At 45.3% G+C, this 144179-nt stretch overlaps 2 protein-coding genes across 4 annotated transcripts in view; both read right to left on the bottom strand.

The window, feature by feature from the left end:
* Window positions 1-46127: 46127 nt before the first annotated feature.
* Window positions 46128-94708, bottom strand: C3H3orf33 (chromosome 3 C3orf33 homolog). The gene is made up of 5 exons (XM_075338578.1): window positions 94620-94708; window positions 80089-80148; window positions 72118-72271; window positions 71259-71419; window positions 46128-48785 (listed from the first exon to the last, which is right to left on the bottom strand). Exons 1-5 carry the CDS (start codon window positions 94701-94703, stop codon window positions 48504-48506), a joined length of 741 nt encoding a protein of 246 aa, XP_075194693.1. The 5' UTR covers window positions 94704-94708; the 3' UTR covers window positions 46128-48503.
* Window positions 94709-114144: 19436 nt separating this feature from the next.
* SLC33A1 (solute carrier family 33 member 1) overlaps window positions 114145-144179 on the bottom strand; it is a 73963-nt gene continuing 43928 nt past the window's right edge. For all 3 annotated transcript variants that reach the window (XM_075340714.1, XM_075340713.1, XM_075340715.1), the window contains exons 4-7: window positions 125445-125629; window positions 124390-124507; window positions 117041-117256; window positions 114145-115739 (exon numbers count right to left, since the gene is read on the bottom strand). In XM_075340714.1, coding sequence (XP_075196829.1) covers window positions 115566-115739; window positions 117041-117256; window positions 124390-124507; window positions 125445-125629 — 693 coding nt within the window. In that variant the 3' untranslated portion in view covers window positions 114145-115565. The remainder of the gene's footprint in view (window positions 115740-117040; window positions 117257-124389; window positions 124508-125444; window positions 125630-144179) is intronic.

Below are 144179 nucleotides of genomic sequence, written 5' to 3'. Positions count from 1 at the left end.
CTTCCCGATTTGCTCTGGTGCGTTGGCAAATCGGGGTAATAAGGAGTTATTGGCAGCCCATAGCTGCCAATAAATCCTAGATTAATCATGTCAGGCGTCTCCCCGAGATACCTTCCATGATTAATTTGTAAATTACAGTAAATAAACACACACACCTGAAAAATCCTTTATTAGAAATAAAAAACACAAACACATTCCCTAGTTCACCAATTTAATCAGCCCCAAAAACCCCTCCATGTCCGGCGGAATCCAGGATGATCCAGCGTCGCTTCCAGCTCTGCTGCATGAAAGTGACAGGAGCTGCAGACGACACCGCCGCTCCTGTCACCTCCACGCAGCAACTGAGGTGAGAAGCGTGATCAGCTGAGCTGTCACTGAGGTTACCTGGATCCAGCGGTGGATGCAGCGGTGGTCGCGGGTAACCTCAGTGACAGCTCAGTTGATCACGCTACTCACCGCCGCTCCTGTCAGCTCCACGCAGCTAATGAAGGGAATAGCGTGATCAGCTGAGCTGTCACTGAGGTTACTCGCGGCCACCGCTGCATCCACCGCTGGATCCAGGTAACCTCAGTGACAGCTCAGCTGATCGCGCTTCTCACCTCAGTTGCTGCGTGGAGGTGACAGGAGCGGCGGTGTCTTCTGCAGCTCCTGTCACCTTCATGCAGCAGAGCTGGAAGCGACGCTGGATCATCCTAGATTCCGCCGGACATGGAGGACTTTTTGGGGCTGATTAAATTGGTGAACCAGGAAATGTGTTTGTGTTTTTTATTTCTAATAAAGGATTTTTCAGGTGTGTGTGTTTATTTACTGTAATTTACAGATTAATCATGGAAGGTATCTCGGGGAGACGCCTGACATGATTAATCTAGGATTTATTGGCAGCTATGGGCTGCCAATAACTCCTTATTACCCCGATTTGCCAAAGCACCAGGGCAAATCGGGAAGAGCCGGGTACTGTCCCAGAACAGTCGCATCTAATGTATGCGGCCATTCTGGGCGGCTGCTGACTGATATTGTTAGGCTGGGGGGCTCCCCATAACGTGGAGCTCCCCATCCTGAGAATACCAGCCTTCAGCCGTATGGCTTTATCTGGCTGGTATTAAATTTGGGGGGAACCGCACGCTGGTTTTTTTAATTATTTAATTATTTATTTCTATACTCCATAGTGACACGCCCACCGGCTGCTGTGATTAGTTGCAGTGAGACACCTGTCACTCAGCGTGGGGGCGTGTCTCACTGCAACCAATCATAGGCGCCGGTGGGCGGGGAAAGCAGGGAATACGAGATTGTTCAATGAGCGGCCGGCTTTTTCAAATTAGAAAAAGCCGCTGGAGCAGTGTGAACGCTGTGCAGCGCCGGTGATCGGGGATCGGTGAGTATGAGAGCGGGGGGGACACTTCAGTCACTCGGGGGATTAGCGGTCACCGGTGAATCCTTCACAGGTGACCGCTATTCAGTACACGGCACAAAGACAGAGCCGCGGCATGACAATGAAGTCAGGTGAAGTTCACCCGAGTTCATTCTCATCCCGCTACTCTGTCTTCCGACATGTAGTAACGACATTTTGCATCACACACGGACATTTCTCACGGACAACATAACCACACATTCGTGCAAGGAACATTTTATTTGGACTCCCATAGGCTAACATTATGTCCGTGTTTGCATGCTCCGTCCCAAAAACGAACGTGCTTCCGTGCCAAACGGAGCAAAAAACGTGGGACGCACACGAACACACGGAAGATCAAATAACACGCACGTGTGCCTTTAAACATAAAAAAACATATGTGCACGTTTGGTCGTATCTCCAGTATGTACGGAAACGGACCAAACACGCACGTTTTAAACGGATGTGTGTTGCAGGCCTTAAAGGTATTCTCCACAACTTGGACAGCCCATTATCATTCACCATGTTTGGCCCCATTAAAAAAAAAAAAAAGCTTATACTCCCCTCCAATGCCAGAGCAGTTCCAGCAGTGTCGACACTCGTGTTCCTGGGGATATGGTAAAGTACTACATCAGACAAGCCCTGCGTCCAATCAACACCGGCTTCCCTCTCTCCGACTTCAGACATACAGTACAAGTAATTAACAGGAAGTGAGCGGCTAGCCACAGCTCTTACTTCCTGTTCATTACTCATACTTCCAAAGGCAGGGAAAGAGAATCCGGCAGTGATTGGTGTAGGGCTCTTTTGAAGTATCAACCTTAAGTGATAACCGGAAGAGCGAGTAACGACACTGTTGGAACTGCACCAGCACGGGAGGTAAGTATATTTTTATTTTATTGGGGCCAAACATGAGGAAGGAGAAGGAGTGGTACTAGTAATGGACAACTAAACTACTTCAAAAATCAAAAGGCCAGATTAAAATTTGCCAAAAAACATTTAAGGCCCTGTGCGCACTAGAAAATGCAATTTTCTTACGAAAATTCTGCAGGCCCTGAAAGATTTCCACACCCGCGGAAAAAACCCCAAAAATAAACGCACTGAAATCCGCATGCGTTTTGTTCCGTTTTGGTGCGGATTTTGTGCGTTTTTTCCGCAGGTTGGTACATGTGTTTTAATGCATTCAATGCAATAAAGCACATTGAATAAAAAAAGGGTAATTTCCTTCTGATATAGCAAGATAGATAGATAGATAGAGGGATAGGTAGATAGATAGATAGATAGATAGATAGATAGAAGGATAGATAGAGGGATAGGTAGATAGATAGATAGATAGAAGGATAGATAGAGGGATGCATAAATAGATAGATAGATAATAGAGGGATAGATAGATAATAGATAGAGGGATAGATAGAAGGATAGATAGAGGGATAGATAGATAGATAATGGATAGATAGATAGATAGAAGGATACATAGAGGGATAGATAGAGGGATAGATAGAAGGATAGATATATAGATAATAGATAGATGGATAGAAGGATAGATAGAGGGATAGATAGCTATATAGATAATCAATAGATAGAGGACAGATCAATCAATAGATAGAGTCCCTGTGAGGACACACTGCAGTTCTCGCGAGCGGTAATGTGTTCACATTACCGACCGTGAGAAATGACCTGTAGTTACCTCTGCAGTCTCGTTACGAGGCTGCATTGAGTATGTGTCAGACGCGGCTGGATGCAAGTGTCGTGGGACCTGCGTGGATTACGCTGGAGCTGTCTGTTTGGGGGGTTAATAAAATGGTGAAAGAGGGGGCTTTTTTGCTATTTTATTTAAAATAAAGGATTTTTCGATGTATGTGTTTATTCACTTTACTTACAGGTTAATCATGTAAGCTGTCTCATAGACGCTGCCATGATTAAGCTAGGACTTAGTGGCAGCGATGCGCTGCCATTAACTCGTTATTACCTTGATTGCCACTGCATCACGGAAATCTGGAAGAGCCGGGGACACTCCAGGACTGTCGCATAGTGGATGCAACAGTCCCGGGGCAGCTGAGGGCTGATATTCTCGGCTGCGGGGGTGGGGGCATTAACCCTGGCCCTCGCCCTCCCCAACCTGAGAATACCAGGCCGCCGCTGTGTGTTTACCTCGGCTGGACGGTAAAAATACATCGGAGCCCATGTTTCTTTTTTTTGTTTTTTTATTTTTAATATGTACGTTTGATTTCTATGTGCATTCTATATGTCTGTGTCTGTGTGTGCGTGTGATCTGTGTGTGCTTACTCTGCTCAACTTCCTCTTCCTGTCATAATGACATCATTTCCCTGCAAAACTCAGGGCAATAATGATCATTATGTCCCTAAAAACGCGAAATACCTTTGGGAATAACACATGAAAACGCAATGAAATGCACATAATTTGCTACCTGTATTATTCCCTGCGGGATTTCACGATTACATTACAGTCAATGGAGTGAAATGCCGCAGCTACCTGCAGAAAAGAAGTGATATGCAATTCTTTTTGCAGCGGAAATCCCGCAGCAAAACCTGCAGCTGTCAAAATCCGCCTAGTGCGCACAGCATTTTTTTTTTCCCATAGGTTTTGCTGGTGAATCACTGCAGAAAGGTTATGAACATTTTCGGCAGAGAAACATGCAGCAAATCTGCGGGAAATTCACGGTAAAATCCACCTAGTCCGCACAGAGTCTTAAGAAGCCAGCCCGGTTCTTGAAAAGCATTCTTTAGACAGATGAAGCTAAGATCAACCTGTAGCAGAATGATGGGAAGAAGAAAGTATGGAGAAGGCTTAGGTGGCTCATGATCCAAAGCCCAGCACATCATCTGTAAAACATTTCTGGAGGCAGTGTGATGACATGACCATGCATGGCTTCAAGTGGCACAGGTTCGCTAGTGTATATTGATGATGTAACTAAAGAAAGAAGCAGCTGGATGAATTCTGCAGTGTACAAACCTTTACTTTCTACTCAGATTCAACCAAATGCAGCAAGGTTAATTGGATGGCGCTAGGGATGAGGAAACCTGAACTGTAAAGTCGGGGTTACTAGCCGACAACAAGTGTCCGGTGCTTAAATCAGAACACAAACTTGATCAGATGCTGAATAGAGATGAGCCACCCCCCTGGCATTCGAGTTCGGTTCGTCGAACGGAGGCCCCGTTTGACGAACGTTCGACGAACCGTTCGACGATCCACTTGAACACCATTGAAAACAATGGCAGGCAAACACAAACACATAAAAACACATAGAAAACACCTTCAAAGGTGTCCAAAAGGTGACAAACAACTCCCAAGACACCACAAACACATGGGAAAGTGACAAGGACATATACTCATGCGAAAACAAAAGAGCTGGATGAGTAAAAAGAGGAGGAGACTCGGATATCGGAGTATCTGCAAGTGAACATCGATGCCATTACTATGCAACTTAAGCCTTGCTCATTTTGGGCTTCCAATCTGGATAAATTGCCTGAGCTCGCTACTTACGCCTTGGGGATCTTGTCGTGTCCCGCAGCCAGCGTTCTCTCGGAACATGTCTTCAATGCTGCTGCGTGTGTGCTGACAGATAAGCGCACGCATCTGTCCAGTGACAATGTGGACAGACTAACGTTCATCAAGATGAACAATTCATGGATAACAGAGTACTTTTCTACGCTTGTGTCATCCAGGGGAGGCGAAAGGCTGGTGTATTTTTGAGAGTGCTTCATGCAAAGCATCTTTTTAAGATTGCAACTGGGAGACAACTGATGCCAGTGAAGTGGTGTGTGTGTGTGGCCCAATTTTTGGAAACGAGGGAGACTGTGGTTAGAGTCCCCTTGCTTTTGAAAAATGAACCAAGATGAACAAGTCATGGATAACAGAGGACTTTTCTACCCCTGTGTCATCCAGGGGAGGCAAAAGGCTGGTGTATTTTTGAGAGTGCTTCATGCAAATCATCTTTTTAAGTTTGCAACTGGGGGACAACTGATGCTAGTGAATTAGTGTGTGTGTGGCCCAATTTTTGGAAACGAGGGAGAGTATGGTTGGAGTCCCCTTGCTGTGTTTTACATGATTTTAGAAGAGCATGACATGCCAAAGAGGTTGACTTTCAGCATCTGCAAGCTTTTGGCTACAGAAATGCTGCCTTTCCACCCTTTTTACACAGAGGCTTTTCGAGACCTTATGCCCATCGCAGTGCCCCAAGAGCCGATGCCCAGTCGCCACTCCTTCTCCAACAAAGGCGTGCCCGTGCTACACCAGCATGTCGCACACAACATCACCGCTTCCTCGAGAAACTGTGTGTGACAGGGTACATTTCACCACAGATACTTGGACCAGTAAGCATGGACAGTGGCGTTACATGTCGCTGACTGGGCACTGGGTAACTATGGTGAGAGATGGAGAAGAGTCTATTGTACAAGTCTTGCCATCCCCACGAGTTGTGTGTCAATCCTTCCCCTGTATGTAGAAGTTCCTACACTGCTTCTGCCTCCTCAACCTCGTCTATGTCCTCAACCTCCACTCAAAACCTGTCTGGTAAGGCCATCCGCATTGTAACTGTGCACAAGGAATCCCGCACACCTCCTTACTATGCTGGCAGAAGAGCTCAACGCCATCAGGCAGTCAAATCTTTACTTTGCAATGTATGGGAAATGTGAGTCACACCGCTGAGGAGTTGTGGACGGTTAGCTCTGGGGACCGAGTTTCATCAATGGTTGTCTCCACTCAACGAGCAGCCAGGGAAGGCCGTGTGCGACAATGATGCAAACCTGGGTGCGGCCCTTCGCCGGGACAATCTGACACACGTGCCTTATATGGCTTACGTGTTGAACCTGGTTGTCCAGCAATTTTTAAACCACTATCCAGGCCTACATGGCCTTCTGCAGAGGGCACAGTGAAACGCCTGCCTGGATCCACACACTCATACGGGCTGTAAAGGATAGCTTGGAGGGCAGCCACTCAACCAGCTGCACCCCTAGAACTCTGAAACCCTTTAACCCCTATACAGGGATTTGGAATTACACAGGGCCAAAAGGTGATCAATACCTGTGGAAGGCTGCAGTCCGAGAGAGTAGTAGTCAGGCAGGGTCAAACAATGAATTGAGGAAAAGGAACAGAATCGGACAGCCAGGACTTAATCAGAAAACAAGCAGAGGTCGAATGCGGATCGGGCAACAAGGTACATAAACATCAGGCAGGAGACGTAGTCAGGAAACAAGCGGTAGTCAGCACACAAAATCACAAAACAGAACTGGGCGGAACAGGAACCATAAGTTCAGAACTATGACTGGCAGTGGTCAGCAGACAGGAGGGGCCTAAAAAAGGGTGTGGTGTCTTCCCATTGGTTGTAGCTGAATGTTACTTCAGCTGTAAGATAATACCAACCTACAGTCAGCCATTGGTACTGCATATCTCAAGGTAACCCTGCCCAGTGGCTGTGCGGAACCTGTGGCCACCGGCGCCGCTGTCATCGACTCCTCTCCCATCAACAGCACTATCTACGAAAGGAACATGGTGTCACCTGGCGATCGGAGTACAAGTTGCTGGAGCGGACTTCGGTGGTGACGTAACAGCCATGTGCGACAATGATGCAAACCTGGGTGCGGCCCTTCGCCAGGGCAATGTGAGACACGTGCCTTGTACGGCAGACGTGTTCAACCTGGTTGTCCAGCAATTTTTAAACCACTATCCCGGCCTACATGGCCTTCTGCAGAGGGTACGCTCGCTATACGCTCACTTCCACCTTTCACACCCAGCAGATGAACAACTTGCATCGTTCCAGAAGTCTTTCGGTCTGCCTGTTCACCGCCTGCAATGCGATTTGCCGAAACGCAGGAAGTTGAATCTGCACATGTTTCAGCACCTGTGGCAGCACCGGTGAGCCCTGCTGCAATACGTTATGACTATGCAATACGTTAGCCTTGGTTAACGAGATCCAGAGGTGGGGCAGATCACGCTGCTGGAGTGGTCTCAGATCAAGTACCTATGCACCTTTCTTCACAGTTTACAAATGGCGACGAAGATGTTAGGCGCTGACGATGCCATTATCATTATGACAATTCCTGTCATCTACATGCTGGAGCACACTCTAAACATTATTCAGAGTCAGGTGGTGGGTCAAGAGGAAGGGGAGGAAGTACAGGAGGAGTCATATGCGGAAGGGATAACAAGATCTACAAGGTCCACACATTCAGCAACACCAAGGCGGCAGGCATAGGACGGTGGGGGAGAGGGATTAACAAGGGCGACTAGTATCAGCCAAACTGTTGGGGAAGGTGCAGGAGCCCAGGAAGAAATGGAGGACGAACTGTCGATGGGCATGGAAGACTTAGTAGATGAGGGAGAGCTTGATCACATTTCTGTTGTGCGAGGTTGGGGGGAGAGGGCAGAGGAAGGAAGCATGATTCTCACCTCTCCGCCACCAACACAGCAAGGACTTGGTCCTCCTGGATGCGCAAGACACATGAGCGCCTTCTTGCTGCACTACCTACAACATGACCCTCGGATTGTCCGAATTCGAAGGAATGCTGACTACTGGGTGGCCACACTCAAAGAGGCACTTTGCACACTACGACATTGCAAGCCGATACTGCGATGCAGAGCGCGATAGTCCCCGCCCCCGTCGCAACTGCGATATCATGGTGATAGCTGCTGTAGTGAACATTATCGCTACGGCAGCTTCACATGCACTCACCTGCCCTGCGACGTCACTCTGGCTGGCGAACCGCCTCCTTCCTAAGGGGGCGGGTTGTGCGGCGTCATAGCGACGTCACACGGCAGGCAGCCAATAGAAGCAGAGGGGAGGAGATGAGCGGGACGTAAACATCCTGCCCACCTCCTTCCTTCCACATAGCTGGCCGGGACGCAGGTTGGAGATGTTCTTCGCTCCTGCGGCTTCACACACAGTGATGTGTGCTGCCACAGGAACGAGGAACAACATCGTAACATCGGTCTTTCCCAATTCATGGAAATGACCGAGGCTACACCGATGATACGATTACGATGCTTTTGTGCTCGTTAATCGTATCAAAAATGCTTTACACACTACGATGTTGAGAGCGACGCCGTAAGTGCGTCACTTTCGATTTGACCCCACTGACATCGCACCTGCGATGTCGTAGTGTGCAAAGTGCTCCTTAGATCCCCGGTACAAGACAAAATTTGGCAAAAAGGGTCCTGCCATTGAAAGGGACGCACATATGCAGGAGTATCAGCAGAAGTTGGTACGCAATCTTAGATCGGCTTTTCCACTAAACACCAGTACTGCACAGAGTGAATCTCAACGCTTTGTCATGGCTAGGAGGAAATGGTCTTTCACTTGTCCACATCTGAGGGACCGAGGGGTGGATGCTGTGCTGAGACGGCGTTGAGTAGGGTGTCCCTGCAGAGTTGCAAATTTGGTCATATACAAAATGAGTAGAAAAAAGGCCATATGCTGGTGAAAAGGGGAACAGGTGTGTTGTAAAGGGGAAAAAAGTTTGTGTCCGTGGGTTTGGTGGTTAAGCAACAGTAACATCTGCTGAAGAAACACCATCTGTTACAGGGGGACTGGCAGATTTGGATAAGGTGGTATATATCTCAATCGCCAGTCGGGGTCCACCGTGCTCCTAGATGGAAAAGGAGATGCTGTCAACCCGAAGGTTAGGCGGAGGATACTGAGCTGGGTGGCTCTGAAACAAATAGTACCCTGAACCGAGTTAGACGACACTCGGATCTGGAGACTGGGAACCCTGTTAGCGTCACAGGGTCCACACACCCACCCAGCCCCGGAACTCCCTGTTAACAACACAGGGGCCATTGGGGACGCTGTCCGTGTGCGTAGGGGGCACACCTGTGGATAGCAGGCGCAGCAGCAGCAGCCCAGCTAATGCCACTGTGCTGCAGTAGCAGGACTGTTTGGACAAGAGCTGGTCGTAACCGTTCTGCGTTACCAAGTGTGGTGGCGTCCTGCACCGACGCCCTATCCCTGCCTACCTATGGCCTAAAGCCGCAATGGGTTCAACACATGGAGGTGTTCTCTGTCTAAGCGTAATAGAAGACTGCGCACCTCCTTGTTGTCTCCAGACCCTTTTCTAACCTGGTTCTGCCTCAACCCAGGTTGGACCACAATGCACCTCAATGAGCCAAAAGCAGAGTGCCACGTCATCAGTGACATAACCAGTGGCCTATCCGGGACCGCCACTTCAATGATGACCTCATGGCAGCCACACCCCAAACACCTCACCAGTCATCGTCTGACGAACAATGATGAGGTGCCAAATCATAGTGGCGGGCCTCTGCGAGCCAGTCCGGAGTGGCCACATCATCGATACACCTGATGCCCTCTGGACTATCATGGAATGACACCTCACAGACATGGCCATTGAGTTCCTTTATGGACCTAGCCTCTGATGCACTAAGTGCCTGAGCATGCTCATTTGCCTGAAAACAGTCTCAGAAAACAGACTACCAGCTTCTGCATGTCTGTAGGCCCAACACAGGACTAAAGGGTGCTTTACACGCTACAATAAATCTTACGATGTGTTGGCGGGGTCACGTCGTAAGTGACGAACATCCGGCATCGTAAATATGATTGTAGCGTGTAAAACCTCCGTGCAATTGCGATTGAACGAAAATCCGTTCATCGCATGCACGTCGTTCATTTCTCAAAAACTGAACGTGCGGTTATGCAATGTTCCCAAGGCAGCACACATCGCAGTGTGTGACACCCCGGGAACATTGAATGACAGCTTACCTCCATTCGCGGCTCCAGCCGACAATGCGGAAGGAAGGAGGTGAGCGGGATGTTTACGTCCCGCTCATCTCCGCCCCTCTGCTTCTATTGGCCGGCTGCCGCGTGACGTCGCTGTGATGCTGAACGTCCCTCCCACTCCAGGAAGTGGATGTTCGCCGCCCACAGCGAGGTCGTATGGACGGGTAAGTACGTGTGACAGCTTTTAATCGATTGTGCGGCACGGTCAAAAAATTGAACGTGCCGCACATACGATGCAGGCGGGTCACATCGCATACGATATCGTATGCGAAATTGAAGGGTGTAAAGCAGGCTTTAGACACGGCACGGAGTCCAAGTACCTGTGCAAAGAGGCTTTTCGCACTAAGTGTGGGAGCATGCTCCGTAGCACAACTGAGGACTTAAGCGGGATTTACACGCTACAATAAATCTTACGATGTGTCGGCGGGGTCACGTCGTAAGTGACGAACATCCGGTATTGTAAGTAATATTGTAGCGTGTAAAACCTACGTGCGATTGCGATTGAACGAAAAACCGTTCACCGCATGCACGTCGTCCAAAAGCTAAAAATTGTACGTCGGGTTGTTCAATGTTCCCGAGGTAGCACACATCGCAGTGTGTGACACCCCGGGAACGATGAACAGATCTGACCTGCGTCCCGCGGCTCCCGCCGGCAATGCGGAATGAAGGAGATGGGCGGGATGTTTACGTCCCGCTCATCTCCGCCCCTCCACTTCTATTGGCCGGCTGCCCCGTGACGTCGCTGTGACGCCGAACGTCCCTCCCATTCCAGGAAGTGGATGTTCGCCGCCCACATCGAGGTCGTATGGAAGGGTAAGTACGTGTGACAGGAAATAATCGTTTGTGCGACACAGTCAACAAATTGAACATGCCGCACATACGATGGGGGTGGGTACAATTGCATACGATATCGTATGCGTAATTGTACCGTGTAAAGCAGGCTTTAGCCTCAGGAATGGCACAGTCATGCTGAGCATGCTCACTAAGCGAAACACTGTACTTAGGCTGTGTCTGGGGTAAATCAGCACACGCATGCGCACTAGCCATCTCTCCACACTTAAACGTGGATGAGGAAGCAGCCAGCTGGACGACCCGAGGGACGGACAAAAATGGCAGCTGACGCCTGGGCGCAACTGGAACCGCAGCTAGCTGCTTGTGTCTACGGCGGCACCGATTCATAACACCAACTACCAGCCAAAATAAGAGGTGTACTTCCTCCCTTGGAAAATCTGATATGATCCCTTATTTCAGGGACACGACCATCGCTACCAAATGTAGATGAGGCACCAAAATAGCAGGTGCTTCAATGGATCTCCAGTGCTTCATCAAGTGGCCTCTCCTTCACCTCAACTTCAATATCCCAAATACTCCATTCCTCTGTGGTGTCAACCCAATCGCACTTGCTTCCTAACAGCTCACAAGTTTCCACCAGCCCTGCTGAGTATGGGGTAACAGAGATGGTTGAGTCGGTTGAGTGGACTACGTTCGGGTGTCCGTCTGCAGAAAACGTATATGTGCAAAAATGGCACAAAACAGAGCTCACGCTAACGCAGTGTGCTCCATTACAGTGAATGGCCCTGCCGGGCGCATGCGTTCGGAACACGCTTTGCAGAGTGGGGGAGGGGCAGTTCGGACGGATGCTCCGACGGGACCTGTGGACGTAGGGAAAAATGCAATTTGAAAAGAGCCTTAGATCATCTAGTCATAATCCCTGTTCATGATTGACATTTTCCATTTCCATCTTCCACTTCAAGGCAGAATCACCAGAAATCTCGCATATATGACATTCCATGATTGGCATCCTTTATGCAATTCACTTCATGATAGAACCAGCGCCATTTTGGGTTCATGCAGAAAATTTCAGATGGTCTTTCCATGAAGTAGATTGTTGTCATGCCAAAGCACACATAGGATAACCGTGCAATGCAACAGAAAGGTGATAATGGGGGTGGTATAGAAGGAAGGCCCTGGTAATTAAAAGAGGGGAGAGGGGACACCTCCTGCAACTCCCCTGATTCTGTATCCTAAACTCCCTAATGTGCTTTTATGGGTTCTTTTCCCAGTTGCCATCACATGCTTAGGCCATCTCTTGCCCTGAACTCATCCTGACTAGTGAGAAGGCTGGCAAGAACACTAGTCTCATCAATGCAATAATACAACACTTGATAAGGGAGACAGACAATGGGAAAAAGACACAAAAGGAAAACACTTCAAGTTTCTTCAATGCAAAACACCGCAGCTGCAATAGTCACAACTCCTCAGCTTCTTGAAGAGATTGGCTCCTATCAAAGTGGTCAGCATAAGATTCTATAACCGGCAACACATGGTAAGACACGGAACTTTTTATAGGGAAGGGAAGTGGTCACAAACGAGCTGCACCTGAGATTAAGGCTTAAAAGAACAGTCAGATAAGAAAAAGTCCTTAACCCCTGCAGCACTAAAAAAAAGTAGATACATTTAAATACCAGTTGTAGACCTGCAAACAATAAGGCGCTGTCTGTGACTAGTGTTGAGCGGACCCGGATCTGAAAAATTTGGATCCGCACGGTTCGAGGTTACGATCCGAGTCCGACCAGTACCCGGGATGCACGATCCAAATCCGTTTTTTTTTTCCTCTCTCTCCTGCCGTGTGACGTCGCTGTGATGCCACACGAACCGCCCCCTCAGAAAAGAGGCTGTTTGCAGCGATCGCTAGCGATGTCGCTGTGTGAAAAGCGGCCTTTAGGCTTAAGGCTAGGTTCACACACTGCGTTTTTTTGACGCTGCGTTTTTGTGCGTTTTTTGTGGCAAAAAACGCACAAAAATGCACCCGTGTCAAATAAACGCGGCAAAAAACGCACGCGTTTTGATGCGATTTGGTGCGTTTTGCTGCATTTTTGCTCACTGCGTCTTTATGCGTTTTTTATCAGTGAACAAAAAAAAAAAATGTCTGATGTCATTTCCTTCTTCAATATGTTCTTCATTCTCCACTAGTGTATGCAGGAGAGCAGACAGCTGCAGAACTACAAGGCTCAGCATACTCCATCCAATAGTGTAAGCAGGAGAGCAGACAGCAGCTGCAGAACTACAAGGCTCAGCATTCTTCATCCAGGACTGTATGCTGGAGAGTCAGGGGGAGCAGACCTACAAGGCTCAGCATCCTCAAATCCTCCATCCAATAGTGTATGCAGGAGAGCAGACAGCAGCTGTCGAACTACAAGGCTCAGCATCCTCCTTCCAGGACTGTATGCAGGATTTCTTTGCCCCCCCAAACAAAAAAAAATGACGTGGGCTTCGCCATATTTTTGTATGCTAGCCGGGTACAGCAGGCAGGTACGGGCTGCCCCCAACCCCCAGCTGCCTATTTGTACCCGGCTGTGAACCAAAAATATAGAGAAGCCCTTTTTTTTTTAATTATTTCATGAATTTCATGAAATAATTTAAAAAAAAAATGACGTGAGCTTCGCGTAATTTTTGTGTCCAGCCGGGTACAACTAGGCAGCTGGGGATTGGAATCCACAGTGCAGGGTGCCCATGCTTTCTGGGCACCCCCGCTGCGAATTGCAGTCCGCAGCCACCCCAGAAAATGGCGCTTTCATAGAAGCGCCATCTTCTGGCGCTGTATCCAACTCCTCCAGCTGCCCTGATGCCGGGTGGCTCACTGGGTAATAATGGGGTTAGGGCTAGCTGTATATTATCAGCTGGCCCTAAGCCCGAAATTCATGGTGTCACGCCAATATTAGACATGGCCACCATGAATTTCTAGTAAAGATAAAAAAACCATAACACACAGAAAAATATTTTTATTAGAAATAAAACACAACACAATTAGTGACTCCATCTTTATTGAAATAAAGAACCCAACTCCGCAGTAATCCTGGGTCAAGGGTCCCGCGCCGTCCAATCCGGATCCAATATCATCTTATCGGTTTGCTGGAAGGCAAAGCGATCAGATGATGTGTCAGGTTCTAGGGGCTGAAGCACATCACACATCAACTGATTGTATAAAAGCCGTTTATACAATCAGCTGATGCATCGGTGCAAAAAAAAAAAAAAGTACTCACTTATGTGCTGATTACCGGCAGCTCCTAGAGTGATTGGAGGAGTCTGATCCCGTCCGATCGCTGCAGCAGCTGCCGGTAATCAGGAATGAAGTCTCCTGATAACCGGCCGTGCGCCGGCGTTAGCCCGAGACTTACGATCAGCTGACACGTCAGGTGACTGCATCAGGTGATCCATCGCCAGGTCCTGCATCCTGCAGGCATACGTACCCGGGGAGACTGCACACACCCGGAGCGGCGGTACCGGGAGGAGATGGGAGCGGGCATGGCACCGGGAGTCTGCAGACAGGTATGATTTTTTTTTTCTACTGTTCACTTTTGTTTTCACAGCTGCTTCCACCTCCCGCCCAGACATGGCGCCGCACGGCAGCTGACATGCACAGGACCGGAGGTGGAAGCGGCGGTGACGGTACCGGGAGGATTCACGCTTCTGTGTTTACTGACAGAAGGAATCCTCTTCCTGTACACGTCACTTTACTACCCACCTCCTGCGTTTATAGCTGCGTTTTTGGTCTTAGAAACGCACTAAAACGCACAAAAACGCACCTATTTGCGTTTCTCATTGCGTCTTTCAACATCCCATTGCACTCAATGGATGAAAAGCGCAATGAAAAACGCGGGAATAATTGACATGCTGCGTTTTTGTGGCACCACAAAAACGCAGCTGAAAAAAAAACGCTGTGTGCAGACAGCAAAAATGAAAACTCATAGACTTTGCTGGGGAAGCAAAGTCATGCAGTTTTCTGAGCAAAAACGCACCCGAAAACTGCGCAAAAACGCCGCGAAAAACGCACTGTGTGAACTTACCCTAAAAGAACAGCCAGATAAGAAAGAGTCCTTAGCCCCTGCAGCACTAAAATAAAGTAGATACATTTAAATACCAGTTGTAGACCCTCAAACAATAAGGCGCTGTGATCTTCTGGTCCCAGACTCGCCAGAGGTCTCCCCAGAGTGGGACACACTCTTGACAATTGTATGGAAGATGTCAATTTTGGTCAGGGAAGTTTTGAAGTTTTGCCCTGCCTCATTTAGATAAGACAATCTAAAGAATAAAAGTGGGTTTTTTTTTTTTTTTTTTTTTTAAATATATTAGAACTTCAAAGCATTTAATAATAATTCTCTCCACATATAAATATAATACACATTTTTTTTTATATACATATATATATATATATATATATATATATATATATATACACACACCTACAAAATTGTTTAAAAGAACTGGTAGTCCTCAGTGGTTGATACCCTTTAATGGCTAACTTAAAAGATGGTAATAATAGCAAGCTTTCGAGACTACGCAGGTCTCTTCATCAAGCTCAGGGTGCTTTCACACATCAATTTTTTTGCATCAGGCACGATCCGGCGAAAAAAAATGATGTGACGGATTCGGCGAAATAAATGATCAGTTGCACCAGTTTTTTCCATCAGTTCCTTCAGTTTTTTTACGGATCCGTTGTGATACTCAGCATGCTCAGTTAAAAAAACTGGATCCAAATTGTAAATTTGCAAGAAGGTGAAAAATCATTTATTTTAAACAGGTGATCAAGCAACATCCAACGACGTTTCGACCCGCCTGGGTCTTAGTCAAGTCGCTGTATAATAGGTGACTGAAGGGTGAGGGATGATGTGCACTGAGGCATGGAAGTATATGGAAAAAGTGCCTTGGGGATATATATGTTATGCAGGCGCAGCAGCGCTATTGCTATTTGAATCTCGTGCCCGAGATTCAAATAGCAATAGCGCTGCTGCGCCTGCATAACATATATATCCCCAAGGCACTTTTTCCATATACTTCCATGCCTCAGTGCACATCATCCCTCACCCTTCAGTCACCTATTATACAGCGACTTGACTAAGACCCAGGCGGGTCGAAACGTCGTTGGATGTTGCTTGATCACCTGTTTAAAATAAATGATTTTTCACCTTCTTGCAAATTTACAATTTGAGTGCAGTGAATCTATTATTATATGACTTTAGGGCATCGCCCTCTTTTCACGTGCACCGCCATCCTCTTTAAATTGAGTGCAGACCATTGTTACATCATCAAAAAAACTGGATCCGACGGCCATATCCGTTTTTTTTTTGCCGCATTACGCTGAATCCAGCGTCCATAGGCTTTCATTAAACAAAACACGCCATTTGGCACCGGATCTGTCGCGATACGGTTTTTCGCTGGAGACAAAAAAACGTTCCCCTCAGCAATCCATCAGGCCGCTGGACAAGCAAATTTTGCTGGATCCTGCGAAAGCCGGATGGAACGCAAGGCCATCTGGCACAATCCGGTGCTAATAGAAGTCTATGGGAGGAAAAACGGATCCGGCGGCAACAGACGCCGGATCCATTTTTTTCAGTTTTTTGCTGGATTGTGCCTGATTGCAAAAAACTGATGTTGAAAGCACCCTCAGTATAACACCTCTCTCTATTTATCTCTAACACTGTATAAAGATATATTATACCTGTGTATTTATATATTTATATATATATATATATATATGTGTGTGACACCCTGGCAAAACCAGGTAGTCATAGTTAGGCTCCGTATTACACCGTTCCCTCACTAGGAAACACACAGCCAACCAGAAAGCCCTAGTATGCTTATTGTAAATATGTTATTATACTTGTAACTGTTTTATCCTTTTTTATCTCTTTCCAGTTAAATAAACGGTGGTGGTCGGACAGCCCGCGGACGGTTTGTGTTTAACCAAGGGGGAATGTGACGCCCTGGCAAAACCAGTTAGTCACAGTTAGGCCCTGCATTACACCGTTCCCTCACTAGGAAACATACAGTCAACCAGAAAACCCTAGTCACCCCCCCCTTAGGGAAAGATAGACACACAAGGGGGCGTGACCAGGCGGTTGGGACACGCCCACCCAGGGGTCCAGACAGCCCGGGGTGGGAAAAACAGTCAGTTTTAGTTGGAAGTTCAGTTTGGAGAGGAGTGTGAGCTGGAGCTAAGTGTAGCTCCAGCAGGAGAGTTCAAGTTGAACGGTACCAGGGTAGGAGCACTGGTGCCACTGGCTAGGAGGTAGACGGTGGTCTCCATCAGCAGGAGACAAGAAAATGGCTCGGTGGAACCAAGGTGGACCGGGACAGGGTTGTAACCCACCGATACCGACACGGGGAACCGACCCGGAAACCGGAGCACAAAGGGGGGTACTCAGACCCTGAAGCCAGGACCAGAACCAAGTGGAACTGGTTAATTAACCGATTGAGGCCAGAACTAGAGGCCCTGTCCCACCCAAAGTCCCTCATAGAAGACAACAGCCCACCGATTAGGGATAAGAGGTCACCACCAGGGCCCATAGATCCCACGGGCCAGCATCTGCGGGCACGGCTCCTTAGGCCACATCCAGCCGGGAGCGGACTCCTGAGTTTCACACTAGGAAAGTCCACCTTACACAAAGCAGTGCAGGAAAAGGATAGAGACCACCAGCTGGGTGGGGGACTCGAACGCAACCGGCCGTCGCACCGGCCACCATCACCTTGGATTACCAGAGACTTATGTGTTTTACTAACAGTTAGTACACCAACACCCGCCTGCGGTTGCCATCCCCTGGACCGAGCCACCGGGTCCCGAGGCCACCATCCCTACCCACGGAGGGTTTAACAACTTGCTGCACAACATCTCCCCCGGGTGCCCCATAACAGCAGCGGTGGTGTCCCACCTCACCACACATCGTGGGTGGCGTCACGAACTTACTACGGCCTAACCCATACATCTACGTCCTCCCATTTATTCAGCGGGTCCGCGAGACCCCGGGACCCTCGAGCCACCACCCCACCACCCCTGAAGGCCCGGATTCGAGCAGTGTCAGCAGCTGGCACCGGGGCGGCACACACATATATATATATATATATATGTGGCACCCCAGGGTTCAGTTGCCACAAATATACCTGTACCTCGGGCAGGGAAGGATTTCCATATCAGGTAATCCCAAAAACACTTTCACTCCAAGCCTGGACGGGGAGCTCTACAAGCCGAGTTTAGTTGAAGTCCCCTTTAGATCCAGGTTTGGAGGTGGAGGCAGACAGACAGTTGACAGTTGGAGTTGAGCTTGAGCGAGGAGAGGGAAGACATCAAAATGGAGAGGGCTGTGCTTAGCCTGCACGAGTAGCTGTGTGACAGACTGAGGGATCCAGAAGTGAGGCAAAAGAGGAGTGACCGGGGTGGTGGAACCAGATCGGTTCATCCCCGAGGAACAGCGAGCGCTGATTACTGGACACCGGCGTCTGAGATTGTGAGGGATCTAATCTGCCCAGCAATAAAGACCAGAGGCCAGGGAGACTGCAGATCTCCTGGCCGCAGCAGCACCTGAAGGCAAAGTCGCTTCACAGAGCTTAGGGACCACAGTGAGTACAGCAGTGCCCTTTAGAGAAGCTCCCGCCGTCTGCCATACAGGTGAAGACAGTGAGAGAGGGACAAGGTATAGCTACAGGCAGCCTAGTACAAAGGAGAGACACAGCGCAGCAGGGAGGCCACACAACTGACCTGGCATAGAGATCCTGAACTGTTCCCAGATTACCCAAAAACTGTCACATCAGAAACTGAACCCATTTTTTAATAACACCTGCAAGTAAAACCTGGTCAGAGTTAATGAAATGGTGTGACATACTTTATTACTTTCATCTGAGGAGCCATAGGCTGCTGCACAAAAGTGACAGCTGAAAAGGCTGTGAACACAAACTGCCATATTTGTGTAAGGCTACAAAAACTGCCCTGGGGACCCCGCTTCACTTACGGGAAGCGTAAACAACTGGGCTGCCTAACCATCACCCTGGAGGTCTGACCTGCAGCCCCAGTAACCATCCTGGAACCTTAGGTGGCATCACGAAATACTTTTATTTTTTTTTTATTATTATTTATTTAATTTTTTTTATTTTATTATTTTAGTTTTTTATTATTATTTACTGACTTTCAGCGACCACCAGGACCACGGGACCAGGCACAGGCCCCCATGACATAATCCCATTATCCAACGCCCGGAACCGAGTACCCCACGGCCCTGGGGCGGGTCATATATACCTGACAGGCTCCCTTTAATTTGGGGTGTATTGATAGTGTTATTCATAAAATTGGCAATGTTTCTGTTGGTGGGTGAGATGTTCCTCCTAATGTTACATATTTCCTTAATGTCTGGTGCATAATTCACCTGTCAGGTCCACCCTGTCCTTTTTGTTTGAGGTTAGGAAGCTTTCTGTTAGTCTAATGATCAGTGATTTTCTTCCACCCACTGTCTATTTCTGGAGAAAAAACTGAGATTCCTTTTCAGCTACAGAAAGGATAAACCGCCGATTAACCAAGGAGTAAAATTAAAGTCTTCGAATTTGTGAATCCACTTCCATATCTTGCAGGGACCTCTTGGTCAGCAAAAGACAGCCCACATTGTTTATCTGTTCAAAGTCTGCCAGGAACAGTAATCTGAAGATTTACCTCCCACCATAGCCCCCCACCAATAAGAAGCTGACTCCCCTCATTAGCACAACAATGGGCTGTGAATGACAACAAACTGTTACTGGAGTAGACTGCTCTGGTGTTAATGGTTAACCAGAAAGTTTCATAATGTCGCAGTCTCCTCTGTTGGGATTTCACGCCGCACATTTTTGCAGGATCTGAGATGTTTTACATTTATTTTTATTTTGGATGCAAATACTTTTGCAAAATCAGATGATGTATTTAAAGCTTACTCAATTGCTACCAACGTGAAAAAAAACCCTACAACATTGTATCAGCAGCACAGTATCACAATATTAGGATATTTTGTGATCTGTAGAGAAAAGAAACCAGACCAAGTCTAAATTCAGGAGTTATTGAAGCGATGAATAAACCTTTGAAACATAAACCTGGAACAGTGTGTGATCAGCGAGCATCTTGAGTTTCCACGTCTGATCTGGATCCACTAGCTCAAGCCGATGCCATAGAAACAGACAGCTTTTATCAATGGACTCAGCAGGGTCACTTCTAGCCTTGCAGCCATGTGGCAATTTGAGTAGAAACTTTATCTGACAGTAATTGTGAAGCAGAAGCTTGTGAGGAGCAGAAAGAAAGTACAGAACAATGGGAGGGAGATACTGCCTCACCCTAGAAGAAGTCGGAATAAATCTGGAGGGTGAACTCACAGATCGGCGCTCGTAGGGAATAGGGGCTTCCTGAAATAAAACAATTTTAAATATACAGTGCCTTGCAAAATTATTCATCCTACTTTAATTTTTCCACCTTTTCCCACATTTTATGCTTCAAACATAAAGATAAAAATTTTAATGTTATGGTGAAGAATCAACAACAAGTGGGACACAATTGTGAAGTTAAATGAAATTTATTGCTTATTTTAAACTTTAAAAAAAATAAATAATAATTGAAAAGTGGGGCGTGCAATATTATTCATCCCCTTTACTTTCAGTGCAGCAAACTCACTCCAGACGTTCATTGAGGAGGATCTCTGAATGATCCAATGTTGTCCTAGATGACTGATGATGATAAATATAAGCCACCTGTGTGTAATCAAGTCATGATCACTCTGGATGAACTGCAGAGATCTACAGCTGAGGTGGGAGAGTCTTTCCATAGGACAACAATCAGTCGTACACTGAACAAATCTGGCCTTTATGGAAGAGTGGCAAGGAGAAAGCCATTTCTCAAAGATATCCACAAAAAGTATTGTTTAAAGTTTGCCACAAGCCACCTGGGAGACACACCAAACATGTGGAAGAAGATGCTTTGGTCAGATGAAACCAAAATCAAACTATTTGGGAACAATGCCAAACGATATGTTTGGCGTAAAAGCAACACAGCTCATCACCCTGAACACACCATTCCCACTGTCAAACATGGTGGTGGCAGCATCATGGCTTGGGTCTGCTTTTCTTCAGCAGGGACAGGGAAGATGGTTACAATTGATGGTAAGATGGATGGAGCCAAATACAGGACCATTCTTGAAGAAAACCTGTTGGAGTCTGCAAAAGACCTGAGACTGGGACCAAGATTTGTCTTCCAACAAGACAAGGATCCCAAACATAAAGCAAAATCCATAATGGAATGGTTCACAAATAAACGTATCCAGCTGTTAGACTGGTCAAGTCAAAGTCCAGACCTGAATCCAATCGAGAATCTATGGAAAGAGCTAAAGACTGCTGTTCACTGACGCTCTCCATCCAACCTCACTCAGTTCGAGCTATTTTCAAAAGAAAAATGGGCAAGAATTTCAGTCTCTCGATGTGCAAAACTGATAGACATACCCCAAGCGACTTGCAGCTGTAATTGCAGCAAAAGGTGGCGCTAGAAAGTATTAACTTAAAGGGGATGAATAATATTGCATGCCGCACCTTTCAGTTATTTATTTTTTTAAAAAGTTTACAATAAGCAATAAATTTCGTTCAACTTCACAATTGTGTCCCACTTGTTGCTGATTCTTCACCATAACATTAAAATGTTTATATTTATGTTTGAAGCCTGAAATGTGGGAAAAGGTTGAAACATTCAAGGGGGCCGTATACTTTCATAAGGCACTCTATATAAACTTTATTGTTCTGGCAGTTTAGAAGAAGCATCCCAAATAGTCCAGGGGATATCCTGCTGTTTTGGAAACTTTCGGCCCAATTCATCATTTGCAATTTATTGAAGTCACTTTTCTTTTTTTGTCTTATGGTATTCCCTGATGTTTGTTACACCAGACTTTTAAAAATGATATACTTAGTTCATGAATTTGGCACAAAATGACAAATTGTTTTTTTTCTGGGCGCCGATTCATCAATGCCTTTGCAATTGTTTTTGTTTTTTTACCAGTTTTGCAATTTTTTGTTGTTTTCTCCCATTTTATTATATATATATATATATATATATATATGTATATATATATATATATATATAAACATATATATGTATGTGTGTATTTGTCAGGTTTTTTTTGTTTTTATTTTCTGCTTTGTGGGAGAAATCTAGTAATTCCAGGTGTTTTAACCTGATTCACCATCATTCTTTTTAAAAACTGGAAACATTTGGTGCAATTTCTCTTGAGTCTCCACCCCCACTAGTGTATTTTAGAGAAATCCATTATTTTAGAGGCTTCTGGCGCCAAAAGTTGCCAAAACAGTTTAAGGCCTCTTTCACACATTAGTGATACTGGTACATATGTTGCAGTTTTTATACAACCAGAATCATGGACATATGCAGACCCATTAAAATTAACGAGTCTGCACAGACATCAGTGATTTTTCACTGACGTGTTTCTGTGCGGCGCACACGTGTCTGTGTGCACCGCATGGAGACAAGTCCATTTTTCTCTGGCAGCACTGATGTCCCACGGACCACACAGTGGTGCAATCTGAGTAACACGTACTAGAAAAACATATACATTTAAAATAAAAAGCTTAATATACTCACCTTCTCCAGCTCTGCTGTCTCTGGCCGCTGCTCTCTTTTGCTTCCAAGCCGGCTAATTATTCTCATGCATATGCAGTTATGCACTGCACAAGCCGACCCAGACGTAGCTGCAGCGGGGGTCAGCTGGACAAAGGAGAGCAGGATATATTAGTACCACGGACAGCAGGAATGTGGACAGGTGAGTAGATCTCTGTGTATTATCACGGATAGCAGACGGAGATCACACGTGTCAAAATCACAGCACACGGAGGGACATACAAACCTTTCACACGTCAGTGAAATCGTCTGTGTTTTTCACTAACGTGTGAAAGAGGCCTAAGACAGGAAGAAAGACCATTTTTTTTTTTATTTGTGCCAAATTTATAAATCGCATGGGCCATTTTGATTAATTTGGTCCCAAAAAGGCAACTGATATCACAAGACACAAGTAACTTAAAAAAAAATTATGATGAATCAGGGCTTTTATCTTTAACTAGCTTTTATGACTTTTTAGCACCAAAAGTAGAAAAATCCATTCAAGAGTCAGAAAAATGCACCAAATTGATAACTCCTCCAGAAACCTTACACCAGACGGGGAAAGGAGTGACATATGCCAAAAATATGCGAAACGTGGTTAAAGTAACTTTTCCTGATTCTCTTTAAATCACCTAGATAAGCAAAGATGTTGAGGTAAAAATTAAAAAGTTAAAAAAGAAAAACAACTTAAAAAGTTGCACAAAACACTGTCCCCATTGGGGCTCACAATCTAAGGTCCCTAACTGTATGTTTTGGAGTGTGGGAGGAAACCGGAGTACCCGGAGGAAACCCACGCAAACACGGGGAGAACATTCAAACTCCTGGCAGATGTTGTCCGTGGTGGGAATTGAACCCAGCGCTGCAAGACTGCAGTGCTAACCACCATAAGAGATACATTTAATTAATCAATTAATCAGAAAATGTGTAACTATTTTTGTAATTTACAGGTATTAAAAATTATGCTCCTTAAAAAAAACAATACCTTTCATCTTCTGGAATAAGCCCCTGGTGTTATGTCAGTCAGTTTTATCTATCCATTACAGTGGCCGCACTTGTGCAGATCCTGTCATTCAAAAAAAAGTGCCCCTTGTGTACAATGCATAAATGAGACGCTCCCGGCGCTCACTCCGCTCTGTCAGATGGCGCCGTTGAAGCAGAACTATCTCAACCAGCTGTCAGGTCTGTGTGAAAGGGGCAGCAGCTTACTTATGCTTTGTACAAGCATGGTCCTTTTGCTAGATGGATTTACAAAACGCCATAGAGTTGTATGGTTATACCCTACTGAGGATCTATCTATGTGATAAGTCACCAATATCAGATCAGTGAGAGTCCGACATTTGACACCCCCACGATTCAACTATTATAATCTCCAGAGGTGGGTAGATGTATATGTGCCGCCCCCGCGTCAGCAGACTGCCGCCGCTGCTCGGATCCGCGGTGGCTCGTGGGGTCTCCGGACCCGGGGTTGGGGTCGTGCGGCCACTCGGAATAATGGGGTTATTTACAGGGGATTGTATGGACAGTTTGTGACGCCACCCGTGGTGCGTTGTAAGATGGAGTACCACCGCTGCAATGGGGAGTACCCGGTGGCGATGGTCTGGGCAGCCAGATGTTTAACCCCTCCACGGGTATGGGGAATGCCCCGGGACTCCGTGTTGGTGACGGGAAGGTGCCATTGGGACGGTCAGGGATCACTTTAGTACTCACTCAGTCCAATACCACTGACACCAAAAACCATGGTAAACCAAAGTTCTTGATATCGCTGCAGCAGGGAGGGAGCATGCCTGGATCCCGTGCCCGTTGGTATTGCTTGTTAGCCTGTGGCCTTTTCCGTGGCACCTTACTTCTAACTGGTCCCTTTAGCATAGAACTATCGGGTCCCGCTCACCAGTGTGACTAACTGGATGAGCTTGCTCTCAGGGTTCACGCTTGGGATTTTCTGGACTATGTATTGGGAAAGTCCTATCCCCCTCGTTGCGCTAGTACCCCAATTTTGGAGCTGGTGGAGAACGGATCTTGAAGGCTTCCTGACCTAGGGTCCACGTACCCCGTTGTGCCCTGGCCCCTGCCCGGTGATGGCACAAGGCCGCCGGCTGTCCTCCTCGACAGTCTGTGCCCCTTGTCACGATCCCCTGAGACCGGGGTCCAGCTCCTACCAGGCCCAGACCAACGTCTGCCACCAAGTAGCCCAAGGAGCCCAGCTCCTGACCTCCTCTCACATTCACCTCCAACACTACACTGACTGTCTCCTCACACTCCTGACCTCCCCTTAACCAACCCCCCAAGTGGGCGACCCTAGTCCCTTCAGGTCAGCCACTCGTGTGTCTGGTGGGTGTGGTGCAGAGTGTTCCTAGGATTTTGATTAGCTTGTTCTTGGCAACACCAAAGGTCAGGGACCTGTAACCAAGGAGGAAATGGATATTGTACAGGAGGGCAGATTGCACAATACCCTGTGACGACCTGATAGGCCAGGGCGTCACATATACATTCAAGAGGAGCTGATATGACGTTCTTAGCATTGACCGCTACAGACTAAACGGAGCAGTGTTGTTGAGCTCAGTTTTCCTCTAACAAGAGCTGATAACGGCTGATCAGTTGAGGCGTTGGTTCTTCTACGATCTGATGCTGATAACCTGACCTATCCATTTAAAAGTTCTGTCTGCACAGATATTTTACATATTGCCTTCAGTTTCATATAAAAAGCATACAAAAAAAGACACATTCTATTGGGCATATTACAGAACTGGTTATTTTAAGAATAAGCCACTAATGCAGACACACAACACACCATAGTTGCACACTGAGCGTAAACTTATACTGCTCCACAGTGATTCCATGTTACCTTCTAGTCTCCTGCTCCTGGCTTTCTATTTTATGAAATTCACCATTCTGAAAACTATTAACTGAATATAGGCTGTTAAACAGTCAGTAATCTGACAGATACAAATGATAAGAGCAAAGGTAATGTCCCGCTGTATTTTAACATACCTACTTCTAATAAAATATACTGTATATATTAGAGAATATTAGAGAATAGCTGGAAATATTGTATTTAATGCACCATTCCTGTGTTTTGTTTTTCTCCAGTGCTAGAGTGGGGCATTTAACCAAAAGTCACTGTCCCTTCTCTTATATTCACCCTCTGTTATTTTCATCTTTTTTTGGCGCCGCTCTGGTCCTGCAGTGCCATCTTGTCACAGCAACGTTTGACTGTCTGGAAGTCAGAAGTCATGTGACAAGTTCACAATACAAGTCTGGAAGAGCCAGAACGAGGCTCTCATAGACTTACATTGAGTTATGACCTCCGACTAGATCCATGAAACACTGGCGAAGTTGGCAGGTCACTGCAGAAGCTCAACCAGAGCAGCAATGATAACAGATGAAGACCCCAGAGGGTGAGTATAATCCTAAGGGCAGGGGAATTGAGATTAAAAGCACCACTTTTGCACTGAAATAAAAGAAAAGGCTGTAGTGGTGCATTAACACTACTGCGCATTACAAGCCCATGAGGACAGAATCCTCTCCGTCTCTATAACAGTTTGTTTACTTTACTTTATGTATGTAATCTATGTATGTAATATTTACGTAACCCCTTTTCACATATTCAGCACCCTGGAATTAATGGTGCTTTAAAAATGAACAATAATAATAACAACAACAAAAATGAACACTGCAATGCACACTGCACACACACATATCTAGTCATGAAAACAGTATGTGACCCCATTAGGCAGGATGCATATCTTCACACACAAATCAGCAGACACTGCACTAACTGGTGTGTACACTGCACACAGAGGAGTGTACTTCTTATCATCTGACTGCAGGAAGTGAGCGGCTCTAATCTATTATTTACATTCAGGTGAGGAAATAGGCAAAGATCTGATTATTCTTTCTCCTTTCAGTAGACTTTTTCCATCACAAGCAAAGGGGCAATTACACCGCAAGATAATTGATCATTAATAGTGATGAGCGAGTACTAAAAAGCTCGGGTGCTCGAAGCTCGGGCCGAGCCTCCCAAGATACTCGTGTACTCGGCCCGAGCACCGAGCCCAATGTTATCCTATGGGAGACCCGAGTATTTTTGTGAAATGACCCCCCGGCAGCATGTAGAAACCCTAAAAATGTCACAAAAGTCTCAGAAGAGTGCTCAAATGACATGGCATCAGCATGGGGAAGACCCCTTGAAGCATTTATCACTCAAAAGTCACAGCTGTGAACAATTTTGTCCAAGTTTTACGCCATTTTTACGGACTCACCAGAAAACCTTCCAAAATGACACCAAAATGAATTTTCATGGCGGAAATGTTAAGGGCACATACCCAATAGTGAGATAGAGCTGGTGTATGTTACTTTTTGAGATTATTACATGAAAGATTTTACATGAAAACCTTGTGTGGCACTCCGATGTCCAAAACGCACGTTTTGTGCTTTTTACTAGCGATGTCGGTCATTTTTTTTTTTTATTCTATCTCCCTCAGTCCGTCGGTCTGTCTCTCTCTGTCTTGTCTGTCCCCCTCTCACAGTCTGTCGGTCAGTTCCCCCCCCTCTCTCTTACTTACCGTTCCCCGATCACTGCCGCGGCGCTGCACAGCTGTTCAAACTCCGGTGGCTTTTCCTCTTTTGAAAAAGCCGGCCGCTCATTAATCAATCTCCTATTCCCTGCTGTCCTGCTTTTCGGCGCCTATGATTGGTTGCAGTGAGACACGCTCCCACACTGAGTGACAGCTGTCTCACTGCACCCAATCACAGCAGCCGGTGTGTGTATACTGTGCAGTGAAATAAATAATTAAATAAATAAAAAAAACGGCGTGCGGTCCCCCCAATTTTAATACCAGCCAGATAAAGCCATACGGCTGAAGGCTGGTATTCTCAGGATGGGGAGCTCCACGTTATGGGGAGCCCCCCACCCTAACAATATCAGTCAGCAGCCGCCCAGAATTGCCGCATACATTAGATGCGACAGTTCTGGGGCTGTACCCGGCTCTTCCCGATTTACCCTGGTGCTTTGGCAAATCGGGGTAATAAGGAGTTAATGGCAGCCCGTAGCTGCCACTAAATCCTAGATTAATCATGTCAGGCGTCTATGAGATACCTTCCATGATTAATCTGTAAATTACAGTTAAAAAACACACACACCCGAAAAATCCTTTATTAGAAATAAAAAACACTAACAAAGTCCCTCATTACCAATTTATTAACCCCGACAAACCCTCCATGTCCGGCGTACTCCACAGTCCTCCAGCGTCGCGTCCAGCTCTGCTGCATGGAAGTGACAGGAGCTGCAGAATACACCGCCGCTCCGGTCACCTCCACGCAGCTAATGAGATGAGTATAGCGATCAGCTGAGCTGTCACTGAGGTTACCTGGATCCAGTGGTGGATGCAGCGGTGGCCGCGGGTAACCTCAGTGACAGCTCAGCTGATCGCGCTACTCACCGCCGCTCCAGTCAGCTCCATGCACCAACTGAGGTGAGTATAGCGATCAGCTGCTGTCACTGAGGTTAATCGCGGCCACCGCTGGATCCAGCGGTGGCCGGGAGTTACCTGACTGACAGCAGCTGATCGCGCTATTCCCTTCATTAGCTGCGTGGAGGTGACCGGAGCGGCGGTGTCTTCTGCAGCTCCTGTCACTTCCATGCAGCAGAGCTGGACGCGACGCTGGAGTCCGTGGAGTACGCCGGACATGGAGGGTTTGTCGGGGTTAATAAATTGGTAATGAGGGACTTTGTTAGTGTTTTTTATTTCTAATAAAGGATTTTTCGGGTGTGTGTGTTTTTTAACTGTAATTTACAGATTAATCATGGAAGGAATCTCGGGGAGACGCCTGACATGATTAATCTAGGATTTAGTGGCAGCTATGGGCTGCCATTAACTCCTTATTACCCCGATTTGCCAACGCACTAGGGTAAATCGGGAAGAGCCGGGTACAGCCCCAGAACTGTCGCATATAATGTATGCGGCAATTCTGGGCGGCTGCTGACTGATATTGTTAGGGTGGGGGGCTCCCCATAACGTGGAGCTCCCCATCCTGAGAATACCAGCCTTCAGCTGTATGGCTTTATCTGGCTGGTATTAAAATTGGGGGGGACCGCACGCCGTTTTTTTTAATTATTTATTTATTTATTTTACTGCACAGTATAGACCCGCCCACCGGCTGCTGTGATTGGGTGCAGTGTGACACCTGTCACTCAGCGTGGGGGCGTGTCTCACTGCAACCAATCATAGGCGCCTGTGGGCGTGGAAAGCAGGGAATATGAGATGGCTGTGTACAGAGCACAGCGCGCCGGCCGGTATAAAGGCTCGGTCACGCTGTGCAGGCCGGCCAATCACTGCAATTCCACAACTAACAGGGCTGTGGCATTGCAGTGGTCTGCCAGCCAATCCCTGCATGAGGGCTGGCTCTCAAAAGAGCGCCAACATGCAGAAATGAAGACCACGAGTAAAGCACGAGTATTGCAAAATTACTCGGTACCCGCCGAGTAGCCCGAGTACAGTGATACTCGTGCGAGTACCGAGTAGTAACAAGCATACTCGCTCATCACTAATCATTAACAAATCTCTTTCACAAATATCTTGTTGTGTAAACAGTTCCCGCATCATAATGTGCTATGTCCAGTTATGCATTTTAATAAAATTGTCTCTCCAGGAAAGGAGACAAACTCTAGCGCCACCTACAGGAAGTAGCAATCCTAAAAGTCAAAATTGGCCTTTTAACAAGCCTTTTCATATGTCCTAGGATACAGTTAGGTCCAGAAATATTTGGACAGTGACACAATTTTCGCGAGTTGGGCTCTGCATGCCACCACATTGGATTTGAAATGAAACCTCTACAACAGAAGTCAAGTGCAGATTGTAACGTTTAATTTGAAGGTTTGAACAAAAATATCTGATAGAAATTGTAGGAATTGTAAACATTTCTTTACAAACACTCCACATTTTAGGAGGTCAAAAGTAATTGGACAAATAAACCAAACCCAAAAAAAATATTTTTATTTTCAATATTTTGTTGCGAATCCTTTGGAGGCAATCACTGCCTTAAGTCTGGAACCCATGGACATCACCAAACGCTGGGTTTCCTCCTTCTTAATGCTTTGCCAGGCCTTTACAGCCGCAGCCTTCAGGTCTTGCTTGTTTGTGGGTCTTTCCGTCTTAAGTCTGGATTTGAGCAAGTGAAATGCATGCTCAATTGGGTTAAGATCTGGTGATTGACTTGGCCATTGCAGAATGTTCCACTTTTTTGCACTCATGAACTCCTGGGTAGCTTTGGCTGTATGCTTGGGGTCATTGTCCATCTGTACTATGAAGCGCCGTCCGATCAACTTTGCGGCATTTGGCTGAATCTGGGCTGAAAGTATATCCCGGTACACTTCAGAATTCATCCGGCTACTCGTCTGCTGTTATGTCATCAATAAACACAAGTGATCCAGTGCCATTGAAAGCCATGCATGCCCATGCCATCACGTTGCCTCCACCATGTTTTACAGAGGATGTGGTGTTCCTTGGATCATGTGCCGTTCCCTTTCTTCTCCAAACTTTTTTCTTCCCATCATTCTGGTACAGGTTGATCTTTGTCTCATCTGTCCATAGAATACTTTTCCAGAACTGAGCTGGCTTCATGAGGTGTTTTTCAGCAAATTTAACTCTGGCCTGTCTATTTTTGGAATTGATGAATGGTTTGCATCTAGATGTGAACCCTTTGTATTTACTTTCATGGAGTCTTCTCTTTACTGTTGAGTTAGAGACAGATACACCTACTTCACTGAGTGTGTTCTGGACTTCAGTTGATGTTGTGAACGGGTTCTTCTTCACCAAAGAAAGTATGCGGCGATCATCCACCACTGTTGTCATCCGTGGACGCCCAGGCCTTTTTGAGTTCCCAAGCTCACCAGTCAATTCCTTTTTTCTCAGAATGTACCCGACTGTTGATCTTGCTACTCCAAGCATGTCTGCTATCTCTCTGATGGATTTTTTCTTTTTTTTCAGCCTCAGGATGTTCTGCTTCACCTCAATTGAGAGTTCCTTAGACCGCATGTTGTCTGGTCACAGCAACAGCTTCCAAATGCAAAACCACACACCTGTAATCAACCCCAGACCTTTTAACTACTTCATTGATTACAGGTTAACGAGGGAGACGCCTTCAGAGTTAATTGCAGCCCTTAGAGTCCCTTGTCCAATTACTTTTGGTCCCTTGAAAAAGAGGAGGCTATGCATTACAGAGCTATGATTCCTAAACCCTTTCTCCGATTTGGATGTGAAAACTCTCATATTGCAGCTGGGAGTGTGCACTTTCAGCCCATATTATATATATATAATTGTATTTCTGAACATGTTTTTGTAAACAGCTAAAATAACAAAACTTGTGTCACTGTCCAAATATTTCTGACCCTGACTGTATATGCCAGATCAGAATCCCACTTTGCAGACACGGTGTTTCGGGGTGATTGCCCCTCGTCAGTGCAAAGTGTGGGCATCTGATCTGGCTGTATGAGAAGCTATGTGGAGAATTTTGATGCATTTTAATAAGCAGTTCCGTGCTGGCAGCAGTCATCATCTGCTGATCGGCCAAAGATGTGGGGGCCAATTTTAGCGATCCACAGCATGATCTCGCGGGAGGTGTTGAAATGAAAGCACTTTCCTGTACAATCACTACCAGAGCATGGCTCAACTGACAGTCGAGCTCCTGCAATTAAAGCCAGGGACTGTGCCAGCATTGCCCCTGGCTGACTAACCCTATGCCACAATTAATAGTGATTGCAGCATTTAGAAAGATGTTAGAGTCAGTGTGCTCCCTCTCTCACCTCTATGACAAAACTGTGAGTCTGAAATGTGATTGTGTCAGCAGGGCAGTAGGACCCTGTGAGTTCTGCCTGCCTGCACTGATCAGCAGGGTTTTGGGTCAGAGACCCTGTAGATGCAAGAGTTACCTCAGAGAAAGTGTGCTGAGCCCGGGCTGCCTGAGAGAGACAGTTGTGTGACTGCGGGCTAGTAAGAGTCTGTAATAGTGATGGGCAGTCTGGCTCTTTTTGGTGATCCGGTTCCCATGGCTCCGCTCACCAAGAAGAGCCGGATCTTTCAGATCTTTCTCAGCTCCTTATTAAATGTGTTCCCGCAGGTGAACACATATTTAAGATTATAGTAACGCCACAAAAACCCCGCCCACCCGTGGCTAAACCCCACCCACTTAAAAGTGGCCAATTAGATTGTTGAGTGGGCGGAGTTTAGCCACGGGTGGGTGGGGTTTCAGCGGTGAAAAGAGCCGTTTAGATATTTTAGTGTCTCTCATTGGTGATCCGGCTCCTGTCGGTCACAGCAGGGAGCCGGATCTTTTTGTCGGATCGTTCGCGACCGACACATCACTAGTCTGTAAAGAGAAAGAGATCAGAGAGACTGTTGGAGACTATTTTATTCTTGGTTCATTATCTTTCCTCACAAAAGAACCAGGAGCGGTGCTGAAGGAATTGGACCACGTTATGAGAGAGAAAAGAACTCCAAGAAGGGGTATATCCCCTTTGAGGGGGAGCCGCCGTGGAATGGGGGCACCACTAACCTAGGGTGCTTAAAGCACCATTGTTAGGTAGGACACAGATAAGGGACAGATATACCCCTTCTTGGTCCATATTATATCAATTTACTCTTTTTACCTACCTCAGACCCCTCTAAAAGTGTTCCGATACCTTGCCACTCAGTGTGCACCTTCACACTACATGCACTTTGTATGTTTGATGTTTGTTTTGATTGGGAGTCTTTTTAATAGAATATTAAATTATGTACTATTTTATGGGTATTAATTTTTGGTCCATACGCTTGAGGTACCCTAGCCTTTACATTTCCTTGGTCTATTTTTTTTTTTTCACCGGGAGGTCAAACAATGACCTCCTGGTGTTAATGATGTGGTACCCTGTTATACCCAGCTATAGGTAGGGTCTATTAGGCGATCTGTCAGTGTTATCTGACAGGTCTGATGCATTGCAATATGTGTTGTAACACGCTATGTGCCTTATAGGATGGCATGGCAGTGACACAGACAGAAACGGTCCATATAAAGGGAATGTGAAGCTGACAACCACCTCCGCCTCCAAGACTAAAACTAGAACGCAACCAGAAGGACTAACCCCTTCACGACCCATGATGGATATATCCATCATGGAGTGTGTGAGGTTAAGCCCCGCCCCCTGCCATGGGTAGGTCACGGCGATCCTGTTTTCAACAGCTGACATGTGTGCCTGCATGTTACGAGTGGAATCGCATTCACCTGCAACTTTTAAACCCTGTATGTATATGTGCGCGGCCATTACTTTCACTTACTGCCGCTCCCATCGGAAGTCACGTGCATGATCACGTGACTTTCGGTGGTTGCCATGGTAGCACAGGTTCATGTGATGACGTCTGTAGCTAACATGAGTCCCTTTCTCTCGGCATAGTGCGGCATAGTGCCAGCACGGAGAGTAAAGGAGCATACCTGCAGATCTCGGCTCTGTAGCCGAGATCTACAGGTAGGGCAGAGCGATCGGATTGTTGATCTATATAGCACCCTAGGAAGACTAGTAAATAAAAAAAAAAGTAAAAAAAGTTTTAAAAAATAAAAAAAACAAAAAACCTAAAAGTTCAAATCATCCCCCTTTCGCCCCATTGAAAATTAAAGAGTTAAAAAAATAAATAAATATACACATATTTGGTATTGCCGGGTTCAGAAATGCCCGGTCTATCAAACTCTAAAATCAATTAATCTTATCAGAAAACGGCGGAGCGGCAAAAAAATTCCAAACTCCAAAATTACGTTTTTTTGTTCGACGCAAGTTTTGCGCAAAATGCAAGAACAGGCGATCAAAACGTAGCATCTGCGCAAAAATGGTACCATTACAAACGTCAGCTCGAGACGCAAAAAATAAGCCATCACTAAGCCATGGATCCCGAAAAATGAGAATGCTTCGGGTTTCAGAAAATGGCGCAAAATGTGCGCCACTTTTATTGGACAACCTTGTGATTTTTTTTAACCCCTTAGATACAAGTAAACCTATACATGTTTGGTGTCTATAAACTCGCACCGACCATATGGAAAAATATTGGAAAATACAATGAAAAATGCTACTTGCTAACTTGAACATGTGAATAATGAATTGCATACCTGCCATGAATATTAGGAAAAAGGAGATATTTAAATATACTAAATATCTCCTTTTTCCTAATATTCATGGCAGGTATGCAATTCATTATTCACATGTTCAAGTTAGCAAGTAGCATTTTTCATTGTATTTTCCAATATTTTTCCATATGCTTGAGGCATTATACCATTATCTATGTTTGATGTGCAGCCTTATCCTTGTATAGTATGTATTTTTTTGGCTTGCACTCAGAATATATATATTAGTGCTCACTTCAGTTATCCTATTCAGTTATATGTAGTTTTTTTCTGAATGTGAACACAGCTCCGCCCCTTTCGGCCATGTTTTTTCCATCTCCTATATAAGACAGTCCTTGGTTACCCCTCTCCACCCACAGCAGTTTTTAATTGCAATGAGATGACACACAGTTAGGGTCACAGAGCTAGGGACCCCAATATAGAGATATACCTTGACGAGGTTTTGGGGCTCAGTTACATTGATCAATGCGATTGCTAAATATCTCCTTTTTCCTAATATTCATGGCAGGTATGCAATTCATTATTCACATGTTCAAGTTAGCAAGTAGCATTTTTCATTGTATTTTCCAATATTTTTCCATATGCTTGAGGCATTATACCATTATCTAAGTTTGATGTGCAGCCTTATCCTTGTACAAAATGCCAAAGAGCACAGAGACAAGTCTCCAAACTTCTAGAACAAGGTAATTTGAAATGATGAGACCAAAAACAAACTTTTGGCCACAACCATTAACGTTACATTTGGAGAAATGTCAACAAGGCATATGATGAAAGGAACACTATTCCTACTGTAAAGCACGGTGGTGGATTGCTGATGATAAGGGGGTGTGTGAGCTACAAAGGCATAGGAAACTTGGCCAAAGTCGAAGGAAAGATGAATGCAGCACGTTATCTGCAAATACTAGAGGCAAATTTGCACTCATCAACCCAGAAGCTGCGCATGGGACGTACTTGGATGTTCAAACATGATAACGATTCAAAACACAAGTCATAGTCGACCGGTTATTGGCTGCAGCAGAACAAAGTGAAGGTTCTGGTGTGGCCATATCAAGTCTCCTGACCTCAATATCATTAAGCCACTCTGGGGAGAAGTCAAGCGCGCAGTTCATGCAAGAAAGCTCAGGAATTTACTGGAACTGAAGACTTTTTGCCAAGAAGAATGGGCAGCTTTACCATCTCAAAAAATAAAGATCCTCATCCACAAGTAGCAGAAAAGACTTCAAGCTGTCATTGATGTTAGAGGGGGCAATACAAGGTATTAAGAACTGGGGTATGTAAACATTTGATCAGGGTCATTTGAATGTTTTTGGTTGACATTATGATTTAAAAAGAGAAAACACAGTAGTTTGACAATAAATGTCTCCACCCAACCACTAACCATGAAAAAAAAAGATTTTGTGTTATTCATATTCTCTGAAAAAAGGCCAGGAAAGTCAAATCTGCTGGGGTATTTAAACTTTTGAGCACAACTATATGCTTGCATACAGTAGAATGACCCTCAAATAATTCTAGATAAAGTATAAAGGCTCCCTCCAAATATTATAATAACCCCCAAAAATATTCCTCATAGTATAATAGGCTTCACATAGTCCTCCATATGGTAATGGACCCCACATAGTCCTCCATATCGTCTAATGCACCCAATAGTTCTCCATGTATTATAATGCACTCCCCATAGTTATCTATATATTATGCATACCCATAGTCCTCTATATAGTATAATGCTCCCCCATAGTTCTCCATAAACTATATTGGGTCCAATATCGTCTAATGCACCCAATAGTCCTCCATATACTATAATGGAGCTCATAGTCCTCCATATATTATAATAAACCACATATAGTCCTCCATCTATTATAATGCACCTCTTAGTCCTCCATATATTAAAATGCACCACCCATAGTTCTTCATATCATATAACGCACCCCATAGTCCTTCATATATTATAATACACCTCCCATATATTATAATGCATATCCCATAGTTCTTCATATAGTTTGACGCACTCCCCATAGTCATCCATGTATTATAATGCACATCTCATAATCCTCCATATAAAATGCACCCCCATATTGCTTCATACAATATAATCCACCAACATATTACTCCATATAATATAATACACCCCATATTCCTCAATCTAATATAATAAACCCCCATACTGCTCCATATAATATAATGCACCCCATATTCATCCATATAGTATAAAGTAGCCCCCATAAAGTATTATGCAGCCTACCAAATTCCATCATATTATTATTATTATTTATTTATAGAGCACCATTAGTTCCATGGTGCTGTACATGAGAAGGGGGTTACATACAAAATACATATACAAGTTACAGTAGACAGACTAGTACAGAGGGAAGAGGGCCCTGCCCTTGCGGGCTTACATTCTATAGGATTATGGGGAGGAGACAGTAGGTAGGGTGTAGATGGGGCGGCAGCTCCGCACGGTGGTGGGGCGGCAGCTCAGCACGGTGGTGGGGCGGCAGCTCCGCACGGTGGTGGGGCGGCAGCTCCGCACGGTGGTGGGGCGGCAGCTCCGCACGGTGGTGGGGCGGCAGCTCCGCACGGTGGTGAAGCAGTGAGGTCATTGAAGGTTATAGGCATTTCTGAACAGATGAGTCTTTAGGTTCCGTTTGAAGTTTGCAAGTGTAGTAGATAGTCTGATGTGTTGAGGCAGTGAGTTCCAGAAGACTGGGGATGTTCGGGAGAAGTCTTGGAGGCGATTGCATGAGGAGCGAATGAGAGAGGAGGAGAGAAGGCGATCTTGGGAGGACCGGAGATTACGTTTTGGAGTGTAGCGAGATATTAGTTCAGAGATATATGGAGGAGACAATTTGTGGATGGCTTTGTAAGTCAGTATTAGTAGTTTGAATTGGATACGATGGAAGATTGGGAGCCAGTGGAGGGACATGCAGAGAGGAGAAGCGGGGTGGTAGTGAGGCGAGAGGTGGATCAGTCGGGCAGCAGCATTAAGGATGGACTGAAGAGGGGCGAGCGTGTTAGCAGGGAGACCACATAGGAGGATGTTGCAGTAGTCGAGGCGGGAGATTATGAGGGCATGCACTAGCATTTTTGTAGATTGAGAATTGATGAAGGGGCGGATTCTGGAAATATTTTTGAGTTGAAGACGACAGGAGGTGGTGAGGGATTGAATGTGTGGTATGAAGGACAAGGCAGAGTCAAAGGTCACTCCGAGGCACCGAACTTTGGGTGCTGGGGAGAGCGTGATGTTATTTATTGTAATAGATAGATCAGGTAGAGAGTGTAGGTGAGATGGAGGAAAGATGATCAGCTCAGTTTTGGCCACATTGAGCTTTAGGAAGCGAGAGGAGAAGAAGGATGATATAGCAGATAGGCACTCTGGACAGCAGAGATGTGACATCTGGACCAGAGAGGTAGATCTGAGTGTCATCGGCATATAAGTGGTACTGGAAGCCATGGGACTTTGAGTTGTCCCAGGCCAAATGTATAGATAGAAAAAAGTAATGGTCCCAGGACAGAGCCTTGAGGGACACCAACAGAGAGAGGACGGGATGAAGAGGTTGTGTGGGAGTGGGAGACACTAAAAGTGCGGTTGGAGAGATATGAAGAGATCCAAGAGAGGGCGAGATCTCTGACACCAAGGGAAGAGAGGATCTGTAGTAGGAGGGAGTGGTCAACAGTGTCAAAAGCTGAGGATAGGTCTAGAAGTAGGAGTATAGAGAAGTGGTTGTTAGCTTTGGCAGTAAGTCATTTGTGATTTTTGTCAGGGCAGTTTCAGTGGAATGATGTGGAAGGAAGCCGGACTGTAGGTTGTCAAAGTGAGAGTTAGAGGAGAGGTGGGAGGAGAGTTCAGCATGGACGTGCTTTTCCAGGAGTTTTGAGGCGAATGGGAGTAGCGATATGGGGCGATAGCTGGCAGCAGAGGTTGGGTCGAGGGAAGGTTTCTTTAGGATGGGTGTGACTGTTGCATGTTTAAAGGCAGAAGGGAAGGTACCAGTCGTTAAAGATAGGTTGAAGAGATGGGTTAAGGCTGGAATTAGGATAGTGGTGAGGTTGGGGAGGAGGTGGGTTGGGATGGGATCACGTGCACAGGTGGTGAGGTGCGCTTTTGAGAGAAGATGTGCAAGCTCTTCTTCGGTGATAGTAGATAGGACGTTTATGGGGGAGGAGCAGTGATCATATAGTATTATGCAGCCACCATATTCCTACATGTAGTATTATGCAGCCACCATATTTCACCATATAATATTAGGCAGCCCCCATATTCCATCATATAGTATTATGCATCACCCATATTTCTACAAGTAGTATTATGCAGCCACCATATAGTATTATGCAGTCCCCATATTCCACCATATAACATTATGCAGTCCCCATGTTCCACCATATAGTATTATGTATCCCCAATACAATATTATGCAGCCCCCATATAGTTTAATGCACCCCATAGTCCTCGGGTCACCATGTACTCACTTAAATACATTCTCACATCTCCTCGGTTTCCCCGCTGCTCTGGTCTCCGTGCGAGAATCCTGTGCTTTGCACAACTCAACACAGCAGCGTGCAGTAGTGACGTTATCACACATTGCTGTGCGGAAATGTCAGAGCACAGACAAAGTGGGGGAATGATGAGAGGGGGCGCACTCCGCTTCTTCTTTCATCATTGCCTTTAACTGTATTGGCTGATAAAATTGAAAGTACAATACTGGGTGTTAGATCCACGAGCGGAGAAGTCCCGGTGTTGTCACTGGCACCAGGCCCCCCTGATTCACGGGCCCCATAGCGGCTACGTGGCCTGCCACCATTCACGGAACACCACTGTATGTAAAGTAGAGATGTGGGAAATGTTATTTATTAACTATTTTGTGTGGTATAACTCTCTAGTTTAAGGGCATAAAAATTCAAAATTTTAAAATTGTGAAATTTATTTTTTTTGCCAAATGTTCATATTGTATATCATATTAATAAATAAACACAAATAATATCAACCTAAAAATTTTCCAGTAACATGAAGTACAATGTACCATGAAAAAAACAGTCTCAGAATCACTGAAATCCGTTGAAGCATTCCAGAGTTATTACCACATAAAGTGACACTGGTCAGATTTGGAAAATTAAGCTCAGTCATTAACATAAAATGTGGCTTGGTCCGTAAGGGGTTAAAATAGATCACTCTGTGTGCATTGTTTCCTTTGGTCTGCTTGTATAAACAAGCAGACAAACGATCGCTGATTGGGGAACGTTAACCGATCGGCATTCATATTGTGCCACCATGCCACGGGTAGACCATGTAAACAGACCTTTAAACTAGCCATACACAGTCTAGATGTCTGCAGAACGAACATTCAGTTGACAGCACTTTCCTGACTCCGAAATACATGAGTGCTGGCTGAACATTCATGCGTTCTCAACAGGTATGAAGGAGACAGCCGCCAGACACCTATTTCTGTGTCTCATCTCCCCTTTAAACAAGGGGACTGGTAATTAAATTTCCAACTGCTTTCTCTCCATGAAGATCCGAGTTGGGAGGCCGTTAAACACATCAGATTGGTAGGGTCAGACACCTTTAATGCGTATAAGGGCTTTATTCTGGGTCCAGAACACATCCGGTTCACCAAATAGTAGGCTTTTGTCTGATTTCCCCACCAGTGGTATTCAGATGTGCACCCAGCAGAACTAATATTATTTTATTACTACTTTACAGCCACTGAGCAGCACTATGTGGCCAATACAATTTCTGGATTTGTTACCTCCCATGAAATTAGAATACCAATGTAGGTCCTTATAGTTCCCGCTGGAGGCACCAAAGGGGCAACAAGATGAGGTGTGAAAAAGGTTGAAATCCCAGAGTACCAGAGATGAACTTTGCACTGTGGATCATGAGGTAGTGGGTATAAAAGACCCTTGGTAGACCCAGTAGACTCAGTAGACAGTTACTCATGTGGTCCCAACGGTTTTGAATTATCAGATGTTTAATGATCTTTTCTTTGCAGTAATTAATGTCTCTAATTTGTATGTGAGAATTATATATGCAGACCTAATGGTGTGAGCTAATACAGTGGAGTACATACTAGACCTGTTATACACGTTTCCTTCTGGCTTAAATTCCCCAACAAGTATAGCTTTTACAAATGCGGCAGTAAATGGCTGGAGAATATTCAGGTGAATACTTTACATTTCATGTGACCTTTTGGCGGTTCCATCTCTTAAGCTATACACAATTATGTAGACAACTACAGGAAATAGTTTTGTCGTGGTCTCATATGAATCCTACCTTTCGTGGATTCAGACAGAAACCCCAGACAAAAAAATCAATGTGGTGAAAATGTGGTATCATACAACAGATATGATATGAGATAAAAGGCTGGGTCTCGACCATCTCCGTACCCCGGATCATTACTTCTTTGGTGGCTTCCATCTGAATCCCTAAAACATACGATTCAGGTCTACAACCTACAGAGTAAATGATTTTCGTTTGGCAAACGGAGTGCAAAACTTGAAAAGGTGGACTCTGACATATTCATCAGTGTCCATACTTTAAGCCAAGCACAATAGTGTAGGTACAGTGTCTTGCAAAAGTATTCGGCCCCCTTGAATTTTTCAACCTTTTCACACATTTCAGGCTTCAAACATAAAGATAAAAATTTTAATGTTATGGTGAAGAATCAACAACAAGTGGACACAATTGTGAAGTTGAATGAAATGTATTGCTTATTTTAAACTTTTTTTAAAAATAAATAACTGAAAAGTAGAAGTAATGATTCGGGCTACGGAGATTGTGTATAGCTTAAGAAAAAAAACAAACGATATCCCGGGAACGACGGTGACGGATACCAAGGTGCACACGTGGCTGACTGCAGCCAGTGCTATTTACCCTAATAGGGAGCCCCTGATGAACCCCGATGTGACTCGTGATCGGGGGGAAACGCGTTGGGCAGGCTCTTTAGGTGTCGACTTGGACCCAGGTGTATTTACACCATTCATAGGACTTCAAGGATGAGATAAGTACTATGTTCACATCGGATTTATTTGTTGTATGGTTACTTGGACCTGATTAATTCTAGCTGTGCTCCACTGCACTCTTGTGAAATATATATAGTAATGTGCCTTCTATGAAAGTTTATGTTATTTTGCCTTCTGTGAAGTGCTTACTTATGGAATAACTTGTTGGATGGTCCTTAATAGCTTATAGAGAGGACTGCTCTGGGATCAAACGATCTTATGTTGGTGACCTTATTTAAAGAGTCTTATGCCTCCGTTTTGTTGATTGTCAGCATGGGGATTGCATCCATCGTGTGATCTAGTTATTGTACACAGAAGCTGTATGTAATACATCATTTAGGCATTAATGTACTTCACTGTATCTATCTGTCCAACTAGAAACCTGTTGGACAATTACAAAATTTATGCTAGTGGAATTTTTTAGCACTTAGGATCCAAAATTGTACTTTGATACTGAAAGTGATCCCTTTTGTTGATCTGGTCCACTTTAACACTCTATAATATGGAATACCTACTGTATCATTGATATGTGTGTTTGAGTCCTCATTTGATTGAGTAGCTTGTTGGTGCAACCTCCCCACACTCCCCCCTCTTCCCAGATTAGCTGCACATGAGATCAGTAGAGGGAAAGAAGGGTGAGTCATCGTTGAGCGGGGGCGCCATTGCGTCCAGGTTTAGGGTGCCAACCTCCGCGGCTAGGCAGGGCCTTTGAAGGGAATTTGGGCCATACCCTGGTTGCACCATTATTATTTTCTCTGGTACTCCTTCACAATATTGGATTTATCAAGATACAGCATTAATTAATTGTTCATTAGGGGACAATCTGACTTATCCCATTTATTTGCCTGCTCCTATCTGTTAGGTCTACAGAGGGGTCCCACTGGACCTTGGCGAATTTGGGATTGTCTGTCCTGTTTATGTGTGTTTGTCTAGGGATTGTTTTAACTTGAATTAATAAAATGTATTTTTAAGGGGTTTTTTTCCTTGGTCAATAAAGTTGAGGGTCGCATGGATTCAACTCAGTATCAGCAGATTCTTGACAATAATGTGCAAGAATCAGTGACGAAGTTAAAGTTACGCAGGGGATGGATATTTCAGCAAGACAATGATCCAAAACACTGCTCCAAATCTACTCAGGCATTCATGCAGAGAAACAATTACAATGTTCTGGAATGGCCATCCCAGTCCCCAGACCTGAATATCATTGAAAATCTGTGGGATGATTTTAACCATGCTATCCGTGCTCGTCGACCATCAAACTTAACTGAACTGGAATTGTTTTGTAAACAGGAATGGTCAAATATCATCCAGGAACTCATTAAAAGCTACAGGAAGCGACTGGAGGCTGTTATTTTTGCAAAAGGAGGATCTATAAAATATTAATGTCACTTTTATGTTGAGGTGCCCATACCTTTGCACCGGTCAAATTTTGTTTAAATGCGGATTGCATATTTTCTGTTAGTACAATAAACCTCATTTCAATTCAGAAATATTACTGAGTCCATCAGTTATTAGATACATGAAACTGAAATAGCTGTTGCAAAAACCCAAATTGTTATAAAGAACAAAGGTTAACATTAATAGGGTGCCCAAACTTTTTCATATGACTGTAACTTCATACAACAGCGGCACATTCAGAAATGATGGCATAAGACATCAGTGAGGCAGCGCACAAGTAAAGTGACTTACGGTTTGCGGACAGGTGGAACACAGGAGCTCCTGTCATGCCTACTGGGCGGGAGCTGAAGACTCTAGGTCATCATTTGCCGCTAGACGGAATGTCAGTGCAGGTCGCACAAGATGCATGCACACCACAAGATGTCGCAATCTGAAAGGATGTACCACAAACAATATCTTCCAGCCATACAGTGGCATGCAAAAGTTAGGGCACCCCTGTTCACAATTACTGTTATTGTGAACAATTAAATAAGTTGAAGATGAAATGATCTTTAAAAGGCATAAAGTTAACAATGACACATTTCCTTTGCATTTTAAGGCCCCTCCCCCCCACCCCAAAAAAAATTATTTTCATCTTTTACATTTTCAAATTAACAAAAAAGAGATAATGGGCTGAGAATAATGGGCAAAGGTTTGGGAACCTTGTATGGTTAGTACCTAGTAGCACCCCAGTCTTTAAATTCTTGTTTGAGGGATTTTCATCCATTCTTCCTTGGAAAAGTCTTCCAGTTCTGTGAGATTCCTGGCTCGTCTTGCATGCACTGTTCTTTTGAGGTCTAGCCACAGATTTTCAAATCAGTGGACTGTGAGGGTCATTGTAAAACACTTCAGCTTTTGCCTTTTGAGGTCATCTATTGTGGACTTTGATGTGTGTTTAGGATCGTTATCTATTTGTAGAAGCCATCCTCTTTTCAACTTCAGCTTTCTCACAGTAAAATTTCTGTGAGCTGCTCGTAAGATTGCTAGAGCGGCAAATCAGAACCCCCACTTGACTGCAAACGACCTTTAGGATGATTTAGCAGGCCATTTTCACTTAGGGGTTTACTCACTTTTGTTGCCAGCAGTTTAGACATTAATGGCAATGCGTTGCGCTATTTAGAGGACACACCAAATTTACACTGTTATACAAGCTGTACCCTGACTACTTACATTGTATCAAAGTGTCAAAAAATATAATAAAACATTTACCAAAATGTAAGGGTGTACTCACTTTAGTGATTTTTATATATATATATATATATATATATATATATATATATATATATATATATATATATATATGACACATCTGAGTACTTACATTTTCATGTATTTGAAGATCTAAGTGCTCTGGGGCCATAGTAGATGATTTATATTTAGGTATATACAGCATGGATATAAGAAAAGAAAGTATGCAACAATTAGTAAAATAAGTATAGTATCATTTAAACTAGCCTCAATAAGTATACGCAAAGCACCATGAGCATGATATTATCATCATTATTATTATCATCATCAGTAGTACTAATAATAGTAGTAGTAGTAATACTAGTAATTTAAGGGAACGTTATAACCAAAATGTACAAAAATGTGTGAAAATTCTTATACATCATACAATAATATAGTAAGAATAGTATACCTGTATAATATTATATACTTTTTAACACTTTTATGCAAGTCATGTGAAATATGTGTGTTTCAGGCTAGGTTCACACACATACGGTGCTGTCCACTGAGCACTGTGATCAGGTTTCCAGTAAAGTCCCCAAGAAGCGGAATTCCAATTGAAATCACAATGGAGCAATTCACCAATATGAGGCTGAGTCAGTTTGGACAGTGTCTGGCTTCTGTCTTGGCAGTGTTCGTCTTTTTAGGTATACAGAAAAATGGGGCAGACCATGTTCTGTGCATATTATGAGTGGTTTTGTTGTTGCTCTGTCGAAGTTTTCATTAGAATCCTGTTTTTCAGGGATTCCGACATAAACCCCAATGTAGTGCCTGCAGCTCCGCACTGTATGTGTATGAACCCAGCCTTAAGGCCACGTCACACTAAGCAACATCGCTAGCAACATCGCTACTGAGGCACAACTTGCTAGCAATGTTGCTGTGTGTGACATCCAGCAACAACCTGGCCCCTGCTGTGAGGTCATTGGTTGTTGCTGAATGTCCTGGACCATTTTTTAGTTGTTGCTCTCCCGCTGTGAAGCACACATCGCTGTGTGTGACAGCGAGAGAGCAACAACTGAATGTGCAGGGAGCAGGGAGCCGGCTTCTGCGGACGCTGGTAACCAATGTAAATATCGGGTAACCAAGAAGCCCTTTACCTTCGTTACCAGCGTCCGCCGCTCTCAGCTGTCAGTGCCGGCTCCCTGCTCCCTGCACACGTAGCTGGAGTACACATCGGGTAATTAACCCAATGTGTACTGTGGCTAGGAGTGCAGGGAACAGGGATCCGGCACTGGCAGTGTGAGAGCGGCGGACGCTAGTAACGAAGGTAAATATTGGGTAACCAAGGGAAGGGCTTCTTGGTTACCCGATGTTTACCGTGGTTACCAGTGTCTGCCGAAGCCGGCTCCCTGCTGCCTGCACACGTAGCAGAGTACTTATCGGGTAATTAACCCGATGTGTACTGTGGCTAGGTGTGCAGGGAGCCAGCGCTAAGCGGTGTGCGCTGGTAACCAAGGTAAATATTGGGTTGGTTACCCGATATTTACCTTAGTTACCAAGAACAGCATGCTTCCACGTGTAGCGACGCTCCAGCGATCCCTGCCAGGTCAGGTTGCTGGTGGGATCGCTGGAGCGTCGCTTAGTGTGACATCTCACCAGCGACCTCCTAGCAACTTATCAGCGATCCCTATCAGTTTGTATCGTTGTTGGGATCGCTGGTAAGTTGTTTAGCGTGACTGGGCCTTTAGTGGAGAAAAGAAAAAAAAATCATTGAAATAGCCGGTGTCATTTTAGGAGCAAATGTTATGGTACATGCATGTCCAGGGAAAAAATGTGCCGATTTCCAACAAATTTATTATTTTTTTTTACAAATTTTATTTAGAAATTTACAATGTTTTCTTCAACTTTTCAAAATTCAAGCATCTTGGGATGGTTTTAATAAATGCCCCCACTAATGCATCACTTATAGTAGCAATCACAAGATAGCGTTTATACTTTCTGAATAAGAAAATAGGAATGTTAGAAATAAACGAACTTTAAGGCCGGCTTTGCACACTACGACATCGCAGGTGCGATTTCGGTGGGGTCAAATGGAAAGTGGGGGGGAAGCCAGCACTGCTTATGAGTGGGATGCAATTATGACGGGATAAAAAGTGTAACATTCACAAATTCATTCCTACTGTATCAATTCAATGAGATTTTTAGCAAATAATTGATCAATGATTTGAGCCCCCCTGCCCCGTCACGGCAAATCTCTATAAGGGGGGTCCCTACACTACAGTATATAATATACATGTGTACCATGTGGTCTCGTGTGATGTGCAGGACCATATAGGAACACCACCTACCTGAGAAGTGTCAGAACCGCTCCCATGCTGCAAGGGCTGACAACTGCGAGTAGAGAGGCAGTCCAGGTGCCTGCCACTAGCACAATGTCTGAACTAGCCCCCACAGTGTCAGACCTGCAGACATGGATGAAGGGCGGAACAGCCCCAGGCAGGTGGTGCTTATGTACTAATGCCTATGGAGCAGGAGGCGGTGGCTGTGTGTGAACAGGCACCAACATGCTTTTTGATGGCGACAGAAGGAATTTGCAAACCACACTGGGCGTGCACGGCATAGTGGTGGTCAGCCACTTGACCAGTATACGAGAAAATGGGGGGGAAGCCAGCACTGCTTATGAGTGGGATGCAATTATATATAGAGATTTGCCGTGACGGGGCAGGGGGGCTCAAATCATTGATCAATTATTTGCTAAAAATCTCATTGAATTGATACAGTAGGAATGAATTTGTGAATGTTACACTTTTTATCTCATCATAATTGCATCCCACTCATAAGCAGTGCTGGCTTCCCCCCCATTTTCAAATGGAAAGTGACGCACATCTGGCGTCACTTGCGATGTCGTAGTGTGTAAAACCTTTTTGATACGATGAACGAGCGCAAAAGCTTCGTTATCGTATCATCGGTGTATTCTCCGACATTTCCATAATGCCGGTGCAGTGACAGGTACGATGTTGTTCCTCGTTCCTGCGGCAGCACACATCACTGTGTGTAAGGCTATGTGCGCACGTTGCGCAAATACATGCAGTTACGCTGCGCTTTGTAGCGCAGCGTAACTGCATGCGTCCTGCGTCCCCTGCACAGTCTATGGAGATTGTGCAGGGGCCGTGCGCACGTGGCGCTTTAGAGCGCAGCGCTTCGGCTACTGCCGAAGCGCTGCGTAAAAAGAAGTGACATGTCACTACTTTCCTGCGCTTTGCCGGCAGCTCCTGCTCTGTCTATGGGAGGAGCTGCAGGCAGAGCGCATGGAATCGGCTTCACTACGGACATTTTCTGCAGCGATTAGAAGCGCACATGTGCTCTTCAGATCGCTGCAGAAATTTCTGCAGTGAACTGTACGCAACGTGCGCACATAGCCTAAAGCCGCAGGAGCGAGGAACATCTCCTTACCTGCGTCCCGCCTGCTATGAGAAGGAAGGAGGTGGGCGGGATGTTTACGTCACGCTCATCTCTGCCCCTCTGCTCCTATTGGCCGCCTGCCATCGCTATGACGCCGCACAGCCCGCCCCCTTAGGAAGGAGGCGGTTCGCCGGCCAGAGCGACGTCGCAGGACAGGTTAGTGCATGTGAAGCTGCCATAGCGATAATGTTCGCTACGGCAGCTATCACAAGATATCGCATGTATGACGGGGGCGGGTACTATCACACTCGACATCGCAGCATCGGCATGCGATGTCGTAATGTGCAAAGCCGGCCTAAGCTGAAAGTCTGAGAAATGAAGTAAGTTCACCAATGTAGAAGGAGAAGAATTATACAGGTTTAAAGAGGTGATCCACTATACAGCACAGTGGCCACATCGATGTAAAGCTTATAAAGAAGGCTTTTCTCAAATACCTTGTGTAGTCAATTATGTCTCTGAGTGGCGCTATTGCAGTCCGCCCATCCTCATCACGTGACCCCTGGGCTATGTGACCTCTGGGATCCGGTGATGTCATGTCAACTTCCAGTTGACTTGACATCACCGTGGCTGGCACCAGTCTCCCCGAGTGACTGGGCTGTCGGCGGAGTTTCACTGCTCGTCACAACCCAGCAGCACTCCTGCCTGCGGAGCTCTACAGTGAAGGAGAGGGCGCACAACATACTGGGCTGTGAAACTCCGCCCAAAGCCCACTCACTCAGGGAGATTGGGGCCAACCTCAGTGATGCTGAGTCAATTGGAAGTTAACATGACATCACCGGATCTCAGAGATCATGGAGCCCGGTGGTCACATAACGGTCACAGAGTCCAGGGGTCACGTCGATGTGTGGCCACTATGCGGTGTAGTTGACCAAGTGTTTAAAATATTTTTATGATCCTGAACCTCAGAAATGTTGCATTACATTATATGTAGGAGTGAAGTGATCTAAGGGTTTGTCCGGTGTCTGAATTAGGGTAAGTTTATCAATTCGCAGTTGTTCATATTAGTACGCTGTCTGAATAGGGTTTTACCTTAATAAGGGCACTGAATAAACAATAATAGACTGTCCGGCATGCGTGAGCTGCCATTATTCTCGTCGGCGCAGTCCTATTTACACAGGAACCCTTCTTCTTGGTACTTATGTAGTGGAAATGTACCTTTAGGTTAAGTTCCCAAAATCAGATTTTGACTGTATATTTTCGATGGTCAAAAAACACCGCGCCTGAGAATTACAGGAAAGAGAATGGGATTTAGAGAAATCTGATGCCCTTTGTGCTTGTTTTTACGTGTGCGTATTCTGTAACATGACAATTTCTCTTGCAGGTATGCTGAATTTCATATGTATATTTTCGCCATAGCAATGCACTAGAGGTGGGATATCCGCATGTAAAGCGCATTTTTAAAGGCCAATTACCAGGAAGAATCAAAAACACAGCAGCTCTATGTAAAACATGACATCCCAAAAAGTGACAAACACCATGCCATGACCTGGAAAAAACAAGCATCACCGACTCGGAGAAAAAATGTGATATTGATGATCACAATCAAAGTGAAACCCTTCACAGACACACAGTCGGCGACTCCATCCCTGGATGTACCGATCAGGGCTATATAGTACAAGGCAGGAACGTCTGCTGCTTTTCTGCAGATGTCCGATTGCAGTTATCCATCCATCCAGTGCCACTGGGCTTCATACAGAAATACAAGACCGGCATACCAGGAAAGATTTCAATATTCAGAGCCTCCACTTTTTCCAGTACTTAGTCATCAAATTAACAAATTGCTTCATTTGCTGAATAAAACGGTTATTGAGAATTCTTTTATTCAGTGTGTTCAGCTGACTCTCTTCTTTCCAGAGACCTTGCCGTCCCTTCTGTGCTTTGATTTCCGCTTGTAGTAGTCTTTTGTAAAATGCCAAGTGCTGTCCTGGCCCCTGATTTATGCCCCGAATATGAGCCGTTCTTCCTAACCCTTCCCGTAGCAGCAGCACATTCAGACAGTCATTGATGAAACCTCCCTGTAAAGAGTCCGAAAAATTAGAATATTCATTTCTGAAGCTTTACAATTACACATATTATCACTGACGCCCCTGCATATTTTTGGATTCAGCACAGACTCATTTTTTTGGAAATAGAATGACAGGGAATAAATCGGCACCATAATAATATTCTCTGCCAATTCTGTACTAACATGGCGTCTAAATTTTTATTTTATTTTTTTTTTTTTACAAAAGGGGCAGGATACAAATAACCCACAGTGGTTGGGAGCCTGAAGTAATTTTTATGTGTCTGTTTTTGTATCCTCAATAAAATAACGTCTTACAAATAATTTTTCTACGTGGGCTTCATGGTCAGTTTTTCCGATTGCTCTACATTTGCCAGTGGAGTCCTATGACAGCCAGTGCATTTGATACTATACTATGTCCTATATGGAACTCAATTCTCTTGGGTTTTTCACTTAAAATGGCGTCTGTAGATAAAACCTGCTTAAACTACTAATAAGTAAATTTTTTGGTGATTAATAATAAAACCTCAAAGTGGTACGTTTTGATTTTTAATACACTTGTGGCCTTTACACCTAAAGGTCCTTTTACATGAGAAGATAAATGTCACAATTCCTCTATGCAGAGAATTTTGCTTTTAGAGTTGCTCTGCTGCGCTTTCCTCTATTACTAGCTAGCAGCCTGATTGACAGCGCAGGATTTTCTGTTGGTTCTGATCTCTCAGGTATTTTTCTTTACTGAGCATGCTCGCCCAGAACCTTGCCAGTTGTATTCTCTGGTTCTGCAGTTGTACTGTTGGCTTGTGTCTCTGTTAGTTTTCTGACCCTGGACTGTTATTTGATTTCTCTCTGCCCTCTCCCTTATCCTGTCGTGACCTCCTGCCTTCTGACCTCGGACCATTTTCTGACCACGTCTCTGTTTTCTCTCTGAACCTATTATATGCTCTCCTGGATTTCTGACCCTCGGCTATTACCCTGACTATGCCTTTGCTTACTCATTGTGCTCATACGTGTCCTCCTTTTACCAGACTCTAGCTTTCCTGACTACTCTTTCATCCATACTACCTGTAAGTAGTGACTAGCATCTCAATAAATATGTGAAAATAAGACACAAAAAGCAATTTGTTACAAACAAGCAAACATGTTTTCATTGACTTTTTGGATCCTTTTCAGATGACTTGTCTTTCCTCCTATTTCCTTTGTTAAATGGGTTGTCAAGGGTGGGGTACAATTTTCTTTTTTTGCCTTAAATGCATGTTTTTGGGGCTAAAAGAATATCTTTGCAACTGGGGTTTCTTAAAAAATAATAAATAAATAAAAATGCAGTTTGCCTTCCAGAGCCTATGTGTTGCAATATTGCTAGCTGCAGAATGAGTTCTCAGAATCCATCAGTCAGCTTGCATTGACAGGAAACATTGTAATTCTTTGTATCTGTCTTTTTCTGAGCTCCTCTCTGCTGATTTATGACCACAGACAGGGCTGGATTATAGGCGGGGCAGGCGGGGCTCCAGCCCCGGGGCCCCCACCAAAAGAGCTTCTAAGGGGGCCCCACCACCAGGGCCATACTTGCCACTAGGCACCTGTCAGCATTTTTTTTTCTTCACACCCTCTCCCCCTCCATAAAGACAGTTTAATAAATCAGCTGTGTTTTCGGGAGGGGGGGGAGGCGGCGCACAGCCATTTATTTGTATCTGCGTATTTAAGACGCAAAAGCAAACTGCAGGCACAGGACGCTGATATTGACCCCGGAAGTACCAGCGCTTGCACTTCCGGGGTCAGAGGTGTGCCAATAAACTCCCTATGTGCTGCGGCCATCATGGGCGTACACAGAGAGGGGCGGGGGCAGCTGCCCCCCCCTCTAGAAGCAGGGGTACAGTGTAGTGGGCCGCTGTATCTGCTGTCACCGCCGCGCTCCTCCGCAGTGTGTGCATGCATGCCCGACACACTAGCTGCAGCAGGAGGCAGCGCGCTGTGCTGTGCCGGCTCTACTGTGTGCTGCTGTGTGCCCGGCATGTACACACTGCAGAGGAGCGCAGCAGAGCCGATGCCAGTGACCGCAGCTTTCTCCTTCCTATTCAAATGTATTTGCGTCTTTCAGACGTAAATACATTTGAACAGTGCACCGGGACTGGGCCCCGCCCCCGACGTGCAGCAACGTGATGAGATCAGCACCTTGCTAACGTAATCACAGTGCTGCAGGCGCCACACAGGGGACATCAGGAAGCGATAAGCGCTCCATGGAGGAGCCGAAGAGACAGGTTTAATTAATGGGGATGAGTGGGGAGGGGCTGAGGACACATAACGGGGAACATTTGTGAAGGAACACAGCTTTGTGACATTTGTGACAGGCAGAGGGGGAGTACTGTATTCCGAGGGAGGGGGGGAAGGAGGGTGAAGTGATCGGACAGTGTAATTTGTGTGTGTAGGGGGTGATGAGGGTTGGATTGTATTGTGTGTGGGGGAGGGGTAATGGGGGTGTATTGTATTGTGTGTGGGGGAGGGGTAATGGAGGGTGCATTGTATTGAGTGTGGGGAGAGGGTAATGGGGGGGGTGCATTGTGTGTGTGTGTTGGGGGGGTGGTGATGGGGGGTGCACTGTGTGAGTGTGTAGGGGGTGATGGGGGGTGCATTGTGTGTGTGTGTGTGTGTGTGTGTAGGAGTTGATGGGGGGGTGCATTGTGTGTGTGTGTGTAGGGGGTGATGGGAGTGCATTGTATTTTGTGTGTGTGTAGGGGGTGATGGGGGTGCATTGTATTGTGTGTGTGTGTGTAGGGGTGATGGGTGGGTGCCTTGTGTGTGTGTGTAGGGTGTGATGGGTGCAGTGTGTGTAGGAGGTGATGGGGGGTGCATTGTTTTGTGTGTAGGGGGTGATGGGGGGTGCATTGTGTGTGTCTGTGTGTGTGTGTGTAGGGGTGATGGGGGGAAGCATTGTGTGTGTGTGTGTGTGTAGGGGGGTGATGGGTGGGTGCCTTGTGTGTGTGTGTAGGGTGTGATGGGTGCAGTGTGTGTAGGAGGTGATGGGGGGTGCATTGTTTTGTGTGTAGGGGGTGATGGGGGGTGCATTGTGTGTGTCTGTGTGTGTGTGTGTGTAGGGGTGATGGGGGGAAGCATTGTGTGTGTGTGTGTAGGGGGTGATGGGTGGGTGCATTGTGTGTGTGTGTGTGTGTGTGTGTGTAGGGGGTGATGGGGGGTAGCATTTTGTGTGTGTGTGTGTAGGGGGTGATGGGTGGGTGCATTGTGTGTGTGTGTGTGTGTGGAGTAATGGGGGTGCATTGTATTTGTGTGTGTGTGTGTAGGGGTTGATAGGGGGTGCATTGTGTGTGTGTGTATGTATAGGGGGTGATGTGGGGTGCATTGTATTTTGTGTGTGTGTGTGTGTAGGGGGTGATGGGGGGTGCATTGTGTGTGTGTAGGGAGTAATGGGGGGTGCATTGTATTTGTGTGTATGTGTGTAGGGGGTGATGGGGGGGTGCATTGTGTGTGTGTGTGTGTAGCGGGTGATAGGGGGTGCATTGTATTGTGTGTGTGTGTATTGAGTAATGGGGGGTGCATTGTATTTGTGTGTGTGTGTGTGTGTGTCAGAGCTGTGTGTGTGTCAGAGCTGTGTGTGTAAGAAGCAGTACTGTGTGTGTATATATGAATTAGAGCAGTCTGTGTGGCCCCCCCCAGAACTATATGGGTTCCCCAGAGTGCTATGTCACCCATTCCAGTAATGAGTACACCACCAGAGCTGTTTGCCACTCCAGTAACGTCTATGCCCCCTGCCCCTCCTGTAATGTATATATTGTACCCCCCAGCCCCTCCTGTGATGTATATACAGCAGTGCTGTCAGTGTGCAGTCATGTCTGTTAGTGACAGCCATCGTGAAATACAGCCACATGTCCTGAAGGAGCTGGACGGAAACAAGCGGGAGAGGTGAGTGAGGCTGCTGGCGACTTCCCCATATTAATACCTGTAAGGGCTCATGCGCAGGTGACTGCTGAATATTCTGCAGCGATTTGACAGCACATGTCCGCGTCAAATCTCTGCAGAAACACTGTATAATGGATGCAGTTTTTCTGTACAAAAAAAGCCGATTTCATGCGCTCTGGCTGCTGCACCCACCATACACACAGTGGGAGCTGCATCCATAGCGCACGGAATAATTGACATGCTCATTTTATGAACGCACAGATTTGGGTCAACATTTTAGCACCCAAATCGCTGCGTTCATAAAAGCAACGTGCGCACATATCATGCACAATCTACATAGATTGTGCAGGGGACGCAGGACGCATGCATTTACACTGCAGTGCAATAGGCAGCGTAAATGCATGGAATTACGCAACGTACGCACGAGCCCTAATGCGTCTGTGTCTGCATGTATGTCAGTGTATATGACTGTGCATATATTTGTCTGTTTATATGTACTTTTCTGAATTTGTCTTCAAATATGTATATGTACATATGCCTGTATGTGTTTGTGCGTGTATGTGTGTGGATGGGGTCCACTGAGACTCTTTCACCCGGAGGCTACAAAAACCTGGAGCCGGCCCTGGCTGCCTTAACATTGGGATCAATAAAAAATATGTGAGTAACTCTACTTTGTGTGTGTAGATGTGACTGTGCTGTGAGTGATCCTGGACTGTATCTGTATTGTACAGTGTGTATATGTGACTGCTGTGAGTGATCCTGGACTGTATCTGTATTGTACTGTGTGTATAAGTGATGGCTGTGAGTTATCCTGGACTGTATTTGTATTGTACAGTGTGTATATGTGACTGCTGTGAGTGATCCTGGACTGTATCTGTATTGTAGTACTGTAAATCTGAATGTGGCAGAACAGGGTAAGATAAATGTTCATTGAATTTATATCTAAATGCTACAGTTCGCGCTCTACTGTTATGGCTAAAAATGTTAACGTTATGGGGCCCCCACCAGATTTTCTGCCCAGGGGCCCCCACCAACCTTATTCTGGGCCTGACCACAGATAACATCAAAGTTGAATGTGCAGGAAACAAAGAGCCTACAAAAGCAAAAGTGTACGTTTTCCAGTGACACCCAAGTGCAAAAGTGACAAACATTAATTTTTAAGTTGTCATAAAAGATACGGGCAGCCTTGCTAATCTTTCTGTGCACATGTCTACCCCAGACAATAATATATAATGGGGCTTTCCACTCTTTTCAAAACTAGGCAAAACAGATAGAATTTGTATAAAATAAGGCAAGAAGTGTTATCTTCCGCTCCGAAACCCCACCTGTCCCATTATGGTGTTCTACATGGAATTAGTAACCACATATCCAACAAATTTCAGCGTATAGCACTCCAAACTACATACTTTAAACACAATTTGGACATGAGTGAATGGCCAAATAAAGGAGTGACCAAAATACTAAAAAATCAATCTTTATTCAATTTTACAGTAAAAACACTAAAATATAGCATACAAGGTACCGGCAATAGATAGAGAGACACGGGCAGTTAATATATTTAGTTCTTATAAATAGACCAGGACTTTTTCTAGAATTTTACAAAATACACATCAAAGCCCACCAGGTAGATGTATACTAGTCCAGAGCCAAAACAATAATCAATCGTTGAAGGCAGGTGCGACTCAGTAATTCCATCTGTGCTAATAATAGTATAATATATTCCACACTAATTTATCCATTACTGGTTAATACCCCGTCCAAAATTGCATACCCATAGGTAGGGATAGAAAAATGTGTGGATAAAAAGTTCCCACCAAAAATCCCAGGCATGAATGCCTGATGGTATAGAAAAAAAGCACAGATAGCACAGAGACGCACCGGTCATTCAACCATTTTACAAGAAAGGCAAATAAGACAATAAGAAGGAAATTCAATTACATCACCTGGGGAATGAAAGACTGCCGCGACCCTCACACTTGGAGTGTGAGGGTCGCGGCAGTCTTTCATTCCCCAGGTGATGTAATTGAATTGTTTCCCCCATGCTGTTAATGTCCAACTATCCTCCTGTGAAATAAGCACCCCCCTTAGCAATCGATACATTTTAGAGACATTTACACTTGTTACATCGCATTCCAGTAACTCGTCAATCAAACTTTTATTCAATTCTCTTCCAACCACACCAAGGTCTCCTATTATTCCAAGCTTCAATTGTTCATATTGTATAATATGTGAGCTATTAAGGTTGTACTTATCCAACACTTCCCGACCTGTCATCCACCTCCTGTCCTCCACATTCATAACATCTATCATTCTCCTGACTCCCCTCTCTTTCCATCTAGTAAATAGCTTGTTTTCTCGTCCCAGGGGAAAATTTGGGAATGCCCAGGGGTTCAAGTACTTGGACACTTTCCATGAGAGCCCTGATTTCCTGTTTTTAAAGGAAATCTGTCACCATTTTTTTTTCTATGTAATCTAAAGTCAGCATTATTTAGGGGCAGAGACCCTGATTCCAGTGATGTGCCACTTACTCAACTGTTTTTTGCAGTGTCTATAAAATCAGCACGGTACAAAGATATATTTTACTTGTATCAAAATGGAGGATACCAGAATGTACCGCATCTTTATGGAACTAAAGACACTTCTGAAGAAATGCGCACAACTGGACAGCGACATATTTTTCTTATCCAAATGCAAAAAGGAGACCACAACAGTTTGCCCCCCTGCCATAGTGATAGTTCTGTTTCATATAACTTGTTTTTTTTGGTTTTTTTTTTTACTGCACTATTCTAAGTCCTGTTGTGTATAAATATGTGACTCTTCAGATTTTGTGTTATACCATGCCTGATGAAGAGACCTGAGTAGTCTCGAAAGCTTGCAATTATTACCATCTTTTCAGTTAGCCATTAAAAGGTATCAACCACTGAGGACTTCAGTTCTTTTAAACAAATTTTTTTTTATAAAATCAGAGTTTTATCAGCAGGAGAGTCTCACTGGAGTACTTTTTATTTCATGCCATGCAGTCCTCCTGTTCGTTGTTACTCCGCTCACACCCCCGATTGGCAGCTTTCCACCAATCAGTGGTGTGGGTGGGGTTATACAGAGTTGAGTATTTAGCAAGCTGACAGATCTTCAACAGAGAAAATAGTGATTTTATCACAATGACAGCAAGCAAACACATAAGTTGTCACATCACTGGAATCAGGGTCTCTGGTCAAACATCATGCTGCTCTCAGATTACTGGTGAAAGATTGTGTTAATGCCAATTTTCTGCTAAGAAAAAACCTGCAACATTTATGTTGTGTATGACACAGCCTAAGGTTATCTTTTTATCCTGTTCAAAGGAATTGTCAAATTAAATTAATGTGAAAATTGATCCATTGCATAACTGATAAAAAAAAAAGAAGTACCGTATTTTTCAGATTATAAGACGCACTTTTCCTCCCAAAAATTTGGGAGGAATATGAGGGGTGAGTCTTAAAATCCGAATGTAGCTGAAGACGGGGGTGGAGAATGGAGAAAGGGCGCAGTGCTGGCTGCGGTGTGTGCTGTGTGGAACAGGGCAGTGAGATGAGACAGGTGAGATGCTCTGTCGGCGGTACAGGGCTTTGTTGGCAGAGGGTGAGATGCTCTGTCGGCGGTGTGGGGCTGCGCTGGCTGCGGCGGGTGAGATGTTCTGTCGGCGGTACAGGGCTGTGCTGGCTGCGGCAGGTGAGATGCTCTGTCGGCGGTGCGGGGCTGTGCTGATTGCGGTGAGCGCTGTGTGGAACAAGGTGGTGCGGTGGGTGAGATGCTCTGTCGGCGGTGCGATCTTCAAATAATGCTGCCAGGAGTCGGTGCATGCGCAGATGGAGCTCCCGGATTGTCATTGAGCCAAGGGCTCAATCTGCGCAGGCGATGATTCGGGGCGGCATTATTTGAAGCTCACACCGCTTACAGAGCATCTCACCCCCACAATGCCCTGCTCCACACAGCCAGCACAGCTGGCCACACAGCAGCCAGCACAGCCGGCCACACAGCAGCCAGCACTGCCGGCCACACAGCAGCCAGCACAGCCGGCCACACAGCAGCCAGCACTGCCGGCCACACAGCAGCCAGCACAGCCGGCCACACAACAGCCAGCACTGCCGGCCACACAGCAGCCAGCACAGCCGGCCACACAGCAGCCAGCACAGCCGGCCACACAGCAGTCAGCACAGCCGGCCACACAGCAGTCAGCACAGCCGGCCACACAGCAGTCAGCACAGCCGGCCACACAGCAGTCAGCACAGCCGGCCACACAGCAGTCAGCACAGCCGGCCACACAGCAGTCAGCACAGCCGGCCACACAGCAGTCAGCACAGCTGGCCACACAGCAGCCAGCACAGCCGGCCACACAGCAGTCAGCACAGCAGGCCACACAGCAGTCAGCACAGCTGGCCACACAGCAGTCAGCACAGCCGGCCACACAGCAGTCAGCACAGCTGGCCACACAGCAGTCAGCACAGCAGGCCACACAGCAGTCAGCACAGCAGGCCACACAGCAGTCAGCAGCACAGCCGGCCACACAGCAGTCAGCACAGCCGGCCACACAGCAGTCAGCACAGCTGGCCACACAGCAGTCAGCACAGCAGGCCACACAGCAGTCAGCAGCACAGCTGGCCACACAGCAGTCAGCAGCACAGCTGGCCACACAGCAGTCAGCACAGCCGGCCACACAGCAGTCAGCACAGCCGGCCACACAGCAGTCAGCACAGCTGGCCACACAGCAGTCAGCACAGCTGGCCACACAGCAGTCAACACAGCCGGCCACACAGCAGTCAGCAGCACAGCCGGCCACACAGCAGCCAGCACTGCCAGCCACACAGCAGTCAGCACAGCCGGCCACACAGCAGTCAGCACAGCCGGCCACACAGCAGTCAGCACAGCTGGCCACACAGCAGTCAGCACAGCTGGCCACACAGAAGTCAGCAGCACAGCTGGCCACACAGAAGTCAGCAGCACAGCTGGCCACACAGCAGTCAGCAGCACAGCTGGCCACACAGCAGTCAGCAGCACAGCTGGCCACACAGCAGTCAGCAGCACAGCCGGCCACATGACAGCCAGCATAGCAAGCCTCACAGCAGCCAGCACAGCAGCAAGCACAGCAGGCCACACAGCAGGCAGCAGCATAGCCGGCCACACAGCAGCCAGCACAGCAGCCAGCACAGCATCCAGGACAGCCGGCCACACTGCAGGTAGCATTGCCCTACTCAAGCACCTCCCCTGCCTCCTGTGACCCCCGCTTCACCACTGCTGTCGCCCCTTCTACGGTAAAACACCACCGGAGTATAAGATGCACCCCATTTTTTTTTTTACCTTTTCTATCTTTATATTTGGGGTGTGTCTAATAATCCGATGCGTCTTATAAAACGAAAAATACAGTATGTGGACTTATTATTGTGAGGTCTATCGGGTTTTTATTAGTTGTCTTTTTAAAGTGACGAAAAGTTCTACACAATGCTTTTTCAATTTTATTTTAAGAGGTAACGAAACAGCATCTAGAGGGGCCATTATAATCAATGGGGTCCCTCTGCTTCATATATACACAGGATCTATTTTGCAAATTAACTCTGTTCGTCATTTCCTCTACAGGATCATCTGCTCCTCTAATGCCGGTGTCACATGGTACGATATATCGGGCGATATGTCACCAGGGTCACGTCGTAAGTGACGCACATTCAGCATCATTCGACATATTGTACCGTGTGACACCTCCGAACGACTGTGAACGAGCAAAAATACTCACCTTATCGTTGTTCGTTGACACGTCATTCATTTTCAAAATGTCGGTCCTCCTTCTGTGATCCGGTTGTTCATCTTTCCCAAGGCAGCACACGTCGCTCCGTGTGACACCCGGGAACAACGAACACAGCTTACCTGCGTCCCGCCGGCAATGCGGAAGGAAGGAGGTGGGCGGGATGTTACGTCCCGCTCATCTCCGCCCCTCCACTTCTATTGGGCGGCCGCTGAGTGACGTCGCTGTGACGCCGAACGTACCGCTCCCTTCAGGAAGAGGATATTCGCCGCCCACAGCGAGGTCGTTTGGATGGTAGGTACGTGTGACGGGGGTAAACGACTTTGTGCGACACGGGAAACAAATTGCGGGTGTCGCACAAACGATGGGGGCGGGTACGATCGCTCGTGCGATCGCCGCATGATAGATCGTCCCGTATGACGCAGACCTAAGAATATGTGCACACAGTGTCTTCTAGATATAGATACCAGTGTATTCCCATTGTTTTTGAAGCAGAATATGCTTTAGGAAAATGTATTTTTCCTGATGTGTCTTCTTTGACGTCTCCAATGCTGCTTTTACGGTGGCTTTTTTCATTTATTTTATATATAGGATAGTCTAGATGTATAGGATTCTACTTGAAAGCTGCTTGAAGAATGGTCAGGTCGCTTCTTTTAGCCGCCACATGACTTATGAAACCTGAAGTGGTTAAAAATTACTAAACCAACATATGGAAAGCAAATTGTTTTGACATTGACTTTTTTTAGTCATTTTTCAGGTGGCTATAATCAGCCTGAAAAAGACGTTGTGCACATATCCTGAATGAAAAGGCAACCTGAATGTGCAAAGTGGCACAAAGCCTCACAAAACAAATCGTTATTTCTATGTTCTATGGATGGGGACGCATTTATCCAATGCTGCAGGTGAGACACCAGGAAAGGAGCCCAAGGTATAGAAAATCAGGAAATACAGGTTTAGGTAATGTTATGGCTTCTATTAATATGATAATCTTATGTCCCTTATGTGTAAGATGAGTCCTCTGTCTGGAAAACAAATATGGGCTAATGGAACAGTAAACCAGTTATATGTGTACATTTATATATGTTAGGATTAACTAACAAACCTAACTCAAGACCAAAAACACAACTCCCCTCCCCCACCTCAGGTCTGAAGACTGGAGAAAATCAATATATGAATTATATTATAAATAACTATATGGTTTGGGATTAGATCAGACGTGTTCACTTTTCACCATATCTGAATTTCACCAACAGTAATGGATTGTGGAGTTAGTGAAGATATGTGACGCCGACATGTCTGTACCATTGAATAACTCCCAGCTATACACAGATATACAGGTTTTGCCCTGACTAAATGCTAATTTGTATAACCTGTGGGTCGGCGGACCCTTATCTGCCTATTAATACATAAATAACTCATTACACTGAAAAATACTAAATATACAAAAAGCACTTATGGTATGTAATTGTGAGTTAACAGAAAAGAAGGTTTTTATATTAATGTTACAGCTAACATGTCGGCACATGGATAAATATACCACTGATACCTCGTGTGTAGTTCTGACCATATAGTTTTAGCTTTACACGCTGTATACTCAATATCATTATATTCAAAGGACTGGGTTTACCACCATCTTCGGGTTCTTTGTGGTACTGCATAGTTCATCTACGGCAGGGGTCTCAAACAGGCGGCCCGCGGGCCGCATGCGGCCCCTGAGGCTGTTTGTTGCGGCCCGCAGACCCCGTGACAATCGCGGCTCTATACTGAGGGTCGGCGCCGGCAGGAACTTTACTGCATTTGAATCCATCTGCGGTGCCAAGGAGCTGTCAGTTCTATCCCAGTTGCTGCTGCTGTCTGCCAATCAGATGCAAGGAGGTGACGTCATACAGCGACGTCACTTCCTTGCATCTGATTGGCAGGCAGCAGCCATTGGTCCAGACACAGCTCCTCTGCGCTGCACCGCAAATGGATTCAAATGCAGTGAAGTTCCTGCCGGCGCCGACCCTCAGCACAGAGCCGCGATCATCACGGGCCGCGACAAGCAGGTAAGGTACGTGCTCAAGTTCAGGACCCGCTGCGTGCTGGACACAGCGCGTCCTGATCGGCGGGGCCGCAAGTCTACTCCTTAGGAGACCGCAGCTGCCCGTGCCTGCGATCAGGGGTTCGGGCCGCTGCGGTCTCCTCGCTGTGCTCTGCCTAGGGAGGACGCTTCAGACGCCGCAGCATAAATTCACATGCTGCGGCCTCTGGAAGCCACACCGCAGTTCCGTTTTCACTGCGGGCCGTTCACGCACAGTGGGCATGGGATTTTTAGAAATCCCATGCCCACTGTGCTTTTACCATACATAGCAGGGTTTTGGACGCAGCTGAAGCATGCTGCATCCAAAACTCTGCAAGTACTGATCGTGGGCACACAGGGAACGGAGGAAAGGTGAGGAGATTTTTTTTTTTTTGTTTGCGTATTACTAAAAGATGGGCAGAATACTACAGGGATGGCCACAATACTACAAGGGTGGGCAGAATACTACAGGGATGGCCACAATACTACAAGGGTGGGCAGAATACTACAGGGATGGCCACAATACTAAAAGGGTGGGCAGAATACTACAGGGATGGCCACAATACTACAAGGGTGGGCAGAATACTACAGGGATGGCCACAATACTACAGGGATGGGCAGAATACTACAGGGATGGGCAGAATACTACAGGGATGGGCAGAATACTACAGGGATGGGCAGAATACTACAGGGATGGGCACAATACTACAGGGATGGCCACAATACTACAGGGATGGGCAGAATACTACAAGGATGGCCACAATACTACAGGGATGGGCAGAATATTACAAGGGTGGGCAGAATACTACAGGGATGGCCACAATACTACAGGGATGGCTACAATACTACAGGGATGGGCAGAATACTACAGGGATGGGCAGAATACTACAGGGATGGGCAGAATACTACAGGGATGGGCAGAATACTACAGGGATGGCCACAATACTACAGGGATGGCCACAATACTACAGGGATGGCCACAATACTACAGGGATGGGCAGAATACTACAAGGATGGCCACAATACTACAGGGATGGGCAGAATATTACAAGGGTGGGCAGAATACTACAGGGATGGCCACAATACTACAGGGATGGCTACAATACTACAGGGATGGGCAGAATACTACAGGGATGGGCAGAATACTACAGGGATGGGCAGAATACTACAGGGATGGCCACAATACTACAGGGATGGCCACAATACTACAGGGATGGGCAGAATACTACAGGGATGGGCAGAATACTACAGGGATGGGCAGAATACTACAGGGATGGGCAAAATACTACAGGGATGGGCAGAATACTACAGGGATGGCCAGAATACTACAGGGATGGCCACAATACTACAGGGATGGGCTGAATACTACAGGGATGGCCACAATACTACGGGAATTGGCAGAATACTACAGAGCACAATACTACAAGGATGAGCACAATACTACAAGGATTGGAACAATATTACTGGGCACAATACTACAGGGCACAAGGATGGGCACTATACTACTGGGCACAATACCACAAGGATGAGCACCTTACTACAGGGCACACGGATGGGCACATTACTACAAGATTTTGGCTAACATTACTATATGATGCTGCTAATTGTAAAACAATTACAAGAAGGTGATAAAATGTAAAAAAAAAAAAATCCTAAAGCATGACTTTTTTATTTACATTAAAAATGCTTTTCTGTATATAAACTTAACAAAAAAAGTGCACGTTTGTTATAATAAACAAGCGAAAAATGTTTACAAAAGTGATCCAAGATGTATAGAAAAAAAAACATGGATTCATTAAAAATGTTCACTTTGTCCTGCAAATAATGCGGCCCCCCTCATTTTTTTTTTCTATATGCGGCCCATACACCCAGCTGAGTTTGAGACCCCTGATCTACGGGGTAAATTCACATAGAGTGACAGAAAACGATCAGATACTTAAATATGTAATCCCACCAACTATATTTATCACTTAGCCAGAAGACAAATGATAAATGTCTGACTTTTGAGTGTTAGCACTAAAACCCTCACAAAAGGTAAACACCCGAAAGTCCCTGTGTGCAAGGAGCTTTGAATACAGTGGTTGAAATAGTCACCAATTTTCTAAGAACCGTATATATATTTCTAAAGGTGCTATTTATATGAAATTTTTTTTCAACCGATTTCAGTAACAACCCATCCAATCCACACAGGCAAAGAAATAAAACCATAGCTGTCCATACATTAAGTTATGTGTGTAATGAGAAATGACACTGGTAAAAAGTACTGAATACATGAAAAAAGAGGTGCAAAGAGCTATGGAAAGTCATGGCAACAGCAGAAATCTATGAGAAATTAGAAAGTAATCCTACCACTTAGTGAAAGATAATATCACCTGGTTCATCTGATGGCCTATAAAAAGGTTTCTCACTACCAAGATTCCACAGAAGAAACATCTCACGATGGGTAAAATCAGCGAGCTGTCTCAAGACCTTTGCAATCTTAATGTTGCAAAACATAATAATGGCATTACTTACAAAATAATTTCTTATCTACTGAAGATTCTAGTGAGCACTGTTTGGGCCATAGTCCAGAAGTGGAAAGAAAATCATTTGAAGAATTATCAAAAAAGTTGTCCAAGAGCCAAGGACCACCTGTGGAGAGCCTTGAAATCAGCAGGTACAATTTAAAACAAACAAACAAAATAAAGCAATGCACTCAATCCCTATGGCCTGTATGCACGCTCACCACGCAAGACTCCATTGCAGAACAAGAAGCATGTTCAAGCGCGTTTAAAGTTTGCTCACCAACATTTGGACCAGCCTGTTAAGTATTGGGAGAATACAGTCTGATCAGATGTGACCAAATTGAACTTTTTGGATGTCATAATACACACTATATTTGGAGGCCAAAAGACACTGCATATCATCCCAAAAACACCATATCAACAGTGAAGATTGGAGGTGGGAACATCATGGTGTGGAGCTGTTTTTCAGCATACGGGACTGGCAAACTTCATATTATTGAAGGAAGGATGAATGAACAAATGCACCAAGATATTCTTGATAAAAATCTCTTGCCATCTACGAGGATGATGGAGATGAATTGACGGTGGATATTTCAGCAACACAATGATTCCAAACACACATCCAAAGAATGTATCAATTAGTTTGAGAGAGAAAATAAAGCTTCTAAAATGGGCCAGCCAATTACTTAACCTGAATGTAATAAAAAATGTATAGAAGGAACTAAAGATCACAGTTCATAGAAGACGCACACAGAACCTTCAGTATTGGAAGAGTGTTTGTGTGGAAGAATGCCCAAAATCACACCTGAGTGAAGCATGCGACTAGTTTCCTCATACAGGAGGCATCTTAAAGCTGTCATCACCAACAAAGGCTTTTCAGCGAAATATTAAATAAATTTCAGAAAGCGTGTTCAATACATTTTTCCTGTGTCATTTCTCATTATTACACATCACTACATTTCTGGACATCTATGGTTTGCTTTCTGCGCCTGAGTGGATTAGATGGGTTGTTAACTGACATCAGTTAAAAAATTAATGTCAATTGTACCTTTAAAAATATATTTACTTAGAAAATTGGTGACGTATGAAATACTTCTTTCACCCGCTGCAGTATATAGAGAAAGTCCAGCTCACCCAATGGAGACGGCTAAATGTTAGATCGGTGCACGGAAAAAAAAGCAGGATCCCTCTGCAGCAAGACGTAGTGTAGAAAAATATCCAGCATCCAGATCAGTAGATTGGTTAAAAATCAAATTTCCTTTATTCCAAACTTCATAAAAACATAAAATTCTCCATCATGATGAAGAACGCATCACAAGGCGTGTGAGGTGGACGCGTTTCGGACAAAAAACTAGTCCTTAATCTGAGACAACACATAATACATCTGAACACATACTTATAAAAGGAACCACAGGAAGTCATGGAACAATCAAAGCTGAACAAGGCCACCTGATATGCTGAGTAATGAATCGCAGTAACCCTTACAAGACACTCAAAATTTCGTTTCTAACATTCATGCCTGTTGGAGTTCTACTTTGTAACATTAACATCCATTTTGCTTCACGGCGCAATAATAAATCATTTAAATCTCCACCTCCCCTCAGTGTCTGCACTTTCTCTATTGCATTAACTCTAAAGTGGCTCAAATCACCTCTATGTATATGCAAAAAATGACGGGAGGCGGCTGATAAACTGCGTGTGGTGGTGTGACCCACATCATAAACGTGCTCCGATATGCGGCGTCTTAAAGTTCGTGAAGTATTCCCCACATACTGGATATTGCAATCCATACACGTTATGACATAGATCACACCAGCAGAACCGCAGTTCATCAGAGACTGAATTTTAAATTCCTTTTTTGTAACAGAGGAAACAGTTTTGTCTGTATTCCACATGAATCTGCACAGCCCACAGTTTTTCTGGCCGCATTTGAAAGACCCACAAGTGGGTAGCCAATTCCTTGCAGTTATTTCATTGCCCAGAGTGTTTTTATTTTTATTCTTTTTGGAGTGATCACTAGGGGACACCCTATTAGCGATAGTTTTATTCCTCCTAGACACGAATTTAACTCCGTTTTTTAAGATGTTTTTTAACGTGTCATCTACATATAAGATCGGCAAGAATTTTTTAATGATATTAACAATCCGATAAAAATCGGTACTGTAGCTTGTTGAAAAAACAATAGGCATATGACTTTCAGCAAGAGCAAGGGTTTTTTTGGTATTATTTCTGCTTATTTTTAAATAATCCTCTCTAGTTTTCTCATCCGTTTTTTGTTTAGCTCTCTCTATATTTTTATTGGAATAGCCCCTCTTCTTAAAGCGCTCACCAATAATCTCACATTGTTTCTCATATATATGGGGTGCAGTACATGTTCTCTTCGCCCTTATAAACTCCCCCGTGGGGATGTTAACTATTACATGGCGCGGATGACAGCTGGTTGCATGTAATAACGAATTCCCTGCTATTGTTTTCCTGAAAATATCACAGTCAATTTTCCCTTCCTCCAGGTTTGCTGTCAGTAGAATGTCCAAAAAGGGGATTGTTTGAACACTATACTGATATGTAAACCGTATATTGCATGGATTATTGTTAATGTAAAAGGCGAAGCTCTCAATGTCGGCCACTTCACCATCCCACACGATTATAACATCATCAATAAATTTTTAGAACATGCTTAGAATCCTGCACGTAACTAGGTGAGATTTTTGAGTCCCCTAGCTAAAATCTCACCTAGTTACGTGCAGGATTCTAAGCATGTTCTAAAAAATTTTTCACAGGTGAAATGGCGGAGCTCTTTTTGCTGGCTAACTTGTGATGTGCAAAGTTTGTACACCTCCATCCCCCATGATCTGGGCATTTTGGCTTTAACAATCTACCTGCAAAAATATAGTAATTTTTCAGTTGATTTGCAAACTTATTTAATTGAAGTTACTTATTTTTTGTTAAAAAATATTTTTTTTTCTTTTCTGGATGATCTTTATTTACAGGTACAAGGTTGTTCTATGGGTTCTAGATTTTCACCTTCTCTCGTCAATATCTTCATGGCTTGGTGGGAGGAGGAATATATTTTTTCGGAAAAAAATCCCTTTTCTGCCAATATTTTTCTTTTTTTGAGATTTATTGATGATGTTATAATCGTGTGGGATGGTGAAGTGGCCGACATTGAGAGCTTCGCCTTTTACATTAACAATAATCCATGCAATATACGGTTTACATATCAGTATAGTGTTCAAACAATCCCCTTTTTGGACATTCTACTGACAGCAAACCTGGAGGAAGGGAAAATTGACTGTGATATTTTCAGGAAAACAATAGCAGGGAATTCGTTATTACATGCAACCAGCTGTCATCCGCGCCATGTAATAGTTAACATCCCCACGGGGGAGTTTATAAGGGCGAAGAGAACATGTACTGCACCCCATATATATGAGAAACAATGTGAGATTATTGGTGAGCGCTTTAAGAAGAGGGGCTATTCCAATAAAAATATAGAGAGGGCTTAACAAAAAACGGATGAGAAAACTAGAGAGGATTATTTAAAAATAAGCAGAAATAATACCAAAAAAACCCTTGCTCTTGCTGAAAGTCATATGCCTATTGTTTTTTCAACAAGCTACAGTACCGATTTTTATCGGATTGTTAATATCATTAAAAAATTCTTGCCGATCTTATATGTAGATGACACGTTAAAAAACATCTTAAAAAACGGAGTTAAATTCGTGTCTAGGAGGAATAAAACTATCGCTAATAGGGTGTCCCCTAGTGATCACTCCAAAAAGAATAAAAATAAAAACACTCTGGGCAATGAAATAACTGCAAGGAATTGGCTACCCACTTGTGGGTCTTTCAAATGCGGCCAGAAAAACTGTGGGCTGTGCAGATTCATGTGGAATACAGACAAAACTGTTTCCTCTGTTACAAAAAAGGAATTTAAAATTCAGTCTCTGATGAACTGCGGTTCTGCTGGTGTGATCTATGTCATAACGTGTATGGATTGCAATATCCAGTATGTGGGGAATACTTCACGAACTTTAAGACGCCGCATATCGGAGCACGTTTATGACGTGGGTCACACCACCACACGCAGTTTATCAGCCGCCTCCCGTCATTTTTTGCATATACATAGAGGTGATTTGAGCCACTTTAGAGTTAATGCAATAGAGAAAGTGCAGACACTGAGGGGAGGTGGAGATTTAAATGATTTATTATTGCGCCGTGAAGCAAAATGGATGTTAATGTTACAAAGTAGAACTCCAACAGGCATGAATGTTAGAAACGAAATTTTGAGTGTCTTGTAAGGGTTACTGCGATTCATTACTCAGCATATCAGGTGGCCTTGTTCAGCTTTGATTGTTCCATGACTTCCTGTGGTTCCTTTTATAAGTATGTGTTCAGATGTATTATGTGTTGTCTCAGATTAAGGACTAGTTTTTTGTCCGAAACGCGTCCACCTCACACGCCTTGTGATGCGTTCTTCATCATGATGGAGAATTTTATGTTTTTATGAAGTTTGGAATAAAGGAAATTTGATTTTTAACCAATCTACTGATCTGGATGCTGGATATTTTTCTACACTTCTTTCACCCGCTGTATGTGTAATCACTGTTCTATACTCGTCTATGGATATTTAGGAGTGGTACTGCAAATATGTGGTCATCTATCCCGTAGACTATGAATAGAGAAATGGTCATCCATGCCCACTTCTGCTTCATCCATACATGGAACATGAGACCCCCCCCGTTGACATGATCAATATAATCAGGATATTTATCTGCTATCCTTTGGCTGTGTGATAATTGAGTTTTGTGTGATAACGCCTTTTAAGAAACACTCAAAAGAGATTATCTAAGGAGAACCATTAATACACACCACCTTATTCAGGCTGATTCACAAAAAAAAAAATGAAAACATAATGAACATATTTTGTAATTTCTTATAACTGCTTCAGGCTTCAAAAAACATGGAGTGGAGGAAAGAATTGACCGGTCCATGCATCCGGCAGCTTCCATCTACTGTATAGATCGAAGCCACCACAAAGGACATCTGAGAAGGCGTCAGAAAACATGTTTCAGGGAAAAGACTGAAAAAACTATGTGGCCACGCTAGCCTGCACCTACTCAAACTCTCCAAATTCTCCTAAAAATTGCAAAACTCTTAAAAAAAAATTGATGGACACTTCATCAAGATTGTCATTATGCATGCTGGTGCTAATGACTGGAATATGATGTAACTAGTTCAATAACAGATGCAAGCTACTTAAGGAGAATCTATCACCAGGATTTTGCAATGTAAGCTGAGGACAGCATGCTGCAGCGGTTAAAAAAGAAAAAGCATCTGTGTTTCTCTTATCTGTGTGCTATTGTTTACTCATACTAAAGGGTTTATTGCTCTGTGATTAACATTGGTGTGACTCCTCTGTGTGGAGTGCACATACTCTGATGTGTTCACACAGAGCTTTTATTTTAAGGCATTTTTGAAACAAAAACCCATAAGGAGTTAAAAAAAACATGAGGTTTGATTGGAGAATTGGGGTTTCTGCTCTAATAACATCTGAAAAATAACTCAGTACAGGTATGTTCACACTCAATCCTCCTCAGAAACCACTTAAAAACTTTTCCAATTCATTCCTATGAAAATCCACTTTGCTGTTTATATAATGAGTTTTTGGAGGCGTTGAAAATCTTCATTGTTCACACTGGCTCTATAGATAGTCGCATACATCGTAAGCCAGTGAGTGGGAATATTGTGCTACATGCCAAAAGTAGCCATCCAAATCACACTATAAAATCAATGCCATATGGCAAATGTTTGAGGACTAAGCGTATATACCCCAGGAATGAAGATTTTGAAAGGGAGAGTAAAATTGTAACAAATAGATTAAAACATAGAGTGTATACCAAAAACAACAAAATCTTGACCAGAATGAAGTATTACTCCAGAAAGATAACAAAATACATGATAAATAAAAAATCAGATTCCCACTTTCAGCACTCAGTATAGCTGTCAATTCAAGGATATTAAAAAAAATCATTAATAAAAATATTGCAGTTCTTTATCAGGATGAAAAATTCAGTTGGATGCTTAGATAAAGGACAAAAGAGGCAATAGCATTGGAAATATCCTTTCTTCCAGCTTTTTTGTTAAATCAAGAGAACAGAAAAAAACGTGTTGTTATTTATTCAATTGTGGGGAAAAACTGCAATATGTGCCCGCTTGCTGCTAAACAGAAAAAAAATGTCATGCCCAATAATAAAACACACAATATAAAAGGGTTTCTTAATTGTCATTCTGAATATTTGATACTGTGTGGAATGTATTCCATGTGGCTTGCGGTATATAGGCTGCACTACCAGAAAAATAAAAAAAAGGATATCTGAACATTTATATAATATTTAAAAAAATAAAAAAACATCTATTCTGGGGTTATCAAGCACTTTCTGGATATACACAAAGGAGGTACAGGGTTAAAGATTCTTGGTGTTGAGAGGGTTATACACCCAGTACGTGGAGGTAACTGGAAGAAAAAAAGCTACTTAAGGCCTGCAACACACATCCGTGCCGCCGGTACGTGTTTGGGACTTTTTGACACGTACCGGCGGCACGAACACAAGTGCACCAATGTAACCCTATGGTAACAGGCACACACACGTAAAGCCACACGGAACAAGTGTCCGTGTGGTTTGTATGTGTGTGCGTTTTTTAGCATGGATGACATGTCCGCGTTTCACCGGCATCACGCAGACACGGACCCACTGAAGTCAATGGGTCAGTGTCTGCACGTACGTGACACGGATGTGTGTTTTCCGTACGGTCCGTTGTTTTTTTTGTTTTTTTTAATAAATGGTGAAACGGCTCAAGACACACGGACTGCACACGGACATGACACGTACATATCTCACACATACACGGACATGCAACATGCACGCACGGCAAGCATACGCCATCAGATTGATGTCACACGTACCGGAGAAACGAACATCCAAAACAGAACACGGACCCGAAAAACAGAACGCGAGACACGCACGTGTTTTTTGCAGACGTGTGTTTCAGGCCTAAGGGAAATGCATTGGATCTTAAAATTAAATACTAAACAACCAAACGGAATGAATTTTCAACAATATACCATCTATATATATAATTGTCTAATTCTGTCTGTCTGTAATGGAAATCCCGTGTCACTGAATGGTCGCGCCTCCTTGGCATGTCCCGCCCACCTCTCTGCTAAGCTGCCTCAGGATTGGATGTGGGTGTTGCTGAGGCAGTGGTGCGGGCAGGCCCCGTAGATACCCGACTGCGGCCTTAGCAACATGACACAGAAACTACATACATATTCTAGAATACCCAATGCGCTAGAATCGGGCCACCATCAAGTCTATATATACTGTATAATTGTCTAATTCTGTCTGTAACAGATATCCCGCGTTGCTGATTGGTCGCCCCAGCCGTCCGTGACCAATCAGCAACAGGCGCAATCTGGCCGCGAATTGGTGCGGGATTTGAACCACGCTTTGCTGATTCGTCGCACACAGACACCGCCACACACAGAAGCCTCTATAGACATCCCAGCAGCCTATATATACACCCCGGCAGCCTTTATATACGCCCCACAAGCCAAAGCCTCTATATACACCCCAGCAGCAGCCTTGCACTTTCTTCTCTTTTCATACTCTGTAGTACTTTCTCCCTCCCCTCGCTGGCCCTGCAGGCTGGAGATGCGGCTGCTTCCTCTTTCCTCCTCGGCATGTCCCGCCCCCCTCTCTGCTCAGCTGCCTCCGGATTGGATGTGGATGTTGCTGAGGGAGTGATGCAAGCTACATAAACTACATACATATTCCAGAATACCCGATGCGCTAGAATCGGGCCACCATCTAGTGCTATTATAATAATGCTATAGTATAGTTTGTTTGATTTATATTCATTTGTATATGTTATATATTATTGTCATCCAGGTGTTTGGGTTTTTTTTCCCTTTGATACATTCTCATTGGCTGCCCACGATTTTAAATGTGTCTGTACAGCTATAATCTAGTATCCATGATTAAGGGCGCAAGAGGTGATGGAAATGCATAGAAAAATGGCTTTCACAAGATGAGATGGCTGTTTTTAACATGTCTAAATAAAAAGGAATATTTTATTTGGTAGCATCCTCATTTTTTTTCCTTTGGGAACACCTTTGTATTAAAAGCATTCTAGGTCTGTGTTACTTTTTAGCAATTCAAGTAATGTTGAGATCCTTACCCTGTTGATGAAGACAAAGCAGTCCAGCATTGAGTCTTCTCTGCTCAGTAACTGAAACCATAGCATTTGTGAGGGTCGGAGATTATCCTGTAACCAGATCCTGCCATTCTGCGTCAGCTCCACTCCAGCCAGTCTGACCAGTAGGCTGCCCTGCCCGTGCCCTGTGGAGGGTGAAATATCCAGCTGACTTCAATGGTTTACTTACACCTATTTTACTAACACACACACACACACACACACTAGGTTAAAAAAATACACTTTTTCTGGGGTCTGTACCATGTGTTGAGTGCTTGACACTTAAAGAGAGTCTGTCAGCTCAAAATGACATCATAAACTAAGCACATGACCATGTAGGGCATAATGCCCATATAATAATTTCCTCTTTAAGTGCTCTGATCGCTGCCTCCATTCCAAAGAAACTGGAGATTAATCAAGAAATTGGGGGGCTTGGTGCACTGTGGTCGTGGCCAAGAAACTCAGTAAATAGTTCTGCCACTGGTTTTGCATGTCCCCGCCTCCCTCATTGGTAATTGACAGCACAGACTTGCCAGGATTGAGCACTGTCTGCTGAAAAAGCTCAGACAAGCCAGCATTGTCCATCAGTTTAGGGAACAGTGACGTTCTCAGAGCTAGAATCCCAGGAGATTGAAGAGTGCTGGCATATCCTAGCTATGCGCCGTCATGTACCGAGATAGGGATACCCATTTTAAAGTCAGCGTCTGCCAGTTATAGTGGACTTTGTTGTTTGATCCTCCATGTTTTCTCCCACAGGGAACAGCTATATACTGTATTTCCCCGTATTGTGGATCATGTGTATAGCGACTCTTTATAGAAATAATATAAAACACACTGTACTTACATCTCTGCTGTAAAGATCGCAGAATAGGCAGGCTGATGGGAACATGATCAATTTCTATTATTTCTCCATTCACCCGGATCACTTTCCCACGCAGTTTCACATTCTTCTTTATGAATTTTTCCGGGATGTCCTTAGCACTTGAAAATTTTGCTATCTAGTGAAAAAATAATGAATTGCTGAAGTACGACAAAATATAAAAAAAAAAAATAAAAAAGACAAAAGCCATTGAAAAATCTGAAACTAAGAGAAAGAGAGTGCAAAATAGTGTCTTAACAGAATATTAAAATAAAAGTATGTTTTTGTACACTCAACTAGTCTGGTTGTGAAAGTCACAACCAACACAAAAAGCACACAGATAATAGGCAGCTGCCACAGCCCCACATGTAGATATCGGCAATGCTGGAGAGTAGAAGGGGTTAAAGCCGCTCTGTCGCCAAAGGATGGAAAAAAATGTTGTTGATTTACTGAAAGATTATTTTATTCCATAGGTCTACGCATTTCGAGGTGAGGACCTCTTCTTCAGGACCACAAAAATCAGAAAAATCAACAATACCTATATTAGAATAACTGCAACTTTGTGGGCTAAATACCTCCAATTTCTTCATTAGGTAGTGTATTTTTGTGCTATTGCAGAGTGCAACTGTTTTTTTTCCTACTTTTTATATATTGCATCGTGAAAAGATACACACCTATTCACATTGGGAGGTGCTGCCAGTACAGTTTGAAGTCAGGCAAGTACCAGCATGGGAGACCGGCTGGGAATCCCTGGTTTCATTCTTTTTTCCTAAGGCCATGTGCACACGTTGCGTATTTTTCTGCGTTTTGGCTGCATTTACAATGCACTGTGTCACTGACAAAATGCATGCGTTGTGCTTCCCAGGCAAAGTCTATGAGAATCATGCAAAATCTGTGCGCACGATGCTTTTTGAAATGCAGCGTTTTGATTGTCAAAAATTTGACAAAATCTTTGCGTTTAGAAAAGCAGCACGTCAATTCTTTTGTCCGTTTTGGTAGCGTTCTACACCCATTGAAATCAATGAGTTGTTGAAAAACGCTGCCAATATGTTAAGCAGTGCATTTGCACTGCATTTTCGTTGCAATCCGCAGGTCTCTGTCAGTCGGTCTGTCTGTCTCTCTCTCCCTATGTCTCTATCTCTCTCTCTCTGATCATGTCGGTCTCTCCCTCCCACCCCCTCTCTCATACTCACCGATCCACGATCACCAGCGCGGCACTGCACGGCGTTCACACTGTGGCTTCTCCTCTTTTGAAAATGCCGGTCGCTCATTAATCCATCTCGTATTCCCTGCTTCCCCCGCCCACCGGCGCCCATGATTGGTTGCAGTCAGACACGCCCCCACACTGACTGACAGCTGTCTCACTGCAACCAATCACAGCCGCCAGTGGGCGTGTCTATATCGAGCAGTAAAAAAAATAATTAAAAAAAAACCGACGTGCGGTCCCACCCAATTTGGATACCAGCCACACGGCTGAAGGCTGGTATTCTCAGGATAGGAAGCTCCATGTTATGGGGAGCCCCCCAGCCTAACAAAATCAGCCAGCAGCCGCCCGGAATTGCATTGCCGCATCCATTAGATGCGACAGTCCCGGGACTCTACCCGGCTCATCCCGAATTGCCCTGGTGTGGTGGCAAACGGGGTAATAAGGAGTTAATGGCAGCCCATAGCTGCCACTACGTCCTAGGTTAATCATGGCAGGCGTCTCCCCGAGATACCTTCCATGATTAACCTGTAAGTTAAAGAAAATAAACACAAACGTCCAAAAAATCCTTTATTTGTAATGTAAGACAAAAAAACACCCTCTTTCACCACTTTATTAACCCCTCGAAAACACATCCAGCTCCGACATAATCCACGCAAGGTCCCACGACGCTTTCAGCTCTGTTACATTGGAAGCTGACAGGAGCGGCAGTAGAACACCGCCGCTCCTGTGAGCTCCATGCAGCAACTGAAGTGAGTCGCGCGATCGGCTGTGCTGTCTCTGAGGTTACTCACGGCCACCGCTCTCAGGTAGAGGACTGCAGCTGTGGCCGCGAGTAACCTGAGTGAAAGCACAGCTGATCGCGCAGCTCACTGCAGTCACTCAGGGGATTTGCGATCACAGGTAAGTCCTTCACGTGTGATCGCAAATCAAGCCGCGGCACATGCACAGAGCCACGCGATCACAATGAAGTCGGGTGAAGTTCATCCGAGTTCATTCTGATCGTGCAGCTCTATCTCGCAGCCAGCCATGCTCTTTTTGACAGTGCGGTCCCACTCGGCTCTGCTGCAAGTCTATGGGGATGCTGCAGAGCCAAGTGGAACCGCACTGTCAAAAATGTGCATTTTGGATACTTTTCCCACTCTTTATATGGCAGAGCAAGCATCTAGAACGCATGAATTCTCCAGGAATGTGTGCACGTTGCGTTCTGCCGAATGCGTCTCCGAACGCAGCTTTTTCAGCTGCGTTCTGAGACGCACATGCAGTGATTTACACGCTGTGGAATAGAACGCAACATGCGCACATAGCCTCATATTTAATGTGGAGTGATGCCCTGTCTGACTGGCTCTGCACTCCAACCCCCGCCATGTTCATTAGCCTCTTGTGGTCACCTGATGATCTTGTGTAGGTTTTTAAGAAGACCAAAAAGATGCAGTGTAGAGTAGGAGACCTGAAAATGGCTGTCCACCAATGTTCACCATCCAACCTGACGGAACTGGAGAGGATCTGCAAGGAAGAATGGCAGAGGATCCCCAAATCCAAGTGTGAAAAACTTGTTGCATCATTCCCAAGAAGACTCATGGAGGTACTAGCTCAAAAGGGTGCTTCTACTCAATACTGAGCAAAGGGTCTGAATACTTGTGACCATGTGATATTTCAGTTCTTCTTGTTTAATAAATTTGCAAAAATTCCTATATTTCTGTTTTATTCTGTCAAAATGGGGTGCAGAGTGTACATTAATGAGAAAAAAAATGAACTTCTTTGAATTTACTAAACGGCTGCAATGAAACAAAGAGTGAAAAATTTAATGGGGTCTGAATACTTTCCGTACCCACTGTAATATCTCTCTCTCTATATATATATACACATACATATTATATATATATATATATATATATATATATATATATATATTTTACAGCGGGATACCTTCTCATTCAAAGAGTATTCTTTATTTTCATGAAAATTGTAGATTCACATTGAAGGCATCAAAACTATGAATTAACACATGTGGAATGAAATAATTAAAAAAAAGTGTGAAACAACTGAAAATATGTCTTATATTCTAGGTTCTTCAAAGTAGCCACCTTTTGCTTTGATTCCTGCTTTACACACTCTTGGCATTCTCTTGATGAGCTTCAAGACGTAGTCACCTGAAATGGTTTTCACTTCACTGGTGTGCCATGTCAGGTTTAACAAGTGGGATTTCTTGCCTTATAAGTGGGGTTGGGATCATCAGTTGTGTTGTGCAGAAGTCTGGTGGATACACAGCTGATAGTTCTACTAAATAGACTGTTAGAATTTGTATTATGGCAAGAAAAAAGCAGCTAAGTAAAGAAAAACGAGTGGCCATCATTACTTTAAGAAATGAAGGTCAGTCAGTCCGAAAAATTGGGAAAAGTTTGAAAGTGTCCCCAGTGCAGTGGCAAAAAACATCAAATGCTACAAAGAAACTGGCTCACATGAGGACGCCCCAGGAAAGGAAGACCAAGAGTCACCTTTGCTGTGGAGGATAAGTTTATCTGAGTCACCAGCCTCAGAAATCGCAGGTTAACAGCAGCTCAGATTAGAGACCAAGTCAATGCCACACGGAGTTCAAGCAGCAGACACATCTCTAGAACAACTGTTAAGAGGAGACTTTGTGCAGCAGGCCTTCATGGTAAAATAGCTGCTAGGAAACCACTGCTAAGGACAGGCAACAAGCAGAAGAGACTTGTTTGGGCTAAAGAACACAAGGAATGGACATTAGACCAGTGGAAATCTGTGCTTTGTTCTGATGAATCCAAATTTGAGATCTTTGGATCCAACCACCGTGTCTTTATGCAATGCAAAAAAGGTGAGCAAATGGACTCTACATGCCTGGTTCCCACCGTGAAGCATGGAGGAGGAGGTGTGATGGTGTGGGAGTGCTTTGCTGGTGACATTGGGGATTTATTCAAAATTGAAGGCATACTGAACCAGGATGGCTACCACAGCATCTTGCAGCGGCATGCTATTCCATCCGGTTTGCGTTTAGTTGGACCATCATTTATTTTTCAACAGAACAAGCTGTGTAAGGGCTATTTGACTAAGAAGGAGAGTGATGGGGTGCCACGCTAGATGACCTGGCCTCCACAGTCACCAGACCTGAACCCAATCGAGATGGTTTAGGGTGAGCTGGACCGCAGAGTGAAGACCAAAGGGCCAACAAGTGCTAAGCATCTCTGGGAACTCTTTCAAGACTGTTGGAAGACTACCTTTTGAAGCTCATCAAGAGAATGCCAAGAGTGTGCAAAGTAAAAATCAAAGCAAAAGGTGGCTAATTTGAAGAACCTAGAATATAAGACATACTTTCAGTTGTCTCACACTTTTTTGTTAAGTATTTAATTCCACAAGTGTTAATTCATAGTTGTGATGCCTTCAATGTGAATCTACAATTTTCAGAGTCATGAAAATAAAGAAAACTATTTGAATGAGGTGTGTCCAAACGTTTGGTCTGTACTGTATATGTATAAGATATATATATATATATATATATATATATATATATATATATATATATATATATATATATATATATATATATATATATGATACCTAGATAGATATACTACAGTTCAAAAGTTTAGGGTCACTTTGATATTTCTTTACTTTTGAAAGGAAAGCACATTTCTTTTTCAATTAAACCAACACTAAATTAAACAGAAATACACTCTATACATTGTCAATGTGGTAAATGGCTATTCTAGCTTCAAACGTTTGGTTTTTAATGCAATATCTACACAGGTGTATAGAGGCCCATTTCCAACAACCACCACTCCAGTGTTCTAATGGTACATTGTGTTTGTTAACTGTGTTAGAAGGCTAATGGATGTTCAGAAATCCCTTGAAAACCATTGTGCAAATATGTTAGCACAGCTGAAAACAGTTTTGCTTATTAGAGAAGCTATAAAACTGACCTTCCTTTGAGCTAGTTGAAAATCTGGAGCATTACATCCTTTGGTTCGATTAAACTCTCAAAATGGCCAGAAAAAGAGAACTGTCATGTGAAACTCGACAGTCTATTCTTGTTCTCAGAAGTGAAGGATATTCCATGGGGGAAATTGATAAGAAACTGAAGATTTCCTACTACTCCCATTAGAGGAGAGCACAAACAGGCTTTAGACAGAGTAGAAAGAGAAGTGGGAGGCCCCGCTGCACAACTGAGCAACAAGACAAATACATTAGAGTCTCTAGTTTGAGAAATCGATGTCTCAAAGGTCCTCAACTGGCAGCTTCTTTAAATAGTACCCGCAAAACGCCAGTGTCAACGTCTACAGTGAAGAGGCGACTCTGCGATGCTAGCCTTCACGGCAGAGAGGCAAAGAAAAAGCCATATCTGAGACTGGCTAATAAAAGGAAAAGATTAATATGGGTAAAAGAACACAGACATTGGAAATAGAAAAATTGAAAAATAGTGTTATGGACAGATGAATCAAAGTTTGAGGTGTTTGGATCATACAGAAGAACATTTGTGAGATGCAGAACTACTGAAAAGATGCTGGAAGAGTGCCTGATGCCATCTGTCAAGCATGGTGAAGGTAATGTGATGGTCTGGGGTTACTTTGGTGCTGATAAAGTGGGAGATTTGTACAAGGTAAAAGGAATTTTGAATAAGGAAGGCTATCACTCCATTTCGCAATGCCATGCCATATCCTGTGGACAGCGCTTGATTGGAGCCAATTTCATCCTACAACAGGACAATGACCCAAAGCACACCTCCAAATTATGCATGAACTATTTAGGGAAGAAGCAGGCAGCTGGTATTCTATCTGTAATGGAGTGGCCAGCCCAGTCACCAGATCTCAACCCTATTGAGCTGTTGTGGGAGCAGCTTGACTGTATGGTACGCAAAAAGTGCCCATCAAGCCAATCCAACTTGTGGGAGGGGGAAAGCAAATATCTCTAGATTACCTCCGCAAATTAGCACCTAGAATACCAAAGGTCTGCAAAGCTGTAATTGCTGCAAAGAGAGCATTCTGTGACAAAAACAAAAGTTTGAAGGAGAAAATTATTATTTCAAGTAAAAATCATTATTTCTAACCTAGTCAATATCTGGACTATATTTTCTATTCATTCTATATGCAACTCATTTGATAAATAAAAGTATGATTTTTTTTATGGAAAAGACAAAATTGTCTGGGTAACCCCAAACGTTTGAACTGTAATGTGTGTATATATATATATATATACACACATTACAGTTCAAACGTTTGGGGTTACCCAGACAATTTTGTCTTTTCCATAAAAAAAATCATACTTTTATTTATCAAATGAGTTGCATATAGAATGAATAGAAAATATAGTCCAGATATTGACTAGGTTAGAAATAATGATTTTTACTTGAAATAATAATTTTCTCCTTCAAACTTTTGCTTTTGTCACAGAATGCTCTCTTTGCAGCAATTACAGCTTTGCAGACCTTTGGTATATATATATATATATATATATATATATATATATATATTGCATACACACACAGTACAGACCAAAAGTTTGGACACACCTCATACAAAGACTTTTCTTTATTTTCAGGACTCTGAAAATTGTATATTCACATTGAAGGCATCAAAACTATGAATTAACACATGTGGAATGAAATACTTAAAAAAAAGTGTGAAACAACTGAAAATATGTCTTATATCATAGGTTCTTCAAAGTAGCTACCTTTTGATTTCATTACTACTTTGCACACTCTTGGCATTCTCTTGATGAGCTTCAAGAGGTAGTCACCGGAAATGGTCTTCCAACAGTCTTGAAGGAGTTACCAGAGATGCTTAGCACTTGTTGGCCTTTTTGCCTTCACTCTGCAGTCTAGCTCACCCCAAACCATCTCGATTGGGTTCAGGTCTGGTGACTGTGGAGACCGGGTCATCTGGCGTAGCACCGCATCACTCTCCTTCTTAGTCAAATAGCCCTTACACAGCCTGGAGGTGTGTTTGTGGTCATTGTCCTGTTAAAAAATAAATGATGGTCTAACTAAACGCAAACCGGATGGAATTGCATGCCACTGCAAGATGCTGTGGTAGGCATGCTGGTTCAGTATGCCTTCAATTTTGAATAAATCCCCAACAGTGTCACCAGCAAAGCACCCCCACACCATCACACCTCCTCCTCCATGCTTCACGGTGGGAACCAGGCATGTAGAGTCCATCCGTTCACCTTTTCTACAAAGACACGGTGGTTGGATCCAAAGATCTCAAATTTGGACTTCTCAGACCAAAGCAAAGATTTCCACTGGTCTAATGTCCATTCCTTGTGTTCTTTATCCCAAACAAGTCTCTTCTGCTTGTTGCCTGTCCTTAGCAGTGGTTTCATAGCAGCTATTTTACCATGAAGGCCTGCTGCACAAAGTCTCCTCTTAACAGTTGTTCTAGAGATGAAAAGGTGTGTCCAAACCTTGTCTGTACTGTACCTATAATTGTTATTAATGAAAGTAAAAATCATTGTATTCCCCAATCAGTGTTGATTCGGTCCCCATTATGATCCCATGACCTGCATTGTGACTATCCTAATCACTTGGCATCTTCAGTGTAAACTGGAAGTCACTATTCAATTTATTTCTCATGGTTTGAATCTTATAATCTGCATTTAAAAACATGTAAAAACATGACTTTGTTCCCCACAGAAGATGATGCGTGATCTGGATAGTCACAGTGCGGGTCATACGATGCAGATGAAATTACTTTTATTGTAGAACCTTAAATCTGTTATAAGCGTAGCTCCATCCTTACCAGTCTTATGCTCCTTGCACACAAAACGATGCCAACTATTGCCAATCCCGAGCTGATGTTCTGCAAAAATAAATTTGTCAAGGATCAAAGTAATGAATATCACATATACAGCAGGTGAAATAAGTATTGAACATGTCACCTATTTTCTAAGTTAATATATTTCTAAAGGTCCTATTGACATGAATTTCTCACCATATGTTTGTAGCAGGACATCTAATCCAAACAGGCAAATAAATCAAACCATAGATGTCCATAAATTAAGTTCTGTGTAATAACGAGAAATGAAACAGGGAAAAGGTATTGAACATGCTTACTGAAATTGATTTAATACTTCATACAAAAGCTTTTGTTGGAGATGACAGCTTCAAGAGAAAGTAGTCTCGGACTCCTTCTATGAACTTTGAGCTTTAGTTCCCTCCATAAGTTTTCGATTGGATTTAGGTCAAGTAATTGGCTGGGCCATTCTAGAAGCTATATTTTCTCTCTCTGAAACCAATTGAGAATTTCCTTGGATGTGTGTTTGGGATCATTGTCTTGCAAAAATGCCGACCCTCGTTTAATCTCCATTATCCTGGTAGATGGCACAGATTTTTATCAAGAATGTCTCAGTGCATTTGTCCATTTATCCTTCCTGCAATTATCTGAAGTTTGCCAGTGTCATTTGCTGAAAAACAGCCCCCCACCATGATGTTCCCACTTCCAAATATCACTGTTGGTATGGTGTTTTTGAATGCCTTTTCGCCTCCAAACATGGTACGTATTATGTGATCCAAAGAGTTCAATTTTGGTCTCATCTGACCAGACTGTACTCTTCCAGCATTTCACAGGTTGTCTAAACGTTGAACAAACTTTAATGCACTTGAACATGCTTTTGTTCAGCAATAGAGTTTTGTAGAGTTAGCGTGTCAAAAGGGGAAAAAATCGAGACTACAATGCCTTAAGGGCGCTTTACACGCTGCAATAACGTTACTGATATCGCTAGCGTGGGTACCCACCCCTATCGGTTGTGTGACACGGGCAAATCGCTTCCTGTGGCGCACAACATCGCTCAGAACAGTCACACATACCTGCCTAGCGACGTCGCTGTGACCGACGAACCGCCTCCTTTCTAAGGGGTCGGTTCGTTCGGCGTCACAGCGACGTCACTAAGCAACCACTTAAGAGAAGTGGAGGGGTGGAGATGAGCGACCATAACATCCCGCCCACCTACTTCCTTCCTCATTGCGGGCGGGACGCAGGTAAGGAGAGGTTCCTCGTTCCTGCGGTGTCACACATAGCGATGTGTGCTGCCGCAGGAACGACGAACTACATCGTTACTGCAGCAGCAACGATAATCGAGATTAGGGGGGATGTCACCAATTAGCGATTTTGAACATTTTTGCGACAATTCAAAATCGCTAATAGGTGTCACATGCAATGACATCACTAACGCGGCCGGATGTGCGTCACAAATTCCGTGACCCCACTGAGATCGCTCTAGCAATGTCGTAGCGTGTAAAGCGGCCTTTATACTTATTTCCTCCTTCCTACAATAAGAATCTATTTCAAAGGGTATAATTTCTCTGTTATTACTTTACCACTGCTCCAAATACTCCATTTGGTGTATTCCACAAACACACAGACTCAAGACACTTTGCTATTATAATAAAATCCAACACGTTTATTTGCCAACAAGACCATGCTAAATACACAATAAAATACATTGGAGTCTTGGATTACGAGCATAATTGGTTCAAGGAGTGTGCTTGAAAACCAAGTTACTCGTATAGCAAAGCAGATTTTCCCATAGGAAATAAGTGAAACTCATACAATTCATTCCACAGCCCACACCCACACACACACACACACACTAGCAATGTCCCACCCTGGTCCGATATTGCGCCATCCTTCACATATACACAAAAAACAAAAACATTAGTCTCACCTGTCCATCGTTCCCTCGGCAATCTCCCTCCTGCTTTTTGCAGTCCAGAGGCTTGAGGAACCGGTAACGATTGCGGCCGTGCATGACCTGCCGCTGTCAGTGCTTCAGCAGCTGACGTCATGCGCTGCTTGCCTCCGATTGGCAAGCGCGCTGCATTTGGGAATACAGTAGCTGTGCAGTGCACAGCGCCGGCATAACGTTAAGCTGAAATAAAGCAAAAACAGCAGCAATAGCCACTTTATCGGCTGCAATCGTTACCGGATCTACAGTACGTGCCTGCAGGTGAGGAAAAGCAGCCAGAGCGGGTCAGAGCGTGGTGAAGGCATGAAACCGGAAGTGTGTGTGGGGAGTATTTGCTCGTCTTGCAATGCATTGCTTGTAAACCAAGTTACAAATTTGTGAAAAACTTTGCTTGCCCGTAAAGTGGTTTACTCGTAATCCGAGGTTCCACTGTATTAGCACGTAAATACATATATAAATTAATATGAAACGCACATACCGTATTTTTCGGACCATAAGACGCCCTTTTTTTCCCCCAAATGTTGGGGGAAAGTTGGGGGGGCGTCTAATGGTCTGAATGTAGGGCATGGCTGCAGGGAATGAGGGTGCTGCGGTGGAGCGGGTCATCGGGGGAACGAGCAGATAGCAGCAGCGCCTGCCGTGACCACGTGGGCCCGCTCATTATATATGTACACCCATCCTCCTGCGGGAGGTGGGCGGGATGATGGGTGGGAACGCGTGCATAATTAACAGCCGGCCGTGATCACCCCTGGCAACTACAGCCTGGAGTGATCATGCTCGGCTGTATTCACTGCTCCCCGCGCATCATCATCAGCGCGGGGTGCAGTGAATCAATGTACTCACCGTTCCCCTGCAGCACCGCGATGTCCTACAGTCTGCCGGCCGCGCTGTGTGGACTGGAGACTAGTGGGGCTCACAGCGATGACGTCATCGCTGTGCGCACGTATCTTCACAGCCGTGCCGGCAGACTGGAGGACAATACATCGCAGTGCTGCACGGAACGTGGCCGGCTCAACACAGCGCTGCCGGTACAGACAGGAGGAGGAGCGACGCTGCGTGGAACGAGGAAAGGTGAGTGTAAACGTTTATTTTTTTGTGTGTGCCGCAGGATGGGGGTAGATGAGCAGGATGATGGGGGTATATGAACAGGATGATGGCATATAGCAGGATGATGGGGGTATATGAGCAGGATGGGGCCATATACCAGGATGATGGGAGTATATGAACAGGATGATGGCATATAGCAGGATGATGGGGGTATATGAGCAGGATGATGGGGGTATATGGGCAGGATGATGGGGGTATATTACCAGGATGATGGCATATAGCAGGATGATGGGGGTATATGAGCAGGATGGGGCCATATACCAGGATGATGGGAGTATATGAACAGGATGATGGCATATAGCAGGATGATGGGGGTATATGAGCAGGATGATGGGGGTATATGGGCAGGATGATGGGGGTATATGAACAGGATGATGGCATATAGCAGGATGATGGGGGTATGAGTAGGATGATGGGGGTATATGAGTAGGATGATGGGGGTATATGAACAGGATGATGGGGGTATATGAACAGGATGGGGCCATATACCAGGATGATGGGGGTATATGAACAGGATGATGGCACATAGCAGGATGATGGGGTATATGAGCAGGATAGGGCCATATACCAGGATGATGGGAGTATATGAACAGGATGATGGCATACAGCAGGATGATGGGGGTATATGAGCAGGATGATGGGGGTATATGGGCAGGATGATGGGGGTATATGGGCAGGATGATGGCATATACAGTGCCTACAAGTAGTATTCAACCCCCTGCAGATTTAGCAGGTTTACACATTCGGAATTAACTTGGCATTGTGACATTTGGACTGTAGATCAGCCTGGAAGTGTGAAATGCACTGCAGCAAAAAAGAATGTTATTTATTTTTTTTTATTTTTTTTTTTAAATTGTGAAAAGTTTATTCAGAGGGTCATTTATTATTCAACCCTTCAAACCACAAGAATTCTGTTTGGTTCCAATAAAGTATTAAGAGGTATTTCAGGCACAAAGAACAATGAGCTTCACATGTTTGGATTAATTATCTCTTTTTCCAGCCTTTTCTGACTAATTAAGACCCTCCCCAAACTTATGAACAGCACTCATACTTGGTCAACATGGGAAAGACAAAGGAGCATTCCAAGGCCATCAGAGACAAGATCGTGGAAGGTCACAAGGCTGGCAAGAGGTACAAAACCCTTTCCAAGGAGTTGGGCCTACCTGTCTCCACTGTTGGGAGCATCATCCGGAAGTGGAAGGCTTATGGAACTACTGTTAGCCTTCCACGGCCTGGACAGCCTTTGAAAGTTTCCACCCATGCCGAGGCCAGGCTTGTCCAAAGAGTCAAGGCTAACCCAAGGACAACAAGGAAGGAGCTCCGGGAAGATCTCATGGCAGTGGGGACATTGGTTTCAGTCAATACCATAAGTAACGTACTCCACCGCAATGGTCTCCGTTCCAGACGAGCCCGTAAGGTACCTTTACTCTCAAAGCGTCATGTCAAGGCTCGTCTACAGTTTGCTCATGATCACTTGGAGGACTCTGAGACAGACTGGTTCAAGGTTCTCTGGTCTGATGAGACCAAGATCGAGATCTTTGGTGCCAACCACACACGTGACGTTAGGAGACTGGATGGCACTGCATACGACCCCAAGAATACCATCCCTACAGTCAAGCATGGTGGTGGCAGCATCATGCTGTGGGGCTGTTTCTCAGCCAAGGGGCCTGGCCATCTGGTCCGCATCCATGGGAAGATGGATAGCACGGCCTACCTGGAGATTTTGGCCAAGAACCTGTGCTCCTCCATCAAGGATCTTAAGATGGGTCGTCATTTCATCTTCCAACAAGACAACGACCCAAAGCACACAGCCAAGAAAACCAAGGCCTGGTTCAAGAGGGAAAAAAATCAAGGTGTTGCAGTGGCCTAGTCAGTCTCCTGACCTTAACCCAATTGAAAACTTGTGGAAGGAGCTCAAGATTAAAGTCCACATGAGACACCCAAAGAACCTAGATAACTTGGAGAAGATCTGCCTGGAGGAGTGGGCCAAGATAACTCCAGAGACCTGTGCCGGCCTGATCAGGTCTTATAAAAGACGATTATTAGCTGTAATTGCAAACAAGGGTTATTCCACAAAATATTAAACCTAGGGGTTGAATAATAATTGACACACACTTTTATGTTGAAAATTTATTAAAATTTAACTGAGCAACATAACTTGTTGGTTTGTAAGATTTATGCATCTGTTAATAAATCCTGCTCTTGTTTGAAGTTTGCAGGCTCTAACTTATTTGCATCTTATCAAACCTGCTAAATCTGCAGGGGGTTGAATACTACTTGTAGGCACTGTAGCAGGATGATGGGGATATATGAGCAGGATGGGGCCATATACCAGGATGATGGGAGTATGAGCAGGATGATGGGGCCATATACCAGGATGATGGGAGTATATGAACAGGATGATGGCATATAGCGGGATGATGGGGGTATACGAGTAGGATGATGGGGGTATATGAGCAGGATGATGGGGGTATATGAGCAGGATGATGGCGCATATGAGCAGGATGGGAGCACATACCAGGATGCAGTATATAGCAAGATGGGGCTATACCAGGATGAGGGACATAAATATATACACAAGGCAGGAGGATCATTACCAGGATGGGGTACCTTAGTAGAGAATTTGGGGATATTACCCCCATAACAGTGTCAGCAGCAGATCCTCGCCCCATAACAGTGTGTCATGACCACATTTTTTGCTTAAAATTTTATTTTCCTATTTTCCTTCTCTAAAACCAGGGTGCGTCTTATGGTCTGGTGCGCCTTATAGTCCGAAAAATACGGTACTAAATTATACACATTTACAATACAGGAAAACACTAAACAATACCTTCACTAATACAACATTAAACCGCCAAATATCTAATAATATACCACCCACATTGGCCAAAACACTCACACCATTACAGACCACCCAACGCTAACACTATCAATATATGGGTTGATACTCAGCCATGTTTCATGTTGGTCCCACTGCAAAGAGGCAAGACAAAGCTCACAGGACGTGTGTCACCTTAAATAGGGGCTTGTGACTAAGTTTCATTTCAACTTATCATTGACTGAAAACTGTGATGTCACGGGGGGGGGTGCATTGCTAGGTGTAGGATAAGACTCCTCCCATCCTGGCTATGAAAAAATGTAAATCCAAACACATGATATCTTTGTCAACCTTCAGCACAAGATATATGTGTGTATACAGTGTGTCCACCCATATCCTGTCCACCGCCATTAACTTGAGAATGGCGGCAGCTATAGGCATAGAAGTGGTGTCTAGGTATAGTAAAGTAGCCATGCGTTACGCAATGGAACCACCTATAGCGCCACCTGGTGGAAAACAACGGAGTTAGCATTTTTATCTCGAAAACGGAACGAGTTTGAGAAAAAAAAGTGAATTAACAAAATTGTAGGGTATCATCAATTCAATACGAATCGACACCTTGCATACAGAAATGCTATGATATGAAACCCATGACCCCCCCCCCCAAAAAAAAACATTGAATGCTGGTCACGCGTATGGCGCTCATTTAACTTTGATTCTCAAAGTGGCCACCGTCAGCTGCAATGCACATCTGGACTCTGGACAGCATACTGTATCTTGCTGCACATTGTGCAATATGGTAGGTGACACGTTTGCACAAGCATCTGTGATACGTCGTCGTAGGTCCTGCAATGTTGGTGGAGGGGTCGCATACACCTGCTGTTTGATGTGACCTCACAGAAAGAAGTCCAATGGGATCAGGTCAGGTGAGCTAGAAGGCCACTCCACGCAGCCACCATACCCAATGACTTGTAGGAAGCTCCTCCATGAGGTATCACTTCACGTCCGCAGCCTTGTGAGTTTTACACGTTCTAATCATAGCATTTCTGTATGCAAGGTGTTGATTCGTATTGAATTGATGATGCCCTACAATTTTTTAATTCACTTTTTTTCTTTATCTTGTTCCGTTTTCGAAATAAAAATGCTAACTCTGTTGTTTTCTAATAGGTGGCGCTATAGGTGGTTTCATTGCATAGCGCATGGCTACTTTTCTATAACTAGACACCACTTCTATGCCTATAGTGGACAGGATATGGGTGGACACACTGTAATTTTATATATATATATATATATATATATACACATACACACACGCACGCACACACACACACATAACTACATACATATGGCCAATACTTCCCTTTTACAGCACCCAACCAGGCCATGGTGGTTGAGCGCATAACTTATTGTTTTCTTTGGAACAACTGTACCTGCTGATTTCAGGTCTTTTTGTAGCTCCACAAGTGGTCCTTGGCTCTTGTAAAACTCTGCTGATCACACAGGTCCTCAAAATTTCCAAATTGTTGGAAAAGAGGTGATTTTTATATGCTTTCAATTGCTGAACTGAGTAGAAATATTCAAAAAATTCCATTATGTACAAGTTTTTTCACAAACATGGATTCCATATTCTTTTTCTTGCACCATACTTTGACCGCTTTGCAGCATGACCTTTGTTGGATGATTTTGGTGTCTTTAGATTGGTTAGAAATTAATGGAGGCTGTGCTGTGATTGGCTGCTATGGGCAGAGAAGATTTTCTTTATCCAACTTCCAAAGACTGTGGTTTTGTCCATAGAATTCAAGTATAGCACAGCTTTCATTTTTTCTCAGCAGTAGAACTGAAAGCTGCACTGTGATTGGTCGCTATGAGGAGGAAAACGCAGATTTTCTCTAGACAGAGTTCATGAGAGTGTGGTGGTGTGCTTACCACTACTCCTTTCAGTATTTAATGGTTGTGGTGTATTAAGCTTCTGTTTCTAACAACGTGATCAAAATGGCTACAAGGGGGGGTTGTCATTAAGCCGACAACATTTTCTACCTCTGAAGCGGTTTTCTAGAGAAGAAACAACAAAAGCAACATTATGGATTTCGTTAGAAAAGGGTATTATGTGTACTTTGCTGTACAACTAGGTGATCAGGACAAGGCGTGGGCTCCACATGTTCTGTTTGCGTAGAAGAACTATGACAGTGGTCTAAAGGGAAGAAAGAGCTCTCTTTTTGGACTGCCTATGATCTGGAGGAAATCGCAAAATCATAGTGATCACTACTTTTCTAAATGCAATATGGAGGGATTCAACCTTCAAATTAAGAAGGAAATTACATACTTGGACCTCTGGTATCTTTTTCTTTCTGGATATTCAGAACCTCATGAAGGATGACGTGTTTGAAACAAAAATGAAAGTTGTTGAGAAAAAAGCTTGGGATTCTATTAAAGAAGTTGTGAAGAAATTTCCAAGTAACAACAAAAATCTAAAATTTAAATCCATCATGGAGAACATGCTGAAATGTTTCACAGCCTTGGGTTGTCTGACGAATTTGAAGTTACATTTTTTACATTTTAATTTAGACTACTTCTCTGAAATCCTTGGTGCTGTTAGCAAAGAGCAAGGAGAAAGATTTCATAAAGATTCGAGATGAGCGAACCTTTGAAAGTTTGGTTCGGATGGCACAGTCGAACCTTAGGTTTGTTTTGTTACCCTGACTTGACCTGAATCTCAAAGTAATTGGGCAGTTCGTGTCTCCACCCACATGCATCCAGGCAGCCATTAGCAGAACACTTCTGGGGGAGGGTGAACGGAGTTTTTCATATTTTTTTTTGTGTGTGTGTGATGCCCCTGGACTATCAGGTCGTCACAGGGTACTGCACGCTCCTTCTCTTTAGTACATTATTCAAATCCCTCATGGTTCTGGGTCCCCATCTTACCAAGCTGCCTCCAACAGCAAATCAAATCCTAGATACACCCTGGCCACCAGTTGGAGGCTTGAGCGGAATAAGATCGGAATGGGATCACCCACCTAGGGGTCAGGAAGGGGAGGTGAGGAGTGAAGAGTAGTGAAGTGGAGTAGTAAAGTGGAGGAGGTGAAGTGAGGTAGCCCTCGAGCTGAGAGAAGCTCAGAGGAGGCTGGGAGTAGTGGCTCCCAGGAGCAGCTGACTAGGTTGCAGATGGTGGTCTGGACCTAGAGGAGTCGGACCCCCGGTCACAGGGGATTGAGCTAGGAGCCTGGACCTGTCAAAGAGGATGGTCATCAGCCTAGTCCTATCACCGGTCCGGGACCGAAGGCACGGCGGGGTACACGGCCCCTAGGTCGGGGAGTAGCTTCAGGCAACCCGGCAATTAACCTGTGGAGAACGGAGCTTTATGGACTGTTACCTCTAGCTCCAGAATCGGGGCACTAGTGCAACGAGGGGGATAGGGCCCTCCATACAAGCAGCCCACTAAGATCCCAAGCGTGAGCAATGAGAGAAGGCTCCCACACTTAGCCACAGTGGGGAGCGGGGCCCAGCAAGTTCCAGACTACTGGGCCACTACGATGAATTTAAACTTTGTGCCAGGAGGCAGGTCACGGATCACCAGCAACACTGCAGGGGACGGGACCCGGACGAGCTCTCCTTGAGAGGCAGCGGTATCCAGAGACTTGGTTTAACCAGTTGTCAGCGTCTGCTTCATTGCTGAGTGAGTACCCGACTGACCCCTGCACCGTGTCCCCGCATCACCATCCAGAGTCCCGGGCCTATCCCTACCCGTGGAGGGCAACGTCACCTAGCTGCCCCACTCCATCACCCCGGGTACTCCCAATGGCAGTGGCGGTACTCCCAATTACCGCACACCACGGGTCGCATCACGAACTATATCAATTCCCCTGTAAATACCCCCTTCACATTTGAGTTTGGCCCCTAAGCCCCCGTGTCCGGAGATCCTCGAGCCACAAACGGACACTACCCCCGTATCCGAGAGGTTCAATCCACTGCTGGGGCGGCACACCTCAAATTTCTGGCGTCACAAACAGGATATGAACTGGGCCCACTAACCTGGGTGACGTGCGCCTTGAAAAGCGAAGCTACGTGTCCAAAGTCCCGTTCCCGCCATTTTCCGCCATCTTTGGCACCAAAACGCCATCTTCCAGACCAAAAGTGCGCAAAGCCAAAGCCCCGCCCTTCTTCCTGAGAGTTTGCCTGGAACCGGAAGTTCCCAGAGGGCCCCAGCGCAGCAGTGAGTGGCTGGCGAAAACGAAGGGGGTGTGACGGCATGTAACAGCGTAAGGGGAGCAGAGACGCCAGGACTCTGCCATAACGTTCCTGGGTACCGGAGAGGCAAGATGGTGGCTGCACGAGACTGGTCTCCGGAGTGTGCTGCTCCTGGGACTGCGACCTGGATCGAGCAGGAGACAGAAAACAACTCTGCAGGAGCATGCTGACGCAGTTCCTCTTTATTCTGGACCACTGGAGGGAAGAAATGAGGAGCCTGGAAATGGCGGTGCGAGCGCATGAGATTGAAGTCCCACGCGAGGAGAGGGTAAGCAGCTACCCAGCCCCGGTTGATCCGGCCTCTATGGCTGCCGGGTCCGGTCAGCCCCCCTCCGATGCAAGTGCTCCGCCACCGTCACCCTCGCCCTCGGCGGACGCTGAGCTGCCTACCCCAACACCAGCAACAGAACCTCCAGTCCCTATTTGCAAGGAACGAGCTGCAGAGCCTCAGACAATAAAACCCGACCAGGCCACGACAGCGGTCACCCCAACACCGGCCCGACCAGACTCAGCCGCATTACCGGGCCCGTACCCAGGTACGGAGCACGCAGACTGCATCCCCGGCAGCAGGAGTCCAGCTACAACCAGCACCAGTGGTAGAGGTGAAGCCCGACATCAGCGCCCATGAAAAGGAAAGGCATTGGCAGTGGCTGATGCGGTTGCGTACAAAAGTGTTTGCTCGGGGCACAAAAGAAGAATCATCGCTCACCTCCATGGAGTAGAGGAGCTGGAACCTTCAAGCTTATAAAAAGTTTTGTGGAACTTGTCACCCTTGTTGAACCTTCCCGTGTTAATTGAAGAAGACCAGGTTGGGGGTGACAGGAAAGTTTATGCTGCAATTAGACTGTGTCATCCTTGTTGAACCTTTTTCCACCCTTTGTTACAGGAAAAGGACTGTCAGGGCCTTGGACGGTGCGGTGCTGGTAGACGACACCAGGGTGCCTTGGTGGGAGTTGTCACAACAGGGTAACGGCTACCAGGTTACTCAGGACTGCTACCAGAGTCGTCCTTTTTTTAAATCCGGGACTTTAACCTTGTCACGGAACCGATTAGGAATGAGTGGGGTTCAGGTTGTTTGGGTGGCGGTTTAATGGGATCCGGGACGTTGGGACTGGACTGTCGCAGGAAGAGGCTGCAACAGAGTAGGTTGAGCCACTGAAATCAATGCAACCGGTAGCGTTCCATCGTTATTTAATAAAGATTAACTCTAAAGCGGGCTTTACACACTACGATATCATTAATGAATTATCGTTGGCGTCATTAACGAGATCGCAGCGTGTAACACTTAAGAGCGATCTTAAACGATCGCAAAAGAGGGCAAAATCATTTGCCGTGGAGAGGTCGTCCTGAAACAAAAAATCGTTTACAGGATGTTAGCGATATTGTAACTCGTTCCTGCGGCAGCACACATCGCTGTGTGTGACACCGCAGGATCGACGAACATCTCCTTACCTGCCTCCATCGGCAATGCGGAAGGAGGTGGGTGGCATGTTTACGTCCCGCTCATCTCCGCCCCTACGCTTCTATTGGCCGCCTGCCATGTGACGTCACTGTGACGCCGCACGACCCGCCCCCTAGGAAGGAGGCGGTTTGCCGGCCAGAGCGACGTCGCAGGGCAGGTAAGTCCGTGTGATGGGGGTAAGCGAGGTTGTGCGACACGGGCAGCAATATGCCCATGTCGCACAACCGACGAGGGCGGGTACGATCGCTTGCGATCTCGATAGCGAGATCGCAGTGTGTAAACCCCGCTTAAGAGTTAATGCAACGTTTAAGTGATGTGCCTCCCCTGTGAGGGATGTGAACCAGTTAATAAAAATGTCATTTCTCTCTGCTTTTTCCAAGTTACAAAATAAACCTCTGGATGTTCTGCAGCTCGAGGACGAGCTACGTTTAACCAAGGGGGAATGTGACGCCCCTGGACTATCAGGTCGTCACAGGGTACTACACGCTCCTTCTCTTTAGACGCTGCCTACCCGTGGAGGGCAATGTCACCTAGCTAACCCACTCCATCACCCTGGGTACTCCGAACGGCAGCGGCGGTACTGCCAATTACCGCATATCAATTCCCCTGTAAATACCCCCTTTACATTTGAGTGTGGCCCCTAAGCCCCTGGGTCCGGAGACCCTCGAGCCATGAACAGACACTAACCCCGGATCCGAGCGGTTCGATCCGTTGCTGGGGCGGCACATGTGCACACTACATCTGATCACGCTGATTTTACCCCTAGTGCGAGCCATTCAATCACTGCACGCGGCTTGCACAGGGCTGAGCATCACTCATACCCAAGCACAGCGCTGCTCGCTTGAGTGGTTTGCACTCGTAACTCGCTCCAACTTCGAACCTGAACTCTGTTTTTTTTTTTTAGCCTGTGTTCAGAACCGAACCTCGAATTTCAGGCTCGCTCATCTCTAATCAGGATATCAAGATGATGCCATGACAATATCAAGGAAGATGGAACGTGAATATGGTGAAGGACTTCTGCTGGATGCTTACGGAGAAGATCTGTAGGCCTTCTGTAAGAGAAAAGGTGTCAAGAGAAGCTTTGAAGAGAAAAGAAAAAAGGCACAAGTTAGTTTCTAATAAAATTGCAGAATTAATGTTCAATAAATTTATATCTGTAATATTATGTACATTTTTGGCTACAATAAAGATTTTTCTTGTTCATCTCACTTGTATATAATTTCACGCGTGTTGTGTGCAAAATCCATATGTGATGGTTAAAAATAAAAATGTTTATTAAATCTGGGAATAAGAAAACATGAGAGTCAGTCATTGGATTTGAAGCAATTTTCATAAACCCAAATTTTACATATCTATGTAATTCTTTTAACTGCACTGTCTGAAATTTTGCAGGGAGCACCTGGTCGTGGACGGTTCTTTCCGCTTCCGGATTCTGGCCCCAATAGTGCTCACTGGAACCGTAATCTCTTGAGATCGTTCAATGGTTTTACCCATCATGAGATGTTGCTTGTTTGGCTCCTTGATAATGAGACTCATTCGTTGAACCGGCTGATATTATTTTTCACTAAGTGGCAGGATTGCTCTCTAATAACTGATAGATTTCAGCTGGTGTCATCACTTTCCATGCCTTTAGTTTTTCCCTATTTCATTTCTCATTATTTCACATAACTTAATTTATGGACATCAATGGTTTGCTTTCTTTGCCTGTGTGGATTGGATGGGTGGTTAACGACATCTGGTGATAGATACATTCATTTCAATAGCACAATTAGAAATACGTCTACTCAGAAAATTGTTCAATACTTTTTTCACTCGTTGTAAAGGCCGCTTTACACGCTACGACATCGCTAAAGCGATCTCGTTGGGGTCATGGAATTTTACGCACATCCGGCCGCGTTAGCGATGTTGTTGCGTGTGACACCTATGAGCGATTTTGAATCGTCGCAAAAACGTTCAAAATCGCTAATCGGTGACATGCCCCCCTATTCCCAATTATCGTTGCTGCTGCAGGTACGATGTTGTTAGTCGTTCCTGCGGCAGCATACATCGCTATGTGTGACACCGCAGGAACGAGGAACCTCACCTCACCTGCGTCCACCGGCAATGAGAAAGGAAAAAGGTGGGCGGGATGTTACGTCCCGCTCATCTCCGCCCCTCCGCTTTGATTGGGCGGCCACTTAGTGACGTCGCTGTGACGCCGCACGGACCGCCCCCTTAGAAAGGAGGCGGTTCGCCGGTCACAGGGACGTCGCTAGGAAGGTAAATAGTGTGACGGGTCCAGGCGATGTTGTGCGCCACGGGCAGCGATTTGCCCGTGACATACAACCAATGGGGGCGGGTGCCCATGCTAGTGATATCGGTAACGATATCGCAGCGTGTAAAGCGGCCTTAAGTCTATTTATGATACACAAGTCCATTTTTGAAGAGTGTGCACTTTACAGGCCAAATGCCATCAGTTTATATTCCATGTCCGATAACACGCCTATGGAGAAGGTTCTATATAGAGCACTCGGGCATGGTAGGGCTCGCTCATCACCAGCTCTGAGCTAGTCCTTTACTTTGGGGTTGAGGGTTCATCGGGGGCGGGGGCACCAAAATACCTTGTCCCAGCCCTGGTGACCACAGCTGTGTACAGGTGCTGGAGCCATGAGCCGTGACCACAGGGGGGCAGGATTATGGGGGCACTCTGCACCTCTTTATAGGCGTGTGACCCTAATTCTTTGCCAGGAAGCCATTCCCAGCCATTTATTTTCGCCAGCAAAATGTTCCTCAGCACACAGGACCCCATATAGCACCAGGAGGGCCACACACATCACCAGGGATCTCTATACCGATCGTACACCTAGAACACCGCCCAGCACAGTAGTACACAGGACTGTATGCCGAAAATACAAGGATCAGTGACGCTCCCCATACACCTGCACAAGCCACAATGAAGCAGACTCGCTGCCTACCCGGACTAGATACAAATGCGAATCAAGCAGCCGGGAAGCCTTGGAGATCACGTTATCTGCGGGCTCTCCGTCACTGGGCGCCATGTTGACACAGCGAAAACGAAACAAAAAAGAAATCCTCTGCTGCCATACACGTTATGTGCAGCAGGGGGCAGCAGAGTCCGTGAAATGCATCACTGCTAGACTCCGCGTTACATTCCATGTACACCAGGGGGCGGCAGAGTCTTTGAAATCCATGCCCTCTAGACCTCGCATTACAATCCACGTGCACCAGGGGACGGCAGTGTGACCACTCGGCTCCAGGCTGTGCTGTGCAGGATGGTGGCGCAGTGCCATGAGCCCAGTGTGTGCAGTGTTAGTTTGTGCTAGAAAACAATGCATATCTTCTATAAATTCCGATTAGAGAGTCTTGTCAGTCACATTATAGGTCTAGTTGGGCTGCATGCTATGTACTCCAGTTTTGGGGAGAGGGTGTTGGAGTCTGTGTCTCCATTACTGAGTCCATCTGTGAATCGTTCTCAAAATACGACACTTCTCTTTTCAGCAAGGCGTAAAAACAATGAAAACACAAAAAGCCACTGCTAGAACAAAGACAAGCGGGGTCTGGATGTTATACCATGGACTCCGCCACAATGGAGCCAATCGCAGTCAGGAGCACATCCCTGGACGCTGCCATGGACGCTGTGGACAGAGACCGTGGCAGTCGAGCTGTCACCACAACATAATTTGCTTTATGGTCTTAGGGTACTTTCACACTTGCGTTGTTTTCCTTCCGTCACAATCCGCCCTTTTGGAAAACAGCGGAATCCGTTAACGGATTCCGCTGTTTCCCATAGACTTGTATGAGGGACGGATTGTGCCAAAAGTACCTGCGTTGCTTCCGCCGGGCGGAAGGAACGCAGCATGTAAAGTTTTTTGAGCGGCGGAATCCTCTATTTTTCACTGCGCATGCTCGGCTGCCAGCATGTGAGAGCGCTCAGCTGGGCGCCCGGCCGCCGGCATGTGAGAGCGATCAGCTGGGCGCCCGGCCGCTGGCATGTGAGAGCGATCAGCTGGGCGCCCGGCCGCTGGCATGTGAGAGCGATCAGCTGAGCGCCCGGTCGCTGGCATGTGAGAGCGATCAGCTGGGCGCCCGGCCGCTGGCATGTGAGAGCGATCAGCTGAGCGCCCGGTCGCCGGCATGTGAGAGCGATCAGCTGATCTCCTGGCCGCCGGCATGTGAGAGCGCCCAGCTGGGCGCCCGGCCGCCGTCATGTCAGAGCGCTCAGCTGGGCTCTCGGCCGCCGGCATGTGAGAGCGATCAGCTGGGCGCCCGGCCGCTGGCATGTGAGAGCAATCAGCTGAGCGCCCGGTCGCCGGCATGTGAGAGCGATCAGCTGATCTCCTGGCTGCCGGCATGTGAGAGCGCTGAGCTGGGCGCCCGGCCGCCGGCATGTGAGAGCGCTCTGCTGGGCGCCCGGCCACCGGCATGTGAGAGCGCTCAGATGAGTGCCCGGCCGCCGGCATGTGAGAGCGCACAGCTGAGCGCCCGGCCGCCGGCATGTGAGAGCTCTCAGCTGAGCGCCCGGGGGCCGAGTGATCAGCGGATCATTCACAATAGTCTGCTGCCGGTAAACCTGTAAAGAAGAAAAAAAAAAAAAAGCTTTCCGTTGTTTTGTACGATCCACTGCAACCGTTCTGCCATTATTTGCAACGCATCCGTTGCATCCATCACACAATACAATGCAACGGATGCCGTTCAACGCAAGTGTGAAACTAGCCTTAGACCTCTGCAGAAATCCATCAAAGCGCATGTACATGACATGATTATGGCATCGACAGAGCCACAGACGGAGGTTTTCCCAAGTAAAGACAATGCAGAAAAAATCTGACAGGTTTCTAATATGTAATCTGACAGCAGCTTGAGGAAGAGACAGAGACTCTGATTCCAGTGATGTGTCACTTAGCATACTGGGTGCAGCAGTTATGATAGAATCACAGTTTTCTGTGCTGCAGATCTAGCAGAGCTCTGATGTTGAACCCTGTATAACCCGCCCACACCACATCTTCCTGTGTACATTGTATAGTGACAGTGCTGCTAATCAGTGCTGGGGCAGGCTGGACTAGGTAGCAGGAGGACAGTTGTCCTATAGTGATAATCTCCTGCTGATAAAATACTCATTGTATTGAAACAGCAAATACAGCCTAGTAAGTAACTAGTGATGAGCGAGTATGCTTGTTACTACTCGGTACTCGCACGAGTATCACTGTACTCGGGCTACTCGGCGGGGACCGAGTAATCTCGCGATACTCGTGCTGTACTCGTGGTCTTCATCCCTGCATGTTGGCGCTCTTTTGAGAGCCAGCCCTCATGCAGGGATTGGCTGGCAGACCACTGCAATGCCACAGCCCTGTTAGTTGTGGAATTGCAGTGATTGGCCGGCCTGGACAGCGTGACCGAGCCTTTATACCGGCGGGCGCGCTGTGCTCTGCTCACAGCTATTCAGACAGTCAGTGCAGGGAGAGTGTTGCTGCTTCAGGGAAAGCTTTGCGGCCCTTTATAGCTTTTTCAGTTGCAGGGCTGCAAACAGTGTGACCAGAAGTCCTTCTCAGGACTATTATAGTTGTATACAGGCAGGCAGGGTATAGCCAGGTCGGAGTACAGTAGCAGAGTCCTTCTCAGGACTATTGTTGCTGTATATAGGCAGGGTATAGCCAGGTCGGAATACAGGCTAGTGACCAGAAGAGTACTTGTCAGGACTATTGTAGCAGTATACAGGCAGGCAGGCAGGCAGGCAGGGTATATAGCCATTCCTAGTGGTGACCGTATACCAGCCTTCATCATCATATCTGGGGCTGGTGTACACAGTCTAAAACAGTCCAGATAGTGTCAGACTTCTCAGCAATTGTCGCTCCTAAAAACCTGTTAGGTTCTTAGTGCGTCCGTGCTTGCATTTAAAAACCGCACGTGTGTGCCTGTCGGTGGCAGCGTACAGGTGCACGATTTGCACAAACTTGGATATAACGCACAAGTCTAGTGAATACACGTCAGCACAGCATTGCAAAATGCGCAAGGGCGTTGGCAAGGAACAAGGAAGTGGACGTGATGGTGGTGCAGGCAGAGGCCGAGGTCGTGGGCAAGCTCTAATTTCGCCACAACAAAGGGCCACATCTAGTCGCTCGCACGACCTGTCCCAAATTCTTGGGGACCGCAGCAGTACACCGCTCTTGAACCAAGACCAGTGTCAACAGGTTGTTAGTTGGATAGCGGATAATGCTTCCAGTCAGATTGGCACCACCACAAACACTCTGTCTTCCACACGGTCAAGTGTCAGTAGCCGTGATACTGCACCGCACATTTCAGAACCTGATCCTCCTTCCTACCACAAGGCTGAGTACACGTCCTCAGACATTACTGATTCCACACTTGGACACTCGGAAGAGCTGTTCACGTTTCCATTCGCACATTCTGGCCTCTCGCCAGCTCATGTTGAAGTGGGTCATGAGGAGATCGTATGTACAGATGCCCAAATATTTGAGCAGCCACGTTCTCACGAAGTTGGCAACGTGTCTCAACAAGGGGTGGACGATGATGAGACACAATTGTCAGGAAGTCAGGAGGAGGAGCAGGGTGCGGAAGAGGAAGACGACGTGGTGGATGATCCAGTAACTGACCCAACCTGGCAGGAGGATATGCAGAGCGAGGACAGCAGTGCACAGGGGGAGGGAGGCGTAGCATCCCAACAGGCAGTAAGAAGCAGGGTGGTGGCTCCAGGCAGAAGTCAGGCAACCATTCCCCGGAACAACAACACGACACAAGGTGCCTGTACAAATGTTAGGTCTTCCCGAGTCTGGCAGTTTTTTAAGTTGGCTCCAGATGATTCTAAAAAGGCCATTTGCAACACCTGCCGTGCCAGCATCAGCAGGGGTACCAAAACTAGCAGCCTGACCACCACCAGCATGATCAGGCACATGTCAGCCAAGCACCCGACTTTGTGGGAAGTACAACAGAGTCGAGGAGCAGTGCTTGCTGATGTCACTGCTACGTCTTCGCTTGTTGTGCATGCGAGCCAATCCCCTGTCCATGCTGCCTGCGAACAAGCCTCCTCCGGTCTTGCACCTGCAGTTGCCTACGCAGAAGTAACACCATCATCAAGCACGTCCTTGTCCCAGCGCAGCGTTCAGTTATCCATTCAGCAAACCTTTGAACGCAGGCGCAAATACACTGCTAACGCCCCACATGCCACAGTTCTAAATGCTAACATTTTGCGACTGCTTGCACTGGAAATGTTGCCTTTTAGGCTGGTGGAGACAGAAGCATTCCGCGACCTGATGGCGGCAGCTGTCCCACATTACTCGGTCCCCAGCCGCCACTATTTCTCCAGGTGTGCCGTCCCCGCGTTGCATAACCACGTGTCACAAAACATCACACGTGCCCTGAACAACGCTGTTTCACCCAAAGTCCACCTAACCACAGACATGTGGACAAGTGCTTGTGGGCAAGGCCGCTACATCTCGTTGACGGCACACTGGGTTAATATTGTGGAAGCTGGGACCCAGTCTGAGCGAGGGACGGAACACGTCCTTCCCACACCAAGGTTTGCAGGCCCTACCTCAGTCAGGGTTTCACCCACACTCTACAGCTCCGGAATGTCATGCTCTTCAGCCTCCTCCTCCTCCTGCGCATCCTCATCCACTTTACCCTCCACACCAGTCCCAAGCTGGAAGCACTACAGCACTGCCTCGGCGAAGCGGCAACAGGCTGTGCTGAAGCTAATCTGCATAGGTGACAAACCCCACAATGCAGAAGAGGTGTGGACAGCTCTGAAACAGCAGGCAGATCACTGGCTCACACCTCTGAACCTAAAGCCAGGAAAGGTCGTGTGTGACAATGGCCGGAACCTGGTGGCGGCTTTGAGGCGAGGCCAGCTGACACATGTTCCATGCGTGGCCCATGTGCTCAACCTCGTGGTTCAGCGGTTTCTAAAGTCATACCCAGAGCTGTCTGATCTGCTGGTAAAAGTTCGCCGCCTGTCTGCACATTTTCGAAAGTCACCTACTGCTTCAGCCGGCCTTGCCGGCTTTCAGCGCCGTTTGCATCTTCCGGCTCACAGACTGGTGTGTGATGTCCCCACGCGTTGGAATTCAACTCTGCACATATTGGTCAGGATATGTGAGCAGAAGAGGGCAGTTGTTGAGTACCTGCATCACCTAAGCCGTCGGGAAATGGGTCAAACTCCACACATAACACCTGAGGAGTGGAGATGGATGTCCGACCTATGTACCATCCTCCAAAACTTTGAGGACTCCACCAAGATGGTGAGTGGTGATGACGCCATTATTAGCATTATTAGCGTCACCATACCGCTTCTCTGCCTTCTAAAACGGTCTCTGCTCAAAAACAAACATGATGCATTGCAGGCGGAGCGCGATGAGTTGCAGCAAGAAACAGTAGTGGGTGTGGGTGATAACACACAGCCCAGCCTCGTCTCATTACAACGTGCAGTGGAGGACTATGACGAGGAGGAGGATGAAGACATGGAGCAACTCTCCGGCCAAATTGAGGATATGACATGCACACCAGTCATATCCTCGGTTCAGCGTGGCTGGCCAGAGGACAGGGTAGATGAGGAGGAGGAGGAGGAGGAGGAGGAGAAGAACAGCATGTTCAGTCATCGTGTTGGTCAGGATACTGAAGTACTGGCTGTTAAGAGTCTGGCGCACATGGCTGACTTTATGGTAAGCTGCCTGTCTCGTGACCCTCGCGTTAAGAACATCTTGGCCGACAATCATTACTGGTTGGTAACACTGTTAGACCCACGCTACAAGGAGAACTTTATATCTCTTATTCCCGAGGCGGAGAGGTCAACCAAAATGCAGCAGTTCCGGAAGGCCATAGTCACGGAAGTAGGCAAAGCATTCCCCTCACAAAACGCTGGCGGCATAGGTCAGGAATCAGTGGACAACCAAGGCCAAGTCCAATCCGCCAGAGGTAGGGGAACAGTCTTTAAGATGTGGGACAGTTTTCTCAGCCCCTCACGTACCACAGCCCCTGAGGTGCGGGGTAGTGCCACAAGAAATCCTAAGTTTGCCCAGATGCTCAAGGAGTACCTTGCAGATCGAACAACTGTACTCCGACATTCCTCTGTGCCTTACAATTATTGGGTATCCAAGGTGGACACGTGGCATGAATTGGCTCTCTACGCCTTGGAAGTCCTGGCCTGCCCTGCCGCTAGCGTTTTGTCAGAGCGTGTTTTTAGTGCCGCAGGTGGAATCATTACAGATAAACGCACCCGCCTGTCAACTGAAAATGCTGACAGGCTGACTCTGATCAAGATGAACAAGGGTTGGATTGGGCCAGACTTCACCACACCACCAGCAAATGAGAGCGGAATTTAAAGTTTGAAACGGGAATTTGCCATGTACCTCCACTCACCCATGGGTACACACTTCTGGACTTTGGATAATCGCTGGACTGCTCCTCCTTCTCCTCATGCGCCACCATGATGACCGTTACAATAGTTAGGCCTTTGTTTCAGGTATACCCCCAGTGGTAAAGTTTTTCGCCCATTCTTTCAGAATGGACATTACAACGACAGGAGACCCGCTCCTTTGCAATGGGAACAATGTTTTGAGGCCCTCATGCACGTCTCTATCCAGGGACAATGTGGAGCCTTCCAATTTTTGGCTGCCCTGCCAAAGGGCTATTCTACAATACACCCACTTCCTGACAATGGACACTTCAGGTTTACAGGCCCTCATGCACGTCTCTATCCAGGGACAACGTGGAGCCTCCCAATTTTTGGCTGCCCTGCCAAAGGGCTATACTACAATAGACCCACTTCCTTACAATGGGCACTTCAGGTTTACAGGCCCTCATGCACGTCTCTATCCAGGGACAACGTGGAGCATCCCAATTTTTGGCTGCCCTGCCAAAGGGCTATACTACAATACACCCACTTCCTGACAATGGACACTTCAGGTTTACAGGCCCTCATGCACGTCTCTATCCAGGGACAACGTGGAGCCTCCCAATTTTTGGCTGCCCTGCCAAAGGGCTATACTACAATAGACCCACTTCCTTACAATGGGCACTTCAGGTTTACAGGCCCTCATGCACGTCTCTATCCAGGGACAACGTGGAGCCTCCCAATTTTTGGCTGCCCTGCCAAAGGGCTATACTACAATACACCCACTTCCTGACAATGGACACTTCAGGTTTACAGGCCCTCATGCACGTCTCTATCCAGGGACAACGTGGAGCCTCCCAATTTTTGGCTGCCCTGCCAAAGGGCTATACTACAATAGACCCACTTCCTTACAATGGGCACTTCAGGTTTACAGGCCCTCATGCACGTCTCTATCCAGGGACAACGTGGAGCCTCCCAATTTTTGTCTGCCCTGCCAAAGGGCTATACTACAATAGACCCACTTCCTTACAATGGGCACTTCAGGTCTACAGGCCCTCATGCACGTCTCTATCCAGGGACAACGTGGAGCCTCCCAATTTTTGGCTGCCCTGCCAAAGGGCTATACTACAATAGACCCACTTCCTTACAATGGGCACTTCAGGTTTACAGGCCCTCATGCACGTCTCTATCCAGGGACAACGTGGAGCCTCCCAATTTTTGTCTGCCCTGCCAAAGGGCTATACTACAATAGACCCACTTCCTTACAATGGGCACTTCAGGTCTACAGGCCCTCATGCACGTCTCTATCCAGGGACAATGTGGAGCCTCCCAATTTTTGGCTGCCCTGCCAAAGGGCTATACTACAATAGACCCACTTCCTTACAATGGGCACTTCAGGTTTACAGGCCCTCATGCACGTCTCTATCCAGGGACAACGTGGAGCCTCCCAATTTTTGGCTGCCCTGCCAAAGGGCTATACTACAATAGACCCACTTCCTCAAAATGGGCACATTAGACTCAAGAGGCCTTCATGTACGTCTCTTCTCAGGGACATCGGAATGCCACACAATGTTTTCACGTAAAATCTTTCATGTAATCTCCAAAAGTAACATACACCAGCTCTATCTCACTATTGGGTATGTGCCCTTAACATTTCCGCCATGAAAATTCATTTTGGTGTCATTTTGGAAGGTTTTCTGGTGAGTCCGTAAAAATGGCGTAAAACGCGGCCAAAATTGTTCACAGCTGTGACTTTTGAGTGATAAATGCTTCAAGGGGTCTTCCCCATGCTGTTGCCATGTCATTTGAACACTCTTCTGAGACTTTTGTGACATTTTTAGGGTTTCTACATGCTGCCGGGGGTCATTTCATAAAAATACTCGGGTCTCCCATAGGATAACATTGGGCTCGGTGCTCGGGCCGAGTACAAGAGTATCTTGGGATGCTCGGCCCGAGCCTCGAGCACCCGAGCTTTTTAGTACTCGCTCATCACTATAAGTAACACATCATTGGAATCAGACTCTTTCTCTACATCAAGGGCTGACAGATTCCCTTTAGAGTACGATCACATGAGCATATAAATAATCAGACCTATTTTCATGCAAAAAAACTTGGACAATTTTTTTTCTCACTTATCATCCGTGTGCTGTCCGTATGCAATCCTATTCAGCAGCTGTTATTCATTTACAATAATCTATATGATCATTTAGTATCCTATGCTACAGAATGGTAATGTATCCCTGAAAAACAGATGCCAGCAGGATGGTTTGTGCAGCATCTGATTTTATTCTCGCACTCATAGACTTGAATAGGTGAGTCTAGTCAGAATTACATGTCCACTCGCAGCATGCTGCCATTTTTACCACAGGCTGAAATAAATTGCGGATCTACACTGCCTCATTGAATTACCTTGGCTCCAAGGCCAATCCCTTTCTTCCTTGCATTGCACTAATCCGAGTTATACGCTAGTGTGAGCGAGCCCTTAAAATAATAAGTGACTTGAGATGGAACACCTGCACAGCAGAGCCGATTTTACATTGCTGTGCATTATGTTCAATTTTTAGGATTGTTTTATGGAACTTTTGTGCAGTCCTATACGAGCACATAAATCGGACATTTGCTGCCTGATTTTTGACACACTGAGGAATGTTATTCAATAGGACTGTTAAGATGAGCAATTTTTTTCTAGTTCTCACTGTCCGTGAGAAAAAAAATCACAGCATGTACTAATTTCTCCGAGTTTTGGATGAGACTTACCCAGTGAAGTCTATGGGTGCATAAAAAAAACTCGAATCCCAGATGGAACATTTGTCGCATCCGTTTTTTTCATACATTTCTATTATAAACTTTGGAAACTGTATTCGATCATGTACATATTTATTGCAACGTAAAACGGATCGCATATGGACGCCAGACATATCACACGGGCATCACATGGACATAGCAAGCGGACACGGATGAAAACTAGATAGGAATCTTCCGAGTAGTCTGGATGATAAATGAAGCTATGTACCACAGCGTCGGAGTGTGGAGCTAGTGTTACTGAGAACAAGAAGTCACAGATGTCAAGGACATGGGCTCAGCCCTGCCAATGGCTGTCCAGCAGATGGGCACGGGATCCTGGCATGCACCAGCAGCTCATCCTGCAGCATCAACTGGCTGAGAGAGCGGCATCCTAACGACAGGCCGAAAGGGAGTCCCAGCTGAAGATGACACGGATCCTGAGGATTGCAGGTGTCAACCTACAGGGGAAAAAAAAAACAAAACTTCAGTGACAACCCCAGATAGATACATAAATATAAATACGAGGAAAAACTGAACAAAAGGAGACCAGAGAAATAATCAGATGCAAAAGTTTTTATTAATAACAATCATAGTGAACAAAAATGACCGACAGTGATAGCAACCATGATGGAAAAGATTGCCAGACACAGAGCTGCACCAAACCAAGCCACCAAATGGCGATGGATACTGCTGATCTGAAGGTACAATGCAAATACTAAAACATAGGCTGAAGGAAAGAGGGTGAAATATATAATTAATGAATAAGTTAATCAAAAACACCCCGAACATGCTACCCTCCTAAACAGCCATAATTAGATAAAGGCATCGTTACCTTGAGACATGGTATACAGCAGGCAAACAACTAAGACAGGTGGCAGGAAGCCCCGACGCACGTTTCACTAGGCGTGGCTTCGTCACGAAGCCTCCTGAAATAAGTTCACTAAAACTTTGTTCAAAAAATTTCCCAGTTCTAAAGCTACTTGACATAGGAATTAAAAAATAAAGCTCTGATGGTATTTGAGAAGTTGCCTCCAGATCATACGATTAAAGATGCCCTCACTCCAGAAGATTATCGCAAAATTCAAGCTTGCACAGTGTACAACCATGGATAGCTCTACTAGTTCACCCCTGAGAAAGCCTAGCATTGTTAATAGGGTAACACGTGGGGTGAACAAGGTTCTCATTTATCATTACTTTACAGGTACTCTATGAGAACTAGGGTCATCTTTATTATGTTACAGTACAGTTATCACCTATATATTGCTTTTGTATCCTGCTCACATTGCACAGACTGGCCGCAGGTATCCTTACCAGAGTGTGACAGCTTCATATATATATATATATATATATATATATATGATCATGGACATCCAAGAGCCCTAACTGTGGGAATTCACAGACACTAGAGCTGACGTTACCTTGGTACATCCAGAGTTTGGACACGCAGAGAATATGTGACCATGAAGGAGCCCGGCTGTTAAAGGGAATTTGTCACCTGGTTTTTGCCACCTAATCGAAGAGCATAAAAATAGCAACAAAAAGAGGAATAAATATCCTCCAAAAATTGAGCATTACTTACAGCAAAGAAGGGCAGTGGTTGTACATGGCCCAGGACAAAACCTAGTACTCTAGCAGGATGCAGCTAAACCCCCACTAAGTGGAGGCATCACAGGGGCAGGAGGAGCAAATCACACACTTCCAAAAAATAGAGACGGCGATTGCTGGATGCTAAAACTGCACACTGATGGCTTGCACAGAGCGCTGTTCACACATGCAGATGCACAGTCACAAGCACAGAGCGCTGTTCACACATGCAGATGCACAGTCACAAGCCCTCAGCCTATTAGGCGACGCCCATACTATTAGATCAGGCGGGCTGCCAAGCCGTACCCCACCTGTGCACCATATAGGGGCAGGTACTCTAATATGCAAGGCCTAACAAAGGGGCCTGGCTGTATCCTGTGCAAAAAAAATGAGGTTTTAGTTGGTATTATGGCCACAATACGGAAGCCTACAACCCTCGTCATGGGAACCTCATGCTTGTAGGGTCCTACACTAAATATAAAAATAGCAACAAAAATAGGAATAAATATCCTCCAAAAATTAAGCATTACTTACAGAAAAGTTTTATCATCCAGCAATTGCCCCCTCCATTTTTTTTTTTTGTAAGTGTGTGTGATTTGCTCCTCCTGCACCTGTGATGCCTCCACTTAGTGGGGGCTTAGCTGCATCCTGCTAGAGTACTAGTTTTTGGCCTGGGCGATGTATAACTACTGCCCTTCTTTGCTGTAATACCTAATCGAAGAGCAGCATAATGTAGAGATAGAAACCCTGATTCCAGCAGTGTATCACTTACTGTAGTTTCATAAACTCACTGTTTAATCAGCAGGAAATTATCATGAGTACTAATTGTGGTGCTGTTAAATAGTCCAGCATATTCATGAGCTCTGCATAACCCCCTCCCCACCACTGATTGGCAGCTTTCTATGTACACTATACATGGGCAGGAAGCGTTAGTGCTGGGGGAGGGGGTAATCGAGCTCCACATTCAAATAACTGCTAGATCTGCAGCAGAGAAAACAGTACATTTCTTAAAATTACAGCAAACACCTCAGTAAATGACATCTATGGAATCAGGGTCTCTGTCTCTATATTATGCTGCACTCAGATGAGGTAGCAAAAACCTGCTGACAGATTCCATTTAAAAGGGGTTGGTGAGATGAACTCTTCAGTTTCCATGGCGTATATATTGCTTGATTGGGGAACTATTCATGGATTAAAAGGAAGCGTATGTGTGGGAGGTGGGGGGGGGGGGGGGTTATCAGACATTATTCTCCACTAAGGTTTGTCTGGGAACAGATTTGGGGTTAATAGTATCCCAGTATGTTAATGCTCCAACTCTAAAGGGCACAACAGCATCTGAAGACGACAATGGAAAGTGCGACAATAAAAAAACAAAAAAAACCCCTGACCTAGAAACATGTGAAACTGAGACCATGTAATAATTCTGTGGAGTATAACAGACTTGGGAGAGAAGAGGAGATAAATGTCAATGATCTATTTGTAGCTATTGTATGTCTTCAGGGTACCACGACTGAGAATGATCCCTCGAGGTAACAGCGCAGGGCTTTATACACACTTGCTCAGGTTAATACTGCTGGCTGTACTGATTCTCCTTTATCCAGCACTGCTAAGATTAAGGGTAAGTTCACACAGTGCGTTTTTGACGGCATTTTTGCGCGTTTTTGGCCTCAGAACTGCATGACTTTACTTCCCCAGCAAAGTCTATGAGTTTTCATTTTTGCTGTCCGCACACTTCTTTTTTTTTTTTTTTTAAGCTGCGTTTTTGAACTTAAAAAAATAAATAAATGGACATGTCAATTCTTTTCTGCGTTTTTCTGCGTTTCCCCCCCATGCAATGCATTGGAAAAAGGCAGAGATCAAAAATACAGCAAAACGCAGCCAAAAACGCACCAAATCGCGGTAAAAACGCATGCGTTTTTTTGCCACGGGTGCGTTTTTAGCGTGTGCACATAGCCTAAATAGATTCTCTGGTTTCTTGAACTCTGAATGTAAGCTATAGCCACTGTTATCTATAGCTAATTAGCTCTGCTATAAAGACTTCCTGGTTAAGGTAATCGCTGGTTATAGTTTCTGCATGTCTTGCCTCTAGAGGGAACCTATAGGCCCAGTCACACACAACGACTTACCAGCGATCCCGACAATGATACCACCTGATAAGGGTTGCTGGTAAAGGTGGCTTTACACACTGCAACATCGCAAATGACATCGCTGTAACGTCACCGGTTTTGTGACGTAATAGCGACCTCCCCAGCGACATTGCAGAGTGTGAAACACATCAGCGACCTGGCCCCTGCTGTGAAGTTGCTGGTCGCTACAAATCATTCAGGACCATTCTTTGGTCCTTTGTTTCCCGCCGTGCAGCATGATCGCTAGAAAGTCTCAGTGAGTAAAGGGGACTTTACAGCGACTTCGTTAGCGACTTCCCTTTCAAAAAGCTGCTTTACAACGTCCCCAATGACTAGCTAGGTCATTCTGCAGGTCCGGATCGCTGTTGCGTCGTTGGCCAGGTCTGCCTGTTTTACAGCTCACCAGAGACTCACCAGAGACTTTATAGCGATCCCAGCCAGGTTGGGATCGCTGGTGGGATCGCTAGAAAGGCTCAGTGTGTAAAGGGGCCTTAAGTCTCTGGTGAGATGTCACACAGTCAGACCTTACCAACGACGCAGTAACGATCAGCGACCTGTATAACGATCTCGGCGGGTGTTGGGACCGTGTTAGGAGGTCGTTGGTGGGTGTCAAACACAGCGATGAATCCTGCCCAGCAGGACATCGCCTTTGAAGAAAATGGTCCAGACCATTTGGCAACAACTAGCGATCTCCCAGCAGGGGCCTGATCGCTGGTAGGTGTCACACATAATGAGATCGCTGGCGAGATCATTGCTGCGTCACAGAAAATGTGACTCAGCAACGATCTCGTTAGCGATCTCGTTATGTGTGACGAGGCCTTATGAGCTGTGGAAAAGGTAGACTTTCAGAGAACAGTTGCTGTGATGTTTTCCCTTCCTTAGTCCTTTTTGGTGTTTCCCCTCTGGTCTGTTTCTCATTATTACCTCTTGTTGTTTGGAGTGCTTTGTATGATTGCTGTTTATTTTACCCCAGTCTGTCTAATCCTTTCTGTGTCTTTAACCTAGAGCGGGATTAGTGTTCTCGCTGCCCTGCACACTATACAGGCTGAGTCTAGGGAAAGACAGGCATAGGCATGTGATTGGCAATGGGCTGAAAGAACCTGTATAGGGATGTTCCAGAGTGCAGAGATCAGCCTCAGGTGAGTTTAGGAGGTGAGCCTGCTACCCTTTTCCTAGCGCCAGGGCCCAGTGTTGTATCATGTACTCTGTGTGTTGCGGCGCTCACCAGGAATTCCCATATACCTGATAGAACCATGGTAGTCACTGCGTGACACTATACCAGAGATAACCACCTTTTTAACAAGGGCTCAATTAGGACCTTCGGGAGGCCTGGAATGAGAATTGAAGTCTCCATCCCTACCCACTACCTCATTTGGAACCTTTCAGGATTTGCAAGGGGTACTACAATCTGGTGCCAACTTGGTAATACCAAGGAGGCTTACAGAGTTGCATGAGAAGGACTTCCACTAGACAGAAGGCTGAATTACCATAGTAAAGGTGAAGCGTAAGGTATCAGAGGTGGAAGTCCTGTCTTAATGATGTTACCAAAAAGCAGAATGAGGGAGACATTTATGTTTCACACAGTTCGACACTCGACAGTCAGTGGAAGATATCAGGATTTAGAAATGGCTAATATCTCTATACAAGGCCTCTTTCACACATCAGTAAAAACCAAAAAGACGTTTTTCACTGACGTGCTAAAAATGCATATGTCCCTCCATGTGCCGTGATTTCCCGGCACATGTGTGTACTGCATGTGCTATTCGTGATCGCATATGGAGATCAGGTATTCCAAACTCACCTGTCCCTGGTGATATCTCCTGTGTACGGCTGCCGCTGTCTCCCCTCTGCAGCGACTTCCGGGTTGGCTGTGCAGTGCATAAATGCATATGCATGAGAATAATTAGCCGGCCTGGAAGCAGAGGCAGCAGCGGCCGGAGAGAACGTCGCTGGAGATGGGTGAGTTTAAAAAGCTTTTTATTTTAAATGTACGTGTTTTTCTGGTATGTGTTTAACGGATAACACCCCAATGTGTTCAGTGTGACATCAGTGATGCCAGAAAAAAAAAAAACGGACATGTCTCTGTGCGGAAATCCCTGACTCGCGTGTATGCCGCACAGACACACGGCCATTGAAAAATCACTGATGTGTAAGCAGATGCATTGATCTTAATGGGTCTGCGTATGTCAGTGATTCTGGTACGTATAAAAACTGTCATATACTGTATGTACCAGAATCACTGATGTGTGAAAGAAGCCCAATACACATGAAATACAGCTTTACCACACCAGGAGTTATCCCTTTTTTTTACAATAGGATTAAATGGAGGACATATGCCACTTTATGCCTAAATAATAAAATAAAACGCACACGACACGTACAAACAATCTTTGTCTTTAATAATTTTATATATATTTATTTTAACAAAGATTCACCCTCTGTGATTCCCTGTTTGTGATCAATCAAGCGGTTTAGGAAAATAGATCATATAACTAATGATTCCAGTTTATACAAAATCTTTCCATTGATAATCATGTCCAGTTTATGTCGGATTAAAGATAATTGATTTCTTTTACAAACATTTAAAAGCATAAAAAAAACCACAGAAATAATAGTAAAATAACCTTTGGATTTTCTGGTCCCAGCCCGTAAAGGAGTACGGAAGAGTAAAATATGTACAGATGAGGCTACTAGAAGTGATGTACGTATAATCGTAGAAATAGGGAAGGCGTTATGCAATGTGTGCACATTTCAGTCCTTGTGCTGAAATAATATAGTTATTATTAACAGCTGTCAATATGACAGCACTTCATATCTCGCTCTGTATATACCAGCATATGTGCATACTGGAGCTCTAGCGCTTCAGTACATGCCAGGGTAAGGGCTACACAACCTACAAGACTTTCTTATTGTATGTTACATACAAGGTTAAGGATTCAGAACCATTTTGAAGTAATTTTGAGATAACAATGAAAATCCAAGGGCAAAAATCACATGTAACATAAGGCAAGGCAGATCTCTTGGCAAACGCTTAAACTGCACAAGGTTAAAATAATAGTGAATGAGCTCTAGTGACACCGCTCCAATGTGCTCCGACCTTTGTTAACAAGCTGCAGCGGTGACATCACGACTTTAGAGAATATGACCGCTGCAGCCAATCTCAGAGCTCAGCCAATGTAGAAGGCATGGGCCGCCGGACTCCGATTACTACAGCAGTGAAGTTTGCGTTAGCCTAGATGTCAACCACTGCAGCCTGTCAGCAAAGGCCGGAGCAGCGGTATCGCTGCAGAGGATATGTAGCAGTTCTTTTCTATTATGTTAACATAGCACAAGCTAAAAGGCAAAATAGACGTATTCTTGGAAACACCCTTTAATTTGCATGTATTGTCCTATATTTGCAAGTGGATTTTACAGCAGCTTTTGCCTTTTATGCCATGTGCGCACACTGGTTTTTGCTGAGGTTTTCGAGGCAGAAAAGGTGTGGTTTTTGTTCCTAACCTTCCTGCAGTCGTTCTACAGCAAAACCTATGGGGAAAAAAAAAATACTGTGCGCACACTGCGTTTTTTTTGCCTCTAGGTTTTGCTGCAGAATTTCTGCACCAAAAAGAATGAGCATGTCACTTCTTTTCCGCAGGTACCTATGGTTTTTGCCATAGAAATGGTAAAAAAAAACGCAGGTACCAACCCGCAGCAATACCGCGGGTGCGTTATTACCGCGGTTTTTGCCATGGGTGCAATATTCTACCAAAGGGTGCAGATTTTTCTTAAGAAAAAGTTATTTCCCAGTGCGCACAGGGCCTTAAAGTAATGTAGGAGAAACGTGGGTCACCACCATGGCCAAACAGAGTATTCTGAGGATTTTATAATCTGCATCATGCCCTCAAATCTGCTCTAAACCCAATTCACTAGTATTGTACTGTACGTTTGATGGAGAAAATCAGCAATAAATATGCAATTTAAAAACACAGTTTTAAGGTACGGAAATGCAACAACCTGACGTGCCTCAAGTTAGAATAGATGCTGTTCAGACTAAGCATAGTCTTAAGGTCCAGTCACACTAAGCAACTTACCAGCGATCCCAACAACGATAGGGATCGCTGGTAAGTTGCTAGGAGGTTTGCTGGTGAGATGTCACACTGCGACGCTCCAGCGATCCCACCAGCAACCTGACCTGGCAGGGATCGCTGGAGAGTCGCTACACGAGTTGCTGGTGAGCTCACCAGCAACCAGTGACCAGCCCCCAGCGCTGCGTGGAAGATGCTGTGCTTGGTAACTAAGGTAAATATCGGGTAACCAACCCGATATTTACCTTGGTTACCAGCGCACGGAGCTACACGTGCAGAGAACAGGGAGCAGTGCACACTGAGCGCTGGCTCCCTGCTCTCCTAGTTACAGCACACATCGGGTTAATTACCCGATGTGTACTGCAGCTAAATGTGCACAGAGCAGGGAGCAGCGCACAATGCTTAGGGTATGTGCGCACGTTGCTTTTTACCTGCTTTTTACCTGCTTTTTTGCTGCTTTTTCTTCTGCGCTGTTTAATGCCAAAATGGATGTGTTCTTCTATTCAAGCAAAGTCTATGGGAATTTGGGTTTCTTGTTCACACTATTGTTGTTCAAAATGCTGCCTTTTTGTGGCAGAACTTTGGTCAAAAACTCAGCTTTGCAGTGCAAAACCCAAATGGCAAAAACAATTGACATGTTGCTTCTTTGAAAAGCTGAGTTTTTGACCAAAGTTCTGCCACAAAAAGGCAGCATTTTGAACAACAATAGTGTGAACAAGAAACCCAAATTCCCATAGACTTTGCTTGAATAGAAGAACACATCCATTTTGGCATTAAACAGCGCAGAAGAAAAAGCAGCAAAAAAGCAGGTAAAAAGCAGGTAAAAAGCAACGTGCGCACATACCCTTAGCGCTGGCTCCCTGCTCTCCTAGCTACAGCACACATCGGGTTAATTAACCCGATGTGTCCTGCAGCTACATGTGCACAGAGCAGGAGCCGGCACTGACAGTGAGAGCGGCGGAGGCTGGTAACAGAGGTAAATATCGGGTAACAAAAGGACAGGGCTTCTTGGTTACCCGATGTTTACTGTGGTTACCAGCCTCCGCAGAAGCCGGCTCCTGCTGCCTGCACATTTAGTTGTTGCTGTCTCGCTGTCACACACAGCGATCTGTGCTTCACAGCGGGACAGCAACAACCAAAAAATGGCCCAGGACATTCAGCAACAACCAACGACCTCACAGCAGGGGCCAGGTTGTTGCTGGATGTCACACACAGCAACATCGCTAGCAACGTCACAAAAGTTGTTCGTTAACAGCGATGTTGCTTAGTGTGACGGGGCCTTTAAAGCGAACCTGTCGTTAGGTTTTACTCTACTAAACTGTTACCAACACGTGCTGTGGCTTGAAAATACTTTTCCAAAGTAATTTTCCGTTAGTGCCAGTACCCCTGCAGCTAATTTAGACCCCCATGCTGTATGCCAAGCATCAGGTGGGCACAACCGGTCCGTGCAAGACGCCTTTGAAATCATGCTAAACCAGCCCCTCTTTCTTTGACTGATGTACATGTTGCCCCCTTACATCATCCAGACAATGCTTGAACATTACCTCGCAGGATAGGTCGGCACATATGTGGGGTGTTTTGCCATAACCTGGGCAGTGGAAAGAGTTCCGAGCACACCTCCTTAAAGGCATAGAAACCACAGAGGGCAGTGATAAAATCACTTGCGGGACCATCAATTCCTCTGTCCATAATAGGCAGCATGCGTCAATCCTATGCTGTTTGGCAAGGATGTCCCGAGGCAAGTGGAAGACGTAGACTTCATCCACATCATAAGAAGAGCGTCGGGATTAGTGTGATTTCAATAGGCGGCTTACATGGACTGTTGTGGAGTTGTACAAATCATGTCTTTTTATTTACTCATGACTACTAGGCACCAATAGACATACATTTGGAAAGTTAATTTCATGCCAGAATATGTGGTGGGAACCTCCTGACAGGTCACTTTCAGGGTACGTGCCCACGATCAGGATCTGCTGTGTCCTGGACGTGGCAGGTCCTGACCTGCAGGGCCACAAGTCTCCTCCGCAGGAGACCGCAGCTGCTCGTGTCCACGATCAGGGTTCGGGGCACCGCGGTCTCTCACTGTGTTCTCGCTGCGGAGAATGCTTGTGACTCTGCAGCAAAGAATTGACATGCTGCAGCTCGGGACACCATAAGGCAGGTCTGCTTATGCTGTGAGCCGTAGAGGCACGGGATTTCTAGAAATCCCAGCCACTGTGCTTGTACTGTACAATGCAGCGTTTTTGGCGCAGCTGAAACACACTGCATCCAAAACGCTGCAAACACTGATCGAGGGGCACACGCTCTAACCCTCTTCTTCACAAAAGGTCACTTTTTTTTTGTTGACCTTACAATGAATAAAATGTCCTTTTAATGTGTCCTTACCAGATTTTCTTCAATGACTATTTCTTCTAAACAAATTATTTCTCTCATATACTTGACAGTACTACTCTATGCCTTTTTAACAGTTTCTCCAAACAACTATACCTGGGCTAATAGAAGCCACATACAGCTGCATATAGACCAGCCCCCTAGCAAAGGTATTGAAGAAATGGAGCACCTTGCATTTAGAGATATTAAAAAAAAGAAAAAAAAAAAACGCCCCAAATTCTAAAAGTTGCTGGTGTCTTGGATTGAAAAAATTATAAGAACAAAACAAACAAACAAAAAAATCCATCTTCCTTAAAACTAATACCGTACCTACATTTTATCAGGGTTTAGGTGCAAAATTCTATGCAGATAAACTTTGATGTGTATAATTAAAGTTTTTGGTTTTCATTTTACATAGATTTTACTTTAAAGAGAACCTGTCATGTCCAGTAAACAGCATAAGATTCATGCTGCCCGTCTTACTGCAGCAGCAGCTCCAGGGGGGAAATTAACTTATGTCTTCCTTGCAACAGCTTGCTTTCAGTCATCACTGCAGTGCAGGGAGCAGCAACATTCACTGCTCACTACACCGAGTGCTCTCCTTGGCACAGTGATCGACAGTCGGCCGCACACACTCTGGCCGCACACACTCTGGCCGCACACACTCTGGCCGCACACACTCTGGCCGCACACACTCTGGCCGCACACACTCTGGCCGCACGTCAATGTGCCAGGGAGTAATTACAGCCGTGCACACTGTAATGATTAGTGACTAATCCTTCCCTGCACATCCCAGGTGACTGGAAGTGAGCGGCTACAGAAAGAATAAAAGTTCATTTTTTCTCTGTTGCTGTCCAGTAAGACAAGCATGACCTTAATACTATATACCGGCATACCGGCAGATTAACCCTACATCTGCTGGTAAATAGCATTTTTGGAGGTGAAAGGTCTCCTTTAAAGACTGAGATGTGTAATTTTGTAAATACTTTAATTCTCTATGGAATAACAATTCTGGAGCATAGTGACGATCCTATATAATTTGTCTAGCAATGTAGGAATAAACTGACAACTGGGTGTTACCATTTGTGGGTGTGTCCCTGTAACACTGCCCAATAAGAGCTCTGGGTGTTAGACGCACACTCCTCTTTGACAAACAGAATCCTCAAACCCAGTTTCCAATGTATTCATACAGTTCTAGGAGGAATAACAAAGTGTACACCGTACCATTATAAGAAGTTGTTATTTCTTGGGGAATACCAGTAATAACAAACACACATCAGGAAAGCTGATAAATCTTCACAGATTCTTCACATAAACCATCTTGTGTCAAGTAATTTCCATTTTAAAGCATCTAAACAATGAAGTATGAGCCTTCATCGTATCAGTAATAAGCGGCCGGTGTGCAAGCTCCTCTCAGTGGTCTACATGTGCGTTGCCCATAAGGAAGTTACTGCAGGGAAATGACCAGAAAATTTGTTTAAAAATGTAGAGGAATAATACACATCCATCCACAGAGCACATGGTGGAGCAGTGTCTGGTTGTAATGTAGATGGTAGCCCTTACTCTATCCTTTCTGGTAATGGAAGGAAACACTTTAAGATCCACAGTAGCGGCAGAAAGATGTTCATGTTAACGGTAACTTCTCCTCCGACACTTCCATGAAGACTGGCCTTCATTCTGTAACTTCTTAAATGCGGGTCCCAGAAATAGCCACCAGCAGAATCCAATGACCACACATACTACCGATTCTACAAAATAGCCATCTAGCGTAGTAACACAGGAGCCACCCAATTTTGTACATAACTGAAAAAAAAGAAAAATAATATATATATATATATTTGTTAATATTATGCTTCATGTACTTTATTCATTAGCAAACAGTAACTCATAGTTCCTGTTCTTCACAAAGAACATTTCAGCAGGCTCGTTATCATCACAGACAGGATTAGAACGACAAATAATAACTTTATACAGTGGATAGCACAGGATCCACCATTCACTATAGGTGGTGTCACAGCTCTACCTTTATGATAACCTTTGTCCAGATCAGAGTATGCCTAGAAAACTGTGTCTATTGCTGTACAGGCGACAGCTGAGAACAGGAAGCGTGAGCCTAATATTACACTTTGTGACCGGTGTGAAAATTGAAGATTAAAGGGAACCTGTCACCTAGGATATGCGTTCTGACCCATCAGCAGACGCATGTGTGCCCTAATTACACCTCCCTACCCATCCCTGTGCTGTAAAATTGTATAATATGAAAGTAATAAAAAACGTTTTATTACCTTCATATTTCCTATGTAAATAGCAGGGAATGTGGTCACATGGGCGGCGCCTTGCCCTATGGACGTCTGCATATTTCCGTGGTATCACGCCCCTGTGGGCGTGATACCATGGGGCGACGTCCCCATCGCTCATTCTATCCTGTGAGCATTGCAGCAGGCTTCGTTTCCGGGTGTTCAATCGCCGGCTTCAGACGCGCACTGCGCATGCACAGTGCGCGTCTGAAACTGACAAGGAGAACCCGGAAGAGAAGCCTGCTGCAATGCGCGCAGGATAGAATGAGCGATGGGGACGTCGCCCCATGGTATCACGCCCACAGGGGCGTGATACGACGGAAATATGCAGCCGTCCATAGGGCAAGGCGCCGCCCCTGTGACCACATTCCCTGCTATTTACATACGAAATATGAAGGTAATAAAACGTTTATTACTTTCATATTATACAATTTTATAACACAGGGATGGGTAGGGAGGTGTAATTAGGGCACACATGTGTCTGCTGATAGGTGAGAACGCATATTCTAGGTGACAGGTTCCCTTTAACAAATTAAAAAAAAAAAAAAAAGCATTTATCATAAAAACTGGATTTAATCAGTTGGTCATTTTTTACTGACACATTCCCTTTAATATAGGAACCATACTTCGTAAAAGAGAAGAGGTGCCGACAACTAAACAAGTCTCACCATTAAAAATAAGACTAGTAAAGGTCAGTCTAGACAATTGTATAATAATGCCACAAACGTTTCTCATAAGTCAATAATATGTCTACATGTAAATGGTAGATTTTCATAATGTACACATATATGAAGATGATGGACTTGCCTCCGAGGCCTCATGGTCTGCACAGCTCTGGTCAGCAGCCCCTACACATTCTTTACTCGTTAGATGGTCTACAAACCAAAGAGCCACAGTAGCCGGCCAGTTTCCTCCAAGATTAGAAACGGTGTTTAAAAGTGTCATGTATGTCCCTCCGATAAGAGGGTCACTAACTTTGGCATTGAAAGCCATGATTGCAACAAACATGCTGTACAATGCGACCTGGAAAACAAGAAGAAATAATGAAAATCCTGGAGTTTACATGAAGACCAAACTGCTAATTACCTTCACCGATAATACCCCACTAATGCGATCACGTAGAGAGCAGCAACACCAATCTGGCGAGTATCCTGCACGGGTCCGACTAATTAAAAAAGATTTGTGCAAAATACCCACCGGCCATCACATGTGGTACTGGCACCTGAAACGCCCACGGAGCAGCTATATCTCTGCTCTTACTGCATCATTACAGGTATAGTTTAAAGGTACAGAATAACTGCAATCAACTTGTTAAAGCTAAAACAGGGAATAACAGAACATATGGAAAAAGGGAAGGTGTCTTGTATACGCTTAAGTCTTCTGACTGGGTACATGTTGATTACAGTGGATCTCCAGAGATCCACTCCAGGGGTGCCTCGGTGATGTAATCCCAGAGCAGGCTCCAGCACGTATAATGCTGATACAGTTAAGCTCGGTGCCACACAGGGACTAATGCGATCCTCGCATGACACTCTGCTCACGCGGACAGCACAGTGGGAGCTGAGTGTCATGCGAGTGTCACTGCGACTGAGGTCTGATCATGCAATCGGACTTCAGCTGCAGGGGACGGGCCGGCGCTGAGGAGGGGCGGGAGGGATTTATCTCCCTCTCTCCTCCGTAGCCGGCTATTGCCATTCTCACCCTGCACTCGCGGTATACCTTTCTCTCGCCCCATACACTTGAATGCGTGCGAGAGGAAGAGTCTCGCATAACAATCACAGCATGCTGTGACTGTTTTCTCAGTCCGATTAGGGCTGAGAAAATAATCGATCATGGGTGCTGGTACAAAGGCTAAAATTGGTCCGAGTGGAATGAGATTTTTAATCGCATTGGACTCGGTCCGATTTTCATGCCGTGTGTCTTAGGCCTAATAGGCAGGGCCGGATTATAGGCGGGGCAGGCGGGGCTGGAGCCCAGGGGCCCCCACCAAAAGAGCTTCTAAGGGGGCCCCCACCATACTTGGCACTAGGCACCTGTCAGCATTTTTTTTTTCACACCGTCTCCCCCTCCGTAAAGACAGTCTAATAAATCAGCTGTGTTTTCGGGGGGGGGGGGTCACCGCTATTAATTTGCATCTACGTCTTTAAGACGCAAAAACAAACTGCGGGCACAGGATTGACCTCGGAAGTACCAGCGGCCGCTTGAACTTCCGGGGTCAGAGGTGTGCTAATGCTCCCTGCTATGTGCTGCGGCCGTACCTAGAAGCAGGGGCACGGTGTGGTGGGCCGCTGTCTGCTGTCCCCGCTGCGCTCCTTACATGCCAGGCACACTAGCAGGAGCAGGAGGCAGCGCTGTGTGCCGGCTCTGCTGTGTGCCGGCTCTGCTGTGTGCCGGCTCTGCTGTGTGCCGGCATGTACACTGCAGAGGAGCGCAGCAGAGCCGATGACCGCAGCTTCCTGTTTCCGTTCCTATTCAAATGTATTTGCGTCTTTCAGACGTAAATACATTTGAACAGCGCACCGGGACTGGGCCCCGCCCCCGACGTGCAGCAACGTGATGAGATCAGCACCTTGCTGACGTCATCACAGTGCTGCCGGCGCCACACTGGGGACATGAGGAAGCGAGCGCTCCATGAAGGAGCTGAAGAGACAGGTGTAATTAATGGGGATGAGTGAGGAGTGGCAGAGGACACAACGGGGAACATTTGTGAAGGAACACAGCTCTGTGACAGGCAGAGGAGGAGTACTGTATTCCGAGGGAGGGGGGGAGGCAGGCGTGTGTAGGGATGGAGCAGTGTAATTTGTGTGTGTAGGGGGTGATAAGGGTTGTATTGTATGTGGGGGGGAGGGGTAATGGAGGGTGCATTGTATTGTGTGTGAGGGGGAGGGGTAATGGAGGGTGTATTGTGTGTGAGGGGGAGGGGTAATGGAGGGTGTATTGTGTGTGGAGGGAGGGGTAATGGAGGGTGCACTGTATTGTGTGTGAGGGGGAGGGGTAATGGAGGGTGTATTGTGTGTGGGGGGAGAGGTCATGAGGGGTGCATTGTGTTGTGTGTGTGTGTGTGTGTGTGTGGGGAGAGGGGTAATGGGGGTGCATTGTATTGTGTGTGGGGAGAGGGGTAATGGGGGGTGCATTGTATTGTGTGTGGGGAGAGGGGTAATGGGGGGTGCATTGTATTGTGTGTGGGGAGAGGGGTAATGGGGGGTGCATTGTATTGTGTGTGGGGAGAGGGGTAATGTGTGTGGGGAGAGGGGTAATGGGGGGTGCATTGTATTGTGTGTGGGGAGAGGGGTAATGTGTGTGGGGGGAGGGGTAATGGGGGTGCATTGTGTGTGTGTGTGTGTGTGTGTGTGGGGAGGGGTAATGGGGGTGCATTGTATTGTGTGTGTGTGTGTGTGTGTGTGTGTGGGGGAGGGGTAATGGGGGTGCATTGTATTGTGTGTGTGTGTGTGTGTGTGTGTGGGGAGGGGCAATGGGGGGTGTATTGTGTGTGTGTGTGGGGAGGGGTAATGGGGGGTGCATTGTATTGTGTGTGGGGAGGGGTAATGGGGGGTGCATTGTATTGTGTGTGGGGAGGGGTAATGGGGGGTGCATTGTATTGTGTGTGTGTGTAGGGGTAATGGGGGGTGCATTGTATTGTGTGTGTGTGTGTGTGGGTAATGGGGGGTGCATTGTATTATGTGTGTGTGTGTGTGTGTGTGTGTGTGTGTGTGTGTGTAGGGGTAATGGGGGGTGTATTGTGTGTGTGTGTGTGTGTGTAGGGGTAATGGGGGGTGTATTGTGTGTGTGTGTAGGGGTAATGGGGGTTGTATTGTGTGTGTGTGTGTAGGGGTAATGGGGGTTGTATTGTGTGTGTGTGTGTGTGTGTGTGTAGGGGTAATGGGGGGTGCATTGTATTGTGTGTGTGTGTGTAGGGGTAATGGGGGGTGCATTGTATTGTGTGTGTGTGTGTGTGTGTAGGGGTAATGGGGGGTGCATTGTATTGTGTGTGCGTGTGTGTAGGGGTAATGGGGGGTGCATTGTATTGTGTGTGCGTGTGTGTGTAGGGGTAATGGGGGGTGCATTGTATTGTGTGTGGGGAGAGGGGTAATGGGGGGTGCATTGTATTGTGTGTGTGTGTGTGTGTGTAGGGGTAATGGGGGGTGCTTTGTATTGTGTGTGTGTGTGTGTGTGTGGGGGGGTAATGGGGAGTGCATTGTATTGTGTGTGTGTGTGTGTGTGTGTGTGTGTGTGTGTGTGTGTGTGGGGGGGGGGGGGGGGGGGGTAATGGGGGGTGCATTGTATTGTGTGTGTGTAGGGGTAATGGGGGGTGTATTGTGTGTGTGTGTGTGTGTGTGTGTGTGTGTAGGGGTAATGGGGGTTGTATTGTGTGTGTGTGTAGGGGTAATGGGGGGTGCATTGTATTGTGTGTGCGTGTGTGTGTAGGGGTAATGGGGGGTGCATTGTATTGTGTGTGCGCGTGTGTGTGTAGGGGTAATGGGGGGTGCATTGTATTGTGTGTGTGTGTGTGTGTGTGTGTGTGTAGGTGGTGATGGGGGGTGCTTTGTAGTGTGTGTGTGTGTGTCAGAGATGTGTGTGTAAGAAGCAGTACTGTGTGTGTATATATGAATTAGAGCAGTCTGTGCGCCCCCCCCCCCCCCCCAGAACTATATGGGTTCCCCAGAGCGCTATGTCACCCATCGCAGTGATGAGTACACCACCAGAGCTGTTTGCCACTCCAGTAACGTCTATGCCCCCTGCCCCTCCTGTAATGTATATATCGTAGCCCCCAGCCCCTCCTGTGATGTATATACAGCAGTGCTGTCAGTGTGCAGTCATGTGTGTTAGTGACAGCCATCGTGAAACAGCCACATGTCCTGAAGGAGCTGGACGGAAACAAGCGGGAGAGGTAAGTGAGGCTGCTGGCGACTTTCCCATATTAATACCTGTAAGGGCTCATGCGCAGGTGACTGCTGAATATTCTGCAGCGATTTGACAGCACATGTGCGCGTCAAATCGCTGCAGAAACACTGCATAATGGATGCAGTTTTTCTGTACAAAAAAAGCCGATTTCATGCGCTCTGGCTGCTGCCCCCACCATAGACAGAGTGGGAGCTGCATCCATAGCGCACGGAATAATTGACATGCTCATTTTATGAACGCACGGATTTGGGTCAACATTTTAGCACCCAAATCGCTGCGTTCATAAAAGCAATGGGTGCACGTATCATGCACAATCTACATAGATTGTATAGGGGACACAGGACGCATGCATTTACACTGCAGTGCTATACGCAGCGTAAATGCATGTAATTACGCAACGTGCGCACGAGCCCTAATGCGTCTGTGTCTGCATGTATGTCAGTGTATATAACTGTGCATATATTTTTCTGTTTATATGTATTCTTCTGAATTTGTCTTCAAATATGTATATACGCATGCCTGTATGTGTGTGTGCGTGTCTGTGTGTGGATGGGGCCCACTGAGACTCACCCGGAGGCCACAAAACCCTGGAGCCGGCCCTGGCTGCCTTAACATTGGGATCAATAAAAAATATGTGACAAAAGCGGGCTTTACACGCTACAATATATCTAACGATGTCTCGGCGGGGTCACGTCGTAAGTGACGCACATCCGGCATCGTTAGTGATATTGTAGTGTGTGACAGCTACGTGCGACCCTGATTGTGCGTTAAACCGTTGATTGCATACACGTCGTTCATTTTCTAAAAATTGAACGTCTCTTTGTTCATCGTTCTTGAGGCAGCACACATCGCTCAGTGTGACACCCCGGGAACGATGAACTGCAGCTTACCTGCGTCCCGCCGGCAATGCGGAAGGAAGGAGGTGGGCTGGATGTTTACGTCCCGCTCATCTCCGCCCCTCCGCTTCTATTGGCCGGCCGCTGTGTGACGTCCCTTTCACTTCAGGAAGTGGATGTTCGCCGCCCACAGCGAGGTCATTTGGAAGGTAAGTACGTGTGACGGGGGTTAATCGTTTGTGCGACACGGGCAACAAATTGCCTGTTCCGCACATACGATGGGGGCGTGTGCGATCGCATACGAGATCGAAATGTGTAAAGCAGCCTTAACTCTACTTTCTGTGTGTAAGTGGACAGCTGTGATTTATCCTGGACTGTATCTGTATTGTAGTACTGTAAATCTGAATGTGGCAGAACAGGATACGATAAATGTTCATTGGATTTAGATCTAAATGCTACGGTTCGTGCTCTACTGTTATGGCTAAAAATGTTAACGTTATGGGGCCCCCACCAGATTTTCTGCCCAGGGGCCCCCACCAACCTTAATCTGGCCCTGCTAATAGGGCATGTTAGGGCTGGGTTTATGAGCAGTCAGAGATGGGTGTGACTGGCTGCTTACATATCCCCTGCTTGGGGCATGGAACCAATTGTCTGATTCAAGGCCTGTGTGTGGAGGTGTGCAGACCTCCAGTGTTGTTGGTCTTTGCTAAAGACTAAGGCGGGCTTTGCACACTACGACATCGCAGGTGCGATGTCGGTGGAGTCAAATTGAAAATGACGTACTTCCGGCATCGCATGCGACATCGTAGTGTGTAAAGGCTCGATGATACGATTAATGAGCGCAAAAGCGTCGTAATCGTATCATCGGTGCAGCGTCGGCGTAATCCATGATTACGCTGATGCGACGGTCCGATGTTGTTCCTCGTTCCTGCGGCAGCACACATCGCTGTGTATGAAGCCGCAGGAGCGAGGAACATCTACCGGCGTCACTGCAGCTTCCGTAGGATATGCGGAAGAAAGGAGGTGGGCGGGATGTTTACGTCCCGCTCATCTCCGCCCCTCCGCTCCTATTGGCTGCCTGCCGTGTGACGTCGCAGTGACGCCGTACGACCCGCCCCCTTAATAAGGAGGCGGGTCGTCGGCCAGAGCGACGGTCGGAGGACAGGTGAGTCCATGTGAAGCTGCCGTAGCGATAATGTTCGCTACGGCAGTTATCACAAGGATATCGCAGTTGCGGCGGGGGCGGGGACTATCGCGCTCTGCATCGCAGCATCGGCTTGCGATGTCGTAGTGTGCAAAGTGCCCCTAAGAGCTGGACGATAACCTGAGCGGTGACCCAGATTTGCTTTATCTTTTCATTTTGTGATGGCAAAGTCTGATTTTGGTTTGTTATCCTGAGCGGTTTATGAGTTCTCCAAAATGTTTGGAATAAGCTTCTTGCTCAGTGTCTTCGAAAACAATAAATGATTTATATGATAAAAATGATATAAATGAATGATATATTGATTTTGAATTATTGTCATTTGTATAATCAGATACGTATACGCCTGACTGATCCTACAAAATCCCTGACTGTGTACAAGTGTATCAAGAAGAACTGATGCTTCCTTCAAAGCAAAGAGCGGTCACACCAAATATTGGATTTAGATCTTCTGTTCCTTCACTTTATATTTAACAAAATGCAAACTATTAACACCTCTAGTTTTGAAAGCAGACTAGGCTATGTGCGCACAGTGCGTTTTTCGCGGCGTTTTTGCGCGTTTTTCGGGGTGCGTTTTTGGCCTCAAAACTGCAGAACTTTGCTTCCCCAGCAAAGTCTATGAGTTTTCATTTTTGCTGTCCGTACACATCTGTTTTTTTTACCTGCGTTTTTGAGTTAAAAAAAAAAAAATGGACATGTCAGTTCTTTCCTGCGTTTTCCGCCCATGCAATGCATTTGAAAAACGCAGCAAAACGCAGAGATCAAAAACGCAGCAAAACGCAGCCAAAAACGCACCAAATCGCGGCAAAAACGCATGCGTTTTATGATGCGTTTTTTCGACGCAGGTGCGTTTTTGTGCGTTTTTAGCGGCCAAAAACGCACAAAAACGCAGCGTCAAAAAGACGCAGTGTGCGAACCTAGCCTTACTTTGCAGCAGTTTCCCCCTAACACCTGCCTAAAACATTTGCACAGCACAGCACGATCTTGACTGGATATGGGCTGATAGATGAATAGCGATTATATCAAACAAAAGTAGTTATATAATTAAAGCGTTAATACAATGCAATGTAAAAACATGAAGAGAACTGTTTTTTCAACATTGCCCTTATGGTGTAGAAATACTAAATCCCATAATCTCGTTTTGGAATCAGAAATACTAAGATTTCATTCAAAGTATAAAGACAACATAATAGTGAAAAAAAAGATTATACGGTCACCTGATGTAATGCGTAGCTCAACAGTAGAGTAATGTAGTAGTAAAGCGGAAACCCTCCCTCATGGCTCACATGTGGGGTCCACCATACTAAGAAGGCAAATTCCAGGCCCATAAGTAACCTTTAAAGTTAATAGGAAAGATGAGATAGTTAATATGCAGTTAGTAGGATGAAAAAGTTTTCTACAAAGGTTATATGTTGTTTTTTTTTTTTTGTTTTTTTTTTTTTTTTGGGGGGGTGGGCAGGGGCGGCGGGCTGTAAGACTTATCTACTAAATTGAAGAAAATTAAATTTAGAAAAAGACTTTTAGTATATGCTATAAATAATAAAATCATTAATATCCTACTACTAAATTATACAGCAAAATCCCTGATAGCAGAGGCCCTGTTGGAAGTGCTGTATTTAGTGATGAGCGAGCACTGCCATGCTTGGTGTTTGGTGTTTGTAACCAGCATTTTGATGCTCGGGTGCTCCGTACCCGTTTAAGGAGTATAATGGAAGTCAATGGGGAACTCGAGCATTTTCCGGAAGATCTTCCAGAAAGATGCTCGAGTCCTTCATTGACTTACATTACTAAGGAAATGAGTACCGGGCACACCATCATCAAAATGCTGTCTATGAGTACAAGCACCCGAGCATGGTAGTGCCCACTCATCACTAGCGGTATGACTTGCTATCATGCTGTAGGGCTGATCAGATCAGTTTTTATTTTGCTCAGAAACAAAAACTGGTGACATGTTCCCTTTAAAGAAATATTTATAATTTATTTCTTAAAGTTAGGCACAACCTATCATGTCCTGCAAGTCAGTGGGGGTCCCTATACCGAGACCACCACCGACAGCTCAAAAATATATAAGTGTGAATGATTTAGTGAAAGCTTTCAGACCCCATCCAGTGAATTATTAGAGCTCACATTCAGAGGATATAAATGCTGAAGAATCATGATGGTTTAAAAAGGCTTTATTAAATGAGCAAATAAAGGTTTTTCTTCATGTAATGAAAGGATCCCCTCACCTGCTGATAGCCCTAGAGCGTGTTACAGCTCTGCCCACACTCACCTGAATGGCATAGCTCTGTGGAAGACATTGAGCGGCTTGGGCCCTGCGGTGTATTTGCTGATTAGCAGCGGCAGTAATATTTGCAGTGGAACCATTGGAACTGCCAGAAGGGCCAAATGTTCTTTGGGAACCCCCCTTTCCACCAGTTTAAGTCCAGTAACGGCATCAGCAGCTGAAAAGCCAATCTGGAAAAGACATGGTTAACGGTGAACGTCTGTAATAAACAAAAGTACTAATAGTGAATTTAGAGGAGTAGATTATCGACCTGAGTAAACATGCTAGAGGTCATCCAATAAGCAAGAGACACGCTCGATTGCCGGATGATCAGAAGATTTATGCTGGCGGAATAAAATATCAGTGTTATTAGGAGCACATTGCCTGGTGTAGTCGTGCTGCCGATGTACTAGCGATCGCCCCATCACTGGCCTGTGACAGCAAGTCTGGAAGAGAGTGCACATGGACTTCTAAATGGATGATCGGCGCTCGATAAGGTCCAATGTCGCACTGAAACCATCCATCAGACATGAAAACAACATACATTGTACAGATGTTAGGAAGGTACTGTGACTGCGCACACAATAAGAAATGACTTAACTTTCTAATCTGTAAGACATACATTAAGGTGGGGCACATTGCTCTGGTTATTGCATCTTTGTTTACTCAATAGTAAGCATTCATGAATACAAAAAGTACCAAAACTGTGTACCTGTACCATGTCCCTGACGCATTGCCATCTAACCTCTATCATACCAAAACTGTGTAGATGTACCATGTCCCTGACGCATTGCCATCTAACCTCTATCATACCAAAACTGTGTAGATGTACAATGTCTCTGACGCATTGCCATCTAACCTCTATCGTACCAAAACTGTGTAGATGTACCATGTCCCTGACGCATTGCTATCTAATGTCTATTGTACCAAAACCGTGTAGATGTACCATGTCCCTGACGCATTGCCATCTATCCTCTATCATACAAAAACTGTGTAGATGTACCATGTCCCTGACACATTGCTATCTAACCTCTATTGTACCAAAACTGTGTAGATGTATCATGTCCCTGACGCAATACTATCTAACCTCGATCGTACCAAAAAACTGTGTACCTGTACCATGTCCCTGACACATTGCCATCTAACCTCTATCGTACCAAAACTGTGTAGATGTATCATGTCCCTGACGCATTTCTAGCTAACCTGTTTCTGTAGGACATTACAGCTCCAAGCTAGGCATACGCAAATATGAGGCTGTTCCTCCAGGTCAGGAGACCCGCAGTTGGGCCAGGACGTGTGGTTGCAAAATGCACCATAAGACACGACTGCTATATGGCTGTCTGAACCAAGCCTAATGTGAAGTGTAATCTCATTGTTGCAGAGGGTTGAATTAGGGATCTGTAAACATGCCTACAAACATAATGGGGGCGGGAAGGGATTTCAGCTCAGGGTAGGCAAGCCAATGGAAAATTACAGGTGCAATACATACTGAGAAGGAAAAGAAGTTCCAGCACCTAAAGTACTGGCAGAAAGCTGATGAAGATGTAATACAGTGGATGTAAATTATTGGTGTAAAGAGAATCGAGATGGCTCCTTGACACAGACAGGTATGTTCACACCAAAAGTAGTATTACATAGTTCTAGATGAGGACAGCAAGACAATGCTTTTCTGCAAGCTGTGTGTGAAAGTCAAGTTAATTATAAAAAGATCATAAATACTGACAGAATTCCACTGAACAATGATGTATTCTGTAGCGCTGCCTTGTTTTTTCCCAGGACATATGGTTTTAAAAAGTTCCAGACTGGAATCAGTGTCAGTGGGCGGTTCCGAGGCCTGTCCCTGCCCAGCTAAGCCTTAGTGACAGGTCTCTCCTCATGCACACATAGGGATCTGTCAATCAAGCTTAGCCAGGCGGGGAGAAGGCTCAGTGGACCCCTCTACAAGTCAATTAAGTAAGATCCGGCACTCAAACTTGTAGAATTTGCAAAAAAAGAGAATTTTGTTTACTTACCGTAAATTCTTTTTCTTATAGTTCCGACATGGGAGACCCAGACCATGGGTGTATAGCTTCTGCCTCCGGAGGACACACAAAGTACTACACTAAAAAGTGTAGCTCCTCCCTCCGAGCATATACACCCCCTGGATGACCACATCTAGCCAGTTTAGTGCAAAAGCTGAAGGAGGACATCCACCCACAAGTAGACATAGAGTAAAACCCGGAATAACCGGAACCTCTGTCTACAACAACAGTCGGTGAAAACACACGGAACAAGAACTGCCAACAGGCAACAGGGAGGGTGCTGGGTCTCCCATGTCGGAACTATAAGAAAAAGAATTTACGGTAAGTAAACAAAATTCTCTTTTTCTTCATCGTTCCTTATGGGAGACCCAGACCATGGGACGTCTCAAAGCAGTCCATGGGTGGGAAATAAACAGAAACTGAGAAGTAGGCAAAACCTAACTTCACAAATGGGCGACAGCCGCCTGAAGGATGCGTCTGCCCAAGCTCGCATCTGCCGAAGCATGAGCATGCACTTGGTAGTGCTTCGAAAAGGTGTGCAGACTAGACCAAGTGGCAGCCTGACAGACCTGCTGAGCCGTAGCCTGGTGCCTGAAAGCCCAAGAGGCACCGACAGCTCTGGTCGAGTGCGCCTTAATCCCCGGCGGGGGAGGCACCTGAGAACATTGGTAGGCATCGGATATGGCCGACCTAATCCAACGAGCTAGGGTCGGTTTAGAAGCCGAGAGACCCTTGCGCTGACCTGTGGTCAGCACAAAAAGAGAGGTGCACCGCCTAAGGGCAGCGGTGCGTGACACATAGATCCGGAGCGCCCGCACCAAATCTAAAGTATGCAACTCTTTCTCAAAGCGATGCACAGGGGCCGGACAAAGGGAAGGCAATGAAATGTCCTGGTTAAGGTGGAAAACAGAGAACACAGGAGAGTGGTGTTTAATGCCGCGCCAATAGATCACTTCAGATGGTGTTCAGACCAGTGTTACTTTATTGTTTTCCAGGTCAACGCGTTTCTGGGGCTTCTGCCCCCTTCATCAGGACCACCAAAGAAACAGATAACATCCAATCTGTCTAGTACAGACAATGTATACAATATATAGACACATTGACGTCATAGGCACATCCCCTAACGAAAAAAACGAGCGGGAAAGACTGCCACGTTGCATGGAATGACGTCCAAACAATACTTAACATAAAAATAAATATTCATCCATATTTAACATATATTAACATATATTTCATTATACGGGGATACACATAATTTTTCGTATTTGTGGAAAAAGAAATAAATATATATATATATATATGTGTGTAATAAAAGACCAAAAAGTGTGTAAGAACCATTTGTCTGCAATAGTGAGTGAAGTCAATACATGTACACCCATGGATATCAAACTTGTCTTATATGTCGGACAAGTCAGCGATTTTACAAGGGAGGGATGAGAACCCTCGATTTAATATGTGTATTCCACTTTAAACCTCTCAAAGACACAGCATTATAACCTGTCGCCACCTGTGCTTTTACATCTTTCACCCGCCACCATGAAACAACAAGTGCAGTGTGCCTAACAAACAAACTGGAAAAATTCAGAAGAACCGCTTCTGATCTATGAACTCAGACCGTAGTTCAAGCCAGGACAAGACCGTGGGAAAAAAAACCAAAGGGCATGCGCCGAAGCACAGTACAGATAATGAGCCGGCACAAGTTCACGGGAGTGCAGGAGCGTGGGAACCAAAACCATTACGCATGCTCAACCAATCTCACTATTAGTCGTCCTGCAACCACCTATAGAACCCGTACACCCTCAGACTTTGAGCCGACCATGAGATTACTCATGATCGCGCTAAGAACATACTAGGGTCAACGAAACCACCACACTAACATTAGTGATTTAAAAGTACATCGCCTGCGAGCCGGCGAGTATCAAAAAACACCCCGTATGGGATGAATAGATAGAATATGGTCCAACCTTAAAAAATCAGGGCATTTAACCAAACATATAAATATAAAACATTTTTCATAAATATACACATATACAAACGGTAAAACTGGTGGTCCACTAAAACCGATACACAGAATTTCATAAGTCATAACAAATAAAAACAGCATAAAATCGCCTAAGAAAGCATAAAACATACACCAAACAAATATTAAAATACATCAGTGAAACAGGTCAGTAACCTCATTGAGGCCGTGGGGTTTTAAAGTATTAAGTTTATAAATCCAGTACGTTTCTTTTTTACTTAAAGTCTCCATCCTATTAGCAACTGACACCGGTACATGCTCAATAGGGGTCACTTTCAAGGCAATTTTTTTGTCATGGCAAATGGTGGTGTGACGGGACAAACCATGTAACATATATCCTATTTTAATATTATGTCTATGAGAATTGATACGGTTATGGAGGGCTTGGATCGTCCTCCCCACGTACCGTTTGTCACAGTCACATTCAATCAGATATATGACATAGTCCGATTGACACGTGAGGTGTCCTCGTATACCAAACTCAAAACCTCCAGGTTCACATCCAAAACTAACCCGCCCATGTCGGATGGACCTGCAGCAAAGGCAGTTTCTGGTCATACATTTATATGATCCCATGGGTTTGTTTGTCCCTACGCAACTAGGGGGACCCCTTAATCTACTAGGAGCCAACTGGTTTTTAATCGTCATGGCCCTACGAAAGGTCACCCCGGGACGGGATGGCAGAACGCCCTTAAGGTAAGGGTCATTACATATTACTGGCCAGTGTTTTCTTAAAATCCCCTTAATGACCTCTCCATCACAGCTAAAAGTAGTTAAAAAATTGGATGAAAAACTCCCATTAGTGGGGGTGGGTACCACTCTCCCAGATTCATTGTCAGCATCAATGCTCAGAATACGCCCCTGGTCTCTAGCGTCTTGATATGCCCTCTTAACTATCGTTAGCGGATACTTCTTCTCCAAAAATCTCTCTCTAAGAATCCTCGCCTGATCATTAAAATCACTGTCTAGCGTACAATTTCTTCGTATCCTTTGGTATTGATTTTTGGGGACATTACGTAACCATTTGTCATAGTGGTTACTCTTGTAATTGATGTACCCGTTGCTATCAACTTTTTTAAAAAAGGTTTTTGTGAGGAGAGATCCTTCTGCGTGTGAGATTGTGAGATCCAAAAAAATTAATAGAGGTTTTCTCCACCGTGGGGGCAAATTTTAAGCCCCAACCATTATTTACAATCCCTTCCAGGAAATTTAAATAATTATTTCCAACGTTGTCCCAAATAATGAATAAATCATCTATGTACCTTTTATAGATAACAACATGTTTATATAGATTCGAGGAGTAGATATGCTGTGTCTCAAAAAGTCCCATTACCAAATTTGCAAAGGTTGGTGCTGCCTTAGAACCCATAGCAACACCACAACGCTGATGGTACATCTTGTCCTGGAACATGAAGTAGTTGTTTTTAGATATGAATTCCATACTGTCCAGGACAAAGCTTTTTTGTGTAGCAGGTAAGCGCTCATCCCTCTTTAAATATTGTTTAACACATTCCAATCCTAAATTATGCGAAATATTAGTGTACAGGGACGCAATATCTAGGGTTATAAACAAGAATGACTCCTTCCACACAACCTCCTTAAGAATACTAATGAGGTGCGGGGAGTCTCTCAGAAAACTCTTCAGATTTGTCACATGTACTCTTAAAATGGAGTCAACGTATGCCGCCAAGTTTTCGGTCAGGGCCCCAATTCCTGATATAATGGGTCTCCCAGGAGGGTCAATTAAGCTCTTATGGATCTTTGGTAGATGGTAATAAAAAGCTGTACCAGGGTTTTTAATATCCAAAAATTTATACTCATTCTGATTAAGAATCCCCTTATCGAAGGCATTCTTTATTAAAATTCGATATACCCCAATAGAATCCTGGTATGCAGAACCTTGCACCACCTCATAGTGTGCTGTATTGGACAACATTCTCAGAGCTTCCTGTACATAGCTATTCCTGTCCTGTAGGACAATGCCACCTCCTTTATCCGCACCACGGATGACAAGGTTGTGGTTATTCTTCAGGGACACTAATGCCATTTTTTCTTCGTTAGTAAGATTGGCTTTAGGAGGTACTCTATTCGCCTTGATCCTCTTAAAATCCTCTAAGACTAGGTCATTAAAGGTCTTGATATGGTGACCCATGTTGTGTAAGGGATAAAAATTTGATTTCAACTTAAAATCGGTATGCAAGAAACAATCAGTATTGCCATCTATAATAGTAGGTACCCTTTTATTGATTTCAAAATGTCTGGTAAGAGTAAGTTTCCTAATGAACTTCTGCAAATCCAGAAAAAGTTCAAAATCATTAGATGATTTTGCCGGACAAAATGAGAGGCCTTTCCTTAGGACCTTAAGCTCACTCTTGGAGAGAATGTGGCTGGAGAGGTTAAAAATGCCAGAGGGGTTATCCCTGCTCATATGCTCTTTTTCCCTTTTTTGTTTGAGCCTGCGCCCGGCCCTGGTCCCTCTACAGTGCTTTTTCTTTTCCCTATCCTTGGTGTTAAAAAATCCGTGATCGGTATCTGTGTGTTTCTGGCTGGCGGTAAAAAAGGTACACAACCATTAACCCTATGTGTATTGTCGATTGTAACAATCTCATCCTCATGACCTCCTGCTGCAGGGATGGAGGAGGGAGGAATCGGGTTACAATCAAGGCTCACAGATGTGGTGGGGAGAGGTCGATAGTCATCATGTATTGATAACTCCAATAAGTCAATGAAATCATCCTCCACCTGCTCAGCCCCTGACGGGAGGGTCCTGTCAACCTCCAAAAAGGACAAAGAATCTCTTTTTTTACGTATTATCTCAATTTGCGACCTTAGGGACTCCAGCTGTTTCCTTGTCTCCTCAAAGTCAACGGATTCCCCACACTGGGGTCGTTCAGAGACAAAGGGTGTGATGGGATCTAACTCCATGGTAACTGCAGCACCTGTCGAAGTAGAGGCTGCCGCAAAAACCTCATCCGTGTCAACCACAGTGGTACATATGGGTGGTCGGGGAACAATTACTGCTCGGGACGCAGAAACTGTTTGAGGATCAATCGTGGTAACAGAGTCCCTAGGACCCCCAGTACCATCCCTGTCTCCCCGCTGGGTAACATCTTTCTTATGGTATCTACTATTAACAAAGCTCCTATGGTTGCTGCGTGACCTGGGTCGTTGGAACCGAGGGTTCCTGGTCACCGCTACAACCTCCCCCTCCTGTGTCTTTTTGGGCACCATGTCAGCCCTATCCCTCTGCAGTTTCTTAGATTTTCTGAAAATCATATCTTGTTCTAACTGAATCAACTTAGTATTAATATCGGAATTTAGGATTTTATATTCCGGATGTAAATCATATTTACTTAAGTCCTTATACAGTTCTGAAATATTTTTTGAAGCCTCAGTCGCGATAGTATTCCGTTTCTTATACAAACACTGCAGCATTCCCTGCATACAATTCTTTAAAATGTCATCCCATTCATTAGAAAAAATGGGATCAGAGGGAAATGGGGAATCGTGCTTGATTCTCAAACCCCTCGGACAGAGTTTCTCCTCCAAATAGATAGTTAAAAACCGTGCATCCAGCCCAAAGCGAAGTTCTTCTTTAAGCAAGTCTTCCAGACTCAAAAACAGTTTTTTCATAGCCTTAGTATCCTCCTCAGAGTAAATATCAGGTAAATCGAGATCCCAATCAGTCCCATGTAAATCGGGGGTACCTACAGTTTGAAGAATGAGTTTCTCCCTTGAGGCAAGACGATTATTGAAGTAATCCATAACTCCACGAGTAACGACCCTCTGCTGCTCTGTCCACAAGGAAGAAGATCTGGTCTTTGCCAGGTCCAAAAACAGCAACAAGGAGAATAGCTGTGGAAAAACAAGCGCATAGGGTCTTACCCCAATATGTGAGGGGTGGGGGTGGGGGAGTAAACCTACTCACCAGATGTAGTTGTGAGAAGCCACAACTACTGTAATCGCATGTATCACAATCCACGGCTGCAGCCACCAGAACGGTAGATAACAGAGAACACAGGAGAGTGGTGTTTAATGCCGCGCCAATAGATCACTTCAGATGGTGTTCAGACCAGTGTTACTTTATTGTTTTCCAGGTCAACGCGTTTCTGGGGCTTCTGCCCCCTTCATCAGGACCACCAAAGAAACAGATAACATCCAATCTGTCTAGTACAGACAATGTATACAATATATAGACACATTGACGTCATAGGCACATCCCCTAACGAAAAAAACGAGCGGGAAAGACTGCCACGTTGCATGGAATGACGTCCAAACAATACTTAACATAAAAATAAATATTCATCCATATTTAACATATATTAACATATATTTCATTATACGGGGATACACATAATTTTTCGTATTTGTGGAAAAAGAAATAAATATATATATATATATGTGTGTAATAAAAGACCAAAAAGTGTGTAAGAACCATTTGTCTGCAATAGTGAGTGAAGTCAATACATGTACACCCATGGATATCAAACTTGTCTTATATGTCGGACAAGTCAGCGATTTTACAAGGGAGGGATGAGAACCCTCGATTTAATATGTGTATTCCACTTTAAACCTCTCAAAGACACAGCATTATAACCTGTCGCCACCTGTGCTTTTACATCTTTCACCCGCCACCATGAAACAACAAGTGCAGTGTGCCTAACAAACAAACTGGAAAAATTCAGAAGAACCGCTTCTGATCTATGAACTCAGACCGTAGTTCAAGCCAGGACAAGACCGTGGGGAAAAAAACCAAAGGGCATGCGCCGAAGCACAGTACAGATAATGAGCCGGCACAAGTTCACGGGAGTGCAGGAGCGTGGGAACCAAAACCATTACGCATGCTCAACCAATCTCACTATTAGTCGTCCTGCAACCACCTATAGAACCCGTACACCCTCAGACTTTGAGCCGACCATGAGATTACTCATGATCGCGCTAAGAACATACTAGGGTCAACGAAACCACCACACTAACATTAGTGATTTAAAAGTACATCGCCTGCGAGCCGGCGAGTATCAAAAAACACCCCGTATGGGATGAATAGATAGAATATGGTCCAACCTTAAAAAATCAGGGCATTTAACCAAACATATAAATATAAAACATTTTTCATAAATATACACATATACAAACGGTAAAACTGGTGGTCCACTAAAACCGATACACAGAATTTCATAAGTCATAACAAATAAAAACAGCATAAAATCGCCTAAGAAAGCATAAAACATACACCAAACAAATATTAAAATACATCAGTGAAACAGGTCAGTAACCTCATTGAGGCCGTGGGGTTTTAAAGTATTAAGTTTATAAATCCAGTACGTTTCTTTTTTACTTAAAGTCTCCATCCTATTAGCAACTGACACCGGTACATGCTCAATAGGGGTCACTTTCAAGGCAATTTTTTTGTCATGGCAAATGGTGGTGTGACGGGACAAACCATGTAACATATATCCTATTTTAATATTATGTCTATGAGAATTGATACGGTTATGGAGGGCTTGGATCGTCCTCCCCACGTACCGTTTGTCACAGTCACATTCAATCAGATATATGACATAGTCCGATTGACACGTGAGGTGTCCTCGTATACCAAACTCAAAACCTCCAGGTTCACATCCAAAACTAACCCGCCCATGTCGGATGGACCTGCAGCAAAGGCAGTTTCTGGTCATACATTTATATGATCCCATGGGTTTGTTTGTCCCTACGCAACTAGGGGGACCCCTTAATCTACTAGGAGCCAACTGGTTTTTAATCGTCATGGCCCTACGAAAGGTCACCCCGGGACGGGATGGCAGAACGCCCTTAAGGTAAGGGTCATTACATATTACTGGCCAGTGTTTTCTTAAAATCCCCTTAATGACCTCTCCATCACAGCTAAAAGTAGTTAAAAAATTGGATGAAAAACTCCCATTAGTGGGGGTGGGTACCACTCTCCCAGATTCATTGTCAGCATCAATGCTCAGAATACGCCCCTGGTCTCTAGCGTCTTGATATGCCCTCTTAACTATCGTTAGCGGATACTTCTTCTCCAAAAATCTCTCTCTAAGAATCCTCGCCTGATCATTAAAATCACTGTCTAGCGTACAATTTCTTCGTATCCTTTGGTATTGATTTTTGGGGACATTACGTAACCATTTGTCATAGTGGTTACTCTTGTAATTGATGTACCCGTTGCTATCAACTTTTTTAAAAAAGGTTTTTGTGAGGAGAGATCCTTCTGCGTGTGAGATTGTGAGATCCAAAAAATTAATAGAGGTTTTCTCCACCGTGGGGGCAAATTTTAAGCCCCAACCATTATTTACAATCCCTTCCAGGAAATTTAAATAATTATTTCCAACGTTGTCCCAAATAATGAATAAATCATCTATGTACCTTTTATAGATAACATGTTTATATAGATTCGAGGAGTAGATATGCTGTGTCTCAAAAAGTCCCATTACCAAATTTGCAAAGGTTGGTGCTGCCTTAGAACCCATAGCAACACCACAACGCTGATGGTACATCTTGTCCTGGAACATGAAGTAGTTGTTTTTAGATATGAATTCCATACTGTCCAGGACAAAGCTTTTTTGTGTAGCAGGTAAGCGCTCATCCCTCTTTAAATATTGTTTAACACATTCCAATCCTAAATTATGCGAAATATTAGTGTACAGGGACGCAATATCTAGGGTTATAAACAAGAATGACTCCTTCCACACAACCTCCTTAAGAATACTAATGAGGTGCGGGGAGTCTCTCAGAAAACTCTTCAGATTTGTCACATGTACTCTTAAAATGGAGTCAACGTATGCCGCCAAGTTTTCGGTCAGGGCCCCAATTCCTGATATAATGGGTCTCCCAGGAGGGTCAATTAAGCTCTTATGGATCTTTGGTAGATGGTAATAAAAAGCTGTACCAGGGTTTTTAATATCCAAAAATTTATACTCATTCTGATTAAGAATCCCCTTATCGAAGGCATTCTTTATTAAAATTCGATATACCCCAATAGAATCCTGGTATGCAGAACCTTGCACCACCTCATAGTGTGCTGTATTGGACAACATTCTCAGAGCTTCCTGTACATAGCTATTCCTGTCCTGTAGGACAATGCCACCTCCTTTATCCGCACCACGGATGACAAGGTTGTGGTTATTCTTCAGGGACACTAATGCCATTTTTTCTTCGTTAGTAAGATTGGCTTTAGGAGGTACTCTATTCGCCTTGATCCTCTTAAAATCCTCTAAGACTAGGTCATTAAAGGTCTTGATATGGTGACCCATGTTGTGTAAGGGATAAAAATTTGATTTCAACTTAAAATCGGTATGCAAGAAACAATCAGTATTGCCATCTATAATAGTAGGTACCCTTTTATTGATTTCAAAATGTCTGGTAAGAGTAAGTTTCCTAATGAACTTCTGCAAATCCAGAAAAAGTTCAAAATCATTAGATGATTTTGCCGGACAAAATGAGAGGCCTTTCCTTAGGACCTTAAGCTCACTCTTGGAGAGAATGTGGCTGGAGAGGTTAAAAATGCCAGAGGGGTTATCCCTGCTCATATGCTCTTTTTCCCTTTTTTGTTTGAGCCTGCGCCCGGCCCTGGTCCCTCTACAGTGCTTTTTCTTTTCCCTATCCTTGGTGTTAAAAAATCCGTGATCGGTATCTGTGTGTTTCTGGCTGGCGGTAAAAAAGGTACACAACCATTAACCCTATGTGTATTGTCGATTGTAACAATCTCATCCTCATGACCTCCTGCTGCAGGGATGGAGGAGGGAGGAATCGGGTTACAATCAAGGCTCACAGATGTGGTGGGGAGAGGTCGATAGTCATCATGTATTGATAACTCCAATAAGTCAATGAAATCATCCTCCACCTGCTCAGCCCCTGACGGGAGGGTCCTGTCAACCTCCAAAAAGGACAAAGAATCTCTTTTTTTACGTATTATCTCAATTTGCGACCTTAGGGACTCCAGCTGTTTCCTTGTCTCCTCAAAGTCAACGGATTCCCCACACTGGGGTCGTTCAGAGACAAAGGGTGTGATGGGATCTAACTCCATGGTAACTGCAGCACCTGTCGAAGTAGAGGCTGCCGCAAAAACCTCATCCGTGTCAACCACAGTGGTACATATGGGTGGTCGGGGAACAATTACTGCTCGGGACGCAGAAACTGTTTGAGGATCAATCGTGGTAACAGAGTCCCTAGGACCCCCAGTACCATCCCTGTCTCCCCGCTGGGTAACATCTTTCTTATGGTATCTACTATTAACAAAGCTGGAGTCCCTAAGGTCGCAAATTGAGATAATACGTAAAAAAAGAGATTCTTTGTCCTTTTTGGAGGTTGACAGGACCCTCCCGTCAGGGGCTGAGCAGGTGGAGGATGATTTCATTGACTTATTGGAGTTATCAATACATGATGACTATCGACCTCTCCCCACCACATCTGTGAGCCTTGATTGTAACCCGATTCCTCCCTCCTCCATCCCTGCAGCAGGAGGTCGTGAGGATGAGATTGTTACAATCGACAATACACATAGGGTTAATGGTTGTGTACCTTTTTTACCGCCAGCCAGAAACACACAGATACCGATCACGGATTTTTTAACACCAAGGATAGGGAAAAGAAAAAGCACTGTAGAGGGACCAGGGCCGGGCGCAGGCTCAAACAAAAAAGGGAAAAAGAGCATATGAGCAGGGATAACCCCTCTGGCATTTTTAACCTCTCCAGCCACATTCTCTCCAAGAGTGAGCTTAAGGTCCTAAGGAAAGGCCTCTCATTTTGTCCGGCAAAATCATCTAATGATTTTGAACTTTTTCTGGATTTGCAGAAGTTCATTAGGAAACTTACTCTTACCAGACATTTTGAAATCAATAAAAGGGTACCTACTATTATAGATGGCAATACTGATTGTTTCTTGCATACCGATTTTAAGTTGAAATCAAATTTTTATCCCTTACACAACATGGGTCACCATATCAAGACCTTTAATGACCTAGTCTTAGAGGATTTTAAGAGGATCAAGGCGAATAGAGTACCTCCTAAAGCCAATCTTACTAACGAAGAAAAAATGGCATTAGTGTCCCTGAAGAATAACCACAACCTTGTCATCCGTGGTGCGGATAAAGGAGGTGGCATTGTCCTACAGGACAGGAATAGCTATGTACAGGAAGCTCTGAGAATGTTGTCCAATACAGCACACTATGAGGTGGTGCAAGGTTCTGCATACCAGGATTCTATTGGGGTATATCGAATTTTAATAAAGAATGCCTTCGATAAGGGGATTCTTAATCAGAATGAGTATAAATTTTTGGATATTAAAAACCCTGGTACAGCTTTTTATTACCATCTACCAAAGATCCATAAGAGCTTAATTGACCCTCCTGGGAGACCCATTATATCAGGAATTGGGGCCCTGACCGAAAACTTGGCGGCATACGTTGACTCCATTTTAAGAGTACATGTGACAAATCTGAAGAGTTTTCTGAGAGACTCCCCGCACCTCATTAGTATTCTTAAGGAGGTTGTGTGGAAGGAGTCATTCTTGTTTATAACCCTAGATATTGCGTCCCTGTACACTAATATTTCGCATAATTTAGGATTGGAATGTGTTAAACAATATTTAAAGAGGGATGAGCGCTTACCTGCTACACAAAAAAGCTTTGTCCTGGACAGTATGGAATTCATATCTAAAAACAACTACTTCATGTTCCAGGACAAGATGTACCATCAGCGTTGTGGTGTTGCTATGGGTTCTAAGGCAGCACCAACCTTTGCAAATTTGGTAATGGGACTTTTTGAGACACAGCATATCTACTCCTCGAATCTATATAAACATGTTGTTATCTATAAAAGGTACATAGATGATTTATTCATTATTTGGGACAACGTTGGAAATAATTATTTAAATTTCCTGGAAGGGATTGTAAATAATGGTTGGGGCTTAAAATTTGCCCCCACGGTGGAGAAAACCTCTATTAATTTTTTGGATCTCACAATCTCACACGCAGAAGGATCTCTCCTCACAAAAACCTTTTTTAAAAAAGTTGATAGCAACGGGTACATCAATTACAAGAGTAACCACTATGACAAATGGTTACGTAATGTCCCCAAAAATCAATACCAAAGGATACGAAGAAATTGTACGCTAGACAGTGATTTTAATGATCAGGCGAGGATTCTTAGAGAGAGATTTTTGGAGAAGAAGTATCCGCTAACGATAGTTAAGAGGGCATATCAAGACGCTAGAGACCAGGGGCGTATTCTGAGCATTGATGCTGACAATGAATCTGGGAGAGTGGTACCCACCCCCACTAATGGGAGTTTTTCATCCAATTTTTTAACTACTTTTAGCTGTGATGGAGAGGTCATTAAGGGGATTTTAAGAAAACACTGGCCAGTAATATGTAATGACCCTTACCTTAAGGGCGTTCTGCCATCCCGTCCCGGGGTGACCTTTCGTAGGGCCATGACGATTAAAAACCAGTTGGCTCCTAGTAGATTAAGGGGTCCCCCTAGTTGCGTAGGGACAAACAAACCCATGGGATCATATAAATGTATGACCAGAAACTGCCTTTGCTGCAGGTCCATCCGACATGGGCGGGTTAGTTTTGGATGTGAACCTGGAGGTTTTGAGTTTGGTATACGAGGACACCTCACGTGTCAATCGGACTATGTCATATATCTGATTGAATGTGACTGTGACAAACGGTACGTGGGGAGGACGATCCAAGCCCTCCATAACCGTATCAATTCTCATAGACATAATATTAAAATAGGATATATGTTACATGGTTTGTCCCGTCACACCACCATTTGCCATGACAAAAAAATTGCCTTGAAAGTGACCCCTATTGAGCATGTACCGGTGTCAGTTGCTAATAGGATGGAGACTTTAAGTAAAAAAGAAACGTACTGGATTTATAAACTTAATACTTTAAAACCCCACGGCCTCAATGAGGTTACTGACCTGTTTCACTGATGTATTTTAATATTTGTTTGGTGTATGTTTTATGCTTTCTTAGGCGATTTTATGCTGTTTTTATTTGTTATGACTTATGAAATTCTGTGTATCGGTTTTAGTGGACCACCAGTTTTACCGTTTGTATATGTGTATATTTATGAAAAATGTTTTATATTTATATGTTTGGTTAAATGCCCTGATTTTTTAAGGTTGGACCATATTCTATCTATTCATCCCATACGGGGTGTTTTTTGATACTCGCCGGCTCGCAGGCGATGTACTTTTAAATCACTAATGTTAGTGTGGTGGTTTCGTTGACCCTAGTATGTTCTTAGCGCGATCATGAGTAATCTCATGGTCGGCTCAAAGTCTGAGGGTGTACGGGTTCTATAGGTGGTTGCAGGACGACTAATAGTGAGATTGGTTGAGCATGCGTAATGGTTTTGGTTCCCACGCTCCTGCACTCCCGTGAACTTGTGCCGGCTCATTATCTGTACTGTGCTTCGGCGCATGCCCTTTGGTTTTTTTTCCCACGGTCTTGTCCTGGCTTGAATTACGGTCTGAGTTCATAGATCAGAAGCGGTTCTTCTGAATTTTTCCAGTTTGTTTGTTAGGCACACTGCACTTGTTGTTTCATGGTGGCGGGTGAAAGATGTAAAAGCACAGGTGGCGACAGGTTATAATGCTGTGTCTTTGAGAGGTTTAAAGTGGAATACACATATTAAATCGAGGGTTCTCATCCCTCCCTTGTAAAATCGCTGACTTGTCCGACATATAAGACAAGTTTGATATCCATGGGTGTACATGTATTGACTTCACTCACTATTGCAGACAAATGGTTCTTACACACTTTTTGGTCTTTTATTACACACATATATATATATATATTTATTTCTTTTTCCACAAATACGAAAAATTATGTGTATCCCCGTATAATGAAATATATGTTAATATATGTTAAATATGGATGAATATTTATTTTTATGTTAAGTATTGTTTGGACGTCATTCCATGCAACGTGGCAGTCTTTCCCGCTCGTTTTTTTCGTTAGGGGATGTGCCTATGACGTCAATGTGTCTATATATTGTATACATTGTCTGCACTAGACAGATTGGATGTTATCTGTTTCTTTGGTGGTCCTGATGAAGGGGGCAGAAGCCCCAGAAACGCGTTGACCTGGAAAACAATAAAGTAACACTGGTCTGAACACCATCTGAAGTGATCTATTGGCGCGGCATTAAACACCACTCTCCTGTGTTCTCTGTTATCTACCGTTCTGGTGGCTGCAGCCGTGGATTGTGATACATGCGATTACAGTAGTTGTGGCTTCTCACAACTACATCTGGTGAGTAGGTTTACTCCCCCACCCCCACCCCTCACATATTGGGGTAAGACCCTATGCGCTTGTTTTTCCACAGCTATTCTCCTTGCTGGTTAAGGTGGAAAGGAGACACCACCTTAGGGAGAAAGTCCGGAGTCGGACGGAGAACCACCTTGTCTTGGTGAAAAACCAAAAAAGGTGACTCCGAAGAGAGCGCAGCCAAATCAGAGACTCTCCTGAGAGAAGTTATGGCCACCAGAAAGACCACTTTCTGTGAAAGACGAAACAAAGAAACCTCCCTAAGAGGCTCAAAAGGGGGTTTCTGTAAGGCCGTGAGGACCAGATTAAGGTCCCAGGGATCCAGAGGCCGCCGGTAAGGCGGAATGATGTGAGATGCGCCCTGCAAGAAGGTGCGCACCTGGGCCAGTCGGGCGATACGCCGCTGGAACAACACTGACAGAGCCGAGACCTGTCCCTTGAGGGAATTGAGGGATAGTCCTAGCTGCAGACCGGACTGTAGAAAGGACAGGATGGTCGGCAAGGAAAACGGCCAAGGAGCATGGCCGGAAGAGCGACACCAGGACAGGAAAATTCTCCAAGTCCTGTGGTAAATCCTGGCCGAGGAAGACTTCCGAGCCCGAGTCATAGTGGAGATGACCTCGGAAGGAATGCCTGAAGCCGTCAGGATCCAGGACTCAAGAGCCACGCCGTCAATCTGAGAGCCGCAGAATTCTGGCGGAAAAACGGACCTTGTGAGAGAAGGTCTGGGCGGTCCGGGAGAAGCCACGGCACCTCTACGGACAGACGGAGCAGGTCTGGGTACCAAGCTCGCCTGGGCCAGTCTGGAGCAATGATTATGACCCGACGGCCCTCCATTCTGATCTTGCGCAGGACTCTGGGCAAGAGAGCTAGAGGGGGAAACACGTAGGCCAGACGGAACTGGGACCAATCCTGAACCAGCGCGTCCGCCGCCAAGGCCTGAGGATCGTGGGAGCAAGCCACGTAAACTGGGACCTTGTTGTTGTGCCGGGATGCCATTAGATCCACTTCCGGAGTGCCCCACTTGCGGCAGATTGACCGGAACACTGCCGGATGCAGGGCCCACTCGCCGCTGTCCACGGTTTGACGGCTGAGATAATCTGCCTCCCAGTTTTCTACGCCTGGGATGTGGACTGCGGATATGGTGGACCTGGAGTCCTCCGTCCACTGAAGGATACGTTGAACTTCCAACATTGCTAGGCGGCTGCGAGTCCCGCCCTGGTGATTGATGTAGGCAACTGCTGTTGCGTTGTCTGACTGGACTCGAATGTGCTTGCCCGCCAACAGGTGGTGAAAGGCTACGAGAGCTAGGAGCACAGCTCTGATTTCCAGCACATTGATCGAGAGGGCTGATTCGGACGGAGTCCAAGTGCCCTGTGCTCGGTGGTGGAGAAACACTGCTCCCCAGCCGGATAGACTGGCATCCGTGGTGAGAATCACCCAGGACGGGGCCAGAAAGGAGCGTCCCTGGGACAGAGAGAGGGGCCGAAGCCACCACTGAAGAGAGCTCCTGGTCTGTGGCGACAGAGCCACTAGCCTGTGCAAAGAAGAGGTCCGCTTGTCCCAACAGCGGAGAATGTCCAGCTGCAGGGGACGCAGATGGAACTGGGCAAAGGGAACCGCTTCCATTGACGCCACCATCTGACCCAGCACCTGCATGACGTGCCTAATGGAATGACGGCGGGGCTTCAACAGAGAGCGCAACGCCAGATGAAGGGACTGCTGTTTGACTAAGGGCAGCTTCACAAGTGCCGGCAGAGTCTCGAATTGCATCCCTAGGTACGTAAGTTTCTGGGTCGGGGTCAAAGTGGACTTGGGCAGATTGACAAGCCACCCGAATTGAACAAGCGTGGCGAGAGTGAGTGAGACACTCCGCTGACAGTCTGCACTGGATGAAGCCTTGACTAGAAGGTCGCCCAGGTAAGGAATGACTGCCAACCCCTGGAGGTGCAGGACCGCAACCACTGCTGCCATGACCTTGGTAAATACTCGAGGGGCCGTGGCTAACCCGAAGGGGAGAGCCACGAATTGGAAATGTTCCTCTCTGATTGCAAAACGTAGCCAACGCTGGTGTGAAACTGCAATTGGCACATGCAGATAGGCATCTCTGATGTCGATGGATGCTAGAAAATCTCCTTGGGTCATTGAGGCAATGACCGATCGCAGAGATTCCATGCGAAAGTGCCGCACCTGAACATGCTTGTTGAGAAGCTTGAGATCCAGGATGGGCCGGAAGGAACCGTCCTTCTTGGGGACTAGGAAGAGGTTTGAGTAGAAACCTCTGAACCGTTCCCGGGCGGGAACCGGTACAATTACTCCGTTGGCCTGCAAGGATGCCACGGCCTGAGAGAAGGCGGCGGCTTTGGAGCAGGGGGGAGTGGACAGAAAAAATCTGTTT

The sequence above is a fragment of the Anomaloglossus baeobatrachus genome, chromosome 3 (assembly GCF_048569485.1).
Source record: "Anomaloglossus baeobatrachus isolate aAnoBae1 chromosome 3, aAnoBae1.hap1, whole genome shotgun sequence".
Lineage (NCBI taxonomy): Eukaryota > Metazoa > Chordata > Amphibia > Anura > Aromobatidae > Anomaloglossus > Anomaloglossus baeobatrachus.
Note: the sequence above shows the minus strand (reverse complement) of the source record. Positions and strands in the feature narration are given on the sequence as shown.

Excerpts from the sequence above, each read along its gene's own strand:
- C3H3orf33 (XM_075338578.1), bottom strand. The coding sequence starts at position 94,703 with ATGGCGCCCAGTGACGGAGAGCCCGCAGATAACGTGATCTCCAAGGCT. Across the intron at positions 71,420-72,117 it reads GCGATCTTTACAGCAGAGAT|GGCACGGGCAGGGCAGCCTA; the intron begins GTAAGTACAGTG and ends CACCCTCCACAG. Across the intron at positions 48,786-71,258 it reads GCTTTGTCTTCATCAACAGG|GGAGGTTTCATCAATGACTG; the intron begins GTAAGGATCTCA and ends GACTCTTTACAG.